Source organism: Lontra canadensis, unplaced genomic scaffold, assembly GCF_010015895.1.
Source record: "Lontra canadensis isolate GAN:19392208 unplaced genomic scaffold, GSC_riverotter_1.0 scaffold1, whole genome shotgun sequence".
Classification (NCBI taxonomy): domain Eukaryota; kingdom Metazoa; phylum Chordata; class Mammalia; order Carnivora; family Mustelidae; genus Lontra; species Lontra canadensis.
The window spans coordinates 29,323,368-29,467,546 of record NW_022630995.1 but is presented as its reverse complement, the minus strand read 5'-3'; the positions used below and the strand labels follow the sequence as shown (position 1 = coordinate 29,467,546).

The 144,179-nt window shown below is 34.4% G+C and overlaps 1 protein-coding gene and 1 pseudogene across 2 annotated transcripts; one reads left to right on the top strand and one right to left on the bottom strand.

The window, feature by feature from the left end:
• Positions 1–75,661: 75,661 nt before the first annotated feature.
• Positions 75,662–143,049, bottom strand: GABRG1 (gamma-aminobutyric acid type A receptor subunit gamma1). 2 transcript variants are annotated; one of them, XM_032852481.1, is made up of 9 exons: positions 142,670–143,049; positions 128,740–128,888; positions 115,640–115,707; positions 96,114–96,334; positions 95,200–95,282; positions 91,679–91,816; positions 91,420–91,572; positions 85,990–86,078; positions 75,662–76,826 (listed from the first exon to the last, which is right to left on the bottom strand). In XM_032852481.1, exons 1-9 carry the CDS (start codon positions 142,771–142,773, stop codon positions 76,557–76,559), a joined length of 1,275 nt encoding a protein of 424 aa, XP_032708372.1. In that variant the 5' UTR covers positions 142,774–143,049; the 3' UTR covers positions 75,662–76,556. The 2 variants fall into 2 exon arrangements, with proteins under 2 accessions (XP_032708372.1, XP_032708362.1); XM_032852471.1 differs by having other exon boundaries at positions 85,990–86,201; positions 142,670–143,047.
• On the top strand, positions 117,456–117,583 carry LOC116871991 (annotated as a pseudogene).
• Positions 143,050–144,179: the final 1,130 nt, after the last annotated feature.

Here is a 144,179-nt window from a genome sequence, read left to right as displayed (position 1 = left end):
ACAGATCAGAAGTTCTGGGGGAGATCAATTGGGAGTATCCACTTTTTGCTTTAATTTGTCATTCCTTGTGATGATACCCACAATCCTACTGTCCCTATCCTTGCAGAGAACAGGAATTCTATGATATTCAAGCATGCATCCTTGTCTGATACACGAAGCAGAGAGGAGTGGACATTCAGGTTTGGTCTATTTAATTGACATCACTGAGGCATAAAGTAAGTTACAGTTTATAGTCTATAACTGACATCTGAGAAAAAACCTGACTTAAAATTTGCATGTATTAAATCTGGAAAGCTATAATGGATTCTTAGGGTTAATGGTGACTTGAGACAAATCTAGCACATCTTACATCTTCCATGCATAAAAATGCAGGAAAATATCTATCACTCTGTGCAGGTTCACTAACACTGGTAAGCAGAATTTAGAACTCACCATCTGTGTTTCCACTAAGGGAAATTGTATTCCTTTCATATACAAGGGTTTCTAGCTTTGAATCACTGACAGCATAATGCCATTTCCTTGTTGCATGATTCATCAGCTTCATTTAATTAAACTGAAATCACAGAAGGTAGGATTCAGCCAAGCACTGTTTGTCCCTGAACCACCATTCTTCCCTTGAAGACCCTGACCTAAAGTGAGAACAGAAGGCCAAGCATCTCTTTAGGCTTACAGTTACTTTTTGTTTCCCCTGGGAAACAGTTCCAGGTCTTTCTACATAAAGAGTCCACCTTATAGAAATCTAATGTAATTCTAAACAATGTTGTCTAAGGTTTAAAATCCCCCTGTTAAAAGTGTCCTGAATAAAATTTACTGCTGTTACAGAACTCTGAATGCATGGATTCTGCTTGACTTCTGTTATCCTTTTATTTTTGAGGAAAAAAATCACAAAAACCATTGGCACTATATCTTTGCCTGATATGGAGTTTACCTGTTTCACATGCATTTCGAAAATTGGCACTAATTTTGTGCATCAAGAGAAGAGATACTTTTATTTAGGAGTAAAGGTTTAGGTAATTGTGAGTTGCTACGGTGTTTATTTCTGGCTTTCCAGAGAGCTGGTGATTTAGTAGCAATCATGTGTCAAATAACTTATATGTTACCTAGTGTTTGATACCTTTCTTAAATAAACCATGTGAAGGAGCTTTATCCTGATTTTGATGTTAAAGGTATTGAGGACCGAAGTGTTTAGTTGCCTTGCGCAAAGCCATACAGATAAGTATCAATGTCACACTTTAACAACAGCTCTGTTTGGCTTCAAAGTCCTTTATTTACTTATTTACTTATTTGTTTATTTTTGTTGTTGTTGTTTTTCTTTGTTCCTGCTATTTCATGCTTGGTTTCCCTGATATGGGGGACTAAGGAACCCTCCCAGCTTTAACTTTTGAATCTCTCTATCTGGGTTAGGAAAGGAAAGGAAATTGTGCTCATTTATCTTCATTTTTCTGAATTTCCATGCCCCTTTATGATGCACTAAATAACCTTTATACTACACATTGTCTTAAAGAGTTCTTTGATTTTTGAAAACTTCTCAACAAGCACTTGTTAGTGGCTAAAAGGTCTGTATCTATTTGTGTGTATAAATTTAAGTGAATCTTATTTCTTCATAAACTTGGAAAAACCCACAAAGTGATTGCCTACAGAAATAACTGCAAAGTAATAACAAGGGAAAAAAAAAACAAATATTCAAGTTATAAAATGATTACATGAATCAAAAATATGGCAGCATTGTAGAATTAGGAAAATGTGTACTGTGATATATGAATATGATAAGAGAATTTTAAAATTATACTGATCACTTTATCTCCCCCTACACTCTTTTGGAGCAATGTTTAATGTATGTATTCATACTGACTTTATAATTATGTGCCTGGCTGTAACAAATTGTCTTCCCTATATATGAAGATTATCCGAGTCCTCACTAATTACAATGTCCTACAGGGAACCTGGAGACTATGGAGTTGATGGAATCCTATCACCTTAGCAGCATACCTGCATAGTACGACTATTTTTATGTGAGCAGTACAGTCCTTTTGTTTTACTTCTCTATACCTAAGTGTAAATTGAACTGAGAAAGCAACAGAATGGATTTCAAACTTGCTTAACCAATATTTTCTAATGGTAGGTTTTTAAGAATCAGAATAAGTTATTTAGGGAAGTTATGAAATCCATTTTCTCTTGAGAAATCTAAATGCCAGGCATTTCTACCAGAATATATTTGAAAAAAATCTACCAAAAAACAAAATGTTGGCTTAGGGTCCTTTCTCCATTTTTGACTCATTGAATTTTCCCCCTAACAATTATTTGAATAAAAGCAGCATATCTGAGTAGCCATTTTTAAATATTGTTACAATTTTTATATTCAATTTTATATATCAGCTTTGTACTAAAGACTAGAAAACAATATTGTATATTCATGCATTTCACTGCAAAATGATTTAAGTCATCTGCAGAGCCTTCTTAAATCTGTTTTGAAACAAGATAGAATATAAATAAATACATTAATTAGAAAGTAGAGAAAATCCTCATTTGGTCAATTTGTTTCATTTTAATTGGTATTAGAAATGTTTCTACATGGGGAGTTTTGAAACTAATGAAAAACAGACTTTGAAAGAAACTTTAAAAAACATTGCACTTATTGATTTGTAACTATTTTGAACTGTGGTTATATTGCCCATGCTTAGTGACATTGCAGAATACCTTTAATTTAATAGGAAAGAAGGAAATCTCAAAAGAATCTTGGAAACATGGTTTGGTTCAAACATTTATCCTGTTATTGAGAAAACTTTTCTAGAAGTTCTATAAGAAATCTAGTTTTACCAACTCAATTATTGCAATCCTTTAACTAGTAAGCAACCAGGGAGGCCAAAAATGAGGAAAGGATGAAATGATAAGAAAATTGAATTTAAATCTCTTAAGTTCAAAAAAGTTTGTTTTTTGAAAACTGATTTGATATTGTCTGCTAATCATTCCAGTTAATTTTAAGAAATTAGCTAAACATAATTGATAGGAAAAGAAAACACAGGATCTGGACAGAGATATCCAGAGGGAATTCTCAGAATAAAAAAATCACACTATTTGGTAATCTAAGACACTTACATGTGTAATCTGGTCATGGTGTATCATGCAAACTATATGAGGAATTATTCTTGGCGGACTTTTTCTTTTGATCCACATAAAGTATTATCTTGATAGGCAAAAAGAGTTAAGAAAGCATAAAGCCTCATAAAGTCCACCTTCCAAATGGGAAAGTTCCCCCAAATTAATGGACTTATCCTACTTCTGATAAAGAGCACCCAATGGAAAGATGTCTTATCGATTCGTAAATTCTGTCCTTCAAGAATTGATGGAGGGAGAGAGGGTTTCTTGAGTTTCTCCAGAGATAGGACATCAGTAGTCTCTGTGAATCTCATTGTCAACTCGGGCCCCTGGTATTCTCTTCAAAATATAAGAAGGCCTTATACTCAAGGACCACTTCAACTTTTTACTTGTCTTACTGATTCTATATTTTTACTTGGAAATAAAGAGGTATCTAATTCAGATCCTCAAGACTTTATGAATGTCTACTTGAATTTTCCCTCAAAACAAAATACTAACAAAAATAAGCCCTACCACAACAAATAAAACCTCTTAAATGGGTCAATATCATGCTTAAATTATTTTATCTAACTAGGCCAAGATATCATCCCAGAAACAATACTGTCACCCATTCCATATCATCAGTCACTGAACTGAGGGGCTAAATCGTCCAATCAAATACTAAACGGAGGTATACAACACATAACAACAACACAAAGAGAAGATAATGAAAATGATCCCAAATCTGACTCTACTTTTATCATTCTAACAATTTCAAGTTCTTTCATTATGAAGCAATGCTCATAATGCTTTACACCTTAAGTTGACAAACATAATAACAGTTTCCGGTTTTTAAGCTTTAATTCTGAGCCAGGCATTACATTGATTTGTAATATAAATGAAAGAGAGAACAAAGGAGAAACCCAACAAAATCTTCAGTTTTCCAAACCCATCTTTGTTTATATTCACACCCCTCTATTTTACCTCCTAACAAACTAGATTATATCCTTGTATTTGACCATGTAATTTCTTCTTCTCCTAAAGGAACTGATGGAGAGAATAAGGCAGGGGAGTCTGATGGTCCCTGGGTCAAACCCAGCCTCAGGCCTATTTGGGTATGGCCCACAGAGCTAAGAAGGCTTTTTAAATTTAAAAAATTATAAACAGAAGAAGAAGGAGGAGGAGAAGAAGAATATGCAACAGTGATCTTACGTGATCCACAAGAACCAATATTTATTATGTGGCACTTCCTAGGAAAATTTGTCAACGTCTGGATAACTAACCCATTGTATTTGTCTCCTAGTGCTGTTGTAAAAAATTACAGCAAACTGGGTAGTCTAAAACAACAGAAATTTATTCTCTTACAATTCTGGAATTCAGAAGTCTGAAATTAAGGTGTCAACAGGATCCATTCCTTTTGGAGGTTCTGGGGGAAACTCCATTCCATGGACCTCTCCTAGCAGCTGGTGGTTGACAGCCATCCTCGTTCCCTGGCTTTTAGATGCTTCCCTTCAATCTCATACACGGCATTCTTCCTGTTTTGAATTCTGTTTTCTCTTCTGATAAACACACCAGTCATTGGATTACCCACCCTAATCCAGTACCACCTCATGTTAACTAATAACTGAAGACTATTTCCATAAAAGGTCACATTCTGAGGTTCCAGGTGGACATGAATTTGAGGGAGACACAATTCAATCAGTATAGTCATTTTTAATTTCTTCCAGGTTTGAGAACATAAAAAACATTCTTTTTATCAATATAAGAAAATCAAGGTACTGTTCTTCACCCTGACTTATAATGAAATTACTTTAAATATTCATTTCCACAGACACTGAGTGCTAAGTAACTACACAGTTACTCTGATATCACCCCAGATTTTCAGATGTACTAATTGTCAATTTGGTCAACAAGTGAATTAATCAAGTTTTTTGCATGAAAAACATGTATATAGGATTAAGTCTCTTCACCATGGAGGGAGCCTCCCCACACTCTCAGTATTCAAGCTTAAGGCAATTTTATTGTTCTTTATTCATTTAGCTATTGAAAGAAGTCTCATGAAGTCATTAAAGTATTTACTTGAAAAAAACAAAACAAAACAAAACAAAACAAAAAACTCCTAACTACTAGTTCTCATGGGATAATGGAAGGCATCATGAAAAAAATAAGTGGTGGAAAAAAAAAAGGAATATTGTCCTGCTTTCTATATTAAACAATAAGAATTACTTAATACATCTTAATAAATTTACAATTACAGAGATCTTATAGAAGGAGGTTATGAATAACAACATAACTCAAAGGAGAATCATTGTCATAATGACTTATTTAGATACCAGATAAAATAAATATTACTATCTTGAAAGGTCAGGAGTGAGACAGACTAAAAATGATAAGTATTTTAAAATAATAATACAACATAAATATCTTGATATTTTGCATATCAATTTTAGACTATAATTTAAATTGGATTCCAAAGATTTTTCTACTTACACCTTTTAAATGTGAAGCTAATACCATTTTCCAATTATGAAATCTAAAATATCAAATGTGTTCTTCTAAAAATATGGATAGCTTCTAGTATTCCCAATTTTCATAGTATCCTTATGTTGTTCTTCTTTCATAAATTGATCACTGTTTTCAGGACCTAAAATTTTAAAAATAAAAGACTCAATTCTCCCTGATAAAAATAAGGAAAGGGCCTCTTCCCCCTTCCCCTTTTCTCTTAAAACATTTACTTTAGGAAACTCATTAAGTGTAACTTATTTGTCTCTTTGAAATGTGTATAGATATTTTTAAAAGCTAAATAACTCTCTTGATAACTTTAAGAACCAGGAATATCTTTCCCCATGAATAAAGAACCAACTCTTTGAAATACTTTCAACAAGAAAGACTGTGTCCTTTCTCTCCAAGTTTCTGTGGGGAGAGTAAGAACCTACCTGCAGCAGGTGCCTTGCTCCAAAGCAACCTCTTGTCAGAAAGATATGAGAAGTTCATTTTCCTTTGGGTAAAGTCAATAAACTAACTCTGATGGTCACCTCAATTACCAGGTGAAATTAGGATGGACTATGTGTGACAAATGGCTCTGCCAAGTCCTCTTACTTAAACACTAGTCATTGTTGGTTTGGGGAATGTGTATGTAACAGGTTATATCTGTTTGGCTCTACAAAAGGGTGAGATTTTTCTCTCTTTGCAGTCTTTTAGCAGATTGTAATGCACATCACATTGTGGCTTAATGCTTATTTAATAACAAAGCTGTTTTCTTTCTCTTCTGCCTCTGTAAGGAGGTTTTTCTGGGTTGGGAAGAAATTTTGTTTTTAATTGTATTTCCCCCAAATATACTATACTAAGGAATCCATGCCTCTCTGAGTTGCCATCCCATGAAAAATGGTGTCTATTTTATGCTTTCAGATATCACCTATATTAACAGATAGGCTAGTAGGGTTTTTCAAAACTATAAGAATGTAACTAAACATCTCTTCTTCAAAAGTTTGATTCTCTCTTTCTGTTAAAATAAAACTTTAAACTGATAGTATAAACTTAGCCTAGGATTTTGTTCCAAACTTGAGAGAAAATATTTTAAATTACATTTAAGTTTCAATTTAAAGTTTAGGCAATTTCTGATACTATTTTTTTCTTCTACTATTAATTTTGGAGTTGCCTGCTACATACATAATTTGTAAAGTATTACTAGTATTGAGTGGTTTTGCTTGTTAACTCTTCATTTATTACTTTTACCTGTAATAGTCTTCACCATGATCAGTAAATCCTGCAATTATATGTAAACCTGTGTATTGATCATTAATATCACAACTAAATGCTTGTCAAAACACTAATGGCAAGAGACTATGTGATGCTGTGACACCACGAAGACAATTACAGAAATATTGCCCTGTCTACTCTTCAAATGATGATAGGCCTCCATTGTCTTATAGAGAAAAAAGAAGGAGCATTTTACTTTGGCTTGCTTCAGAGACTTGCCCCCTCTTGCCTCCAAATGTCTATTAAGTCAGCCTCAATATACAAGGTTCTTATTCTCTTAAACAATGACTGGTAAGGCAGGTGACAATTTCTTGGTACAACTGTCAGTTCCTCCTACCCTCATGGACTTTTTGTTAGACTGGCTATTCAATTAATTAAAAAATAGTAGATTGGTTAGAAACCGTGTTGTAGATTTACTTTAAAGATTCCTAGAGCCAATACATCGTCAAAAATACAAAGTCGATCAAATACAGATTCAATCCTAGCTATGATGTTGATTAGCTTTGTTAACTAGAAGAGTTACTGAATTTCTCCTCTCATCTGTTTCCTCATCAGCAAAAGGAGAATAATAATAACTCTTTCAAAAAGGCTGCACTGAGGATATGATGAGACAATTCACTTTAAAAAGTCTTACAATAACTGTACATTTAAGTTTTTTGCTAATGGCTATGTATTGTTTATTGTCATTTCCTATTGGGCAGAAAGAGCTTCTAGGGCAACTCGCTAGTGGCTGTTGATTTTCTCTTATGTTAGATGCCTACAAGGGAGTACTTTAATTATGCATTCAGAATGCAAAGTACTATATAAGATAAAGGCATTATGAACAACGAAAATGTAAGAGAATTTTCTACTCAATTTTACTTGAACAACTAGGTAAAATTTATTTATGCCACTGTGAATTCTCTACTTACTGATGCATTTTTAAGAGAATAGTGGAAAATTTCTCTTATCTCCATCTAATTTCAGTCTTTGTTGTTAATCCCATTATAAAACAATTGTTGTGGTTGGTATCCAATGGCCTCCCAATGAACCATGCTTCTGATATTCACACTCTGGCTTAGTCCCCTCTTGAGCTGAATTTGGACTGGTCCCGTGGAACAAATAGAATGCCGCGATAGTGAGTTCTAAGGTAAGGTCAGAAGAAAGCTTGCCGTTTCTACCTGGGCATCCTGGGAAGCATACTGGGTGAAGCTGGTGACCTTCTGTGAAGTTTGACCATCCTGGACTGCTGTGGAAAAGCCAAAGCTAGTCATGTGGAGAGGCAATATGGGAAGAAAGAGATGCCAGCCAGTCTCCAGCTGTTCTAGCCATTCCTGCTTAGGTGCCAGGCATGTGAGTGAAGAAGCCATCTGAATGTCCAGCCCAGTTACACCTTCAGATGACTCCAGTACAAGCCTGTGGTTTCTGACTAAAACCACATTTGAACCATGAGAACTATTCAAGTGAATCCGATCAAACTACAGAACCATAAAAGACAGTATTATATTTTTAAGTGTTTTTAAGGTGATCTGTTATATAGCAATACAAATAGAAGTCATTTTTATACTTAATTTGAAAAAAATGAAAAAATATGCCTTTTATTGGTTACAGTATATAATTGTAATCTGTAAATACTTTAGACTGATTTCTTGAGAAACCCAAACAGGACACAAGCTAAAACATAGATGGAGAGATAGATAGATCAATCAATCAATCCACACATAGGTTAAACATCCTGCCCAGGACTTCAGATCTTAAGACAGTGTTTGCATTGAAATGTATCTCCCCAAATTCATACGTTAAAGTCCTAGTCCTCAATACCCCAGAATATGAGGGTCATTAAAGAGAAGATTAAGTTAAAATGAGGTCTTTAAGGTGGGTCCTAACCAAATCTGACTGGCATCTATGCCAAGAAGAGATGTGGACAAGCAGAGACAGTAGAGAGGCCCATGCACCTATCCTCCATGACCCCCCACCTCCTGCCCTGCCTCTCAAATTCCTCATATCTGAGAGATCATATGATAATTCATATGATAATTGTCTTTCTCTGATTGACTTATTTTGCTTGGGAAGGGAGGGGGAAAATGAAATAAGATGGGATCTGGAGGGAGACAAACCTTAAGAGACTCTTAATCTCATGAAACAAACTGAGGGTTGCTGGAGGGGCAGGGGAGAGTCAGGGTGGGGGGTTATGGACATTGGGGAGGGTATGTGCTATGGTGAGTGCTGTGAAATGTGTAAACCTGAAGAGTCACAGACCTGTACCCCTGGGGCAAATAATACATTACATGCTAATAAGAAAAAATAAATAAATTAATTAAATAAACAAAATAAAACAAAACTAAACTAAAAAACAACCAACCAACTGATGGGGTCCATGATCAAAGGAGCGAGACTGATACAAAGCGAAGGTCGAGCAAAGCTTTATTTCGCGCCAGAACCTAGAATCAAACCAACCGGCTGGGGCCATCTCTTATGGAGAGAGCAATGACCCCCAGCCTCAAAGACTAGCTTTTATAGAGTAAAGGCCATGTGGTTGAGCCTGGCCAATGAGATTGTAACACACAGAGAAAGTTGCACAGCCATGCTAGGTCACATGCAGGTGGCCAATTGAATTACAATTTACCCTGTAGTAGCTGTTTGAACTAGCCTATCACTCTGGTCAGAATTGGTGCCCTAGTTTGGTGCCCAAAAGGCGGGGTTTACATTCTTTGGTGGTTAGGGACATAGTATGTGTGCTTTATTGATCGGATGTCTCTCTACCTGGCCTGACTTGTCCTTGCATTCTGGGCTCTGTTATCTCCACCTGACCTGACCCATCCTTGTATTTGGGCTCTGTTATCAGAGACTGGTCGACCATATTTTACTGGTTTCCCAGACTTGTTTTTAAGTAAGTTCTCCTGGGGTGAGGGCGGTGGCAGGGTCAGTTTAAGTTTTACTGCACAAACAACAAAATGGCTGTTTAACTGAGATGGAGTCACTCTGGCTAAGTAGGCCCCTACACCAACCAACCAACAAACAAAAGAAACCTACCCTGCCAATGCCCAATTCCAGCCTCTGGAACTATGAAAAAATAAATTGCTGTTTTTGCAGAGACCAAATCTAAGGTATTGTGTTATAGCAGCCCTAGCTGACTAATACAAATGTAAAATAACGTTTGAAAGTCAGAGTATGCCACAGCTAATTAGAGGGGTGCCCTTAGCTGAAGTATCCAGTGTTAGCTGGTATCCAAAGCCTGATCTGTATCCGCCTCTACAGTGGTTCTGCCTTGCTTGTGAAGGTTCTGGTTTGACACTCTCTATCAGTTCTATAAACCTCTGAACATACTTTGAATAAATCCCCTTTTCAATCCAAGTTAATATGATTTTGTTTCTGTAGGGTTTTTTGTTTGTTTGTTTATTTTTTAAGATTTTATTTATTTGACAGAGAGAGAGATCACAAGTAGGCAGAGAGGTGGAGAGGCAGGCAGAGAGAGAGGGGGAAGCAGGCTCCCCACTGAGCAGAGAGCCCCATGCAGAGCTCGATCCCAGGACCCTGAGATCATGTCCTGAGCCCAAGGCAGAAGTTTAACCCACTGAGCCACCCAGGTGCCCCGGTTTCTGTAGTTTTTAACCAAGAAAACTAACCATGAAAGATCCTTGTTTGAATGTTTAGATGAGTCACAGTAAACCACATAAGGTAAGGGGGTTCTCCACATAATGCTTGTGGGCGCTCTTAGAACAGGAAGATCACAGGGTTACAAAAATTCACTGGTAGAAAAAGAAAAGCATCACATTTGGTAATAATATGAGGATGCAAAATTTGCTTAGTGAGATATTTAGATAGTGCTACAAAATAACAATAATCATAGCAATAATAACAATTATTTTTATGTTAAGCAGGAAGGGGCTGCCATATGCTTGTGAATGGCTCTTTGAATAATAAACTACATGAAATCTTGACAAGTTTATTGCTTTGGGAGTAAACTTGTAGGTCATGAAATTTACAAAGGCTGCTTTTAGAGAAAAGCAAACCCGTGTTTAAATCTGATTACGTTGTCTAATAGATTTGACCTTTACTATGTCATTTGTCTCATCTATAAAATGGGTATAATGTCTTTTATATACAGTTATTGTAAAGATTTAAAGAGGAAATTTATGTCAAACATTAGTCATGGGATACAACAGAGTTCATCTGTTTTCTTATTTTCAAGTCCATGTCCCTTTTAGAGGTGGGAGGAGGATGTGGTTAACTTGCCAAAAAAAACTAAATTTAGTCCCTTCTGAATGTAAACAGTTTCTTTCAATGTAAAATGATTCCTTACAGCAAATTCAGTCAATTCAAACTTAACAACCTAGCAGGGATAATTCTCTCCGTTCAAGTGGTAACTTTTCTTCTATCCATTTCCCTAGAAAGACTCCTGGATATCTGCAAGCACATGGGCCATCCCGCGGCAACAAGGGTGGGGGAGCTTGTTCTTGGGCTGGTTCTTCAGCTCCCTGACCTGCTGTCCTCAAATCCGGATTCCCCAAGAAATAGATCTTCTCCTATGCTGTTGCTGAGCCAGTTCACTTCTGCTGATCTTTCTAGAGAGTTTCCGTTTCATGTAACTTCAAACAACAGGTCTCTGTGTATTACCAGGGCTTGTCGTCTGCCCCCATATCACTGATGGTAGCTCCAAGACAGCAGTTACAGGCACTCTACTGTGTGCTCATACCATTGCTCTCTGGGATGTCATCTTTGTGATGCCCCCTTCCCTTCATCACAACCCTTCCAGCCTATTTTTTTTGGTTCCTCTGCAAAGAGAAAGAAAGGAAACTGTATACCTTGCTTTCCACAAGGAACCAAGAGGAAGCAGTGAGCCAAGCCATGGTGGAGTACTAATGTGGACCCTCTTCGCAAGTGGAGCATGCTTTCCTTCCTCCTCCACAATGGCTGTGATGGACCACTTTGGAAGTGGTCTACACATCTGGAGTTCAAAGAAGGTGAACTCAAGTAGGCTAAAAAAAATTTCTTCTTTTGAGTCTCTCACCTTCATCTTGCCTGTGTTCTTTCTATTATTCTGCATGCAGTTCAACCCGAAATGGGGAGTAAAGGAAGAATCAAGGATGTTCTGTCATCTGACTTCTTATCCTCTCTTTTTTGTCTTTTCTTCTTTCGTTCAATGTCTTAAAAGTGCTCATTCTTTTTGTTCAGTGGGTGAAAATTCCCCTCTGTCTCATTTTGAGACCTGTATTCATTGAGACTTATACAGTCTTTAGGGGCTTGACATTTTTGATGTAAAAATGAAATCTGGTGAGCCCGGGTGGCTCAGTCAGGTAAGCATCTGACTTGATTTCAGCTCAGGTCATGATCTCAGGGTCCAGAGATGGAGCTCCAGGTGGGCTTCACTCTATACTCAGCATAATCTACTTGAGATCCTCTCCTTCGCACTCCCCCTCTCCTAGGTGCACATTCATGTTCTTTCTCTCTAAAATAAATAAATAAAAATAAATCTTAAAAAAATGAAATTTGAAAAACCCTTTGTCTCTCTACACAAAGTCTGTCATTTGAGGTTATTATCTTGCTTTACACACACACACACACACACACACACACACACACACACACATCATATTTCTTATAAGTTAACAGCTGATTACTGTACACCCGCCCCCCGGACCCTGTGTTTTCTGACTATGACAATTCTAGTTCTCCCTTAGGCACTGGATGATTGGATGACTTGGGTAAAATATAAGTTAGATCCTTACATGGAAAAATACTGGAGAAAAAGGATATTAATTTTTTAAAGATACTATTCTATTTGATGAATAGGAGAAATATTTATAGTTGAAACTGTATCTTCCATTTATTCTCCCATTCAATCCGGGAAAATTTGTGTTGAACTCCTACTATATGCAGTCACTGTGTTAGAAAGTTGGAGAATAAAACAGGAACAAAATGGAAATAGTCTCTGGCCTGGTGGATAAGGCAATCATAGAACAAGTAATTAAAATTGTGATAAGGATCACATAAGGAGAAATGTAGAATAGCTTTGAAATAATTGAATATTTATTTTAGGATTCTTTTGAAATGTAGAAATTTTAATTTACTTATCTTATTTAGCAGAGTCAATTATAAAAATGATAACAAGTACACATTTTCCCCCCAGACTAGTAAGCCTTTCTATTAATGAAGCATATTTCATTACCTGAAGAAAACTTTTAAATGAAATATAATTTTTAAATTTAGCTGAATATAAATAAAGGACAAGAACATATTTAAGGAATGACTCCTGTGAATTGAACAAGAAACACATTAAAATCGATTGAATAAGTTTGTTGTGGTGAATGTCTATATTTGCATTTTTATTAACATTGTCATTTAGAGTGGTGATAATTAGACTATGCCCATTAAGGCAAATCTGATTTATAGATTTATAGCCCTTAAACTGTATAATTTTTGATGTTTAGACCAAAAAAATTTGGTTGCATGGCAAAAGTGTTCTCTAAAGACAAAAAGAAGCTGAGAAATGAGAGAGCCAACCAATCCATCACCATCCAGAACAAATATGCACTTGTGTTCCAACCTGTTCTTTGTCTAACACTACACGAATGGAACAAACATGCAATGATGAGACAGGTTATAAGACCATAGTATGCCATGTTTCATCACCTCTACCTGACTGAGAATGCAGCAGTACGATAAATTATATCAAAGGATAGAAATAATTTTATGCACCATTGCTTTGATTTAGGATTCTGAGTCCCAAAGATGCTGGATCTCTCCAAAATACAGAAAGCTTTCTGGTTTAACTTTGACATAATATTTCAAATATATGAGGCTTTAGTGGTATCAAAAATCATTTCTATCAAAGTGAAATATATACACCTTTCTCTAGAAGAAGAAAAAATGCTAACTGTCATTTACTAAGTGCTTATACTATGTTGGGCCTTAATATAAAAAATGTTATATACATTATGTCAGGGAAGCACCAACAAGCCCTATGAGGAATAATTATCCTCATTTTTCTAATGAGAAAGTGAGTTTTGAAAGGTTAAAAAATTGCTGAATAGTATAGACAAGTTAGTAGCAGAATCTGTCTGATTTCCAAGTGCATACATTTAACTGCTAATTTTCCTGCACATACTTTGTTAAGAATTCCATACTTCATTGGAATTGCAATTTGTTTTTTCAAATACCTATAATGTTCACAATCTTATTAAAATGCCCTGAAAATTAGGTAAGTTTAGAAGGGCAGGTATTTTACTCTCACTTTATATAGATGAGAAACTTCAGGATAAAAAAATCATGTATTTTGGTATGATACATATATCATACATATCATACCATATATATATATATATATATCCATATATACCATATATATAATACACACACACACACACACACAATTTACTAAGTGGTAGCAGCTAGACAAACCATGACTTTTGGGCTCAAACTCACTTTTTTATTTATTTGTTCATTGGCTTGACTTTGCCTCACACACATTTTCTTTGTTTAGAGGAGAGAAGCCAGGAAGCTTGGACTTTCATGCTCTTTGAACAAATTCAAAGGAAGGTAATAAGCACAACTACATGGAAATGAGAGGGGAAAAAAATAACTTTTAACATTCATGCTCCCTCTCTAAACATCTTCTACTCTGCTTTTCCCCAAATTGTAACCCAAACTCCTTGATGCATGATCTAAATTTTCTCCAACACCTGAAATTTAAATATTACCCAAAACCTAAATCATTGACATTTTAATAGGTAAGAATGTCATAGATTTCTCTCTTTTCTTCCTTTTGGTAGGATAGCCCCTTTATTCCAAACTTATGTTAAGCTCTTGAAATACACTAAAAGGGGGGGCATTTAAAAGGAATCATAAAAGGTAAAACCCTATTTTAGAGATGTCTCTAAAGAGCAGCTTTCTCATTGGCCTGCAAGAGCTTCTAGTGGAGCTCTCTCACCTTGTAGAACACAGGCACAGCCGTGAGAGGGGGGACCTACTTGCCTCCATCTAAACAAAAAGGGTCTTTGAGTACACGAGGACCCCAACTGCAGCATTCAAAACTATCTAAGATTTTCTGATCACCGGGACACACCTAACTCCTCACAGTTCCTGACACAGAGTAGGAACTTGATTGAAATATAGCAAAACTGGTAACAGGAGGAGCCAACTTGCGAGTTCAGTCCATTGTAAGAAGGCTAGGCACAGAAGCTTCATACTCGTGGTCATCACCAAGAGGCTTTCTTTACTCAGCAGGGTTTACTGAGCATGTCACACCCACCCCATCACCACAGCCCATGATTTTCTTTTTGTTCAAGTCCCTGGGAGGAATTTTCCAGAACCCTAACCCTGGAATAAGAAGAGAAATCATAAAGGAAAATGTTCCTGACTTGGGGAACACACTCTCACTTTTTACCTAGAGGTGTTTATTGGAATAAGAATTTTTGGTTGTGTGGAAGAAAACAGTTTGAGACCTTTCGCCACTTAATACTGGCTGAACAAGGTCTTAGCTTCCCTCTTCCAGGAAGAAGCAATGAAAGGGAGAAACCTCCACAAAGTTTGTATGGGTGGGGATCCTATCCTGGATGGATATGAAGATAAGCAAATGCACAAGTTATACAAGTTAATGAAGTACTGAAGAGGTCTTCAGTAGGGCTGGTAAATCATTGATTTTGAAAAGAGGTTTCTTGGGGTGCCTGGGTGGCTCAGTCATTAGGTTTCTGCCATCAGCTTAGGTCATGATCCCAGGATCCCTGGATTCCTGGGATAAAGCCCCCCATTAGGCTCTCTGCTCACCAGGAAGCCTGCTTTTCCCTCTCCTCTCCCCACTGCTTGTGTTCCCTGTCTCCCTGTGGCTCTCTGTGTCAAATAAATAAAATTAAAAAAAAAAAAGAAGGAGGTTTCTTGTACACAAGAAATATCTATTACTTTTACTCCAAATGGAATAAGCTAGCCATTTTCCTTAGCAAATGGATGATGATGATAACAGAAAAAAATATTAAAATCCCACTGCTGTTAAACTTTTCTATTAATATTTTGTTCCTTCATTTCTAGATGTGAATATGAGAATTGCAACTGCCTATGAATAACTATTATATCAATACTGTAAGCTGTCACAGTGCAATATTATGATTTTGCCCCAATTACACACACAATTTTATTTCAATGGCTGAATATGAAATGTTTCAATTTATTGAATTTCCCTTCTGAATTTAGAATTGTTTACATTTACAATAAAAGCAAGTTAATAAAATACTAAAATTTAGTAAGTTGGCTTTCAACCTTGTTTATGAAATATTAGCAGTCACTTCTGGTGAATTTTTAAACTATAAATATATTTTTTTATTTAAAAGTCTGAAACAAAAAATAAAAATTGGCATTTCCTGTTCAAGAGAATTTTCATTCATCTTGGAGTGGTTCTGTATATGAGGCACCCTAAAGAAATCAAACCGAAACTTAGCAGTTATCAATTGGCTCAAAATTTTTTTTACTAAAATACTTTATTTGATTTTGACCGAATATAACTCTATCAATCTATATTAGTTACAAAAACAAAAACTGATTCAATTAAACCCAAACCTAACATTCATATCGTATGTTAAAAAATGAATTAATCTTAAATTCTGTGGTAAACCTATTGATTCCATTCATATTACTCAAATCAGCAAGATACCATAGGCTTTAATGTAGTTAGTGAAATCTGTTTTTGTTTTTATTTTATAAATGATTTTGTAAATGTTTTTATTTTATAAATGGTTTTATTTTATAAATGATTTATAAGTGATTTCATAAATGAAGTTGTCTGCTTCCTATAAGCAGGCTTATATAATGTTCTAAAAATTCTTGTTAGTGTTCTGGTTATGATTATAGCCCCCCTCACACACACACACAATATTTAACTTGGCACTTAAACACACTTTTACATCTTTAAAACAGATATATTTAATTTGGGGGAAAAAAAACACAGGAGGTACAAATTTCCAGCTCATAAAATAAATGAGCCCTGGGTTTACTAAAGTGTACAGTATGGTGATTGTGGTTGGTATTACTGTATTGTATATTTGAGGGATGTGGAAGAGTAGATTTTGCATTTTCATCACAATAAAAAACATTTGTAATTATGCGTTGTGATGAATGTTAACAAGACTTACTGTGGTGATCATTTCTCAGTGTATGCATATATGGAATTATAATGTACACAATTGAAACTAATACAATGTGGATGTCAATTATCTCAACTTAAATTGTTTTAAAACTATTAAAGAATTTAATAAATTTTTGCTTTAGAGCTTAGAAGTTTTAACGTCTTGATAATGTCGCTTTGCCAATGTTATAATCCAAAGGACATCAAGAGGTGGACACTTATTTGTGAATAGATATTTTAAATAAGTGTGCCCATTTTCTATTATTTAGATGGGCTCTAGGCTAGCATGAATGCTGGAAATTTATAAGAGTTAGATGTGGATGTGTGTAAACAGAATCATCCACCCTCAAAGAGGAAAGGAACATCCCTTACTGTTTAGCTACAAATCAGTGCTATTAAGAAAATGCCCTCCGGAGCAAAAAAGGAATGGATTTGAATTCTGACTTTTCTTTTAATGGTTTTTTTGATATTGAAAATATAGTTAACCTTTCTATGCCCATTTCCTTATATGTATAACAACAATGCTTACTTTCTATGATTGTTCTGAGAACTAAACAAATGAATAATTATTGAATCTTAGATCAGTGAAAAGCACATGTTAGGTTAGGTTGAAGCATGTGAAATTGTCATTTTTATAACTAAAAAAATGATTACATATCAGTAATTCCGTATATTCCAACTGAATGTCATTATTATTGTCTGCCTAGCTAACTACCACTCATTACTTAAGATTCAGAGCAATGACCCCTTCCTGCTTCCTCCCAGAGCCTCCCTAACCCCATGCCCTCTGCTTTCTGGGGCTAAATTCAGTTCCACATCTCTTTTTTGCTACCATAGTGCAGAGTGTATATCTCTATTAAACCTTAATCATGTGTATTCTCCTGTTTATTTCTCAGTCTTGAAATACATTTTTCAAGATTATGCTTTTTATTCTGTAGTCCTAGCACTTACCATATATTTCATATGTTAACATATAAAAATTATATTAGAAGTGACAGTAGCAATATTTTTTCTTCTCACATTGCCATATGTTTCACACCCACCCTGAGAGCCTATCCCGAAACAAGCCCCTGGCCTAGTTTGCAGACTGCTTTCTGTACACCAAGGGACTGCCTGTCCAGCCACTTGGGATGCAGGGACACAGCAGAAAGCAGCACAGTCACCTTTGCTAAATGTAGAGAAAGGGACAATAAAAAGGAGATTGATCCCACCCTTAGAACTGTTGGCAAGACAATCCTCCAGAATGAATTCGCTCTTTTCAAAAAGTAATTTCCTGAATATAAAATTATGGCTACAGGAGTCATGGGAGATTTCATGCAAGCAGAGGGAGCTCATGATTTCTCCTACAGATTTATTGTCATACAGTGAAAGACAAACACAGCAATAATACAGATTTCTAATCTTGAATACAGTGTGCATTCCATTTCTAAAAGAAGAAAAAATAAAAGACCAAAAGGACACAAGAAAACAAGAAAAAAAGGAAGGAAAGGGAAGGGAAGGAGGGACAGAAGGAAGGAAGGATGGAAGGAAGGAAGGGAGGGAGGGGAAAGGTCAGAAAAGAAGAAGGGGGCGCCTGGGTGGCTCAGTGGGTTAAAGCCTCTGCCTTTGGCTCCTGGCATCAAGCCCAGCATCACATGGGCTCTCTGCTCGGCAGGGAGCCTGCTTCCTCCTCTCTCTCTGCCTTCCTCTCTGCCTACTTGTGATCTCTGTCTGTCAAATAAATAAATAAAATCTTAAAAAAAAAAGGAAGAAGAAGGAAGAGAGAAAAAATAAATATAAAATTATCAACAGGGAAAAGGATTTTTCTTTTTGCCATGTGTGCATGTATCTCACTGTGAACATGATGATTACAGTATCATGAACAGAACAGGAATATAGATTAGGTTCTAGAATCTTCACGAACTTGGTTAGAATCATGTCCTGGCCAGTTATCATCTATGTAATTTTCTGCAAGTTATTTTCCTCTCTATACCTCAGACATACATACATGTATTATGCAGTAGCATAGCATCACCAAAGGGTTCTGCTTCACATATGTATATATATGTGGGTATTTTTTATGTATATATTTGTGGATAAATATATAGTCTGCATACATTAAATATATAAATGGGGAATTATAATTATAGTATCTACCTTATAATATCATAAAGAGTAAACAAAGTCACACGCACAAATTACTTAACACAATTCCTAGAATGTAGTCATGCTTCAGTTAAAGTTTACCACTGTGTGTAAGAGGCAACACATGTTCAAAGTTATGTATATTTTAAGACACAACAATCTTGGATGGGAATATTTTCAGACTATCAGAGACTATTATTCAAAGGAGATTTCAAAATGGTTTTAAAAAGTCCTAACAACTATTATTTTATTATGTATCATTAGAATTGTTATTTTAGAAAATGCGAACATAAAAGAATTTAAATTCACATTTGGTGAATGACCCTTGGGGTAGTGTAGAACTTCCCATATGAGCCCATAAGTGGGATCTTAAACAAGAAAGATGTTGATTTCGCTCTTACCTAACTATATAAAAGAACCAAATCTGATTTAGAAGCTCTGCCCTGCTGGAGATCCACGTTCTCTCCACTTTCTTCTGCCTTTCACAGGATGTTGCTGCTATGCATTTGTTAGTCAGGATTAGCTATCTTAAATTAACAATTAACCCTGAAGTCCCAGAGGTTTAGTGTAAATAGGGTTATTGTCTACTCCAGCAGCAGCATATCCTCAGCAAAGGGTTTTTGCTCAAAAAAGTGACTCAGGGACATGGGCTGATGGTGATTCTACCATCTTATAGCACCATCAAATGGAATATAAGTCTTCCCTGGTCACCCTGGCAGAGGAAGAGAATGCAGATTGTCGCCAGGGTTTTTCTCTGCCTAAGCAGGTTAGTGATCTCTCAGTGACTTCCCCTCAGAAGTAGTGGGGTAGGGAGAGGGTGGTGGGGTTATAGACATTGGGGAGGGTACGTGCTATGGTGAGTGCTGTGAAGTGTGTAAACCTGGCGATTCACAGACCTGTACCTCTGGGGCTAATAATGCATTATATGTTTATAAAAAAATTTAAAAATTATTAAAAAAAAAGAAGTAGTCATTTGGTCCTACCTGATGACAAGGGCTTGGGATATGGTGGGGTTGTACAGAATGTTTTGTGAACATTTACTACCTCTGCTGCAGATTCTATTTTCTAAAAGAGCTTGCCGCCATAGCTTCTTTCAGCCATTGACAAGAGATCAAAAAGAAAGTGGAAGGTATTCTCCTTTTATTCAAGAACAAGATCCGAGAAGATGAGCACATACCTATATTCACAAGTAATGAACCAAGCTTAGTGAGGTGGCTATACCTACTTGCGAGGAAGACCATGGAATACAGTCTTTATTCTGATACCCATGTATCTTGCTAATGTTTAAGGGTTCCCTAACTTGGGCATCTAGGTGGCTGAGTTGGTTAAGCATCTGTCTTATGCTAGGGTTGTGATCCTAGAATCCTGGGATTGAGCCTCACCACCCGGGCAGGGGGAGGGCTCAGCAGGGAGTCTACTTCTCCTTTTCCCTCTTCCCCTCTCCCCTGTTCATACTCTCTCTTGTTCTCTCTCTCAAATAAATAAAGTCTTTTTTTTTTAAAAGGGGGTGCTCTTACTTAAAAAAAAAAAAGGAGAGAATGTATACTGAAATAAGAATTCCAGTCCCAGGGGTGCCTGGGTGACTCAGTTTGTTAAGCAACTGCGTTAGACTCAGGTCATGATCCTAACCTCCAACCAGGTTCGAGTCCTGCATCTGGCTCCCTGCTCAACAGGGAGTCTGCTTCTCCCTCTGACCTCTCCCCTCTCATTCTCTCTCTCAAATGACTAAATAAAATTAAAAAAAAAAAAAGAATTGCAGTCTCAGCCACAAAATTTGTGGGCAAAATTATATAATAAGTTCAGTTCATTTTTAGGAAACATTTGAATATCTGGATTCTGTTATAAATAAAAATTCACAATTCGAAGCAATCTTAAAGTACTTCCTATGTGCCACCAAAATAATATTTTAAAATCAATAAGCAGTCCATTAATCTATTGAAATATCCTCCTTTTTTTTTTTTTTTTTTTTCCTCTTCACAAGGAATTTCTTCTGAATTTACTAGGTAATGTGCAGGCTTTTAATGACAAGAAATCTTTTGGATGTCAGTGAACTAAAGTTGAATACAGATTAAAGGAAAATGAAACACAGATTTATGGTTCATGGTTTATCTTTCTTTGCAGTTACACAAGGAAAAACTAGTCATCCATTAACACAGCTCAGCAGAGTTTTGATGGCTTCTTTTCTCTCTCAAGTAAGGCTCAATTCTTTAAAAGACACACGTTTGACAGTTCCAAGAACTAATGTTCCAGTCCTGTAATTATATCAAAATCAATTTAAGAGAGACAGTTGCTGGTTGTTTTCTTTTTCAACTTTTTTTTTTTTTTTTTTTTTTTTTTTTAAAGACAAGACAACCATTGTCAAAGCCCTTTGGTTGAAATTCATCTTTAGATATCATTTTTTAAAATATCTTTATCATGGGGCCATCTAGGGATTGCATCAAAGTTAATTAGTGGAAACTTTATTATTATGCTTACCCTTACAACCTGAAAGAATATTTCAGGCAGTGAATATTTCCTACAGGAAATCCACCTGGTTATCAAGGAGACCTATTCTTTCCTGTTACAGATAACTTCCTTGCAGACTGATTTGCAGTGGACTGGCTTCCTTCAGAATGCCACCTGTCTTTAGTGAATGAATTGATTAGAAATGTGTTCTAGTTAGCACAAAAAGTTATAATTCTAAGGCAAAGTATTATTACCTTAAGTGTGCAACTCAGTTTATGTAACTCTCCAGGTTTGCTCAGCCATCACTTTCTGCTCTATGTTTGTGATGAACCTCCAAGATTGGAATTACCTTCATTCTGATAGGTTTAATATTAGTGAAAGGAAGTACCTGTGGGCTTTAATGCCACCTTGTGGTGAGACCCACGTACGGGTAGCTAGATTCTCAAGCCATGGCTCTTGGATCACCATGTTGTTTATCGACATGAATGGACAGCATTTCACCATACATCTTTAGCTACACCATTTGCTTTCTACCATGTGTTCTCCTATGAATACCATAGAGACCGGCTTTGAGATGGTCTTCTCCAAAAGTTGCCCAGTAACACTGGATGACAAAACCTAGAGCTCTTAGTGTCAAGAACTTTATGGAGTGAGCCTGGCCAGTGGTTGGTAGGAAACAGGAACTCAGCACACAGTGGTTGTCTCAAATGTCCCTCACGCTGAGTGACTTGCTGTGCTTGTTTCTGGCTATATAGCCAGCTCAGAAATACATCCTTACATGTGAGGTCTTCCTCCGTCCTCACCTCATTTTACCTCACTCCAGTTTTCCTGGGATTTCACTCACCCATAAAATGTCAACATTTAAGTTTTCACTTCAGGTTTTGTTGCTTTAAGAGAATTAAAGTGAGACATCCATAACTTAAATATTCCTAATGGGAATTAAGGATACCTACATTTCTCTTTCTTCCATTTTCATACGTCTCTTCTTTTCTCCTATATTCCTTCCTTCTTTCATCTCCAATTTTTAATCTCTTTTTTAAATTTTGTAACTCATATTTAGGCTATTCTACAAAGTTAAAAAGAGCCAAAACAAGTTTATAAATACTTGAAGTAAATGTAAGTTATGCTGTTTTTTCCTTTAAATGGAGCTGATATCTTAAACAACCTCCAGATAAATATAAATTATTGCTCTTAGTAGAGAGAGCAGCAGATCACCTAGGAAAGTTACTGTCAAGCTATGGGGTACTGCTCATGAGAAAACGTTATTTATGTGCTCTTGGCGGACATGAAAGTTAACACATTAATCTATATTGATATTTTTTGTATTTTTGTATTTCTTTTTTTTTTGTAGTTTTATGGTTTTATTAACAAAATATGACATGCACATAAGCTGTTTGTCACATATTCATTTTCTTCACTGCACAGCCTGGCTTTGGGATTGGTGACTCTGATAGCCAGCTGTTCTTTCCACAATGGCTTTGCAGTTCTTGGAGGAGACATTGTGAGCAATCTCTGCACAGGGAAATTTGTTGCACATCAGAAGCACTTCAAGCTCCTTAACACAATGGATTACGAACTATGGAAAGCCACTGGTTAGCATGTGCTTTGTTTTCTTGTTCCTGTAACTAGTGTTGAGCATCAAGATCTGGCCCTTGAATCTTCTGCAACCCTATTGCTAATGCCTCTCAATTTCCTCCAGTTGAGGTTAATTTTGATATATTCATCTTACTGGTGCTGGAGAATACTTATTTTTAACCACTGGCATTTAACTATAAATGTATAAAATGTAATTTTAGGGACTAAAGAGACCTTGGCATTCATTTAGTCCTAAAGTCAATTATTATATAAGGCAATTAAGTATCAGAGAGACTTAAGTGTCTTTTGAAGACATAATAGTTTCCCAAGTTCAGATTCAACTAGACCCAGGTCATCATCTTCTTTTTTTTTTTTTTTTAAGGTTTTATTTATTTATTTGACAGAAATCACAAGTAGACAGAGAGGTAGGCGGGGCGGGGGGCGGGCGGGGTTGAGGAAGTGGGGAAGCAGGCTCTCCGGTGAGCAGAGAGCCCGATGCAGGGCTCAATCCCAGGACCCTGAGACCATGACCCAAGCCAAAGGCAGAGGCTTAACCCACTGAGCCACCCAGACATCCCTAGATTCAGGTCTTCTGTATCAAAGACCAAAGCTCTTAAGTCCCTTGTAGTCATTTTGCTATATGCCTCACCTTTAATGTTCTCTCTACTCTGAATTTTTAGAACTAGAACTAGAAAAGGTAAATTAAACAAATAAAACAACAAAGAAATCTAAGAAACTGAACAGAAGATTTTGAAATTTTTGTTAAAGAAAGAGATTTTATTTATTTCTCCCTTTAGAGAAATGGCCCATATACTCTTTCTAAACTATGTACTGAAAAAGAGAGTTGTGGATTCTAAATTATTTAAACTTGTGTCTTTCTGGAGGCATGGCTTTAAACCATGGTTTCTGACCTAGGCTGCTCTGGAATGTTTGGGAAAGTGTTCTTTTTAACCCATACTTACACTCTGAGAGATAGATGGTTTTCAGAAAATCTTCCATATACAGATAATGAATGACAGCAATTAGGGAAATGTAACAAATTTCTGCTTGCTTATACATGTTTTCTAGCTAGGATGAGCATGTGCAACACTAGCCATGTTTGTTTGTTTGCGTTTTAATTTTGCTTTTTTTTTCTTTATAAAACAAAATTTTGTTTTTTATTTGAAATGTAAAACATAGTAATGGTATGAAAAACAGACAATATGATTGTTTTTAAGATTTATTTATTTATTTTGAGAGAGACAGAAAGCATGAGTGGGAGCGACAGTAAAAGAGGGAGCAGGAGAAGGAGAAAGAATTCCAAGCAGACTCTGCAGAGCCTGACACAGGGGTCGATCTCACAACCCTGAGATCAGGACCTGAGCTGAAACCAAGAGTTGGAGGCTTAACTGACTGTGCATCCAAGGTACCCAACAATATTATTAAGATAAAAGGTTGAAATAATACTAGTATCTTGCAACCCAGAATTGGCCAATATTTTGGAGTTTCTCTTTCCAGATACTTTTCTATTCATATATATTATTCATTTTTACAAACATGAGACCTTACTATAAATATAATTTTAAGTTGATTCTTTGATTTAAAATATATAAGGTATATATTGACAAGTCTGAATATTCTTCCATATATTCATGCTAAATGCTTCAAAAATATTCCATTGTATAGACTTAATCAAAACAGAAAGGAAAAAATATATAGATAGATAGATAATTTATTTAAAAAAAAGAAGTAAACATTAGACTTTGAAAATTCTTGTTAAACCAGTAGATTTTATTTATTTCCATTAAGTAGAGGAAAAAAACAACAACAAATTAACCCATTTTCTTTCTTTTTTGATGTGTCAGTCAAAAGATATATACATTTATAAGACTTGTAATATATCTATCTTTTATAAAAATAATAACAAGAAAAGTAGTTAATGTTGACTTCATGCTTATCGAGGGCCAGAGCCATCACACTGATCAAAGTTACATATTTTTATTATCTTTACTTTACAGGAAAAGAGCAGAGACTCTTGAATAGAAGTAACTTGCTACTTAGTTCAGATGATTTTCTTTTATCTTAAAAATTTTGTTTAAAGTCAGGTTTAGTTATACATGTCTGTGTATGTATCACAACAGTCTACTTCTTTTAAATAGATAGTTTGAGAGGATTTTACAAATGTACATTGTAAGAACCTATTTTATATTTTTATATTTTAGCCAGAGGCTTCCATTGAGGTTAAACAATAACCTTGTTGTTTAACCCTTAAACTGTCCCTGCTCCCCTTTCCTGAGGGGGCTTACTTAAAAACAAGTCCCAGAAACCAGCCTCAGGTAACAAAGCACAAATACAAGGATGGGTCAGGCCAGGTGGAGACATCCGATCAGTGCGGGGGTTACATACTGTCTCCCTAGCTACCAAGGAGTATGGGCCCTGCCCTTTGGGAGCCTTTTGGGCACCAATCCTAACCAAAGTAAAATTGTAATTCAATTGGTCACCTAGCAACACTGTGCAGTTTTCTCTGTGTGTTAGAATTTTATTGGCCACCTGTGCATGGCCAGGCCCAACCGCATGGCCTTTGCCCTTAAAATCTAGTCATTAAAGGAGAGCGGGGTTGCTCTCTCTGTAAGAGGCGTGGCCCTGGCCAGTCAGTTTGATTCTTGATGCTTGGCGAGAAATAAAGCTTTGCTTGACCTTTGCTTTCACGAAATAAAGCTTTGCTTGACCTTTGCTTTGTATCAGTCTCTCTCCTTTAATCATGGACCCATTATTGGGGCGTAACATACATGTCATGTCAATAATACCACATTAATGTATAGAGCATTTCTGTCACCCCAGTATGTTCCTTTGTCCCATTTTAAGGTGAATCCCTGGTCTAGACTACAACTGATAGGCTGTCTCCATTTGCGTTTTCAGATGCCATATAAATAGAATTATACAGCATGCAGTTTTTGTGTTTGGCTTCCTTACTTAGCAGAACACAACCAACATCAACCATGTTGTTGCGTGTATCAGTACCTCATTCCTTTGCATTACGCAGCATTCCTCTGTATGGACATCCCATGCCTTACTTATCTACTTAACATTTGATCAAGAGTTTCTTTACAATTTTTTTGTGATTATTAATAAAGAAAGGGTTTTTTTCATACTTTAAAAAATTAATTACAAAAAGAGGTATGTTGAAATCTCCAACTATAGGAGGGCCTGGGTGGCTCAGTGGGTTAAGCCTCTGCCATTAGCTCAGGTCACGATCTCAGGGTCCTGGAATGCAGCCTCACATCAGGCTCTCTGCTCAACAAGGAGCCTATTTCCCCCTCTCTCTCTGCCTGCCTCTCTGCCTACTTGTTATCTCTCTCTCTGTCAAATAAATAAAATCTTAAAAAAAACAAAGAAATCTCCAACTATAATTGTGAAATTATTTGTCTTTCAATTTTTGCCTTGTATACTTCAAAATCTGTTATTTGATGCATTTATATTAAAATTATTTTGTATTCTTGATGAATTGACTCTTATTACTATGTGCTATCTTTATCATTGGAGTATATTTTGTTCTAAAGTCAACTTTCCTGGTATAAACTTTCTTTTAAGTTTTTATTTAAATTCCAGTTAGTTAACATACAGTGTAATATCAGTTTCAGGTAATATCAGTGTATTATCAGTGATTCAACACTTCCATAAACACCCTGTGCTCATCTCAAGTGTTCTCCTTAATCCCTACCACCTATTTAACCCATCCCCCACTCACCTCCCCTCTGTACCAACAGTTTGTTTGCTATAGTTAAGAGTAAGGTACACTGTGTGTTGAGAAAGCAAGTCTTCTAAACTCCTTTTTTAAATCAATGATTCATTCTTAATTATAACAAAAAAAATCTTTAAAAATTTAATTATGTAAAATATTGTAAAATCTAAAACAGTAACAGATACATATGAAATTTGAAAAGTCATGGAAGTATTTTGGAAAAAATAAAAAAAATTGCAAAACAAAGTAAGAAAGTGTACTTCATTGTTACTTACATATATGCATAAGGAATTTTTTTGGATTTCAAAATAACAATTTATTGGATGATACGGATGTTACAGAGATTATAGCAGGTATGATCATAGGTACCCTAGACAGAATACAATAAACAACAAACTGAGTAAATATTTAAATATGTACATATGTAATTATTTCCAAACTTATTAACTAACAATTCTGGAAAACAATACACAGCACATATTTTGTTAATCATCAGTGATGATGTCATTACATTACATAGTTTTCAGAAAAACTTCACTCATGGGGACAAGAGTGAGAGTGAAAAAAAGCAAATCATGCCTTAGTATTAAATATATATTTACATCTCACAGACCTCCTGAAATGGTCTTAGTCATCCCTAGGACCATGATAACCACTGCCATAGTGTTCCATTTCCACTTTTAACAATTTTATAATTTTTTATTTTTTTAAAGATTTTCTAAAATTTATTTTTGCAAGAAAGAGAGAGAGCACACAATTTGGGGGTGCCAGGGAAGAAGCAGACTCTCCAGTGAGCAGGGAACACAATATGGGACTCGATCCCAGGACCCAGGAATCATGACCTGAGCTGAAGGCAGACACTTAACTGACTGAGCCACCCAGTGCCTCAATTTTTATTTTTAAAAACCAATTCCTGGTTACCATTTCTTCTATTAAATTTTCTCAGCTAAAATAACTGGCAGGATTCTGCCTAAATTTATACCAATCCAGTGAATGCCTCCTAGGAGAGCACTATGAAGGTGAGAACACTTTTTACCATACTCCCTGAAAATAAAGGCATTGTCTTTGGCTCTACCCTAGATATGCTATATATTAGGTTTGGTTGGATTTAGATTATGCAGAGATCCCCCCTGCACTTGCTCATCAAAAGTTTAATCACCAATTTTCCTTCAACAGCTTTTATCATAGATTCCATGAGTAACTCAAAATGGTGAAATATTTCTGAAAAAATGAGATTTAGAGTCAAGTGGCAGACTCAGTATCTCAACTTCATAACTCCATTCACTTTATTTTATTTCTATAAGCCGCAGTTTACTAATTTATGACATGGGAATAATATTATTACCTCTCAACCATAGATATTTTGAGTTAAATGGGCTAATATATTTAAAACTTTCATAATTTTTAAAAGATTTTGTTTTTTATTTAAATTCAATTAATTAACATACAATACATTATTTGTTTCAGAGATACAGGTCTGTTATTCTCAGTCTTATATAATACCAGTGCTCATTACAACACATACCCTTCTATGTCCACCACCCAGATACCCCATCCCACCACCTACCTCCCCTCCAGCAAGTCTCAAAACTCATAATTTTCAAAGCTTTGTAACACTACAATGGTTAGTTATGATTTTTGCACATATTTTATTATTAACAATTGCATATATTGGTCAATAATGTAAAAGAAACTAAAACATTCATTGAAAGTTTATTTATTATTCAGATGTGTCATATAAAAAAAGCAAATAGCTGATTGGCTAAAATTGAATTTTCACACCTTTTTGATATTACACATCACAACTTCATGTTGAAGAGGCATTCATTAATTCAATAAACACTTCTTACATACCTCCTAAAAGCCCATCACACAGTTTCTCTTAATTTGACCACTGTACATATGGCAAGGAGAACCTCTCCAGAGATATGGGATGAAGTAATATATTTTACTTTTGGCTATGTGAGTCTTTTACTAAGAATGAGAATTATTTTTGTGGTAGAAAAGTATTTTTTATAAAAACTATGTAGAAATAAATGTGAATAAATTATTTTCCCCCTAGAAACAGTGACAATTGCTAATTTTAAATTTTTACTATATGGCCAACATTGTGCTAAGAATTTGGATGTACATTATCTCCTTATTCTTCAGAAAACTTAAATATATAAATACCATCATAATTCTCATTTTACAGTTAAGGCTATTCAATCTCAGAGTAGTTATGCTTCCCCAAAACTGAACAAGTAAATAGCTAGACTCTGTCAGAATTTTTATACCATTCCAGAACACATATCACTCCAGAACCTGTACTCTCAGTTATGTATTGCTTGTAATTAGTAATAATAGTAATAGTAATAATAATAAAAATTAATAATAATGTCATTATTTCTTTTTGGTGTGGATATAATACTTTTAGAATTATACCACCACCCTTGTCTCTCAACATTTTAAAATAATAATTGATAGTATAATTCTTAAAACACTGTATATAAAGCTTTGGGTTAATTTAGTGAAAAACTGTTAAAGTCATTTGTGCTGTATTAACTTTACAACTGGTTTTACTGCCAAAGATGGGATTTTTATTAGCAAAAAAAAAATTTTTTTTTCAGAGGCAGTGTTTTATTTTGCTGGAAAACATTTGTACTAATAGCTAAAGAAGGCAGTGACTTCTTCTCTACCTTTAAATACGTGGACCTAAAATTTGAGTACACAGAATGGTTTCGAGATTTCTATTTTTTTATTGCTGAGAAAAAGAGGAGTCAACACTCCTTTATCATAATTGAAAAATGTATCTCAGTTTTCTCTATAAGAAGGAGCTGTTTAAATAAAAACTTAAAAAAAGTAAAGAGCATTTAGAATCTCTCCCTTAAGAAAAAAAGTAGTTCTTTATTCTTTGGAGAATTTGTGACAATCTGGCAGAAACAAAAAGGGAAATTTTTTTGGCTCATGTAAGTGAGAAGTCCAGAGGTAGGGCTGCCTTCAGGCACAGCTTGATGTACTGGCATAAATGACATTCTTAAGCATCTGTTTTCTCCTCACCACTTGGCTTAACTTGACTCTTCATGCCATGGCTGTGCTTTCTAACAGGCTTAGAAAAACTAGCTGTAGGAGGTCAAAGCTTTATATTCTTTCAGCTTCAATTCCCTTGGGAATATGCAATGTTCTTTCCAATACAGTTACCATGAAAATCTTATTGTATCTCATTGATTTAAACTGGATACCAACCTTAAACACAAATGTATAACAGGAGAATATGAGTCACCAATTGTCTTAGGGCTAGGTCATATGATTTTCTAGAAGCTGACTCTGAAGACAATGATCCCTCCGTAGGCGATTAAGGCAATACTCCTATGAGAAACCAGAAAGGAGGATGGGGATAGGAAGGAAACAAAGCAAGGGTGTGATTTCAGAGTCCAGACAGAGTGTGTTTCAGGCACTATCCACAAAGAGACATCTTTAATCTTTCTTGCAATTTTCTCCTACACTTTTCAATTCCTGGACACAAGTAAACATAAGCTCCAGACCTCCTGTGTGTGAAGTCAGAACTGGATGTGAGGGTGAGTGGGGTTGTGTGTGTGTGTGCGCGCGCGCGCGCGCGCGCGGAGCTGTCCAGGGTCCTAAGGGCAGTCCTCCGCAGAGAAGTCTTCTACTCAGGCCACTGGAAGCAAATGCACGTGGAACATGGGCAGGGACACAAAGGAACTCAAAAGGATTGGAGCAACAGTGTTTGCTGCAAACCCTAAGGTCATAGAGTAGCTAGGGATTTTGCCCTGATGAAAAGCAGAATGCAAATACCAGAATATGGGTAAAATGAGTGCTGTGTAGTACAAAACAAGAGCTGTCCACTACATTCTCCAATATAAATTTTAGAAACAAATCAAAATATTGTTTAGTAAAATGTTGGTTAAATGGTTAAATTTAGAAATTTTGTTCTTATATTTTAAAGGACAGTATTTACAAAATTAAGCAACTGTTGAGGAGTGGAATGAGCAGAAGATTTAGGAAAAAGTTCTGGTTTCAGCCTCTCATTAAGAGTGTAAATTTGAACAAATTAATTAACCTCTCTGACCCTCAATTCCTTTACCTGCAAAGTGAAAATTAAAATAAGACCTCCAGCACTAGTTACAATGAAGATCAAATGAGATAATGAATGCAAAAGAGGTTTTGTAATGGTTACACTGCTTGGAAAGTTAATGGATCCACCTTGCCCATTAGTGTGTAAATGTCAGAAGACCAAGACCTTATCCTCCTCAACTATTCTGTGTTTAGCCCAATACTTATACTTACTTTACCTGAGAGATTTAATAAGGTAACATATTTTTGGCAGGCAAAATTTTTGCTTGGGTATTTATATATTCATAGGCATGACTGTCTTATACCAAAAAACAATCACTGTAATAGAAATATAATAGACTATTTCAGAATTTTTGAGAGAGATAGAGTGCACACATGAACACACAAATGGGGAAGGGCAGAGAAGAGGGGAAAGAATCTTAAGCAGGCTCCACAATGTGGATCACCTAAGGTCGATCCCAGAACCCTATCATCTGAGTTGAAATCAGGAGTCAGATGTTTAACTGACTGAGCCACCCAGGTACTCTACGAAGCCATCCTATATACTTTTTGAAGAAAAGAAACAAAGACTATGAGGCAAGTGCTTTTTGATTTTGTATCCTCTGTCTTAAGGCTTTATACATTTCTGTTTTATTGAGCAGGAATTAATGAGGCATAAATTCCAAATACTCAAAATAACTAGCAGTCATTTGCTGTCAGAGTAGTAGTCTGGTTCCTTTGGAAAATTAAGCTTATGTGTGTCTAAAAGGAAACCATTAGTGTTTTGCAGAATTAAAACATCAGCAAAATGGTCTTAAAGAAAGGAATAAGATATAAGGGAGTGGGGAGAGAGATAAATATAGGTGAAAGAGATTCTAGGGTATGAAGAGTGGCTAATTATCTAGACTTAAGAACCAGGCTACCTGGAGTTATTAATTCAGTTTTGTGCCTCTACTTGCTCTTGCTCATCTATAAAAGGGAACAGTAATAGTATTGCTCTCCTAGGTTGAGGTGGGAACTAATTGTTTTAATACATTCAAAACACTTTATCAAAGCTTATGCCTTATTTTACCCTAAAAGTTCATTGTTAACCTAAAATTACCATGGGACAAAAGACATCGGACACTGTAGTATCCACAAGGATTAACTGCAGAATACATTAGCACCTATAAAAGCAATACAAATTAAATACAAATTAAAAATAAGAGGCCTTATTATCCTTGTTAAAAATGAGGGAAAAGATTTCCCTCCCCCTCTACTGCCTTTTTTTTTTTTGACCATTTGCTTAAGAAAATTTGTAATTGTAAATTATTTCTCTCTCATGAATGTACGTAAATTATTTTAAAAGTTACGGAAGAGTTTTGTTAGCTGTATGAATGGACAGGAATTGCTTTCTCAAGGACCTGGGAATATAAGAATCCAAGAAAGATAGGATCCAGGTCTCCCAGTTTCTGTGGGAGGACAGAAGATTAAATTCAGCTGGCTTCAAATTAAAAAACTGTCTTCTGTTACAGGGATATGGAAAGACTATTTTTCCTTTGAGTAAAGCCAATTACCAAACATAGATGGTCACCCTAATCACCAGGTGATCACACATGATCACACTAAGTGTGTTCTTGATGCGGTCAAGCCCTTTTACTCGAAGACTAGTTATTGTTTACATTGAAAACACATATGCAATAGGTTATATCTGTCTGACTATATGAAAAGATAACTTTCCTTTTTTATCTTTGCAACCTGAGCATACTGTCTCTCAAGCACATCACATTCTGATTGAAAGCTTGCTCAGTAATAAACTGTTTTCTTTCTCTACTATATTTGTGGACAGGTTTTCCAGATTGACAGAAGATTTTGCTTTTAATAATATTTTACCAAAGTACCTTTCTCTTTATAGGTGGACCAAGAGCTACTTGGGCATTTATAGCTTTAGAGAGAGCAGACGACAATCAGCAAACAGTTCTGGATTTCTCCCTTACTTATGCTTCAATCATTTTTTTCTCCTCTGCGTATAAAGCCACAGTCACAAAATCTGACACATCCAGGATTCAGAAAGACAGTCTTTCTAAAGTGTTAGTAAAGAATTGATCCCTCAGAATCACTTGTTCTGTTGATAAAAGTGAAGATGGGGAGCCACTGCTTCTAACTTTGCCCAAGTCCTACTGGGCTTCGATTACCAATCCCATGGATAAATAACTGTTCCAAGTTTCTTTTTAATCATCATAAAAATGGGGCTAACAACACTTATTTCTCTGGGTTGTTATGCTTAGTAAACCTTCCGATGAAGTATGTTAGTCCATTTTCACTAACACTGTGTTGTAGATTTGCTGTCCTTGTCGTTATTCTTTTTGTTTCAGTCATGATAATCTGTAATTATCACTGAATTTCTTAGTTCCACTAAGGACATCAGTGATTTGTGATTGTTAATGCCAAAACTGCCAGTTAAAAAAAAAAAAAAAAGGACTTCAAAAGTCTTTAAAAGATTTCTACATTAATATAAAAAATATCCAAGAAACTGCTTCAAATCAACAAGAAACCACAGTTCAATAATTAGAAAAAATGGACAAAGAATAGGATTAATTTACAGAACAAAACCCCAATGGCTAAAGCTATATGAAAAGACAATTAACTCCTCTAGCAAAGAGAAATGGCAACACCATAGGGATATACCTTTAATCAGACAGGCAAACTGGCAAACCCTATGATAAATATCAAGGCTTGTATAGTAGATAGCAAGATAGTGATGTGGCTGCATTCCTTTTGGAATGAAAACTGGTATAAGTATTTTGGAGAGTACTTTAATAGGATGTAGTAAAATTTAACATGCATGTTTGGAATGACCCAGCAATTCCACTACACATCCAAACTGTACAAGCAAGCCTCAAAAGAGAATTTTGTAGAATGTTTACTGCATTACTGTTTGTAGAAGCAGAGTTGGAAATAATCCAGGTGTCTCTAACAAGGAAAAGTTACATAAAATGTAGTTAGTATGTATCATAGAATGGTATGTAGCAGTAGTTGTTGGAAACAATGAATAACATTTTTACACTCTTGGGGACAGATCTTAAAAATGTAGTGTCAAGTGGAAAATCAAGATATGGAAAATAGATCTACATCACAATGCAACACATATAGAGACAGTGTACATAAAGGCAGGTTAAAACTTCCAGATTCAATAGCCACATTATCTGGGTAAAATTTCTTGTTAGTTGTGTGAGCTCTTGCTCTTGTTAGCTCTTATCTGTAAATTAGCTCTTATCTGTTATCTCCTTGTCTGTAAATAAAATAAAAAAAATGATAGTATTTACACAATAAAATCATTGTAAGAATTAATAAGTCAGTATATGAAAACTTTTTTAAAGATTTTATTTATTTATTTTAGAGAGAGAGAGAAAGACAATGAGTGGGAGTTTGGGGCAGAGGGAGAGAGAGAGAGAAGCAGATGCCCTGCTGAGTAGTAAGCGCAACGTGGGACTTGATCCCAGGACCAGGAGATCATGACCTGAGCCAAAGGTAGATGCTTAACCAAATGAGCGACCTAGGTACCCCTGAAAACCATTTTCAAGGCTGAATAATTCTTAAGATTTTATTATCTATTTTAAGACATATTTAAAACATGTATATATACCCAACAATATTGCCTGTTTTTCAAAAGATCTATGCGTTTTTCTGGTGATATATGAACATGAGAATCTATTTACGGGGAGGATGGGTATAAAATAAAATAAAATGCAAGAAATAAATAAAATATATCATATGAGAGAAGGCTTGTAAAGATTGATGATGATAGAGTCCTATGAATGGAAGTGCATGCTGAACTAAAATTCTTTACTGAGGTCTAAATAAAACAACTCTGCTATTTTAATAACTTCAACTATATTCAGGCTTTTTTAGGACAACTTACCACAGTTAGTTAGAATACTATTTTTGTACAAATCCTTAACAAAATTTGCATTTGATCATGTATCTAGAGAACAATATCTTAAAACCTTAAAGGAAATCAAGTAAAGACACTCATCAAAATTCAATGTTTCTCGGTCTTACCACAACAATATACACATACAAAACTTTTGATTGTAAGATAAGCTATTTTTTAGTGTGTAGAAAGGGAAAGGGAAATTCTGGAGTGTAAGCATGTAGTATTTTTTAATAGTTTTAACACTAGCACCTGGAAACATGTCTGACACTTCGATTCTCAGTTATTAACTATTGAGTTAATGAATAGATATTATAATCAGATTCTCACTCCTCTCTTACTGGTGGATTTCACTTGCATATTTAAGAACTTATTCTTTCCTAGGGATTCAGTGATCACTACTTCACCAATAACAAATGTAATCATAATGCTTTATGATCTCTTTCTCTTCATGCCTGTGCTGAGCTGCCCAATTAATGAAGCCTGACAGATGCCGATGTAGTTCCTTTCTGTCCCCAGGCAACTAACAATGACCCTGGTAGCATATTAGAAGCCTTTGGATGCAACAGATAGAGTCAGCATTTTGTTTTCTGTCTCAAGCCCATTATCTAAAATGGTTAAAGTGAGGCCCCAGGCCTGAATTGAATAGCTCCCCATTCCCCTCTCTCTGCCAAGTGTACAAAATCTGCATGAAGAGATTTCTGCCACAGCATTTTGATTATGCCCTCATTTCATCCTGAACTTGTCAGGAGCTATAACAACTTGTTAAAATCCTCATCAGTATTTTTTCCATGGTTGAGAAGACTCTATTCACTACGATCTCAGTGAGACTTAGTCTCATGATCTCCCCCATTTATGCTTAGAAATGCCTATGATGGATATGTGCCCCCTGCCAGACAGTGCCCTCAGATATTTAGTGGGTGTGAATCAGACCAAAGCTTATGTATTCCATATCTCTGGGTGCAGTGTTCTGGGCCTTTCTCTTGTCAGTTGCTCAAATCTTGGCCATATCAACTCCCAAGCAACTTCCCTCTTCCTGCCTGTCTGATTCCCATACTGAATTGTGATTGGGTGTCTGCATGTTAACATGACAAATTGTCTGTGTAAATGTGTTTGCTATTTTCTTTTCAATTATCAAAGATTAGCAACCCCAACAGAACTCTGGTAATTAAAACAGAGCATATGACAGTGAGTGAATATGTTTATGTCTTGAGCTGTAACTATAATAAGCAGCGTTTTGTTTTGTTTTGTTTTGTTTTCCTGATGAGAATGTTTATTGTCCTGAGTATTCAAAGGACATAAAACTTCAGGTTCTTCCCTTTGAGTTACTTCAATAATATATAATAATAAAATGTTTTGTACTGTATAAAACATGTCATCATTAACAGACCCTTTATCTCCTCTTATTCTTCGTATTTATTAAGAAATTAGACCTTGGTTTTGAAATTTCCTCACTGCATAAATCTGACTTAGTATTTAAATTTATCATATGTGTCTTTAATATATGTCAAGTACTAATTGTGGAATGATAGCAATGATGAAAACAAATACAGCAGTAATTATAGGTTTTAAAGTTGAATATTGTGTTTTTGGATCAACAAAAAGTGTTATGGGCATATCTTAATTTCTCTCAAGTAGATACTAGCACTACTTATCCCTAAGGATTGCTGTAAGAATTAAATTTGTTACATATAAGTGCTCAATACATGTTATATATGATGTCATTGTATACCACAGTGCCATACACTGTATAAGAGAAAATTATCAGCACAGTTTTATATTAAAATCCAATAACAAAACAAGTGTAATGCGTGGTAATAATATTCATTCAGGGATTACATCATTAATAATAGTGGGGAATAATATTTACTGTTTCCTGTGGGTTTTCCTTAAAGCTAGCCAATCATAAACAATTGATTTTATCTGTGAATATGCTAATCAAGGCTTTAAAGATTTATTTATTTATTTTAGTGGGGGAGAGGAAGAGGGACAAAAAGAATCTCAGGCAGACTCCCTGCTGAGCAGAGAGTCCACACAGGGCTTGAACTCAGGATCCTGAGATTGTGACATGTACCAAAACCAAGAGTTAATCACTCAACTAACTCTGTCACCCAGGCACCCCACTAACCAGGGCTTTAGAGTTGAAATTTCATAACAAAATCTCCTTCTTGACATCTCTTGTGGTGGACATTACCACTGGTCATGGAACACAATGCCCATCTCATCATGCTATGAAGGAAAATAACACGACAGATTCTTTTCCACGTTGTATTGCTTAACGCAGTTTGTCCTTTTTATTCAAAACCAAGGTCAGAATTTTCAGTAATCAGGATGGATTTTGTGCTTTTTTTCTTTTTCAGTTAGAAAGCTGTAAGTAGTGTCTTTTATACTGATGTAGTTATATATCCTTTGTTTCATGTACAAAAATTCAAGCTGCAAGGTTTATTTTATGCACTCACTTGTTTATTTAATGTGCATTATAAATTATTCTGCCACTATATTATCTATTAAATCAAATTGTTTGATGTTTACACAGTACTTGCTATCTCAAGATTGCAAATAATTTCTCAGGCAACTCATGGGAAGTCAGAGAATCTCTATGAAATAATAAATCCAATATTTATGAATAATGATATTTCAAAAAATACATAGTTGATATTTTTGAATTCCACTCCTGAGAAAATAAAAGTCAAGCAAGATTTCAGCAGGTCATTTTGAACAAGCACAGTTTCACTTTACCACAGCCAGATCTGTATATAAAATTGGAGGGCATGGTGAATTTAGAAGAGATTTTTTTTTCATATTCCCCAAATCTGATGAAAATATTGCTTTTCCACAGTCTTTTAAGTGATTGCAGTCATGTGAATTCTTAGCGATTTCATACGGACATCTGGGACTAATAGAGTTCAGAATTTAGAATTCAAATATTTGTTATGTTATATATCAACATGTAACAATCTAAACTGGTGGAACCACATAGTTTACTACTCAAAAAAAAAAAAAATTAACAGTTTTCTGACTAACCTCAAGAACGGTAGCAAATTGTAAGATGAAATAACCTTTTTTTTAAATAATAACTTTTTTAAAGATTTATTTATGAGAGAGAGAGAGAAAATGAGTGGGGAGAGAGACTGAAGGAGAGGGAAAAGCAGGCTTCCCAGCAGGCAGGAAGCCCAATGTGGGGCTCAATCTCTGGACTCTGGGATCATGACCTGAGCCAAAGTCAGACACTTAACCAATTGAGCCACCCAGGTGCTCACAATGTTTTTCTTTTTAATTTGGATTTGAGACAGGATGATATACTGCTGAACAGTATAGGTTTTGAAGCCACATTACCTAGTAAGAATTCTAACTTATCACTGCAGATTATTTATCTGTGCATCAGATTCCTGATATCTAAAGTAAGAATAACAGTGCTAATTGCATGGGTTATTCAGAAAAAGCACATGTAAGAGTGATAATATAAGCACTCAAAATAAATTTTGATATCATAAGCCAACATGAAGAACAAACTAGAAAAATTGTTTGCAATAAATATGATGATAATTGGTTATACTAATTTTTCTCACAAATCTATTAAAAGATAACTCAAAGAAAAGAACATACATTGATTATGGGAAATACAAATTTCACTAGTTTAAGCAAACAAATCTATATTGAAAACAATGAAATACTTTTTTTATCTTCTAAAGTAGCATAGATACAGGAAAATACAAGAATACCTTATGCAGGAAGTTTACACTTAAAAACATTCTTGCATTTATATTGCCATTTTGGAAATCATTCTGGCAAAACTTATCATGTAAATTAAAATATTTGTATTATTTGACCTAAAAATTACATTTTGTAATTTTGTTTTTAGGTTGCAATAATTTTAGGCAAAAAAATAGTGTAACATAATTTGTAACTGTGAATTTTTTGAAATAATATAAAAGTACACAAGTAACTGTTAAGTATGTTAGTTTAATTTCAGTTATTAAAATGTATTTTGGAAAAATATGAAATGCTTATGGGGAATTATTAATTTAGAAAAGAAGGCTCTAAGGGTAGACTATGTGCTATGCTCATGTAGATGCAAGGCTAAGATAAAGACATCAAAATGTCTGAGTAATAGTTCATTGTGTATATACTACCTCTTCTTTAACCATTCATCAGTTGATAGACATTTGGATTCTTTCCATAATCTGGCCAGTGATGATAATGCTGCTATAAACAGCAGGGTGCATGTGTCCCTTCAAATCAGTATTCTTGTACTCTTTGGAATAAATACCTAGTAGTACACTTGCTGGGTCATAAGGTGACTCTATTTTTTTAATATCTTTTTTTTAAAGATTTTATTTATTTATTTGAGAGAGCAAGTGAGAGAGAGAACATGAGAAGGGTGGGGATCAGAGGGAAAAGGAGACTCCCCACTAGCTGGGACCCTGACATAGGGCTCAATCCCAGAACTCCAGGATCATGACCCAAGCTAAAGGCAGGTGTTCAACCAACTGAGCCACTCAGGCGCTCCATAGAGTAAGCCTATTTTTAACTCTTTGAGGAATCTCCATACTATTTTCCAGAGTGGCTGTACCATTTTGCGTTCCCACCAACAGTGTAAGAGGGTTCCCCTTTCTCTGCATCCTTGCCAACATCTGTTATTTTCTGTATTGTTTATTTTAGCCATTCTAACTGGTGTGAGGTGATATCTCATTGTAGTTTGATTTGTATTTCCTAATAATGAGTGATGTTGAGCATCTTTTCATGTGTCTGTTAGCCATCTGTATGTCTTCTTTGGAAAAATGTCTATTCATTTCTTCTGCCTATTTCTTAACTAGATTGTTTTGGGGGTGCTGAGTTTGATAAGTTCTTTATAGATATTGGATACTAATCCTTTATCAGATATATTATTGGAAATATCACTTTCCATCCCAAAGGTTGCCTTTAATTTTGTTGATTGTTCCTTTGCTATGCATAAAGCCTTTTATCTTGATGAAGTCCCAATAGTTTATTTTTGTTTCCCTTGCCTTTAGAGATGCATCTTTCAAGAGGCTGCTGCAGCCAAGGTCAAAGAGGTTACCGCCAGTGCTCTGCTCTAGGATTTTGATGGGCTCCTGTCTTAAATTTAGGTCTTCATCATTTTGAATTTTTTTTTTATCATATAGGAGTAGTCCAGTTTCATTCTTTTACATGTTGCTATCTAATTTTCCCAATACCATTTCTTGAAGTGACTTTTTTTTTTTCCATCGGGTATTCTTTCCTGCTTTGTCAAAGATTAGTTGACCATGTAGTTGTGGGTCCATTTCTGGGTTTTCTATTCTGTACCACTGATCCATGTGTCTGTTTCTGTGCCAGTACCGTGCTGTCCTGAGCACTATAGCTTTGTAATGCCTCCAGCTTTGGTTTTCTTTTTCAAGGTTGCTTTGGCTATTCAGTTCCAAAGTGGTCCCATGCAAAGTTTAGGGTGATTCAAGCTCTGTGAAAAATGCTGGTATTACTTTGATAGAGATTGTATTAAATGTGTAGATTGCTTTGGGGAGTATAGACATTTTAACAATTTGATCTTCTAATCCATGAGCATGGAATGTTCTTCTATTTTTTTATGTGTCATCCTCAATTATTTCATGAGTGTTTTAGAGTTTAGAATACAAATCTTTTACCTCTCTGGTTAGGTATATTCCTAGGTACTTACAGATTTCGGTGCAATTGTAAATAGAATCAATTTCCAATTTCTCTTTCTAATGCTTCATTATTGGTATGTAGAAATACAACGGAGGTACCCTGGGTGGCTCAGTTGATTAAGCTGGTTGGACTCTTGATTTTGGCTCAGGTCATGGTCTCAGGGTCATGAGATCCAGCCCTGTGTCATGGCCATGCTGGCATGGAGCCTGACTAAGATTCTCTGTCTTCCTCTCTTTCTGCTCTTTCTCCCACACTGCCCCACCACCACTTGTGCTCTCTTTCTCTAAAAAAAAAAAAAAAGGCAACCGATTTCTTTATATTGATTTTGTGTTCTGCAACTTTACTGAATTTGTGTATCAGTCCTTGCAATTTTTTGGTGGTGTTTTTTGGGTTTTCTATATAGAGTATCATCTCACTGAAAATAGTGAAAGTATGACTTCTTCTTTGCAGATTTGAATGCCTTTTATTTCTTTTTGTTGTCTGATTGCTGAGGCTAGGTGCTGTGGTAAATAACACTCATTTGTGATTCTGTTTATTTGGGTCCTATCTCTTTTCTTTTTGATAAATCTTGCTAAGGATTTATCATTTTTATGAATTTTTTCAAAGAACCAGTTCCTGGTTTCATTGATCTGTTTTGCTCTTTTTTCAATTTCCCTATCATTTATTTCTGCTCTAATCTTTATATTTCCCTTCTTTGGCTGGCTTTAGGTTTCTTTTGTTGTTCTTTTTTTAGCTCCTTTAGTTGTAAGGTTAGCTTGTTTATTTGAGATTTTTCTTCTTTCTTTTTTTTTTTAAGATTTTATTTATTTATTTGACAGAAAGAGGAATCACAAGTAGGCAGAAGCAGGCAGAGAGAGAGAGAAGGGGAAGCAGGCCCCCTGCCGAGCAGAGAGCAGGATGCAATGCGGGGCTCTATCCCAGGACTCTGGGATCATGACCTGAGCAGAAGCTTAACCCACTGAGCCACGGAGGAGCCCGGAGACTTTTCTTACTTCTTGAGGTAGATCTGTAGTGATATGTATTTCCTTCTTAGGACTGCTTTTGCTGCATCCCAAGGTTTTGGGCCATTATGTTTTCATTTCCATTTGTTTCCGTGTATTTGTTTTTAATTTCTTCTTTAATTTGCTGATTGACCCATTCATCTTTAGCAGGATGTTCTTTAAATTCTGTGTATTTGTGGTCTCTCCAATTTTTTTCTGGTGATGACTGCAAGTTTCATAGTGCTGTAATCAGAAAAGATGCATGGTATGATCTCAATTTTTTTGTACTTTTGTATACTTGAAAAGAATGTGTACTCTGCTACTTTATGATGAAATGTTCTGAATATATCTATTAAGTTCATCTGGTCCGGTGTGTCAATCAAAGCCATAGTTTTCTTGTTGATTTTCTGCTTAGATGATCTGTCCATTGATATAAGTGAGGGTATGAAGGTCTGCCACTACTGTTGTATTATTCATGGTTCCTTTATGTTTGTCATTAATTTTTTATGTATTTAGATGCTCCCAAGTTGGGGACATAAGTATTTAGAGTTGTCAGATCTTCTTATTGGATAGACCCTTTTATTATGATATGTTACCCTTCTTCATCTCTTGTTACAGTCTTGGGTTTAAAATCTAGTTTGTCTGATATAAGGATTGCTACCTCAGCTTTCTTTTGACATCCATTTTCATGGTAAATATTCTCCTTTACTTCACTTTTGATCTGCAGGTGTTTTATGTCTAAAATGAGTCTCCTATGGGCAGCATACAGATGGAACTTATTTCCTTTCCTTTTTTTTGTTTTTAATCCATTCTGGCACACTAAGTCTTTTGATTGGAGAATTTAGTCCATTTACAGTCAGAGAAATTACTGAGAGGTATGTATTTACCGCCATTATATTACTTGTTTTGTCATTGTTTTTGGAGATTTTCTCTGGTCCTTTCTAGTCTTTGTCACTTTGATTTTTCTTTCCCACTCAAAGAGTCACCTTTAATATTTCTTTCAGGGCCGGTTCAGTGGTCATTAAGTCCTTTAGTTTGTATTTGTACGGGAAAGTCTTTATCTCTACTCCTATTCTGAATGACAGCCTTGCTGGGTAGTATTCTTGGCTGCATATCGTTCCTATTTAGCACATTGAATATATTATACCACTCTCTCTTTTCAAGTTTCTGTGGGTATATCTGCTGTTAAATATAGGGGTCTTCCCTTGTAAGTTAGGGACTTCTATTGTCCTGCTGCCTTTAGGATTTTTTTTCTTTATCACTATATTTTGCAAATTTATCTAAAATATGTTGTAGTGTTGGCCTACTTTTGTTGATTTTGATAGGAGTTCTCATGCCTCCTGGATTTGGATATCTGTTTCCTTCCCCAGATTAGGGAAGTTTTCAGCTATTATTTCCTAAAATAAACATTCTGTCCCCTTTTATCTGTCATCTTCTGGGACTCCTATGATACAAATGTTATTATATTTCATGGAGTCACTGAGTTTCCCTAGTCTACTCTCATGATCCATGCTTTATCTTTATCTCATTTGCTCAGCTTCATTATTTTCCATAATTCTATCTTCTATATCACATATTCATCCCCAGGCTTCTTCCAACCTTGTGGTCATTACATCCAGTCAGTTTCAAATCTTGGTTATTGCATTTTCCATTTCTGCCTGATTGTTTTTTAGCTCTTTTATCTCTGTGGTAAGGGCCTTCTTGAAGTCTTCCATGTTTTACTCAAGCTCAGCAAGTATCCTTATGACTTTATTTAAATTCTGTGTCAGGTATATTTCTTATACCTGTTTCAATTAGATCCCTGGCCATGACCTTTTTTTGTTCTTTATTTTGGGATGAACTCCTTCATCTTGTTATTTGGTCTAGGTCTCTGTCTTATTCTATGTGTTAGAAAATCCTATTTTGTTTTCTGTTCCTGAGAGTAATGGCTTTATGAAGAAGAGGTCATATAATAATGTTCAGGGCCTGGTGTTTCAGGAAGTGTCTTTGATGTGTGCTGTGTGCACTCTGTTGCTGTGTTTTGGTTGCTTTAACCCTCAGGTCAGTCATCTGCTGAGGTTCTCCTTACTTGCTGTGGGTCATATTTGGACCTTGCCCAGCCTTGACCAGAGTGTGGTGAGTTTTAACTAGTTGTGATTTGGTCTGTTTATTTTTTTGTTTTGTTTTGTTTTTTGTATATATATATATATAGAGAGAGAGAGAGAGAGAGCGTGCACATGAGTGCGCACATGCACAAGTGAGAGGTGTGAGGAGAGACATTCTGAGAGGGAGAAGCAGCCTCCTCACTGAATAGGAAGCCCAATGTGGGGCTTGATTTCGGGTCCCTGGGGTTATGGCCTGAGTTAAAGGCAGACACTTAACCAACTGAACTACCCAAGAGCCCCTAGTCTGCTTGTTAAATTAGACTTGATGCTGTTTCCACTAGAACTGAAGCTTTGTAGAAGTCTATGGTGTTTAGACATGGTACATGTGGGGATTTGTGCTGATCTTCTGGAGATGGAGCCCTTTGTGCTTGTCCTTAGGTACACTTGCCCAAGTACTAGCAGAGGATGGGGGAGATGCACTTGGTATAAGGAAGTGAGGCCACCAGTGATGGTTCTGTGTTATTTGCTGAACTTGGTTTATGCCAGGGGTGGGGGAGAGAAATGGTGCCAGCAGCTCCTTTGTCCCTGGAGAAGATAGTCTGTACTTGCTGCTCTCAGGGAAGCCTTTTCAGAAGAGCAAATAATTTTCCCTCATGCATCCTAGATATTTGTCAGATCACTGCTTTCAATCTCTGTCTCCAGAGATAGCCTGCCTAGAGCAGTTTTGTGCACTTTGGGCTCATTCCAGCCAAGCCAGCAGACTTTTAATACTTCAAACATTAGGGATCTGGTGTGGTGAGTACTTGCGCTGGTCCACTGGTGGATGGTCTTGTCATGTTAGGACCGATGCAGGTTTGACCCAGAAGAGCAGTCATACCAGAGTGCAGGGGCATGGGCTTTGGAGAAAAGCAAGCTACATAACCAGTTTCCAGGTTAGCTGTGCTCAGTAGGTGTTTCTGTGCCTAAACTGAGGGGCGGGAGATGGAAATACCGTTTGCTGGCTCCTTTGTCCCTGGAGAGGCAATGCTACCTCTCACAGATGCCCTCTAAAAAAAGTAAAGTCTCTAGATGTGTGCCTTAGGCAATTCTCAGATCTTACCATCTGCCCAGGTTTGCTTGTTTGCTTGTGTGCCTTCTCTCAAGGAACAGGGCAGTATCCTCAGGTCTCCATCGCAGCCAAGCCAGGGACCTCTAAAACTCCAGTCTTTGAGCCCCACTGGTTGCAAAAATTGATGAAAATCAGCCCCTCTTATTTTCCTATCTTCCCAATGGCTTTAAGAAAGCATTTTCCTTGTGCATATTGCCATGTGCTGCACTCTCTCTTGCTTTTCTCTAGGACCAGGATTCCCTCTCTGTAGCATCCATGATCTGTTTCTCCTCCAAACCATGTCTCCACAATTCCTACCTTCCTCTATGTAGCTTCTTCTCTCCCTCCAGTTGTGCAGTGTGTTCTATCAGTCCTCAGGTCTATTTCTTGAGTATTTATAATGATTTGATAGTTATCTATCTGTGTTTGAGAGATAAGACAAGATTAAGGTCCTCCTACTAAGCCAGCATCTTAGCTTCTCCATCAGATCTCATTTTTAATCCATATATTTTTAATAATAACATCTGAATATCATGTCACTGGTTAAAAAATTGTATTTATTTTCAAAATGGTCACTATGGATTCTCTGTAAATATCTTAATTTTGAACTTTGTTTATTTATTAAATTATTGATTTTCAGATCATTTTATTGATCATAAATTGAAATTCAGAAAAGTAAGATAAGTGTCCTTAGGTAACTTGAACACATAAATGGTAAAACTGAAACCCTGGGGTATTCTGATGTTAAATGTATGTGTCTTGCCTTCTACTATGTGGGTGCTTCTCCTCTCTTATTTGTAAGAAATAAAAGTATAAGAGATAAAATATTATACCCATGTTGTTATTTATTCAACAAGTATTCATTGAGTATAATTAGCATCAGACCATGTGATAAATATTGACATTGAAAAGTAAATCATTATCCGAAATACATGAATGTTGAAGTTTTTATGGTGACAGGCATATAAAAATATAGGGAATGTCATCCTGGATGTATGTGCCAAATACATACAGGAAACACTACCATGGAGGTGTGTGCCAAGTGCAATGAAAATATAGTAGATTCATAAGACTGTTGACCTGGGGAGTCAGGGAAGGATTCATAGAAGTGGTAATCTATTAACAGGATTTCACCAGATTGAAGAGGAAATAGAGGAACAAAGTTTCAAATGAGGTGACGCTTTAGAGAATAGTAGGCAGTCCTCTAAGCTGCAATTACAGTGGACTGAAAAGGTTATACATAAAGCTGGGACATAAGCTCATTGTGGAATTACAGGTGATTCAAGTGAGATTAAAAAATATGGAGTAGTAAAAAGTACATTAGCCTGAAAAGTAGAAAGATTCAATTCCAGTATTGCCTTTCTTTTATAAGCAATTATGGCGAGTCTTTTATGTGCTAAACACTGTACTACTTGCAGAGCTTATGGAAATTAAAAGGACAAATAAATGCCCTGCCCCAATGGAGTTCATAGTCTAGTGGATAAACATACATTTTTTAAAGTATTTACAATAAATATTATAGTTGCTAAGTGGTATCTGGGAAAGGGGTTGGTGTATGTAAGGAACTAAGGCAGTATGCAGGAGATATTAGTGGCATTCAAGTTCTGACCTCTAATCTGTAGGAGCTAGCTTTAAGGGAAAAGTAGAAGTCCATTTAGAGCAAGAGAATAGCATTTACAAAGTCCAGAGGCATGCAAGAGCATGTTGAGGTCAGTAATGGGTAGTGAATAGCCCTTGAGAAGGAGAGATGAGAAGAGTTCAAGCAGAAAATCAGAAGTGGTCAGATGAGTCACAGTCTTGTAATGGAGTTAGAGGTTACTTTAAGGCAATGGTAAACCTTAGGGATTTTATGATATCATTGTGAAGAACGTATTTTTGATTGATCACTCATTTATCAATGTGGAGATTGGACTGAAAAAGGCAAGTGTAAAGGCAATGGTAACACTAATTAGGTGGCATAGTGAAGAAGAGAAGATATAGTGGCAGTTTCAAGTCACTAGGGTCACAGAGGTAGGGAAGGCAATTTCACTTTATCCTCCTGAGCCTCAGGTTCATCTTCTAGCAAATAGAAATGTTGAGTTGGATGGACTCCCATCATCTTTCCAATGCAAAAATTCACCCCAGTGTGTTCAGCTCATGTACTACAATGAAAGGAGCATCTCATTCCCACCAGGGGCATTCAGAGAGTGGTGCAATGAAAATCTGACTTATCACTTAGCTATGAGGGTCTAAGCTATAAGAGTTTGAAAGAAAAAAATAATAATAAAAAAGCAGCCACAGGAGAAATAGGAAGGCTAATAAAGTGGATGTCTGGTGGGAACTGCTTCACACAGGCTCAGTTGTGAAGATTCCTAGGGGAAACCAACACACTAGAACAGTGTGAAATTTTATCAGAAAACCCCAAACTACATGAAAACTCTTTCCTTCTACTTTATGCACAAAGGTCACACCAAAGTGAATTCATTCAGATTTGGGGACTATTTTCCCCTTAGCCCAGGAATCTTTCATCTAAGCAAAAAGAGAGACCTGTTACCCTGTCCAGAGAAAGTGCTCTCACCAGGTTGATTGTGTGCTTGCAGTCTATCAAGAAGTGGAGATTTGATGTAGGTGTTTGGCTTTTCTGTGTTACCACATGGAAAATCAGAGCAAGCATTTTTTAATAATACCTGAAAGGAGAACCAGGTTCCTGCCATTCATGGTGGGAATGGAGAAAGAACTGGACAAAAGTTTTCAGTTAGCCTTCTCATTCTTACACAACATTCCCCAACTCTGTTGCTACCCTCTCCATCATTTATGGCCTTTCCCCACAAGAGGTCCATACACTTTTCTTTTCACCTGGTGGTCAGTATTTCTTTGGTTTGGTGATCTACTGGGCCCACCTCCAGCTCTGAGGTGCCTCTTTTGCAATCTGCCCTGTACCTACTTATTCTGTTATGACCAGATATATAAAATTGTTAACTTCAAAGATCTTTAAGAATCTGATAATCCTGGGATTATAGACATTGGGGAGGGTATGTGCTATGGTGAGTGCTGTGAAGCATGTAAACCTGGCTATTCACAGACCTGTACCTCTGGGGATAAAAATATATTATATGTTTATAAAAAATTAAAAATTAAAAAAAAAAAGAATCTGATAATCCAACTTCTTCGTACTGCCATTACAACTGAGTTGGGAGTCTATGGCATCTTCTGCCTTATCAACCCTGTTCTGAACCAGGACTGAATAAATGGGAAAATGATGCTACATGCTGAGTCACAATACTGATTAAGGTTCCTTTCTTCTTTTACCAAGAAGGCATCCTCTTTGCCATCATGCTGAATTTAACATAGGGAAATAAAATGGTATTTCTGTTTCCAAAACTTTCTAATTCACATATTACTTTTTTTCCTGAATGTTAGAACTCATTCTGCCCCTATCTTTGTGGAATTTTACCCTGGGGGTTAAAGGTGAAGTTCTTGATGAAAATTAGTTCAGAAAGCATTAATGTATGTAAACATTAGAGATAATTGATCTATTTATTCCCTACATCCCATAAAGCTTTATTCATTATATTTTTTCACTCATTTTTTTTAGGGCTCCCCTTGTGCTGTTCGCTCATATATCTCATTACATGCCTGTCTTCTTTTTAAACTGTAAGCAACTTGATGGCAAAACCCATGCATTCTTCATTTTTATATTTTCAACCTCTAAAATTGCATCCGGCAAATAGGGCTGAGTGAATATTTGTAGAGTGAGTAAAAAATTCCGTTTGGAACTGAAGAGACAGTGTCACCTATATTAAATAGAGGTAGTATAAAAATCATGCAAAAATACATATGTCAATGAATTTCATTTAAGATAACTTTAGAGCTTTGGTGTTAATTAAGGCATGAGAGAAATTTGAAAAGTCAATTTATGCCACTTTTACATGCTTCCGATTTCTTTATATAAAACCAGGAGAAAAATAGTAAAAGAAGAAAATCATATAAATTGTGTATTCTCTCATTTATTAATAATAGTATGCAGTTTTAAGAGTTAGTGGCTTGAAGGGACACCTGGGTGGCTCAGTCGGTTAAGCTGCTGCTTTCACCTCAGGTCATGATCCCAGTGTCCTGGGATCGAGTCCCACATTGGGCTCTTTGCTCCGCAGGGAGCCTGCTTCTCTCTCCACCTCTGCCTGCCACTCTTCCTGCTTGTGTGCTCTCTCTCTCTCTCTCTGAAAAATAAATAAATAATCTTAAAAAAAAATTAGTGGCTTGAACTGGCTCGTCATTTCTACCAAAAGAAATTATATATCTGTGTAGGGTCTGCAAAGAGTTTCTCTGAGTTTTAATTTGTATAATATAATCATGAGCATAGTCTTCAGCAAAAATTATATTACATAAACTAACTTCAATTTCTACATTTCCAACTACTCTTTATTCATTCAAGGCTGACATAAATTTTTCAACAATGGAGGTAGATGTGTAGTAAATGGAGCTCTCACACATATAGTAACATTTTGCATACTGTAATTCCAAGTCTTCTTATGCTTACATTCTTGTTGTTACATAAGGAAGACAAATTCTTGAAGACTGAGGAGGCAACAATTTATTTGTTCCCTGTATTTGGTGTTAAAAAGAGATTTGTATAAATGATCATTAAGTCACTGACTAGGATTGCCTAATACATATTGAACCATCACCTACAAGCTATAATCTGAAGGCAGTGAAGCTCCTCACCAGCAGACTGCCTAAATTTGCCTTTGGATCTTGTCAGAAGAATTTATCCTTGGATGTCTCCTTTCTCAAAACAATAAAGAATCCTTCTGTACAGTTTGCACATGTGAAAATATATTTCCTCTAGCTTTGCCCCTGCTGCTTAAGGGCCCCATCAACAAACTGGGAAATGTCTTTCTGTAGAAATGATCTAGAAGAAGATTCTTAAAATGTGTTCTGTGTAATACTAATTTGATTAGATTTTCCCTTTTCAAAAGGGGAAAATAATTCTGTGATCAAATAGTTTAAGAAAACTGATAAGACAGGTTCCTTTGCTGATGGATTTCTTAGGAGTTTAAAATTCTGTTATGCATTATCTATCCTGAGGAAAGAGATAAAGAACAGAGTGTTTTCCAACCTTAATGACTACAAACTTTACTCAACTCTAACATATGTTGTGGAAATAGTGTTCTGTTAAAAAACACTTGCAAAAATTGCATTCATGCCAAGGGGAATGGAAATGAAAAGAATAGACCATTAGTCGAGAAAACCAAAATGAGTTCAAAAGTTAAAGTCTTGCAGAGAAATAGAATACATTCAAATGACAAAAAATTTTCATTTTATGCAATAATGACAACCAAATACAGTAAAATTATTTTCTTTCTGTGTTCTGTATTTGTCTTTTCTTCCATAGTAAGAATCCTGGTTCCCAACAATACCTGTGTTTGCTCATTTGCTCAGTCCTGTAATACAACATGGTTTAATTTCTGTTTCTATATTCCAAAAGAATATAGTAGCAATGGAAGTACTCCCAGTGAGCATACCTCACAACTTGTCTTGTAGATACTGCTCCTCAATAAACATCAAGCAGGAGTACTTAGGGTAATGGCTGATTACAAGATAATTCTAGAATATCTTACTGAGCCAGAAACTATGCAATCACTCAAAAATGAGGGGTCATGTGCAAATGACACAAGAGCCAACTTGATGAATTTCCCACTGACCAAAGCTGGAAAAGGAAATCTTCAAAATAAATAATGAAAGTTATGGATTAAAACATAATGAGTATTTTTAACAAGTACTATAGGGAGTAGAGATGTACAGGAAGATTATATATATATATATATATATATATATATATATACACACACACACACATACATACATACACTATTAATACACACTCACACATACATACAGTTGATCCTTGAACAACAAGGGTTTGACCTGGGTAGTGCACTTATTATACAGATTTTTTTAAAAAAACATAAATAAGTACAATACTTGTTTAGAAAACAAGCTGTGAGGTGCATTCATGGTGACTGTAATTCCATTGCTTCTATATTATTTTAGAATATAGAAATAGGTGGGGTGCCTGGCTGGCTCTGTCTGTAGAGCCTCTGATTCTTGATCTTAAGGTCATGAGTTCAAGTCCCATGTTGGGCATGGAGCCTACTTTAAAAAAATATAGAAACAGGAATTATGCCATGTGTATTGTAGGATTGAGCAAATGAGCAAAGACATTGATGTTGTTGGGAGCCAGTGTTTTTTTTATGGAAGAAAAGGCACATAAATACAACTAGGGAAAGAAAAACCTTACTGTATTTACTTAGCATTATCAGCATCAAGGGATAATTTTTGTCATTTGAATATATTTTCTCTTTTTGATTTTCTTAATAACATTTTATTTTATCTAGCTTACTTTGTTGTACCAATGCATAAAAGTGTTGGTTAACTTTGTTATCAGCAAAACTTCAGGTCAACAGTAGGCTATTAGTAGGTAAATTTTTGGTGGTCAAAAATTTTATTCATATTTTTGAGTTGACAGGACATTGGCACTCCTAAACCCTGTGCTGTCAAGGGGCCAGATAGAACTAAATTTACATGGGGAGTATTTTCTTATAAAATTAAAATATTAAATTAAAATTAAAAATAACTGAGAAGGATGATAATTTCTCTTATATACTATATGCTAAATATTTTAAGGGATTTACTTCTTCATAGTTTTTTTTTAAAGATTTTATTTAATTATTTGACAGAGAGAGATCACAAGTAATGGAGAGGCAGGCAGAGAGAGAGAGAGAGGGAAGCAGGTTCCCTGCTGAGCAGAGCAGGACTCGATCCCAGGACTCTGAGATCATGACCTGAGCCGAAGGCAGTGGCTTAACCCACTGAGCCACCCAGGCACCCCTTCATAGTTTTTTAAATGAGTAGTTTGCTACTACCCAAGGATGTATGAAAATAAATGAGAAGAGATTTGGTCAATGAATTAAAAAAAGGCCACAACAAGCATGAAAGAATTCATAAAACACATATTAACACTAAAAACCAAGTAAACAAATAAATTCAGGGAGAAGGGAAAGCTGTTCTTTATAGTAGAATGCCAACTAATAATTGCCAAAGACAATGTGGTCCAAAAAATCAGTATTTTGCAATCAATATAGTAAGAATAAATTCAGGTGTTGCATGGGTGGCTCAGTCAGCTACTTAAGCAAAGGACCCTTGATTTCGACTCAGGTCATGATCTCAGGGTCATGAGATCAAGCCCAGCATCAGGCTCCCTCTTGTGCGTGGAGTCTGGTTAAAATTCTCTCTCCATTTCACCTCTCCCAACTCATGCTTTCTCTCTCTCTCTCTCTCTCATTCAAAGAAAAAAAAAAAAGAATAAATTCAGCTCAGGATAATTTTTCATAGTATGTTTTTCTACATTACCTTTGTCTTAATTCTTTGTAAGTGAAACCATGAGCGATAATGACCAAGTATAGTTCACACAAATATAAAAGGAGGTTTTATAGAAAAGATATATTAAAAGTCTGGATGTAGTGTTGCTGGCTTTCCTTTTTTTTTTTTTTCCTCCAAAACTATGCTGAATTTCATGTGAGTTAGAATTCTTAGCAATATTTTGGCCAATTATAAATCGAGTAGTATTCTCTACTTCTGTCTCTAATCTTCAGAATCTTTAACTCTTTTCTTGAAGAGTTCTGATATACCATATGTTCTTTCTCAATTTTTATTTTTGTATTTCAGCAAACTGCTGGTAACATTAAAATATAAGATTGGTATTTTACCTATAGATTCTATTTCTCTTCTTTTTTTAATCATTGTTTTGTTAAGATATTTCTTTCCTAACTACCAGATATAAAGTACTTTTCCTCTGGTTTATTTTTTTTTTAATTGGTTATATTTGCTAAGTTGATGAAAATTAAGGAAACAACAAGGAAGCGATAAGGAAACCTATCAGAAATAATACTAATCTTATAAGAAAAATTCATAGCAGCTTTCTGAATTTATCAATTACTTTCCCCAAGTTGAATATTTTTATTATACTGACTAAAAACATCATATAATTTTCACATTCTAAAGTAATTAATGATATGCCAGCTGATTTTGTCATAATTAACAAAATTTTAAGTTTTTATAATGAAGGGCATTTTCTTTTCTTTCTTTCTTTTTTTTTTAATATCTCTTGTTTCCTTCTTAGTTTCTGGGAAAATGCAAGTATGCATTATGAGCCTAGGAGATAGTTTTGACTTGAGATTAAAAACTAGAAGTTAGTTATAGAAACAGAAATTCATGTGGCAATTTTTTGATATGATTTAAACTTTTGTGTAGGCAGGTATCCTGTCATAATGGATATTTGTTTCATCATTACTTGAAAGCCTAATTTGAGGGGCACCTGTGTGGCTCATTCAGTTAAGCAGCTGCCTCGGGCTCAGGTCATGATCCCGGGATCCTACGATCAATAACTGCATCAGGCTCCTTACTCAGCAGGGAACTGGCTTCCCTCTCTCTCTCTCTCTCTCTCTCTGCCACTCTACCTACTTGTGCTCTCTATTTCTCTGTCAAATAAATAAATAAAATCTTTAAAAAATCTAATTTAATATATTTTTTGATGCTACAGTCATAAACTGACAAATAGGAAAAAACATCTTATTTCAGTATGGATAGTTTATTAGAATTGGTAGATCATTCTTTGATTTACCAGATTTCCTTGTCTTTCCTGGAGTTGGGAAGACAGGCATTAAGGTATTTAAAATAGATCTCTATAACTATAACTAGAACTTGTGTTATAAAAAACAGCTAACCTACATGTTCTAACATCTAACTTTATATTCTTGTGGCTCATAATAACTAATATCATGTAATAATAGTTGTTAGGACTCAACACTGCTTTAAATAATGGAAAATCTGATTTGTGAAGAAAATACAAACATTTTCTATTAGTGTATGTATATCCAGAGCCAACTGGATATACATTTAGTCTTCTTTGGGGGAGGGGAAAAAAACAGCATAAGTAGTTCTGTTCTTCATGATTTAAGAATTACAGCAGATACTGTGTAAGTTTAGTTTCTTGAAATATAAATGTATCTGTCTTGTAAAAGATGTAGGTAGAAGAAAATTATGTCAATTAACTTAGCAAGATATTGCAAGAACAAATTAGTCTTCTTTTAAATGACCCCAAAGCAGTTTCTTTCAAGGGAGAAATATAAATGTTAATATCAAATTTCACTGATGTGGAATTAGGAAATGCTATCTGAATTGCTGATAAATCAGAATCTTTGGAAAATTAAAGACAATCAGCTTCTATGAAGATCATAAAATATGAAGTCATTTTAAGTGGTATTGACACATAAGGATGGTTTATCAGGACCTGCATGTTGATTAGATCACAATTATAATTAAATTGGACATTTCACATTCTGAAAAAGATAAAAGCAAGGGCTAAGCTTTATTTATTTAGTTATTTATTTATTTACTACATATAGGAGAATTAACCTAGAGCCTGATGCATATAGAAGGATCATAGCGAAAGTTTCTGCCTATATAAATGGCCGAGTGAAAGACAAAAATGAATAACAATGTTTGAGGAGTTTGTTTCAATTGAACAAAATAGCTCACGAATTACTTTTTCTCCTATTATAATTCTTTTTTTTTTTTAAAAACATAATGGTAAACTCTAGCCCCATGTATTGACTGTCAAGGAAATTAGAACAGGCTTCATCTTACTTAAAACGAATACTAAAAGAACATAAATTCAAAAGGATTTGTTGAACACCAGTTCTGGTTTGTAACACTATAGTTTTATACGTTAAAAATCCTATGTAAGAAATAGTTAACTTCGGTAATATTTCAATAAAATATTTAGGAAAAAACAATCAGGGAATACTCATTTGATTTAATCCACCATTGTCATGAAAAATAAAGGAGAAAAATTAAGCAGAGTGAGGCATTACCAACTGCAGTAGAGAGGGAGAAAATAAGTAGTTATTTTATGTAGGTCAGGGAAGGCCTCTTTCATCGGGTGACATTTGAACAGTGACCTGAAGAAAGTGAGGGCGCTAATTATGAAGATATCAGAAGGAGGACTTTTTAGGCAGAAGAAACAGCAAGTACAAAGTGTGGCCTGGAGTACTCGTCTTGTATTTGAGCTCATTGCAAGGAAACTGGTGCAGCTGAAATGGAGAGAATGAGGAAGGGACCGGAAGTACATAGTCTGGAACATAGAACCAGGTCAGTCCATGTAATTTCATAGCTCATTTTACAGATTTTGGATTTTTACTTGAAAGAGATGGGAAGCCATTAAAACATTTCAAGCAGAGGACTACAATGATCTGATTACTTACATTTCAAAAGGATCATTCTGACTGTGGTGTGGAGAATAGAGGATGCAGATGAAGCATCTGTTCAAGCCACGCAAGACATGATGGTGTCTTGTCACCACAGAGAGAGCTTTGGAAGTGCTGGGAAGTAGCCATAAGCTTGACAAATCTTCAGGAAGAACCAGCAAGATTTGTGCTTAAGCTAAATGTTTGGTCAGGCACAAACCCAAGGCATTTAGCCTGTGCAACTAACCAGAAGGATGCAGTTATCTCTTGTGAACATGGAGAAGACAAAAGAGGGAGCATATTTAAGGAAAAGGAATTCAAGAAATTGGGTCAGGCTTATGACGTCTATTGAAAAACTGAGGAAAGATGATAATTTGGCAGCTGACTATAGAGTTCAAGAAAGACATATGAATTGGTCAGCCATTAACATTTAGACTGTTTCCTGGATGAAATCTCTTAGGAAATTAGTGACTTAGTAAAGAAAATATTCTAACAGTTAAAATCTAAGTACAAATTCCTATACCCTCAAAGCAGAACATAAGATTAAAGTTCTTTCATCAAGACCTATCAAGTCTTACACTTGCAACAATTGAAAAATAAGGATATGTCTTGAAAATAAAGGAATCATTTGTTATTTACACTCATTATGACTTGTTATTTATTTATTTATTTATTTATTTATTTATTTTTAGAATTAAAAAGAAATGGAATATATCTTGCCTCCACAGAGAGAAAGAGAGAACTATGTGTGAGGACTTTGGTTTCTGTCTATAAACTTAAAGGTGATTTTTTCAGGCCCAACCATGGGTAATTACAAAGTCTCTACATGGCAGACCTTATGGGGAAAGCTGCTGTCCCCATATAGATTTGGGGTGCAGCCACTGCACTACAGTTTCTGGAGGGAGTTGAAGTCAAGAGTTCTTCTCGTATTGGCATTACTAACTCTAGGACCTTCTTTCCTTATGTCTATATCTTGAGATCTAGGGCAGAGGTCTTCCTCTACCTCTATTGAGACCACCTTATAAGGAAGGAAGAAGAAAACCTCATGGCACTCTTACTCAGGTTGACCCAGTACTTTTCTGCCCCTAACCTTTCTCTCTGGTCTCCTCTGAACCCCAAAGTACATAAAATTGCCAGTGCCTTTTGTCCAAGGGTTCCTCAACAGTGAGCCAACCCAACACTTATGTCTTTGTCTTTGTCCAGTCATCTGGCACTGGACTGATGTGCTGTTGGGATGGGGAAACAGAGTGGGGGATTGACAATTTTTCCACCTTTATACTCTTATTTAAATTATAGCAGTAAGTAATTAAAGCCTTGAAATTTTTATTTTTGGTTTGTTGTTTGAATGGACTATTCCAACACCAGTGGCTCTGTTCTTATTCTCAGTTCAGCTGAGCTCTTGACAGTGTCAATCATCTATTTGTTTATATTGTTTATATTGTTTTATCAGAACAGACCCAATATAATTTACTAACATTGTGTAGATTAAATTTTATCAAGGTATTTTTCTACATTTAAAATATAATATGATTTCAACATTTCTTGAAGTTCAGGTAATTATTCCAAAAATTCCATAAGCACTATTTTTTTGTAGGAAAATACTGCTCTGGCCTTCTGTTAATGCTTATATGTTCCCACTGATGCCTTGGCAAAAAAAAAAAATTATAAACAAATCATAATTTACTCACTAAGATCTTTCTTCTGCTAATTCTTTCTAACAGCATTATTAATAATTATATACCCAATGAATTAATGGTAAGCCATTAAAACTTGGTTTTAATCAAATTACTTGAGTATGACTATATTTAATCAATTTTCTCAAACTTATTTTTATTGCTTTAGTACTATAATTGATAAACAAAATTTAATCTACATGAAAATTTGTCATTATTGAACATATAACATGTTCTAAGATTCTCTTAGAAAGACAAATACCAAAATTCAGTCAAAGCCAGTTCACTTTTATTCTAGATATGTAGAAAAAAATTACTTATACATCATTATGAAAAATGAAATGTGTCTATTAAGACTACTTAGCTTTTACTCAGTACTTCATGTTTCAAAAGAATTATAATATTATTTAAACATTATTCTTAATTCTATTTTTAATGTGGTCGTTAAGACTCAAAAGACCAAAATGTCCTACACAGGACAAGTATAGTTCACTGAGATTTATGTAGAGAAGATTAAATGGGGATAGGTATAAAAAGCTGGTTCTGTTTTCAGCTCTGGAACTTGGTAGCTGAGGCATTTTACCAAAGTCACAGAACTTCTCTGAATTCCAATTTTCTTAGCTCTAAAACTAAATGTCAAAACACTATTTTATTTCAGGAATCAAATAAGTTGGTGTAGTTTAAAATGACATGTATTATGACTACTCAATCCTTCATTATCTTTATTACAATATTAGATTTATAGAGTTTCTTGGTGAAATGTATTGGATTGCTTATGTGGTAATAGGTCCACCATACCTAGGCAAGTTTGTAGTCTCCCTTTTCCACTTCTCAATACCTTCAGCTCTCCTCCACTTTGCTTCCTTGTTACCCCTAAGAATGATCTCAGATAGTCCTTTATCTGAAGGATATTTGCTCTTGTGGGCCCAGTCTCTTTTCTCAGACAGAACCCTTTGTCTCTTTCCTCACATCCCTCAAGGCTAAATTATCTGGGCTGGCCAAAGTGCAAAGTCACTAATCAGAAGGGAATGGTGTTGTGGTAGAAAGAACTCTGTAATTAGCTCTGAAATGTCTCAATCTTTGGTCTTCAGTAACTACTTTTCTAAATTCCAGAAAATAATCAGTTCTGGTTTTCTTAACTGCGCAGTAGGGTTAGTGATAGTCTTTAGCTACTTTTCACATATGAAGATCAAATGAAATAAAGCTCCCTGCAGGGTGCCTTGTAAACAGTAAAAAACGCAAAAAGCAAGTAGATATTGCAGTTCAGATTAAACGTATCCATGCTAGTGGAAAGAAGCCAGTGACGAATCTCTGAAAAACTTCCATCATTATGAAGAGGTGTTTGAGTGTGAGTGTTTAACAGAGGCCTTCCAGAGGTAAGATCTGTTCTCTCTTGTTGAATTGAAAGGAATGGCACCAAACACTGCCTAGGAATGAGATACATTTAGTGAAGAAGGTGTTATGTGTATCATTTACATATTAAAAAATGGATAGCCTTAAAAAAAAAAAAAACCCTGATAACCTAGGTGTACAAGTATACCATTTAATTACAATATATACAAGTTTATTTTTTTAAAAAATCATGCAAGGTAGAGATGGTAATGGTAATTCCTTTGGCATCACACCCAATAAATCTCTTGCATACATTATCCCATCATAGCTTTCTCCTTCCTGGAGAACCCAACCATCCCTCCATACATTTACATGTGCCATCCCACCACGTCACAGACACATTACTTCAAAAAGGTCACATTTAAAAAGTTAGATAAATATTCCTGTAGTTTGGAACCAGTAATAGAAATAAGTTATTGACTCTCTGGTGAGATGAAGCTATAGTGTTACTCTTAATAACATCAACTGAATTTGAAATTGATTGATGGTTCTTAATTTCTAAGGTTAGGTCTTATGACTCCAAGTGTTTCTATACTAATTCTCAAGACTAATAGATACCATGCTATGTCCAGAAAAAAGTTTCTGAAACAGAAATGAATAACAGATGGTTTTTCATATATTGGAAGGACTTTGATTCAGATGTTCAAGATGATATTCCAACACTTGGATGGTATCTAATTGTTCTGGAACTAGTAAATGGAAAACTCAAGTGGTTTATTTAATGTGATTGGATAATAGGAGATGGATAGTGGTCTGTTTGACTCTAATTGCACATGTTTTCCCAGTGTATACGGAAACACTAGTTGTACTATATGTTAAATGATTAACATTAGAAATACAGTCAGCATTTCACAAAACAAACAAACATAACAGAAAATATTTCCAATTGAAAATTGTCTACATACTTTTGGGTAAATATCCATCAAAATTCAATGTTGAATATTTAATGAAGAATTTCTTCATTTAGTAGAATTGAAAATTAGAAGTGACTCATGGAAAAGTTGGTGGAGGCAAAAGAGGAAAGTTGAGTCCAGGTTTTTGCTTGTTTGTTTGTGGTATCCTATAACCACTGAAAGCCATTGTGAAAGAAATCATATTTAGATTCCAATTAATCTGAATAGGCATTAAAACAATAGCAAGATTCTTGGGGCATCTGGGTGGCTCAGTGGGTTAAGCCTCTGCCTTTAGCTCAGGTCATGATCTCAGGGGCCTGGGATCGAGCCCTGCATTGGGCTCTCTGCTCAGTGGGGAGCCTGCTTCCCCCTCTCTCTCTGTCTGCCTCTCTGCCTACTTGTGATCTCTCACTGTCAAATAAATAAATAAAATCTTAAAAAACAAAACAAAAAAACAATAGCAAGATTTTTTGAGCACTTCGCAATTATCACAAACAGGCTGATGATTCCATTTTTTTCAGTTTACTAGAAGAGCTTAAGTTTTTTATTTATTTTTTATGGCTTTTAAAAGTCTTATTTCATTTATAGGTGCTCTCATCAATCCTGAGGACAATTTGTCTTCACTTTATTAGTTTCACTTCACTTCTTTTACCTATTAAGGCACATTGGGAATGTAAATATGTTTGTATCTGTGGTATTTCAGCAATATGGAAATAAAATATTGTTTTAAAACAATACCATTTGAGAACGTAATCCATTATGTTTATAATATTTTACATTGAGATCCACTGTTCCTAGTGTTTCTGTGACTTAATTGTTACCTTATTTTACTTTTTATAAAGGTAACCACATTTCTTTCATTTTTCTCTATATCAAATTGTGAAAGAAGGAAGCACACACACAAACACGCATTATCATTAGCCGGGCTAATCTAACTTCAAGTCTTACTCTGCCATTTACCAACACCGTGACCTGAACAGATAACTCTACTACCAAAACCTTCACTAAATCATTTTACTTTTTAAAAAATTTTTAAATTATTTTAAAGATTTTATTTATTTGACAGAAAGAGACAGCAAGAGAGGGAACACAAGCTGTGGGAGAGGGAGAAGCAGGCTCCCTGATATCATTTTACTTTTTTAAATTTTTAAAAATACTTTAGTTATTTATTTGAGAGACAGAGAAAGGAGGAGAGGAAGAGAAAATCCTGTTGAGGGAGGAGCCCAATCTGGGGCTCCATCTCAGGTCCCTGACAGAGATCATGACCTGAGCTGAAATCAAGAGTTGGATGCTTAACAGACTGTGCCACTCAGGTGCTCCTTCACTACCTCATTTTAAAATAACATAAGAAATGATGTCTGGGTGGCTCAGTTGGTTAAGTGCCTGCCTTCAGCTCAAGTTATGATTCTAGAGCCCTGGGATCGAATCCCACGCCGGGCTCCTTGCTCAGCGAGGAGCCTGTTTCTCCCTCTGCCTGCTGTTGCCCTTGCTTGTGTTCTCTCTCTCTCTCTGACAAATAAATAAAATTCTAAAATAATAATAATAATAATAACATAGGGAAACTCTAGAAATTAAATGAAATAATGTGTAATATATGTATATGTATATGTATATGTATATGTATATGTATATGTATATACATACACATATCTAAAATAAGAATATATAAAGAATGTTTCATAATGTATTTAATCCATGTCTTCATGATTTCTGTGAGGTATTGGTAATCACAATCCTTTCAGATTTTCGTCTCAGAAGATCTTGGTGATACGTAGCCAGTAATATTCTGTCAGTCATGGAATTATGTCTGCTAGAATTTCATATAAAATGTATTACTGACACCTATGTAACAGGCCTGTAGTTTTCTTAGTTCCTCCTTTTTCCCAGATTTTAAATAAATTTTGTGGAAAAGTCAAATTGAAAAATTTTAAAAATTTATTTCTAGTCTATTCCTTGAAATGTAAAATAATTCCTTATTACATTTCTCTGGCTCCAGTGCCTTTTCTTCTTGATTCACATTGTTATTACGATAGTTCGTATTTCCATGTCAATCTTGGGCATTTTGTTGCCTTGTTACTCTTGTGTAATTGTACAAATTACTTTAGATGTCTCAAGTCTTTCTTTATCTTATGTTTTATCTTGCTTACATTTCCAAAATTGATTACGAGTTATCTTTTTATTCTCACTTGTTTTATCAGTGCTTTTTCTTCTTTACTTTTTAATTGCTTGCCTGTGTTAATCCACTCAATTCATGTCATGTTTATCAATTTATAATTTTCTGTCTTTGTAATTTTCCTCCATCTTGATTTTTCTTGCATTTGTTATATTATTTGATTGATTTTTTATTCAATCATTTTCTTTTTGTCTCATTGGTAATGATACATTAAATACTGTCCATTTGCTTGATTGATTATATCTTGCATTCCATACGTTTTTAAAGGAAGTTTTTTACACATTTGGTGACTTATGATCAGGGTGTAATTTAGCTTTTCTGTCTTTAAACCATTATTTCAATATTTTTTTTCAAACAATAGTTATTAATTTCCTCTTATGTGGCAGCCATTTTGGACCTTGTCTTTCTGAAGTTTACAACACAGAAAATAGACAATCAATTCAGCAATAGATCAATATTTGTGTACATATTTATAAAATTTACTGCTTATGATAAATGCTTCAAAGTAAATAAATGGGACTCAGGTCAGTCAGATATTGAGAACAGAGAATAATTGTGGGGGGTCGCACATTTATAGAGTAATCAGAGGATGCCTCCTTTAGATTACAATTAAGCTTAGATATAAAATATAAGAAAGGGACAATAAAGCAAACTATAAGGGAAAGAATAGTCTAAGCAAAAATAATAAATTTTGACAAAGTTCTTAGTTATTAACATCCCAGTGTCTTTGGAATGACACTAGACAACCTTATGATGTTGGCAAGGCCATATGTTATATGACTTTCTAGTAAATGAGTAACTGAATGAATTTATATTAACAAAAAAAAAACCTCAAATTGTGTGGAGATCAGATTGCAATGAATAAGAGTGAAAGGGGAAACATCAGAGTATTGAGCCAATTTAGGAATTCCAGAGACAATGAAGAGATTGTGTCTATGAACACAGAGTGGAACTAGAGACAAATAAATCATGAAAGTAGAAACAACAGGTGTATGTGTTTTCCCAGACTATTGAAACACTTATTAATTTAAGTACCTTATTTAGGATATATGCTTTTCAGTTTGCTACTCTATCTACTAATACCAGTCTTGGGCAGGCTGCTTCAGAAATTGTATATTTAAATAATCCACCTGGCCTAGAAGGCATTTAAATTAAGATATGTATTTTAATTTAAATATATATCTCTCTGCATTCATGAAGCTCATTTATTCAGAATTGGAGAGATGGTATAGAATAAATATATAGGTAGTAACATTACTATCACTAAAAAATCCTAGCTTCTATCACTCAACGTTCCTTCATTTCTAAAGAAAGAAAGTTGCAGTAGTTACTATTACTGCCTAAAATATATTAAAACTTAGTGCACGAAACACTCCTGTCGGTATGCTCTCAGTTTTTATAGATTAAGAACTGAGATATGGGGGCACCTGGGTGGCTCAGTGGGTTAAGCCTCTGCCTTTGGCTCAGGTCATGATCTCAGGGTCCTGGGATCGAACCCCGCATTGGGCTCTTTGCTCAGCAGGGAGCCTGCTTCCTCCCCTCTCTGCCTGCTGCTCTGCCTGCTTGTAATCTCTCTCTCTCTCTGTTAAATAAATAAAATTAAATCTTTAAAAAAAAAGAATTGAGATATGGCATAATGGGGATGATTTGTCTTGATAATACTATGTTGGGGGCCTCAGGGAAGATTAAATGGTTAGAGGCTATTCAGTGCTTGAGGACTGGAATTAATCTGGGGACGTGTTCACTCACTTGCTGAGTAGTTTGATTCTGTCAGCTGGGATGTTGGTTGGCCTAATGGCTAAGAACACCTACATATTATCTCTCTATATGATTTCTCTGTGTAGCTCTTTTGGGCTTCCTCAGAATATACTAGCTAGGTTGTAGGATGAATACCGCAAGAGAACTAGGAAAAAATTGTATTATTTTTTAGGATCTAACATTGGAATGCTTGTATCATTACTTCCATTAGAATTACAAGCCTTTCCAGATTATAAAGAAATAACATAAGTTCTACCTCTTAATTGGAGGAAACTCAAAGTCACATTGTAAAAAGGACATGTGCATTTGGCAGTGTTGTTGCAACCATTTCTGAAAAACACAATCTACCTTGCTACTAATACAGTAAATAATGGGACTCTGGAACCATAATTTGCTTTATACAGGACTTGCAAAGAGCCAGTCACATCATTACTCCATTGCATGTTTCATCTTAGTTTAAATGTTATTTTAATTTTCATCTTAATAGCTTAAGGTCATGGTTGAAAACCACACCATTTAAAGACCATTAGGAAACACATTTTTCAGAAAAGTCAAAGAAGCATTTCAACTTATTAGCTTTCCTATGATGAATCACAAAATGAATCAGCTTTATACTAGGAAGTCAGCATGGCTCAATAAACTAATCAATGAACTAAGGCTTCAGCATATGGTATACATACTGTACTCCCCCCAAGATATTTTAGGCTCATTAAAATGGTCCAAACCAGATGCGTGTACAATTTTTTTTTAAGGCAACAGTGAAATCCTTACCAAAAATGATATTTTTGCAAACCCTTTGAAAGTCCTCACAGTATATTTGTATGCATTCTTGAATATCTACTTTCCTTACTGTTCAACGAATCAGTCAGAATATATTGGAAAAATGACATATTTCCTGTAAAAAAAAAACCTGGGGAAACCTGTAATATAATTGGCCTCTTACAATTACATATTTATTGGTAAAAGTTAAGGAAGTGATAAAAATATTGAATTGTGGCTCACATGGAGATTGATACTAATGCATTCTTCTTCTAGCATATATTCTGCATCAGAGAATATGAAATAGAAGTGTCATGAGAGGCATATTCAACTTAGCACACATGTCTGTCAATAATAACTTGCTGCAGGCAAGTCACTGTGTTAAGTACTTTCCTTCCTTTGATTCATTTAATGTTTGCAATATGCCTGTACAGTGTCTTTAAAAATAGAGACCTATTTTTTAACTCATAAAGACAAGAAATCCTGGGATAAGCAGTCTAAGGCTTATTAGACAACTCAGCAGTGCTCTAATTCTTGTTCTTCCTATACATGAACTCTTATACCTCCAGGTCATGTGTCTAAATTTGAGGGGGGAAGAAGGGAAAGGCCCAAAGCTGACAGATCTAGGGACTGAATGAATGTATACATCAGCTTCATATAATTCTTAACAAGAAAATGAAAAGTTTGCTGGAAGGAACACTCAAGTAATTTCTTGCACTTAATTAATGGGGATTAGATCACGTGGTCACCTTTAAATTATTTTTGAAAAGCATGAGGAGACAAATATTTATTTTCTTCTTTTGGATCTATAGGAGAGCAAGGCTGGGGAAAGAAAGGAGCGGTGAATATTCTTTTCGGCATTCACTTCACATTGTCTACCGCACATCCTATGGAGTCATTGCATTTATTGTCATCCGTGATTTACAGTTGAGATGAGGGTGGTTGGCAGGGTGAAGTAGTTTCCCCAGTGTCATATGGTCAGTAACTAATGGAGCTGGACTACAAACTGGGCATCTAAATGCAGAGTCACATTTTCAACTGCTATACAGTGCAGCTTCCTGTTACCACCCTGGATCAGAAAGTCATTATTTCAGGAAATCTCCTTTTCTTTCTTTTTTTTTTTTTTTCTTTTCTAAGATTTTATTTATTTATTTGACAAAGAGACAGCCAGAAAAGGAACACAAACAGGGAGAAAGGGAGAAGGAGAACAGGCTTCCTGCTGAGCAGAGAGCCCGATGCTGGGCTCGATCCCAGGACTATAGGATCATAACCCAAGCCAGAGGCAGGCGCTTAATGACTGAGCCACCCAGGCACCCCAGGAAATCTCCTTTTCATAACTCTTCCCCCTCACATAATCATCAGAGCAGATATTAATAATTTTGGATCATCTGAAAGATGCCAAAAGTTTCTATAAAAGTTATCTTTATTAAATCAATAAAAATATCCTTATTAAATCAATTAAATAAAACAATCAATTTTTATTTTTTTTAATTTTATTTTATTTGATTTTTTTTCAGTGTTCCAAAATTCATTGTTTATGCGCCATACCCAGTGCTCCATGCAATACGTGCCCTCCTTAATACTCACTACCAGTCTCAACCAACCTCCCACCCCTATCCCCTCCAAAACCCTCAGTTTATTTCTCAGTCCACAGTCTCTCATGGTTTGTCTCCCCCTCCAATTTCCCCCATCTCACTTCTGTCCATCTCCCAATGTCCTCCATGTTATTCCTTATGCTCCATAAGTAAGTGAAACCATATGATAATTGACTCTCTCTGCTTGACTTATTTCACTCAGCATGATCTTTTTCCGTCCCATCCAAAACAGAAAGGCTTATAAGAAATTTGTCTGTGGTCACACAAAAATAAGGGCAGGCTAGGATTTGGTTCCAATTCCACATAATTTCAAAGCCCTTTTTTTGTTTGTTTGTTTGTTTTCATTTTGTTTGTTTTTACTACACAAGGGTTACAATTTTCCTAAATATAATGATGGTTCCAGATGCCACCCTTTTACATCCACTCTGAAAGGAAGATTTGAGAAGCAACTTATCATCTATTTATCAATTATTCACCTACCAATCATTCTGTCTATCATCTACCTATCTACTAATAGATACATATTTAATATGGTGGGAAAACACAGAGTATAAAACTTACCAGTTTAACCATTTTTTAAGTGTCCAGTTCAGGTGTTAATTATATTTATATTATTTTGCAACAGATCTCTAGAACTTTTACAACTTGCAAAATCAAAATTCTATGCCCATTAAACAACTTCCCATTTCCACCATCCCATGACAACCACCATTCAATTTGTTGTTTCTGTGATCTGACCACCTTAGATACCTCATATTAATGGAATCTGCAGTACTTATCTTCTGGTGGCCGGCTTATTTCACTTAACATATTGTCACGTTTCCTCCATGTTGTAACATGCCACACAATTTATTTCTTTTTAAAAGCTGAATCAGATTCCTTGTATGTATATACTATGTTTTTTTTATCCATTTATCTGTCCACAGTCATTGAGTTGCTTCCACCTTTTAGCTATTTTGAATAATGCTGCAATAAACATGAGTGTGCAAATAATCCATTTGAGATCCTGCTTTCATTTCTTTTAGATATGGATAGTATTATTGGGTCATTATAGAAATAATTTTAATTAATAAAATGATGGAGATTGTCCTTTTTATCTACCCCTGCATCCTTGTAGTTTTATGTGAGAACAACTAACCTGTGGCCTTTGACTCTCCAGTTACATAGATCCATACAATTAATCTTGTTTCTCCAGATTTTTAGACCCTTAATGAAATCTTCTGCTTTTAATCCCATTCTGGACATGCATATCTTGCTGATTCTATCCTTCAATGTCAGTGACTCCAGATGAAATGCATTTATAGTAATACTTTAGGCTTTAGGCTGGGTATGTGGAACTTAGATGTCTAGAGAGGCAGTTTTATAGTGTGATAGAGAGGACAGGATCTAGTTTGGGGTGCTTGGGTCTAATCCCAGCTGTACCACTTGTTTTCTCTGTGACTTTGAGCAAGTATCTCAACTACCCTGTGCCTCAGTTTCCGTTTGTGTGAATTGGGATAATAATACAAGCTAATTCTTGGGATAATGTAAGGATTAGGCAAGTTACTATGAATAAAGCTCCTAAGACAATATCAAGCGAATATTATGTGCTGACTGTATTCCTTTTTTATTGTCATAGTATTTGTTATTGCCCACTCATTTTTCATTCTCAGAAGCCACTCTATTTTCCAAGTCCTCATAGAAGAACATGGTTGTTAGTCCCACCATAGTTATTCAATGTGCCACTTGCAATTTCCTATATTAATTATTTGTCAAAGGTGGTTAAATTAGAATTGAATTATGGTGTGTTCATGTTGAATCATAAATGTTCAGTTGCGGAGCCAGCCAATACTACTGATACATTTTAAAGCTCAACCTTGGTTTCACTTATTTGTGGAGCATAACTAATAGCACAGAGGACAAGGGGAGATGGAGAGGAGAAGGGAGTTGAGGGAAATTGGAAGGGGAGGTGAACCATGAGAGACTATGGACTCTGAAAAACAATCTGAGGGTTTTGAAGGGGCAGGGGGTGGGAGGTTGGGGGATCCAGGTGGTGGGTATTGGAGAGGGCATGGATTGCATGGAGCACTGGGTGTGGTGCAAAAATAATGAATACTGTTATGCTGAAAAAATAAAAAATTAATAAAAAATAGTGTAAACATTAAAAAACAAAACAAAAAAAATTTAAAAAAATAAATTCAACCTTCATTCATGATTGAATTTTGTAAATAATTCTGGGCACATAGTAAAAGCTCAGTGTATATACTATTTTATTCTGCTTTATAACAATTACCAAACTCAGGAAGTATGTCATATTCATTGTGATCTTAGCAAGAAAGGAAAAGCTAGGCTCAGGTCTTGCCTTTCTTGGCCCAGCTTCTTTTCATTCATTCAAATTGTCAAGATAAAAAAATTGTACAGTGGAGACAAAGAAAAAGAACAACACTAATATTAACTGGAACTTTGGCAACAAATGTCAATTAAAAGAAAATCTAGCAAAGTAGTCCTTGACTTTTAGAACAAATATATACTTAGAAATTTACTGCACCACTGTGCCAAGAATTTTACCTGCCAATAACAGAGAAAATGGAGCTGGAGAAATGGAGAACCTTCTTTGATGCATGAGTCAAGCTTGCCAAGGCATCTTGGTCCAGTCATGGCTATTGACCCTGCAGTAGGTACGACAGAACTCAGAATTGCCTGGGGTGCTTCTAACTCTTATTTTCCAGGTAAAGAGAAAATAAATATATGACCTTAAGGTTCATTAATTGTAAGCATTTCTGAATCTCCCAGTAGTGCTCTCAAATATTATTCTGAGTATGTTCCATTTCTCCTCCAAATCTCTCTAGCAGTCTGCTCTCTGCTGTGTGTCCCAGAAAACTGACTATAAGGATTAGATCGAAGTCCCCCTTGACCTCTGGCTTTCAGTAGGGTTTGCCAATGATGAGCAAAGGGAAGCAAAGGGAAAGAAGGAAAGAGATGTTGGTGGGATATTTATTCTACAGATTCCCTCCAGCAGAGTTATCATAAGATGCCAGTGCCCTTCTGCTAAAGGTCACAGTGCCTGTCAAATGTCCTTTGCCCAACAGCTTTTTTTCTAGCTTTTTGCCTATTCCCTTCCCCTTGGTCCTTTAGCACCTGCTACTTCTTCTGTAATTAGTTTCAGGATTCTAGAAGATGCTTGGGTTTTTTTCTAACTCTTATCTATACTTTCATAAAATGTTCTTTTATTAAACCCTTCTCAAATCACACAATTCGAATATCCCATTATTCTCTTTCTAGGATCATGACCGGAAAACACATCAGAAACACTGAGGTGAAAATACATTTTCTTACAAAAAGGGGGCCAGACTTAAGGAAGATGAGAGGGATTATGCATGCTGTACAAATGGTTCAAATTCTTTTATAACATGCCTTAATATCCAGAGTTTACACTTGAAACAAGAATTTATAAGAAAAAGCTTTGACCTTAATGTAAGATGTTTACTAGGTCTCCCCTACTGTCTCATTCACTGTTGTCTTTATTTGTAAAATGGAGTGCTTACTATTGGTCTCTCATTTCCCATAGATTTTGTTAATGGTCAGCTAAGATCATTAATATAAAAATACTTGTGTAGTAAAACAGTATATTAATATTATTTATATCAATGCAAAAGGAGGTTTTCAAAATTTTTATTATGAGTGTAATCTTTTAAAAAGACAAGTAAGAATGAAGAATTGAAATGTTAGCACAATAATTTGAAGGTTAGAAGCTAAAAATAGTTAAGTCTAAATCTTAGTTTGAATATAAATATATATTTATAATATATATATAAAGTATATTCAAGTATACTTGAATATTTATATTTACTATATATATAAATATAAATATTCAAGTATACTTGAGTCAATTTTCAGAAATTTGATTTATGCTAAATGATGAGTATATCATGACTAAGATACTTCTTATATAGTATTATCTTAAAGAAGTGTTCCTATTTTATTCAGAGTGTACAATTTTTAACAAACTACTTTTGGTGACTATTTGAAATGTAAATTTTAATAATTGAAGTGCACATCCTGAAATGCAGAGGGAAAATACATGAGTAATGTGCAAGGTAAATTAAATATTTAATCCAGTGAAATTATTCAGAAAAGAATGCTTCGATTTTAATACTGTGAAAAATGTTAAAAGCAAGATTTTGTTTAGACACAAACAATTTTAATGAGGAAACATACTTGTTTTCTCAAGCGGGAAAATATTAAAATTGCTTTAATATTTGCATTTATCATTTTCTTTTACTTAAAGCATCTTGTGTCAATTTTAGTGGCAACAGCAATCTTCTCTCTAGATTAATCTACTTTATCTACTTCAAATAACATTAAAATAATTTTGAGGAAGTGTGTATTTTCGTTAATAAAACATATTAACAATATTTTTTTTTAACAAATTCTACATAAGAGAACTAGCCTCAGTTAATGTCTCTTTGAGAGGGGCTGAAACTATAAAGTACAGTGAAGAGTAATTTAGTGCATTATTTCACATAAAACTCTTTTTAACTAAGATCTTTTCCTTTTAAATTAAAATTTAAAAAGGGGCACTTGGGTGGCACAATGAGTTAAGCATCTGCCTTTGGCTAGGGTCATGATCCCAGGGTCCTGGAATCCAGCCCCAAGTCTGGCTCCATGCTCTGTGGGGAGCCTGCCTCTCCCTCTGCCCCCCGCCAGCTTTTGCTTTCTCTCTCAAATAAATAAATAAATAAATAAAATCTTTTTAAAAATTAAAATAAAAAATTAATAAAATGAATTTTTAAACCTGTGACACTTTTCTAAATGTCACAAATAAGTTATCCCAAATATAAGTTGGCAAACTTTCTCTCCAAAGTGCCAGAGAAAAATATTTAACCTTTATGGGCCATTTGATTTTTGTTGCACCTACTCAACCGTTCTATTATAGTGCAAAAGAAACCACAGATAATACATACATGAATGTGACTGGCTGTGTTCAAATCACTAATGTTGTAGCCACAGTGTGCCAACTCCTTTTCTAGGAAGTCAACAGGCTGTATTATATTTGATTGGATGGCAGGAGAATTTTCCAGAACACTTTTAGTACATATTTAAAACATTTCAACTAAAATGAAGTCCACATTTGAAATTAGCTGGTAGAGATCATGCTCTTACTAAAAGAATATTTTTGTGTTTTAAACAGAACTGAGTAGGTTGTGTTTTAGGTCTAAATTTCTCTTTTGTGAAGGAAATCTGTTAAGTGTTAGAATATGAACAATCATTTTGTCATTAGAGTAGTAATTGAAAGATAAGTGTCTCTAAATTTAACTTCAGGTTACAGTCATATGAGCTTAGAGAATGATTCTAATATACTGAGCCTTGGTTTCCCCATCTGTTAAATAGAGCTCTTTGCTCTGAATACTGCATTATTAATATAAAATGCTTAAAGTTCCAGACAATGGCAGGTGCTCAATAAACATTAAATATTCATCATCTTTAGTATTTTATAGAAACAGTATTGGACTTGAAGGAAAACTCGTAACCTTTTTTTTAAGTCCTCTGCCACGGTGGCAGAAAACAGAACTGCAAGGGTGAAGCAGAAAAGACTCTGTTGATTTTCTGGCTTTTAATTCTCTGTCACTATTTCCTCAAACGAAATAAGACCCTTTCGTGGCATGGAGTATTTGGAAGGGCCTGTATTATCCATTGAATAAATATTGCTCTCATTGACTCACTTGGGGAAGAGTATCTGGCAGTTCAGAGTAGGATGAAATCACAGGTTGTTAGAATAATGCAGAAATTCATAGTCTTTGTAGTGAAAATCATGCATAAATACGAACTATCTTTACCTACCTTTTTATAGTTCAGTTCGTTTTCAGATCTATCAAAGAGAAACCTTACATTTATTTACTTCATTGAAAAAATGTGAAACAACATTGATCAGAAACTAACTTCAATGCTAAAGTCATGATTATATACTATGAAACAATAAAGGGACATATCTGTAGGAAAACTATTAAAAAAAACACATTTAAGAGAATGTAACGCTTTTTTTTTTCATTACAAGTTATTGACTTTATTTTGTACTTAGAATCATGAAAATACAGAATACTTTGAAAAGTCGAGATACCTTTGCCACATACTCACAAAATGTTCCCCAAAATGATAAGGCAGAAGCAGACAACAGAAGCCATTACAATCACAAGCCATAAGACTTTATTATATGAAGTGACTGGATATACTTAATAGAAGCAAATAGCTGTTATTACAGTGACTTATCAAGATCCAAACTATTTCCATTTAGGTCAGCCTTATCTTTAAATTCTGTTAAATTAGACCTTTGTATTTAACTGCCTTACAGTTTTCATAGGCTTAATCTCATCTATTCACAGATTCAAACTATTCATGATCCAGGTACATTTTATGGTCCACAAGTAAAAATTTATTTATATATTTTGAGACAAATATTTCAGAAATTGAGACTCTAAGTCAACTTCCTGGATTTTTCTGGTCCTACAGCAGCCTAATTCTTTTGCCAGTTTTTCTCCCTCCTTTCTCCAAATACATTATTTTTTTTTCTTTCTCAGTTAGAAAGAAAGAAAATTATTTGATAAGAAAGTCCTTTTAATGAGAAACATTTTAATAATAATAATAATAATAATTAATAATAATAATCTGGAAAGACCTGATTGATGATTTTTATTTCAGGAGATTATTCATTTTTCTTCTATCACCACAGTTCTAACCTTCTTCCCCCCTCATCTCCTATTTTATAGTTACTTCCCAACTGGCTTTGCTTTTTCTTACTTCAAACATCACACACAAATAAGAGGAAAGTTATGCAGTATTCATAATGTCTCTTTTCTACTTAAATAGTTTCTGAACTCTCCATGAATTTAGAATATCACCCAGCCCCCTGTGGTTTGTATTCTTGCCTCTTTACCATAGGGCCTGACCTATCTTTATTTGTCTCATCTTTAATTGCCTCTGTATCCATCTTAACTTTCAATTAAAATGGAAATTTTATTTGTGCCCATTCTCCTGTTTCTTTATTCAAGCTGTTTATTCAACTGGAAGTGTGATCTCTACTTAACCTCACCTGGTGACATATTGAATTTTCAGGCTTCCATCTGTAGAAACTTTCCCAGAGTTAGCCTCCCTCCCATAGATTGTATAACTAATCCTCTCACTATAGGTTTCTTGACAGTTCATCTTTATATATCCCCTGCTGTACTCTATCCATAGAAAGTGCTGCATAAATATTTTGTATTAGGTTATTTTTTTTTCAAAATGCAAAGAAAAATAAAGGCAGAACTAACATTATATTTACTAGAGTAATATGATCAATAGTGTTTGGAAACTCCATTTGGAATCTTTTTTTTTTCTTTTAAAGATTTATATATCCATTTTGAGAGAGAGAGAAAAGGAAGGGCAAAGAGGGAAAGAAGAAGACTCCACACCAAGCACTGAGTCCCACTCAGAAAGTGGAGATCACAATCTGAGCTGAAACTAAGAGTAGGATGCTTAACCCACTGTGCCACCCAGGCACCCCCATTTGGAGTGTTTTTGATAGTGCCTTGGTAATGGTTTCTGCGACTTTACAGTGGCTTGTCAAGGGCTTCATAATTGTGAATAACAATGACCAATAGAAACATAGCACCAAGGATCTCTGGTCTTCATGTAGAAAGACAGTGAGAAGTAAATTTGATGATGTAAAGAAAAATACCTTGGTCAGAAATTATCTTCAAAAATGTTTTTGGTGGGACAAACGTTAACTCATTAGATATCCACTGAATCACTTCAATTCTAGTGGTAAGTAAGATCAAGGAAATAATTGAGAATGTGGGATCTTGCTACAGGAAATTTTCCAAGTGCAAATGGGCCCTGGTATAGTAGTTTGATAATTTTATATATGTGCTTATTCATTTATTAGGTGCTTATTCAATTATTGTTTATTAATCTAAATTTTACTTGAGCAAAGGATCCTATCCAAATCTCCTTTTGTGTAACCAAAGTACGAGATGCATTTTGTTGTAACATATTGACTTGGGCGAGGGCACCTTAAGCATTAGCTTTCAGCTCAGGTCATGATCTGGTGTCTCAGGATCTACCCCTTCTCAGGGTCCCTGCTCAGTGGCTAGTCTGCTTCTCCCTCTCCCTCAGCCCCTCCCTCCATTTGTGCTCTCTCTCTCACTTGCTCTCTCTCTCTCAAATGAATACATAAAATCTTTTAAAACAAAACAAAACATATTGACTTGGAATACAATTTCACGTTTTACAAATATGGGTCTTTTGATGTGGGAGTACTATCAATCATTCTTTTTGATGCTACATCATTGGCAAACATGCAACCCTCAATTCAGCAAAATTGTAGCATATTCTAAGACTATAAATTAATGTCAGATATGGGAACACTAAAGGAAAAAACAACCTGGTGAGTGTATAGTTACACACATTTACTGTGTTTTAGCCTATAGTTGATCAGTTTTAGTAAGTCCTTAAAGAAAGCTATGTCTTTAACTTAAAAATCTTCCAATAAATTGATTTCTATTTCAATAAATCTTCATACTTAGTTAGATTTACTGAGGAATTTGTCCTTTCTCTACCAAATTCTCAGGGAGGCTAAGTTCTTTTTTTTCCCCCCCTTTTCTTTTGCTTGCTTTCTTTTTTGTCTGTATGCCTGTATATTTTTCCTTTTTTCCCCCTCAGAAACTACTTGGCATTTTAGGAATTAATTTCAAGTGTGCCTAAGTTTTTCTATGCAATTCAAGAATAAATAAAATATTATCGTGCAATTGTAAACTCAAGAGAATAAAATTGTTCCAGTCACAATTTCCCTTGTCAGAACTTGTAGATCCTGGTCACATATTTAAAGGATTGATCTATAAATTAACATTTTCCCAGATGATTCTAAATCCTTCTGCTCCATTTATCTTTCCTATCCTGTATATCCACTTCTTTGGTCTGTAAGTGTTGAAACCACTTAAAGCAGCTAAGAAGCACAAATTCCAGTGGGTCCAATAAATTCAGATAAAACTCTGAAAGGAGGATTTTTTAGAAAGTTGTTTCTTAACATGGTAAAACTTCTTGAAAGAAGAGAGGGACAGGAATTAGACTGCATTCCCTTTAAAAATAAGTTCGATTTGATTTCTTATAAACAGTCTATCTGTATCATCACCTTTTTATTCTCATTTTTAGAAATACTAAGATTTGTATCCCTTTCTTTCTGACCTACATATTTAAATAAAGCTGTTTAAAATTTCACTTGCTTTGTAAACAAAGTGCTTGTTTTGATGATCTATACAATGAATGTATGTAGTAAAGCATCTTTCATATTTTTATTAATTTTATTTCCACTTGGTAATATTGCCAACATTTAAAGCCAAGTTAATGGAACACCAATGAGAAAATCAAAGCTATTTATATTAAGCATTTTAAAGTATTTTAAAATACGGTCATGCTTAGTTGAAGAATCCCAGAATTAAAATTTCCTGCATGAAAGTGAACAGGTTATAGCTTAGAACATGGAAATAGCCATAATACATTTTAGTGAAGTGTTTTATTCTTCATGAATACTTCATTTTCCATTTATCCATAAAGGAATCTTCACATTATGAATATCCATCAATACTCAGTTATAAAAATGAATGCATGAATAATTTCTAAGTGAATATATACATGGCCAAAGTTTGATTTGGCTCTCCATTCAAAAAAAGTAGTGTCGGTGGATATTGGGGCATTATCACTCAATTCATGCTTACATTTTTTTCAGAAGTTTATAACCAAAGTAAAAAAAAAACTGACATAGCTGAGGAATGCACAATGAAATGTATTTAGATTTTTAAAAAACCCTATATATTCTATAAAGATAAGCATAACCATACCAGAGCCTCATTCATGTATTCACTAATCATGTGGGGGATTACTGCATTAAAAACTAATATCAAATGCACAGGTGCTAGCTCATAAGCTAGCTCACATACCATAAGATAAGTTTGAACACAAAACTCCTTATCCTCATACTTGCTCTTGGCAATGGAAACAATTTTTAAAGGTTATCTCCAAGATCATGTTGGTGATTTCCCAAAAAATTAGGTGGTGGTGAATGAATGTGGAGTTCTTATAAACAACGGATGTGCTTAACTATTTACAGGAATGTAGTGATTAAAGTCTAAATTTAACTCTCCTCTTAACGAGAGAAGCATTTGGGAAACTACCAAACAATAGGCTTTACACAACAGTGTGCCTTTCTCTGCTCCTGTCTCTAAGAGTGTAGAAAGCTGCGGCACTCATGTTCCTCAGAGGGACCTTGAACAGAACTCCACTTTTAATGTGATCTTTGAGCCTGCTTTCATTTTTTTTTTTTAAGAGAACATCATAACAATTTATAACATAGATATAAAACTGACAGTGTAGGAGCTGGCAAAGACAACATGTGACACACACCTAAAACTGTATTTCTAGGATGCGTTTAGTCTGGCAATTATTAATAGTGCATATTTAAGACCATATCCTCAATATGAACTGTTACTCAATTTGCTAGATAATAATTCTTTTCCCACAATGAGTGAATACAAGCACTGTTCTTCATTTTTTTTTTCAATTTAGGAAACATAATACTTTTGTAGAGCAAAAAGAAAAAATCAATTCTTTCTGTATTTAATTTCAGTGTTGGTAGGTCTAAACATTTCAGTGTTAACTTCTTCATACTTCATAAATACTGTGAGTCAGAGAATAAAATGGTTAAATGTAACTTCTTTTTCAACTATATTTAAAATATAAGTTACTTTGGTGGTTTTCATCCTACTTTATAAATCACCAAAACTGAAGAAACTACAATACTATTTAATATTGTGTCAGGAAATGGATTTGATTAAAATACAGATAAAAATTGGCCTTTTAATAAGGTAATAATTGGTCTTTTATTCTAATTTAATTTGTTCTTGGGAGTAAAATATCTGGATATAAATGCCAGGAAATCTTGGCTTTATGGTTTTAATTAGCTCTATTCCAAACAGGGCATACAAATAAAAACTAAGAAAAAAAATCAAAATAACAACATTTTCTAAGGAAAAAATTACTACATAACATTAGACAGGAGGTTAAGTTCCCATTACAAACAATGATAGATTATATTTAAATAAAATATTATTAAAGTTATTAAATTATTCCATCTTTAAAATATGAATCATAGAACTTATGAATTCAAAATCCTAATGGGATACAAATAAAATAAATAAGATTAAAGTAAAAATATATAATAATATTTTACTATACTTAATTCTGCAACTAATCTCTTTTACATATATTTAAGTGAATTAAAATGAAAGCTCCTGCTTTATTTACCTATGAGTCGGTAGAATAGTTACAATGCTTTTACATTTTAACCATTGGTTTCTCTGCATTTTAAATTTAAACTTCATATTACTGAAATGCAATAGATTATATTGGCTTTAGTTAAACTTCTTACGATTTTTGCCTGGTAAATAGAACTTATAAGTAAAGATAGCCAACCCAATAAACCAGATTGAACAGGGCAAAAGCTGTTGGGAAAAATATTCGAGAATAGGAGTCAATTTTAGCAATGCGTATGTGTATCCTTCCTTCCCTCCATGACCCTGTTCTGCAGTCTTCGAAGCAACAGAAGAAGCTGGCACAATCTTTGCCCTCCAAACACTGATACCCATAATCCTCTTCTCCATGGGGCAGAGAAATGTTATTCATTGGAATCAGAGTGGATCCAGGATGGAGTCCAGGGGACATCTGAGTAAAATAATAAATGAGTTTTTGAGAAAAAAATATAATAAAGAAAGATCAATTTGTCTCCTCAAGGCAAACCCTGAAAGACTGATATGCAATAAAAATAATCTTAGTTTACAGAAATCAAAGAGGTATTCAATCCTAATGTGTTTTTAGATTATAGTTTACTTTGTAAGACATAAATTACAAAGCCCATGCAGAAAAAAACCTCATATATGCAATATATTTTATAGCTTTAGAAAATTGACCTACCATAATACTGTTAATCATGAATCTAATTCTAAAACAAAAATAAACTCTACATTTCTCTATTTGACACTGAAACATTCACAATGCTATAAGTATCTGTTTCCCATTACTATATTATGTAATTTATTTATTTTAGTGATAATGAGAACAAATAGCAAAGATGACATTTTCATAACGCAGAAAAGCTCTGAGGAGCTGTGAATGAATAAAAAACACACGGGTTGGGTTTGTAACAGTGGATAAGGCATCATATTTTGGAGACAGAATATGCAGGAGTTAAAAACTCAGGTTTGAGAACAACTGTGTTCAAATTTGACTTTTTCTACCATTATAGCTATACTCACAGCTAGAATTATATTAACACCTAATCTTTGTGATGGCTGTGATGAGTAAATTTCAGAGCTTATTTAAAAGATAACTGCTCCATCTTGCCCAGTTATAATAGCTAGTATTATCAGGATTATTTGAGACACATATCAAATCAACTTTTTATGATACCAGGTTCAGAATAATACTTATATAATAAAAATATTTTTTAAAAAAATATTTATAAATCAAGCAAGTCTAGGATACCATGAAACACTAAAGAAATCACTTTGGAGTCAGTCAGGCTTGGACAGAAATCCCAGCTCTGGCCAAGAAAGCTACGTTGCTCTGAACAGAAAATGTTAGTGCTCTTCTTTTTAATCCCTGTGTCTTCTCCTTTACAAAAGTCACAGTAATACATAGATCCATTAGATAATTAAATGAGATGATGTACACAAAGCAGAAAGCAAAACATTTTAAACATAGCAAGTATTCATCATAGGTAATCTTTTTGTTATTTTCATTGTCATTGACAGTTTTGATGCCTGAAGAAGAAATACTACCATTTGGTATAAAATACATGCTTAAATAAGGAACAATAACAACAATCTGGACCTCATAAAAAATGCTACTGGAGAAAAAAAAAAACCCATTAATGAACTCTTGAAAAAATGGCAATTAAAACATTATTGAAGAAACATTATTGCAGCTTTAGTAACACTTCCTTCAGAATTCCTGCATATTTTGGGGGTTATTTTAAAATGTGAATCTTAAGATATGGTCCATATATACAATGGAGTATTATACCTCCATCAGAAAGGATGAATACCCAATTTTTGTAGCAACATGGATGGGACTGTAAGAGATTATGCTGAGTGAAATAAGTCAAGCAGAGAGAGTCAATTACCATATGGTTTCACTTACTTGTGGAGCATAAGGAATAACACAGAGGACATTGGGAGATGGAGAGGAGAAGTGAGATGGGGGAAATCAGAGTGGGAGACAACCCATGAAAGACCATGGACTCTGAGAAACAAATTGAGGGTAGGGGTTGTATGAGCCTGGTGGGGGTATTATGGAGGGCAAGTATTGCAGAGATCACTGAGTGTGCTACATAAACAGTGAATTTTGGAACACTGAAAAAATAAAATAAAGAAGTACAAAAAATGTGAACATTACAACTTGTTATAATTGGTGGCTTTATTATCTAATCACTAAATATAATGTTGAGATTATTAAAATTATTTTAACCTGATCTTAAATTCTTCCTAATGAAAATATTTGCAACATTTTTTATCCTACATTTTGAAATAAAGAAATTTCAAAGCCATGAAAATTAAACATTGTATGGAAAAGTTTTTTTAAAAAATTAAACACAAAAAATAATTTTAAAAAATTTGGATCTATATTCAAATCCATTTTGTTTCAAATTCAAACCACTAAATATTAAAATTCAATTGATGTCAAAGTAGCCAATAATCATATTTAGTGATATTTTAAAAGATAAATGCATCACACAAGTCATAATAATAGAAACAAAATGTGCAGCCTGAAGATAAGGAATACATCCTAAGCACAAATAAATTCATTACTCTACGTGCCTGGATGTATCATGAAAAGCAGAAGCAATATATTATTAAATGTTAATGACATATGTTTTGAGCTTGACACTTGGGGATACTTGACTAGACTCTGAAATTTTAGTGGAACACTAAAATCATGTACAAAATAAGGCAATTTGGTATTCATTTCCCTGTCACTTAATACTTAAATAGCATATGTTCAAATGCTAATCTGAGTGAAAATTGATTAAAATACAAGCTTGTTAGTTGACAATTTCAAGGTTATATGGTACAAAATGCGTTCTATATATCACTTAGCACTGCCATAAATGGGTAGATGGTGTGTTTGCTGGAAGATATCAATTGTGCATGAGGAAGATGATTAAACATTAGAGTGTCCAAAAGTGGAGAAAAACTGCAAGTGGTTCATTTTAAAACTGGACTAATCTCTGGTGGTCAAAATCAGGGAGAGCTTCTACTGCAGTGACACTTCCAACTGACAATTTTCCAGTTTCCTGCTTTCCCTTCAAAACACCGCAAGTTCATAAAGTGAAAGAAGCTACACTTTAATGAATGGTAGATGTGAATAGAAATATGACTTCATAGGTGCTGAGAAAAATATTCTGAGCTGACACAGTAGCAATAAAATAAAATATTTCGACACACAGATTATGACCTGGCAACCACTAATGACGGAGTAATCAGAAGAATATACATATTCTAAACCTTATCTATCTGAAGTGCAACTGTTTCATTTCTCAAGTAAAACTCCTGTGGCCCCCCCAAAATAGCAACCATTGAAAAAATAAAAAATAAATCAATTTAAGTAATATAAAAAGAAACTACATAACCGAGTAGGATTTTCTTTTACCTTAAATAATATAGTTTTGAGACTATACCATTTGTTGTTCTTTGAAAAAGTCACTAGGAATATAACTGAATTTAGCATTTTGAGAAACTGATCCCATTCTCATTATTAAAGATATATTTGTCTGGCTATATGTTATATACTACATTATTTACATATTAAAGGTTTATTTATTTATTATTTGAAGGGGCGCTAGGGGCAGAGGGACACAGAGAAAAAGAGCGTCTCAAGCAGATTCCCTGCACAGCACAGAGCCCAACATGGGGCTCAGCCTCTAAGACTGTGATCTGAGCAGAAATTGGGCAGAAACCTACTAAGCCACCCAGGTGCCCCCCACCTCTATTTTTTAAAAATTTATTTATTTATTATTTGAAAGCGAGAGTAAATACTACATTATTTATATATTAGTAATAGATTTAAATATACAAAATATATTTCAAGCACCAAGATACACTAATGCCGAAGAAATATTAAGTAGTAAAGAAAATATTTATGTTAATTAAGTAGTAAAGAAAATAATTATGTATGTATATTTGTGTATGTTTGTATATTATAATTATTACTTGTATCATATACTAATATCATCAATGTTATTAAATATTAGTAACATTAATATCAAACATTATTAGGTCATGTTACCAATATTATGAAATACTAATATTTCTGTTATTAATTTCCCATTTAAAACTTTGTATGGGAGAATGCAAGCCTGAGCACAGGTTTTCTCCACTCCACTTTTATAAAATTCCATTGAAGTATCAGTTGGGATTTCAAAAACTACAAAATCCACATCAGTGTTAAAAACAGAGAGGAAGTGGATTTGAGCAGCCAATTAGCATGTCAGAATTTGTACTGTCTTTGAAAGACAAAGAACAGGTGAAAATAGGCCAACATTTCAGGAAGCCACATTTCAGAAGAGGCTCAGAAAATGGAAAATTTTTGTCTTTTTAATCTCCATTTATTTTTAATTTAATTTTTTTCAGTGTTCCAAAATTCATTGTTTATGCAACACACCCAGTGCTCCATGCAATAGGTGCCCTCCTTACTACCCACCACCAGGCTTACCCAACCCCTCAACCCCCTCCCCTCCAAAACTCTGTTTGTTTCTCAGAGAAAATGGAAACTTGACTGTGGGAGCTATTATTCCCACCCAAGACACTTCAAAAACACTGTAATTAGGATGAATGGGGATGAAACAGGATGGAAAACATGAGGTTAGTTAAACGTCTATCTCTAGAAGAGCTACCACTGTTTGAACCACTGCTCATCTGTGCATATAAAGAAGAAGCGATGCTGACAGGTCAGAGTCTGCTTATGTTTAGAACTCCGTAACTTCTAAAAATAAATAAACAGATAAATTCATGCCTCTCCAGGGAGGATTAGGGCTTATGAAGCTGATATTGGAATGTTCTAGTGATATCCTCATCATCACTTAGAATGTACATGTGTTTGTCTGGAAGCAGTAAGATGTCACACTTCCCATCCACACACATGAGAATGAAATGTGACAGTTGCACACTCAACAGTTACAGGCCAAGCTTGCAGGGCCTACTGGTGAAAAATCACAGAGAACTTTCAAGGTAAACTAACAGTACAAAAGAAAAACATGAAGACAAACAGTGAAGTGAAAAAATACATATATAATAGTTTTGGTTTTTTATCCGAATATTTATTTATTTGACAGAGGAGACAAGGATCATGCGCACACAAGCAGGGGGAGCAGCAGGCAGAGGGAGAGGGAGAAGCAGGCTCCTGCTGAGCTGAGAGCCTGACATAGACCTCTATCCCAGGATCCTGGGATCATGACCTGAGCCAAAGACAGACCCTTAACCGACTGAACCACCCAGGCAACCCTAAAAAGTTTCTTTTATAATTTATATTCACTGTAGAAAATATTTTGCTTCTGAAAAAGTATGAAACCAGTCATGTAATTGAACTAATTCCCCTATAGTATCTTTGTTTACTTCTGATTTTTAACTTGTATTGTACTTTATGTATAGTATATTTTTCCATAACTAGATTTAAAGATTAATGAAAGCAAACAAACAAACACATACTATTGTTTTGTGTGTGGGGTTTTTTTGTTTTTTTCCTCTCCAAAGTGCCTTGTCCATGGTTGGTGAAATAAATTTCCATTATTGTATATTTTAACTAAATTGAGAGAATACAATAAGTCAGTCTGTCCCCAAATGGGTTAAAACAAGACCCTGGTATAGGTATGTATAACATGGTTTTCTGAGATTCCTAATCATCTACGGGAGGAATATTCTAATTTCAACATGACTACTTTTTAATTAATAATGAGTGGCTTAGGGCACCTGGGTGGCTCAGTTGGTTAAGCAACTGCCTTCAGCTCAGGTCGTGATCCTGGAGTCCCTGGATCGAGTTCTGCATCAGGATCCCTGCTCAGCAGGGAGTCTGCTTCTCCCTCTGACCCTCCCCCTTCTCATGTTCTCTCTCTCTCTCTCTCTCAAATAAATAAATAAAATCTTTAAAAAAAAAATGAGTGGCTTACCACAATTACATTTCTATGACCTTTATCTGTTTCATAGCCTTGATTTCATCCTTTAACTTTCTTAACTTCTTAGATTTAAAAAAAAAAGGTATTGACATAAACACAATTGAATCATATTCTTAACAAGTATAAATAAAAACACAATAATATGTATTAGATGGGGTGGAAATATGGACCAAATGAAAACATCATTGATATTCACAATAAAAAATAAAGAGAAAGATATGGAAAGAAGGATCAAAGGAAGGAAGGAACAAAGGAAGGAAGGTGGGAGGTAAGTGTGGAGATAGAGGCAAAGAAGAAGAAAAGGGTCTAATATATCCCATGTACAGTAAGGTAAAAAAGCATTTTTATTAATTTGTGTTTTTAAAAGGATTCATGGAAGCTCAAAACCTAAATTGGGACACAGACAAATATTATCTCTTTTTAAAATAAATTGGAATATTCTGGGATCCTCAGTTAAGCAGTCAGACCTCAAGAAGTTGATTTTGGTTTTGCTTAATAAGACATGTTGATCTTCCAGCGACTCTAGTCAAGGTCTTTTTTTCTGACTTACTGCCATAAGCTATCTAGAGAACAAAAGGAGGAAATGCTAGATTTTAAAGTATTCAGAATTTTGAGCTTAAGAAAGAAAATGTGGATATGGAAGGAAGAAAGAGAGGAGGAGAAGAGGAAGAAGGAGGAGGGAAGAGGGAAGGGTTAAGGAAGAAACAAGAGGAAGAGGAAGAAGAAGAAAAACAGAAAGAAGAAGAACAACAACAACAAAGAAACATTTGAAAGGGAGAACCATGAGGAACTCTGGACTCTGAGAAGCAGAGGGTTTTAGAGGGGAGGGGGGTGGGGGAATGGGTTGGCCCTGTGACGGGTATTAAGGAGGGCAAGTATTGCATGGAGCACTGGGTGTTATACACAAACAATGAATCATGGAACACTACATCAAAAACTAATGATGTACCACTATATGGTGACTAACATAACATAACAAGAATAAAAATAAAAGGAAAAAAAAGAAAGAAAGGGTGCCAAAGCAAGATCCTTCAAGTCTTGTGTGTTTGATTGTCCTGGCTAGCAGAAGAAAATGCAGATTCTACCAACCATTAACTAGAGCACTTGAGACAACAAGCAGAGCTGTTTATTCTTCGTAAAAGTGCATTCTGATTTACTTGATTAACAAGACCAGATGGCTGAACACTGAACCAAGCAGGGAGTCAGATTTGATTACTGATTTCAGTTTTTCAATCAAAACGTGATTTAGAATTTAAAGAACTCATAAATCACATAACTGAACAGAAAGGAAAGACTATAGAACTTCATTTTGGCTCTAAAGAAAATATTTTTTTGTACCCAGGTAGTTGGTTATATGTACCAATTTAACTTGGATTTTTGAAATTTAGTTTTTCAAAGTTCATATTTATTTTTTATTCCATATTTTTTAATCTTTACTGTTTGCTTCCTGGGCTTGATGCTAAATTTTAAATACTTAATGTAACTTTTTTTCTTAAATAACTATTCTAGAACATTGCGTAGGACATGGGTGTCCTTAATAAATATTTGGTGAATGAAAGATTAAAAACATCATAATTTTAAGTTTTGCACTCCAATGTTTAAGGTCTCTGAGTAAATGTGACAGTCAAACTGATTAGCTATAGTCCCAGAATAGACACTTGGTTGAGTATCTTTGATAATATATTAATAGTATGTACATTATATATTCCTAGAATGAAATCAGAGAATCTATGTGAGCTTGTAGATTTCCTAATTTTATTCACAATTTCTAGAAGTAAAATTTTCAAAGTAGCGATTGAGCATAGCTATGGATGAGTAGATAATGAAATGGAAAATTCAGGGAGGGTACTTTGCTTTGATTAAAGGAAAACAGTAGAAAACCTGCATTTTTATTTACTTAAAAATGTAGCAAATGGATATTCAAATTGACATCATTGCCCTCAGACGGTTTGTCCCTTCAGGGGCTACAATATGTCCCACAGATAAGCTAAAATAGGATAAACTGAGAGAGTCACAGGCTAATTCTGCAATATAAGTTCTCAAATGTGTACTACCAGCAATGTGCCCTGTTCTCTTGGAATACTCTGGGAAACCAAAAGCTAATGCACATAGGGTTTGGTCCTTGGAATATAACATGGAAAGTAAAATATAATTTAGGAATATGTCAAAGTTTTATAAAGAAATTAATGAAAAATGGGAGGAGGGATGAAAAGCATCACATCCTAGAACTTACTAAATTAGGAGATAATAAGGAAAATTCCATGCTTTATTATATACGCTCTATGGTAGGCTTACAAGCTTGCCACTCAAGCATAGCTGTTGTATATAGTTCTCATTTATTTAGGTATTTGGGAACAAATCTGCTTTGAAAACATTTGCTGGAATCATCAATAAAGTGCCATTTTGGTCAATATTGGAAAAACAGATGTTTGCTTTTCTGAGTCTTATGAGAACAGGAATATAAAGGAAGGATTACAAACTTCAGGCACCAGAAAAGGCCTGGGTATGAGTCTTGGATTTTCCACTTCCTCAGACTGTCTTTGTGCAAATTACTGAACTTGTACTCATAAGAGCATAAATGAAATCATGCAGGTAAAACACCTGGTATACTCAGGAAGTGTTGGATATTATTTTAAGGTTGTTGTAATTGCCATTAGATAAGAATTTATAGTCGATCACCCAACACTTAAGTATCTTAGAATTAATAGAACCAATTCTAATATATCAATTTGATGTTATACATGTTGAAGTAGATATAGGATAGGGAAGGGGGAGTAAGGGCACAGAAATACATACAAACCAAAAACACTTTTTAGTTATGACTTTCAAACACAGCTGAATACTAACATTAAAGAAGGTTCTTTAACTCTAAAAATGAAGCAATTTTTTGGGCCACCTGTTGTTAGTACCCAAATCCTAAGAAACAAAATAGAATCAAAGAGAGATCTTAAATAATTTTTTCAGGTACAAAGAATCTACCATTGAGGAAAAAATCACGGCGTAAGAAACCACTCTTTGAAAGGGGACCCAAGAGTCTTTTCTAAGGGGAAGTATTAATATATATTTTTCCTGGTGGGCAATGACAGAATAGTCATTAAAATCTTATGCTGAGTAAAACAAGTCAAGCAGAGAAAGTCAATTATCATATGGTTCCACTTATTTGTGGAACATAAGGAATAACAGGGAAGACATTAGGAAGAGGAAGGGGAAAATGAAGGGGAAAAATTGGAGGGGGAGATGAACCATGAGAGACTGTGGACTTCAAAAACAAACTGAGGGTTTCAGAGGGGATGGTGTTGGGGCGATGGTTTGGCCTGGTGAGGGCATGTATTGCATGGAACACCAGGTGTTACATGCAAACAATGGGTATTAAAGAGGGCATGTATCGCATGGAGCATTGGGTGTTATATGCAAACAATGAATCTCAGAACACAACATCAAATCTAATGATGTACTATATGGTGACTAACATAACATAAAAAAGGAAGGAAGGAAGGAAGGAGAGAAAGAAAGAAAACTCCAGTTTCATCTTAATGGGATTTGGCTTTTGTTAGAGTATCTCAAGAATCCCTATTAGTCTAAGCGAGTATAACATGAGTACTCAAAACAGTATTTCGAATAGTAAGTTGCTGTTTATAAAAATAGAGATTTTTAACATACCGAGCTTTTATTCTTTAGCTTTTTGTCTCTAGTAGTCTTTACTTTTTTGTTGCTGGTAAAATAATGCAAAGTGCCATATTCCATCAAGGCTGCAAAAACAAAAATGAAACAAACAGAAACAAAGAGATCCATCGCAGTCACATAAGAAACCTTAGGTAAGGACTTCCTGGCGATTGTGCTCAGAGTTGTCATAGTCAGAACTGTAGTGATACCTGTGGAGGGAGGGGGAAGATACAAAATAAAACATAGCAACCCATTTTTATTCTTCCATCTGATTTGGCAATGTTGGGAGTAGAAAGAAACAATGGAAACAAAAGAATATGATTACCTGTGATTTACAGAAAAAATGATTGGTAACCATAGCTACCTTACTTTCGATGTGATCTTTGTGTCTGCAATGAGTTTTAATCATCTAAATTTGTAGACTACAAGTTGCTGACTCTGCACACTCATTTTTCCATTCTTCATAGCAAGAGACTGTCCAATTTTTAGCTGGTATGAAGATGAATAGAAGAACTTCTTTGCCACCTTTGCTCAGCTGTGTGTGGACACAGGCTGAGATCTAGCCAAGGATAATTAAGTCAAGAGTGTAAACAGTGTCCAACAGATGGCATTAAAAATGCAAAAAGGGCATCAAAAGTTTCAAATTTCCAATTGTAAAGTAGATAAGTCATGGGGAGGTAATGCAAAAAGCATGGTGATTATAGTTAATAAGACTGTGTTGTATATTTACAAGTTTCTGAGAGTAGATTTCCAAAGTTCTCATCACAAGAAAATAAATTTTGTGACTATGTATGTTAACTAGACTTATGGTGCTGGTCATTTTGCAACATATACAAATATTGAAACATTAGGTTGTACTCCTAGAACTAATATAATGTCAATTGTATTTAAATAAAAATAAAAGATGGCATTAAAGAGATGGAAAATGCCTGTCTTTCCTTCTTCCTCATAGCTTTCTCCATGAAATGCAATGGCCAGGGCACCAACAGCCATCTTAGAACATTATATAATCATGAGAATTAAAATCATCCACAACACCAGCAGAAAACTGAAAGGAAACTGAGCCCCTCACCCTGAAGTCACCTTTTGACTACATACCTCTGGACTTCTCACATGAAAAACACTCTTCTACCTAATAAGCTACAGTGATTTGAGGTTTTCTACCACACATAGTTAAAATTAATCTAAACTAGTACAGTGTTTCCATATGCAATAACTTGAATTAGCACTATTTTTTTAAAATCTCAAAGTTTAAGCAAAAAATACTGGCTAGCTTATGTCAATGGCTAAAAAAAGCACAGGGAAAATCTTTATATTTTAAAGAATCCAACATATAAATTGGGTATCTCCCTGGCCCTCATCCCTGTGTATGTATCTCTGTGTATGTCCTTGTTTCTCTTTAGTGTTGGCTTTCTTATGGTTCTTACAATTGCTAATCTTGATACCCCTAACTCACAGCTGTACAGGACACATCTCTCCTTACTTAAACTGCTGTAATTCTCATTCTATGTCCACCAAATATAGCTCCATGAATGGAATTATGTACTTTTCAAAAAGTATTTAATGTCATGCAAAACTCTTCATAATTTGGCCAAATATTTATACCGTGGCAACATCAATGATGAAAAAAAAATAGAAAGGGTCTTTTTAATATAATGAAGGCAATACTACCTTTATCCTCATGTCTCCTTTGAAACATGCCCTAATAATTCCTCTTACGCACTTGTCTTTTTACTTGTATCATCACGTAGGATTGAAAAAAAAGTGAAGACAGGGGTATGATGTATTGGGAGTCATGGTGGCAAGTTTAGGTTCAAATTCTGACTCTTTCTTCATTTAGCAAGATGGGATTGGGAGGGAGATAAACCATAAGTGACTCTTAATCTCACAAAACAAACTGAGGGTTGCTGGGGGGAAGGGGGTTGGGAGAGGGGGGTGGGGTTATGGACATTGGGGAGGGTATGTGCTATGGTAAGTGCTGTGAAGTGTGTAAACCTGGCGATTCACAGACATGTACCCCTGGGGAAAAAAATATATGTTTATAAAAAATAAAATTAAAAAAAAAATTCTGACTCTTATCTATCAGCTCTGTGACCTTAAGGAAGTTTCTTAACTCCTCTGTGCCTTTCATCTAAAAAATTGACACAGAAATATCTTGCTTAGTTCTTATAATACATTTATACATAAGATATTTATTTTATTTATTAGATTTTAAGGTGGATACTTAGAATATTAATTTTATATCTTCCTTTCTAATATTAGCATTGTAAAGCTATAATTTCCCCTCTGAGCAATGTTTTAGTTGTATCTCACAATTATTTATATATTAAATTCTAATTACTTGAAATTTAGGAATATTTTCTAATTTCCAGTTTGACCCAAGGGTTATCTAAATTGTCATTTTAAAATTTCCAACTAGATAAGGCCATTATTATCTATATTATTTATATTAATAATTTTTTTTTAATTTTTAGAAAGGGGCAAGAGAGAAAGATTGAGAGAGATGGAGGCATCAGGAAAATCCCAAGCAGGCTCCATGCCCCCACCACGAAGCCTGACTTGGGGCATGGGTGCCACAATCCTGAGATTGTGACATAACCCAAAATCAAGAGTCAAATACTCAATGGCTTGAGCAACCCAAGTGCTCCTACTTATATTAATTTTTAATTTACTTCCATTATGGTCAGAAAAATATACTCTGGAAAATTTTGGTTTTTTAAATTTTATTGAGATCTGGGTTAATGCTCCATATGAACTTGAAAATATGATATATTCTGTAGTTAGGTGTAGTCTTCTATAAATATCAATCAGGTCAAGTAGTTGATAATTTCATTCAGATTTTCTACATTTTCATTGATTTTCTTCCATGTATTTTTTCTATCAGTGATGAAAAAGGATGTTAAAATATCCAAATATGATTATAGATTTCTTTTTTCCCTATTATCTCTGACAATTTTTGCTTCAATTATTTTTAAACCAAAACGATAAAGGCTAGGCATATGGTAACTGCTAAATGATTTCCATGAATAAACAAGTCTTTCTTCTTCCTCACCTAATGCACTTTTTTTCCTGGTAACTTACTAAATCATAACATTGTCAGAGTCAGACAAAAGTAGATTTCCAAATGTATTCCTGGCTTCCATACTTACGTCCCAATTTACTAAAGAAAACACTTAAAGATAATGTGTGTTTTGATTTCAATATCAATGACTGCATTAAATTTCACTTTATTAAAATACTATTACATTCCTATTCATAAAACAATGAAAACTAGAGCAGAATTTAGCTTTCAGACATTTCTTTAATTTAGTAATTATTATCACAGTGTTAGCTTAAAAATTGGTGGATTTCCTCTTAAAATATCTTTGAATCCATGATAATAAGAAAATCTTTGTGTTATTAAGCTGATTTATTTATATTTCCTGCTCAAAATCCTACATGTCACATTGAGAATAAAATCCAAAGTCCATAAAGTAACCTACTAAACCTACATGATCTAACAGTTAGCCATATCTCCAATTCATTTTTCTCTTTACAGTCAGTTCTAGCCATAGCTGTCTTTTTTCTGACCTTCAAGCATGATGGCAGGGAAGATCCCATTTTAGGACCTGGTGGTTCTCCCTGTCTGACCTATCTTTCTACCACATATCCACCAAGCTAGCTCCCATGCTATACTGGGTCTCTGCTACCTTCTCAAAGAGGTGTAGCCTGACTCCACAGGATAAAATAGCAAACATCATATTCACATGCACAATCTCCTGCCATTCTCTTGCCATTTATTTTGCTTTCTTTTCATAGCCCTTATTACTCACTGATGTTATATGCTCTTTATATTTGTACATTACCTGCACACCCCACTAAAACATAAATGCTATGAACATGGGGATTTTATAGCTACTGTTCACTGTTAACACTGAAGCACTTAGAACACTGCCTGCTTCATAAAAAAAAAATTTGGTAAATGTTTGCTAAAACACAACATGGAATAAATGAGCTCAGGAAATTGTAGTTCCATGACATATATATGGACGTTTGTATTTGTGTGCATATACTTGCTTAAAAAAATTTTGAGCTCCAGATACATAGGGTCCAAAACTGTAAGAGATATTCTTCAAGTCAGATCTGGCTATGACTTATCTAAATGTTGATATGCTAATATTAAAAAAATGAATTCATATAACAATACAATTCCACAACTGGCTATTCCCTTTGAAGATAAGATGGCATGGTTTCTGGCTTCATACAAATATCATGGTAGAAATAATCTATTCAAATTTTCTTTGGGAAAAATATGACAATAATGTTTAAAAACAAAAATATAATATTCAAGTCATACTCATAGTATCATACAAAGAATCTAAAATAATTATTTATGTTGGAACATAAAATAATTTGAAATAATAATAGTTTAAATAGGAAACAAAACTCAGGCATTGAGTTCATTTTATTCACTAGCTGTAAGTACACTTCTCTTTAGACCCCACAAGGGACTGCATCTTCAAATATAGAGCTGGGTGCCTCAGGCTTTATCTTGCCACTTCTATATGATTTGCTTTTTACTGTATTTATTAAACGGAGTTATTCACGAGCTATCATAAAAACCACATGAAAACCTCATTATTGTTGAAAACAGACTGTCCCAAGTTTATATATTTTAAGACACAGTTATCAGTAGTGTGGTTCATGTCTTGCACTGATCTTGGGAATGAAATTGATCAATAAGTTATCTTTGTATATCAGTACATAAATGGAAGTTATTTTCTTTTAAACAAACACACAGTAATTAGACACATTTTCTTATATGGTTTTGATTATTACAATTGATTGCTAAAGAAAGAAACCAAAAGTTTATTTTTTCAAGTATGAATTACAAATTACCCTCTTAATCAGTGTTATTGTGCAGACAACTCTCAAAATATTCATAGACTAATTACACATTTTATAGATTACAGAAGCCCAGAAGTTTCTTGCCCCTTTCAGTGACTTGACCTTTAGAAAAGTTCACTGTTGATTAGCACCATTGTAAGAGCAGGGGATTTTAAAGCCTTTTAAACACACATTGGTCAATAAATGCTAGCTATCAGTGGGTGAGCTAAAAAATAAAATAAAATCTTGATGAACAGTGATTAAAAATATACACCAAATTGAGATTCAGGGATTATGTATGGGTTTTGTTTACTAATTCCTGCTGAGTATTTATGTTTCCTTTGAACTCCATTAGCAGGAAAATTTTAAATTCTTTGTGATTCTACTTCCTGCTTATTTGTCATATAGTCATTTCAACATTTTATAAAGCACTAAAATACTTGTAAATTTTTGCTTGATTGTAATGTAGAGAAATATTATAACATATTCAATGATGAACTTTCTTCACACTAAAATATTTTAACAGTCCCATGATACTATAGCATAATATTCATATCATACCAAGTGATGTTCTTGCCGGTACTGCATCTTTATTGATCCAAAAAGACACCCAAGAAAGAACAACGGTCAGGATACATGGAATGTAGGTTTGAATAGTGAAATATCCCATTCGTCTGCTCAGGTCAAAAAAAATTGTCATGATAACATAATCCCCTGGAAGAAAGAAGTTTTATTTTTGCTATTAAAATATATAAAAGTATAGATTCAAACCTACAGATTTAAATAAAAAATCATTCATTGATTGGCATTTCCTTCTTACCAGAGATTGTGTGAGAAATTTCAGTTGAGTTCCGTAACCCTACAAATGCAAACTGATATAATCTCCAGTATTTAGGATCAGCCACTTCTACAGAAGGTTTTTTCCACTTATACTCAATTTCATTTTTAGGGTACCCATCTAGGTAAAAATTAAAATAAAAATATATAGATTACCAAGATTCAAATCTGTTACTGCTTCAATACCAACATCATTCCAAATTCATTTTTATATTACAGGTATATCATGGCATAAAACATGGCATAAAATAGTTTGAAAAATCATATAATGATTAAATAATGATAATCCATGTAACTCCACTTAACTAAAAAAAAAAATAGAATCATGTTAGTGTCTAGGGAAACTCATGTGTCCACTCCGATATAAAATTCCATCTCATAAATAGAGGTAACCACTAACTTGATTTCTGTGAAATCCTTCCGTTGTGTTTCTGTTATTGATTTTCTGATATGCGTTTCTGAACCATAGTTTATTTTACATTCTATTTGAGTTCTAGATTGTTGCCATACTAGATGCATTACTTTATATTTTACTTATTTTGATACAATATTTGTAATAGTCACCCATGTTGAAGTATATAGCTTTAGTAAATTTTTTCCATTATAAAGATGTTCTCAAATTTATCTATTTTATTGGTGTAGACACCTATAATGTTTCTTGTTGGTCAATACTAACATTACTACTAGTAACATTACTATACATACTCACAAAATTCATGCATGCAAATTTCTTTGGCATATATATAGGTATGGAATAGCTAGGGTCATGGGTTACATATAATTTCTATCATCTCGTAATAATTTATGAGACAGTTCCAACCTTCTTTTCATAAAGAGTATACCAATAAATTTTCTTAGCAGCCCGAGTATGAAAGTATACTTGGGTCCATATTCTCATTTAACTTGATATGGACAGTCTATTTTTACTGGTTTGGAAGCATATTTTATTTTACATTTTTCTGATTATGAATGAAACCTAGTAATTTTTTCATATGTTTATTGGATTCTTAGGTTTCCTCTTTGGAGAACTGCTTGTTGAACCACATATGCATTTATTGGGTTTTCTCTCTCTCTCTCTCTCTCTCTTTTTCAGTCTGAATTAGTTTTATATCCTGAATACAAGATCATTGTTATTTGTGTTGAAAATGTTTTTTCATCTTGGAAGTTTCTTAGCGTGGAGGTGCCTTCTCTCAAAAAAAATAATTTTTTCCTGCCACGTTTCAGAAAAATCCTTGGTAATCAAGTGAAGGAAATTTGGGCTGCAAATTCATGTGAGTGTGGGTTTGCAATTACCTCCTCTCAAGGAGTTACTTCACCCTAGTTTGCTGATTGCAGAGTCAACTTTTCTTTTAGACATTAGTGGTTTTGTGTGTGTATGTGTGTGTATACACATCTGTGTATATAGAAGGGGATGCTTCTTCATGTTACCCTAAGTGTCCAGCCTTTGTAACCCAGTTGTATGTAGAAATTATGTTCTATTATAACTCTAATCCACAAGGCTGTCAAAGTCACAGCTCAAATTTACTTGTTTGGCAAGTGTCCTTGGGTCAAAATTGGCTATAACCTTTCTGGCTTCATTTTTTATGCTTCAATATCTTCCTGGGGATTTCACTTCCATGTTTTTGAGAAGATTTTTAATAACATAAAGTTTTAAATTGTTTTCAACAAAAGTATTGGTCTATCACATTACAGGAACAGAATTCACTATCAACTTAAAACATTTCCAAAACATTGTATCATTTTGTACCAGGATCACCTCATCAGCCATTCAATGAAATAGCACATCTCTCCTCTAACTTATTAAAAATCTGTTCCCTCTTTTCTTTTTTCACATCTTTTTGTTTTATAGGGCTCTAACCATTCTGCTTTTCCATATTTTGTACTTTTTAAGATTATCTTTATCAATGCAATAGAATATAGTCATAGTATATAGGAGTATGGGCACAAATAAAAATAGCTCGTTATTTTACTATTCTAAATTACATGATGTTGACTTTTAAAATGGGGTTGTATTGAAATCTTTTGAATATATTTGTTGTGAAGTATTAGGTATAGAAACCTTAATTCTCTGCTGGATCCGAGTTGAATACCTGAAAAGTTAGCTATGATTACTATGTTTATGTTAGTGATAACCAATTACATTCACAGGGGCAGATTATTAATTTCTAGCAATGACAATCAAAGCCAAAGAACTATCACACTAAGAATTTAGTCATGGTGTCTAGGAGGCAAGTATAATAATAACTACATTTTCAAATATTTGCATTTCAACTATTCCTTGAGTGCTTGGATTAATCAAGTCTTTGTTATGATTTGGGTGTTTTATTCATTGAGAAGTTAATGTTAGAAAATTAAAGCAGTGAGATAGATTATAAATTTAAAAGGACATTTTAATGAGACAAAAATCCTTAAGAAAAGTCAAGACAATCATTAATAGAAACAACAAGAGATAATTGGGAATTTTATAAATGATTAAGTAGGATAATACTCATGAATACACAAAATCTATAGTGAATAAACAGTAGAATGTGATATATGAAAAAGTCAAGTTTCAATAGAATGAAAATAGTAATTTGTGGATATAGGCAATAACACTTTTTAAACTCATTTTACATGGTTTCAAGACTCGTTCAATTATATATTATCTAGAAAAACATTTTTATAAAAATATAAGTAAATGTGAGTAAATATGAAATAAAATCGATATTCATACAGAAAGATAATAATTATTTTCTTGGAACAAAATACTTTTTATATTCAAATTATTTAGTTCTAATCATTTCTCTGTGTTTCAATCTTTCTTTTGAATAAAATAAGCTTATTTCTACCTAGGCTTTTCCAATTCATTAAAGTCTTCTCAAAGATTTGCTATTCATGTAGTAAATATTATTCACCAAACCAATCTTTGAAACATATTTTAAAATCCAATGTAATAAAGATAAATCTTGCCTCAGGGAGATGAATAAAATTTGAATCAATATTATATTCATAGCAGTGTTAAAACATTTGAACACAAACCTATCTTCAGGACTACTTTATTTAATCAAATAGGAAAAAGATACTTGGATAAACCCAAAGTTTTTAAGATGATATAATTAAAAATATGCAATTACTATGCATTTATTGTCACTTTTTAATTTAAAAGCAAGAAAAATAGGTCATTTGTAATTATTTTATTTGAGAGACGAACATAATCCACAATTCTTAAAATTATATGTTATATTTTATCTCATTTTATTTTACACTTTTTTTATAAAGAGTTTATTATATGACAGACAGAGATCACAAGTAGGCAGAGAGGCAGGCAGAGAGAGGGGGAAGCAGGCTCCTTGCTGAGCAGAGAGCCCAATGTGGGGCTTGATCCCAGGACCTTGGGATCATGACCTGAGCTGAAGGCAAAGGCTTTAACCCACTGAGCCACCCAGGCACCCCTATTTTATGCTTTTAAATAAACAGAATCTAAGGCTAAAATTCTATAAAATGATTACATATTTTGTCACTTACAGCTTGAAAATTCCAGTGGACAGGAATGTTCATCCATGGGAAAGTTATGAAGCTGAAGGTAACATTCTGCATTAATTGTCAATCTATTCAAATGAAAAAAGTAAATATTAAATAATAGGAAATAGTTTAAAGCATTAAAAATCTTTTGTCTAATTTTCAAGAATTATTTTGGTCTCTAATAACAGACTGTGATATATTAGAAAATAATAATAATTGTAATGTTTCGAAGTTTTAAGTGGTAATGTTATAGCATTCACAAGTAAGAAAATTTTAAGATTTTCCTCTCCAGCCAACTAAGATGCCACTATACAATTTCTGTTTACAGTTTAAATTTTATACTTCAGGATCACAACAAACACACACATGCAATTAACAGAGCATACATGGTTAAGGATGGTGATTGTTTTCCATTAAATTTTCATAAACTTCTTTCCATTAAGGATGATTCTTAATAAGATTAGGATGATTCTTGATAAGAATGTGATGATATGTTCAAGACAATGAGTCAAATAAACTTGAATCTTCATTTAATCCTTTCTTAAGAATGTTTTACTACATTATTGAATTTTATAGCAAGATTGGCTCCTAGAGAAAATCTCAGTCAACCATTTGCATTATGGATTAAAACGCATAATGTTCACACCACATTCTCTTATGTTTCAAAAGAGAAGGATAGCAAGAGGTGTTTTTTGTTTTTTGTTTTTCCTTTGCTTTTAGTCCCTTTCATATACCAGGTACTCTGAGTTTAAAAAAGAAAGTTTCCAAAATATTCCACCATTTTAGATTTTAGTGTATGAAAGGAACTCAACATTTCTTTCTTTGTAAAACTGAAAAAGGAAAATTTGTGAGTTGATCAAGTATTAATTAGTATGGAAAACAAATTAGAGCAACTACATTTTTTTCCATAATATTACCTTAGAGTATATAGAACTCGTCCATCATTCCAAATTCGAAGTAGACGATTAGGAGTTGTTATCCAATGTGCATCAGATTTTCTTGAGTTTCTGAAGAATGTGTCAGGAATCCAAATTTTCCCTACCATGTTGCTGTTAAGCATAAGCACTTTCATGGTACTGTTGAATTTTAAACGACTGTCAAACCAGGTTTGGGCAAAAATTATATCTATTGTGTATTCCTGAAAGATAAAAAGAAGGGTAACAACCTATAAGAGTAAAGTCACTATTCTAGATGTTTTCTTCAGACATTTAAATTTTTACATTATAAAGTTTCTGTAAGTAAATAACTCTTAAACTCAGTCCTTTCAAAAAAAAAAAAAAGAAAAGTATGGCATTATCTTAACCTTTCTCTTTAATTTTTTACCTGAGACATATAAATAAAATCCAAAATTCCTAGTAATAACTAGGTTATTACTTATATTACTTACATAACTGCTTCCCAGTCACACTGTAAATTTTACTCAAGATTTTACAATACATGAGATATAGCCACTTGATATAAAAACAAATTATCTTAATGTCAACAATTATATTAATTTTGTGATATTTACGTGGAGCTGAAGCTTTAAAAAATCACAAATAAGTACAGAATCAACATGCAAATGCTTACCAAATTATCTAAAAGATCTTATATTGTCTTTTATCCAAAAAATTAATTACAAGTATGTGGATTCACTGTCTTCAAATATTTCAAACAAATCACACACACACACACACACACACACACACACACCCTTATTAAATGGGTATAACATGCCAAGCACTATGTTGAACTTTGCATATATCCCGTCCTTAAAACCTTACTTGCAACCCTGTGAAATAAGTATTGCTATCATCTTTATTTTAAAATCACATTTGGGACACCTGGGTGGCTCAATTGGTTAGACGACTGCCTTCTGCTCAGGTCATGATCCTGGAGTCCCAGGATCGAGTTCCGCATAGGGCTCCCAGCTCCACGGGGAGTCTGCTTCTCTCTCTGACCTTCTCCTCACTCATGCTCTCTCTCACTGTCTCTCTCTCAAATAAATAAATAAAATCTTTAAAAAAAATAAAATAAAATCACATTTATTGAGCAATACAGAAGTAAAATAATTCTCCCCACATCACAGAGGTAAATAAGCAGATGATAAGGAGACTGAGTCACCACAGACTGAATCCCAAATCCACATCCACAACAACCACATATAATGGTGGTCCTAGTGGGGCTGATGGGTGCCAGGATTAGAGCACAGGCTGTACCCATTATCAGCAAGTAACTGTAAAGAGGAAATTGTGCGGTAATGAGAGAAGCTTCGAGGAAGTGATTAGGTATTATCTACTTTTATACACTGACAAAATGCTTGCCATATTATAAGCATTAAACTTGATTTAATAAAATTAATAGATAAGAATGCAGTAATTACCAATGCTATTGAGGAAAGTGATTATAGTATATGTGTATAACTTTGATATTAAGAGAAATAAAAGAGTAAGTTGAAAACTATGAGGTATTATATAAGTTATTTCTGGTGGGAGAGATTGGTTGCTCACTCCTGATACAATGCCAGCAACTGACCAATTACATGGGTGGACATATTTAGTGTAAGAAATGGAAGTATAATTGGGAGTTTGACAAATGAATGAAAAAAGGTAAGGAAAATAATAAATAAACAGACTGGAGTCAACTTGTTAATAGGGAAGTGGTGTCAAATCCTAATTTCCAAGCAAGATATTTATAATTGTAATTTACATGACTAGAATAGGAGAAAATGGAATAAAGAAGAAATAGAGACTGGAAAGGAAAACCTTCTTTTGTGTGTTTTGTTCTTTTTCTTTTTCTTTATTTATTGAATAAATTTGACATGTAACATTATGTAATTTAAGGTGGACAGCATACAGCATACATAAAGCTACTTTGATACATTTATATACTGTAGTCTGATTGCCATTGTAGCAATATTTATCACATTACATAATTATGATATATTACTGTCTATATTCATCTCTCCTGTGCATTAGCTCTCCATGGCTTACTTACTACTTATAAGTAGTAAATACTTATTTTGCAAATAAAGTTTTTTTTTTTTGCTTTCTGCATTATTAACAGTAGTAAATACTTACTTCAAGTTTGTATCTTTAAACACCATCATCTTATCTGTTTTGGTTGAACAGTGTTGCAGTTTGGGAAATGCATATATATATTAATAATTATTTAAAATCCAACAAAGCCCTAGACATTATGCAGTTGAGTATAAGTGTGCTTATAAAGAGGTTAAGCAATATAGATAAACTACTATGAATAATACGTCCATATTATAATGTAATATGTGATTATTCAGTAATCTCTCCATATATTTAGCCTCTACTATGTGTCATTGAACATGACATAAAGTCCTTAAACACAAAAACACTTGCATCGTGATCCCCTCCTGAAATAGTCTTGATTGCCATGAGGTTGCCAGAGTAATTTAGGGAGAGAGATGACTAAAAGTTAGTTCTTTCCAACTTAGTATGGAATGGCACTGAATCAAACTGTGCTGTGGAATAGAGGCTGAAGGTACTTTGCAACCAGGTATGCTCTATACATTCCATTGCTAACAACTTGCTGAAAATCTTGTTCATAATTCAAGCTGAATCATACTGCAAAACATATCGCATAAGACATAATAATGAACTATACTTATTCTGTAGATGCTTAATCATCTTATTTAGTAACATTAATGGATTGGACATGCATTTAGGTGGGCCAATGTGCCCTCATAAAATATCACTGGTGAACTTTCTCACTGAATCTTGTGGAAAATCCTTGGACAGCTTTACAACAGTTATCTTTAACCTTTATTTTTACGTCCTGCTTCTCAGGCCAGATGTCCTTGCTTTGAAATAAATCATAATTTATCTAAAAAACCATTCAGAATCTAGCAATGTAACCTCTGTTAGTCACACGCTTTCTGGTTTTAATAGTAAAGGCAAATAGAAGGAAGCCTTATACTCATTCTACAGTGGATCCTAAAAAGAGTATTTAATAACTTTATGTGGCAGAATTACTTTGTACTTTTGTATGAAATCAAAAAGTAGAAACTGCTTAAGATAAAGGATGAGGTTTACATAACTGCTAGGATTATGTCTTGGCAAAGATCCAACATTGGTTGGTAAAGGAACATCATGCTACCTGATAGGTATGCTTGGCTGCCCTGTTCCTAACTAAAAGAGCATTAAAGGCTGCACTTGAGAGGGAACTAACATGTATAGGAGTGGGGTTTAGCAAGTAGAATCCTGCTTAGCAGCTGATAGGATCTTTCTTAGAATACCTGTGGATAAAGTGTTAATCTCCATTGAAAGAGTTGTGATTTCTACAGAGCAAACTCTGAGCAGAGAGTCTTGGAGGAAAAGGGAAAATTTTCCTACCCATAATTATTCCCTCAACCTAGGACCAAGAAGAGAAAGATATAGAGCGTGTGTCTTGATAATCCAACTTTCCTAAACCCTTTGCAGATGCTAATACTTCCAAGCTCTTTTAAATTGCTAATCCTTAATAAGTGCTTCACTGAGATAAGAAGGTCATTAAAGTTTGTGCTGTTTTATATGTAATCAAAAAATCCAATTTCATTTACTCATTTGTATTAGTGTAACTTCCAGAAAATGATCAAACTGTGCTATTGTTCCTCATGTTCTTCTTTAGAGGTTATAATTATCTGCATAAGAAATAAGCAAAGGAAACATGAAACAGGACAATAAGTACCATAGCGTCTAGTATAAGCATTTTGCAATAAGGACCAGGGCATTTAACGTTCAAGATCCAATGTACATTATGATACTTGTTTTCTTGCAAGTTAGCTGAGAAAACAGCATGAGTGAATAAAGGTGAAGAAATGTGTCATCTTGATTTCTAACTCAATCAAATCCAACATAGTTGATGAATGTGTGTGTCCCATAGTCTTCTTACTACATGGTTAGACTTGCAATCATGCACATGTCTCACATTTAATAGAACTAGTTAATTCAATATTATTGTCTTTCTACTAATGGAAGAAACTTTACACAAAATGCAGACCTGCCTAAGGAATTAAGATAAGTGCATAATCTCATAATGAAATTTGTTTAATCCTGATCTGGTCTTCACACCATGGCATTAATTTCTCCCTAAACTAGCTACTCCCGTGCCCAAAATAGCATGCTGGGCCAAATAATGGCTTAGAGTACATTAGATACTAAGGCTATGGACATATAAAGAAAGGGTACAGGCACAGCTAACCCACAGTACAAACACGTTAGTGGTAAAAGTTCATAGGTGGCTGTTCTGCTTTGCTCAGTTATTATAAAAGCACTGGTTCTTGATACTAACACAATATGGTAAGTAAAATCTTGGTATTATTCTATTTTTCAAATAGAAAAAGAGATAAGGAACAAAGATGATTTATCAGTATAAACCATTGAATTCATCCAGAAAAACACTGAGAGATATTTAAAAAGTAGACATGAATCCTGGGTTCAGTTACCAAACTTTTGGGATCTTAAGTTTTATGTCTCTAAATGGAAATTTCCAAAAGAACATAGCATCATGTGCACTCATCAATTAACTTTTTAACAAATATTTTTCAGTGTTTAAGTTACTTCTTTGTCATTCTGGGTTTACAAAGATGAAAGTGGATTCTACCTGTTATGAATACACTAAATATAAAATAAAAATTAGAAATTAATAAAACCTAGGAAAGGTACAGTTAAAGAGAAATGGAAATAGTAGAGGAAACTTTAGGAAGACTTTATGATAGAAGTTGTATTTAGCCTGAACCCTGAAGGATATATGAAATTCAGATACATGCCAGGGTCAAATAATAAAAGTGGGGAGGAAGTAAAGGTGGTAAAATGTAGGGCATAATGGGAAAAAAGAATGTAAGTCATATGTAATGAAAGGAATAGTGTGTTTTCTGACCATCAGGGAATGTGCATTCCTCCGATATATAGGAAATTCTAAATCTAGAAGAGTTTTTGAAAACAATTATCTAAAATTACCAATTACCAATAATTGACTCTGGAACCTAGACAGAGCTCCATCCCATGTATTGCTGAACTGAAAGTCTTAATACTTCATGTGTTCATTTTATGTACTATACTTAATCATGTATTTCCTATTAGATATTTATTCTATAATATTCAATATACAACTTGAAAGAGTAAAACATCAAACTTAAATAATCACAGATAGCTAAACCTTACAAAGGATAAAAAGTTAAAAAATTTCCAGTCCTTAAAAAGTTTATAATACACTAGAGAAAATAGAATTAGATTCTAGATGTATATAACGAGTAACCTAAAATCTGGGGTGGGAACAATTCTTATGAACCTGTTTCAGTCAGGGTTCTCCAGAGAAATAGAAGCCATAAGGAGCACCTGGGTGGCTCAGTGGATTAAAGCCTCTGCCTTCAGCTCAGGTCATGATCCCAGGGTCTCGGGATCGAGCCCCGCATTGGGCTCTGTGTTCAGCAGGGAGCCTGCTTCCCCCTCTCTCTCTGCCTGCCTCTCTGCCTACTTGTGATCTCTGTTTGTCAAATAAATAAATAAAATATTTAAAAAGAAAAAAAAAGAAGAAATAGAAGCCACAAGATAGATGGATGGGTGGATAGATGGATGGACAGAAAGACAGAATAGATTTATCTTAAGGTTTTGACTCAGGAAATTGTGAGGACTTCAAAGGCAAAAACTTGCAGGGCAGGCCATCCAACTGAAAAACAGAGAAGAGTCCTTATTTCAGTCTTGAGTCAGAGACCAGTCTGGTGACAGAATTTCTTTATCCTGAAGGACCTCAGTCTTTTCTCATAAAGTGTTATCTGATTGAATGAAGCCCATCCACATTATAAAAGGATGCCTACTGATTTTCACATCTAAAAATGTCTTCACAGCAACATCTAGACAAATACCTAGATACTAAGATCCAAGTGAACACATAAAATAGACCATCACAGAGATATAACAGCAGGAATAGACATTCATCATTTCGGGAAGTCTTAAAAACTTATACATGTGTGTATTTGCTAGACAAATTAAAATGACTAATTTTTGTGGTATGAAGAATCATATTTCCCCTGCTCATGTTTCTGTGTAATTTACATTCTTCATTTTGCATTTTTACTCACTCTACCTCTCAGAGAAGTCTGTTCCATATTTTTCAATTGGCTAAATGTTTATATATATATATATATATATATATATATATATATATGAAAAAGAGACAAAAATTTGTTAAGAAATGACTATATATATATAAAATTTGTTAAGAAATGACTATATGCATATAGTCATTTCTTAACAAATTTTTGTCTCTTTTTCATTCTCTGAACTCCAAGCTTGATCGGAATAATCTCTCAAAGTCAGTAGGTGCATAGGAGTGCTGACAAAGCCAGGAGTCCAGATTCTTAACCCTATTCTACATTCCCACTTTAATCACTAATTAGAAAGGTTTGTTTGCCTGTCTGCTATGCATATTTGTCAATGGATTCAGAATCCATGCAGAGGGATAACAATAGGAGATATTTTGGTCCTTTCAAACGCCAAATATGCTTCAGAACACATAGGCTGCCATTTTTTGCCCCATACAGATATCCACTTGTTAATAGGTTCTCAGATTCAATTTTGGTATTGCATAAAGGTAATAAAATTTGGAATTCTATTTTCAACTGAAGGACTCACAAATTAAGTCATATGATTTATGTTTATTTATGTCATATGTTTTGCAAAGTAATTCCAAAATGTTACCGGCCTTAAAATTACTGCATGGGATCAAATATACAATATTGCCTATTCCCTGTACCATTCGTCGGATAATAAGAGTTGTGGCTGTCCTCATGTAGGGCATCTAATGCTAGGATGAGAAGTCTTGGGCATGTCAATAATATCTCTTTCTATCAATCTACCATGAGAAATCCATTATTTCAGATCTTCAAATTTTAAACAATAAGGTCCTCTAGGCATTTATAAATTTGTGAATTTAACCTTCCACAGTTAGACATGCCTTGAGAAGTTTCATCAAAATTATGTCCCATTGATACTGAGTACCACATGGAAGGACAATTTCTTGAAAAAATTCTAGGAAATTCTCCAATTCATAGGCATCAAAAGGATGTTTATGCCATTCTGCTTTTCTGAGATAGATATAAAAGAGGCACAAATACACACATGAAGTGTGTGCCATCTGCAACACAGGTTGCTGAAGTGAGGAACAAAAGACAATCCAAGGCAAAAGAAAGGCTTTCTAGATTCACCATAGCTGCATCAAGCACAAAGACAAAAACTTAAATGGCTGGAGAAAAAGTACCCAAGTGAAGAACCTAACATATAGTCAAGAAAAGTCCAAATTTTTTCAGTATGGAAATTTGGAATTGAGAACGCATTTAGAAGGGGGCAGTTTAGTGTAGTGATTAAAGATGAATGCTACTATTGGGAAGACTTGGGGGGATTGAATTCTGAATATAACAATTATTAGTTGGTTTGAGTATATTTCCCAGCTTTTTATGGCTTACTTCCTCCTCTTGGATCCCTGTTGTCCATAGTATATAATATTCTTGCTAATATTTAACATAAATTACTTAAAACAATGATTTCACACATAGCAAGTATTCTATAATATTGTGGTCATAATAATGAAGGAAAGACTTCATATCATTTTTAAAAGGGGGCAACAGAGCTTTTGCAAACATTCCCATTACAAAGATTATGAGACACAGAGCTTTTGCAAAAAAACAAAAAACAAAAAACAAAAAACAAAACAGAGCTTTTGCAAACATTCCCATTATAAAGATTATGAGACACAACCATATAATGCCTCCTCTGGAAGACAGGAACATTTTATAGACATAGTTTTATTTTTGAGGAAATTTCTTCATGTATAGAGACAGCCAGTTTCAATACCAAGATTTTAAGTCATAAAAATTACCTAGCTTCTGGAAAGCTATAAATATTCATATTATTAGCTCATTTGCAAAAATTGAATCAGTTAATCAGTTTTGTTTCATGAAATATTTGGCCCACTCAAAACTTGGGACACCAAGTCTTGTTTTTCTCCCACCTCAGGGGCCACTCTTTCTCATTCTCCTTTGCTAGTTCCCCTGCCTCTTTCATATGCCTATGCAATGCAGTGCTTCAGTTTAATAACAGTCCCCTTCTCTCCACTCTCAGGATAATCTCATCCAATCTCATGACTAAGTATCATATATGTCGTGTGAAGAATGCAAAAGCTATATTCCAAATGCAGCTACTTTCCCTGAAATCCCAACATGCATGTATGACCACCTCCTTAATGTTTTTATTTGGATAGCTAATAGACACCTCAATCTTAAAATTTTGAAATAGAACCTTTGATCTTCATTATCCTCAAAAAAAAAAAAAACTTTTCTCTCTCTTCTCTGTTTCATTAAATGACAAGTTTTCAGTGAAAAAATCTTGGAGTCATTCTTGATTCCTCTTTTTCTCTACAATTCCACTCTGGTCTTCAAAATACCTTGGCATCACTGTTTTCAAGTTACTTACAAAATCTGACAAATTCTCATTTGTTTCACCATCACCAGCTTTTTCCTTGATTATTGCAATTATTTATAACTAGTTTCTCTGCTTCCACAATTCACTTTGTATAGTTTATCCTTCACTTAGAAGGATAATAGTCTCACTGAAAATATTAAGTCATATCACCACACTGCTCTAATCAACACTTTTATATCACATTCCCATACTCATTCAGCCAAAAAAAAAAAAAAAAGCAGAATCAGACCTGTAAACCCAACTCTTAAAAATAGTGTCTGGCATTTAAAAGACCACAAATAGTTATTTATGGGGTAAATGGAGATACATATATTTTAATCCCTGCTGTCTATAATGCATTTGAATTAATCTTCAAGAATTAGGCCAAAAATCTCATAAATTCACGGCTGAGTTCATACTTACATAGGTCTATGATCTAAACTAGAGTTATACCAATACTTTTACCTCTGCAATTTGTGAGAGAAAGTTACAATCTAATTGGGGAACTTATAAATACGCAGCATGACATCTGGAAAGAAATAATCTTCATGGTTACTATTAAAAGCATGGTAAGGAATTCTCCACAACACATGACTGATATTCAAGTGAGGACTCTGCTTCCTAGAGAAGGCCTATCACGAATGAACATCTGTGTTCCATGTACATGGGTAATATTTGCCATTGATTGGTTCAGTCCTAGATAGCTAGATTATTCGTTCCGTTGTCTTAGTGTGAGAAGTATTCCTGAATCTGTAGTTACATTGTATTAAAAATATATTCCTCAAAATTAGTATACTTGAAGTTTGTTAAAAGGATAGATCTCAGGATGTCTGGGTGGCTCAGTCATTTAGGCATCTAACTCTTGGTTTCAAATCAGGTCATGTTCTTGTGGTTGTAGGATTAAGCCCTGTGTTGGTCTCCTTACTCAGAGTAGAACCTGCTTCAGATTCTTTCTGTCTCTCCCTCACTCTCTCTCTCTCAAATAAATAAATAAAATCTTAAAAAAAAAAGGTTAGATCTTAAGAACTCTCACCATACACACACAAAGAAAAAGAAAAAAGGGTAACTATGTGAGGTGACAGGTATGTTAATTAGCTCAATTATGGTCATCACTTCACAAGGTGTATGTATATCAAAACATCAAGTGGTACACCTAAAATATATACAACTTTTCTCTGTCAGTTTTACCTCAGTAAAGCTGAAAGAAACATTTCTTGCTGTTAAAATTAGTCTTCTTATCTAAGCAAGATGGAACATTATATCTGGAAATGATATATTTAGAAAGAATTTGCATGCCTCATGTTTTAAATTATTTATATTAATTACCACTTTATAGATTCTTTCCATTGTCCATATTCTCAATGCAGAAAATGAATTTTCTGGCACTCAGTCTGCTGCTAGAATAGCATTGTTTGTGCTGCTTTAGAAGCACTGACTGCCAGTATTTACCTCAGTTGTTTGGATATAATTGTGCATATCACAAAGCTGAAGGTTCTTATGAGAAAATCCAAGGTTTAGCACACAATTTGCAGAATTTCTATTATAGAAATTTGTCATAATTTCCATAATTATAAAACATCAAATGTTAAGACATTTAAATAAGTCTTTTCTCTTCACATTTTAATTAAATTCCAGAGCAATTGATATTAGTTCAGATTCACTACCAATCTAAGACCTAAAACTTCAGTATTTTATTAAAATCCCTTCCACTAAAAAAATCTAAAAATAACACATTGAATGAGAGCAAAGGCATTGTCTTTTAATTATATGTATAATTGTAAATACATGTCAGATAATCAACAAAATGGTTCCGGATATATCAAAAGAAGGTATTGTAGTGAGAAGTTGTGATGTAGTGTAAAGAACACTGGCTGGATGGAATCAGGAAATCATACCATTGTTCCAAATCTGTGATTTTCTAGAATATAATGCTGACCAAATTTATTCTGTCTCACTGGAAAAATGAAGGCACAAGGCAAGATCGTTATTACCATCATCCTGAGCTCTAAATTCTGGTGATCATGAGAACATTGTTGATCATGAGAATGTTACAAAATATTAGAAATTATTTTTTTCTTATGTTATGTAGTCACCATATGGTACATCGTTAGTTCTTGATATAATGTTCCATGATTCATTATTTGCATATAACACCCAGCACTTAATGATTTAAACATAAACAAGGATAAAGGCTAAAATGGACAAGATGTCTTTCAATGATCCTTCCTCATAGAAATACTTCTGAGATATAGGTGTTTTTGTTGCTTTCATTTAATCCTGCTTAATTTCTACTAAATTGATTGTTGAAAATGGTTTTAGGAAATGGCCATGAAACTTGGTTGACTAGAAGTCTTTGAAGGCCATTTCAACATTCTGATTCCAAGTCCCTGTCAGGAATTACTGAATCAGAATCCCCTGCAGCAATGACTGAAAATTTGGATTTTTCTTATAAAGAAAAAAAGTGTTATTTTCTTATATAGTTTGGGTTATAAAGGTCTGGAAATTTTTGACAAGATTCTATCCCTTCCTCAATGCATTTATATATTATATCCACTAGTTTTCTGTATACAAAAAAAAAAAAAAAAAGAAGAAAGTAAAAGAGAGAGACATCCTTGTTATACAGAATAATAGATCTCTAACTGTGAACCTCAAGGCATTTAAACACTTTTTGCAGTCAGTATCTACAGATGGGAAAATTTATGTACCATTCCTTCAAACTGAACCATTTAGGCTGCCATCTCTCTAATTATAAGCTCTCTCTATTAATCAGCATATGAGAACTTGTGTGTGTGTGTGTGTGTGTGTGTGTGTGTGTGTGTGTGTATTTAAGAGAAGTTTGGTTTTAAGCATTCAACTAAAATATGTGCCTCTACACAATTTTAGAATGTAGTCTTCTCTAGGCCTGTAATATTAACCCCTTAAAATTACCTTAGGCCATGTCGAAGTACCACTACATGAGGAAAACTGCTTTTTCTTAGACATTTATTGTTTTGTTATGTTTTTTATATTATTAGCAAAGCATTAACATTAGTCACTCTCCTCCTATAAATAAATTTTATGTTGCGATACAAAACAATTTAAGCGGTTGTCTATTAACTTTGCGTTCAGTATTGAAAGCCGTAGGTAGGTACCATAAAACCCAAATAATACAATTTCAACCAAAGGGGTAAAAGAAGAAGAATCAAGAGTATGTCTGAGTCAACTATCAAAAATTAAATAGTGACTTGGAGCAGCTGGCAAGAAAGCAAGTCTAAAACCAGCTATTAATCACATATGAAAGTCACAAGTTGAAACAACTATCATTCTACCAGAACTTTCCCTTTTAAGCCTAGCCTGAGGCCAGATTTACCAAGCAGTAGGGGCTTATTCTACAACATTCTGTATTTAGTAATTCATAAAGGACTCAAATTGGAGCTAACCTGGGAATCTCTACCTTGAGGCATATCATTAGAAAAGAATTCAAAATAGACACCTCCAAAATCTGACCAAGATGTACCAGAGATCTCAAAGGTGTTTATATGCATATCCTAAGGCAATAGTTATGGGTAGCCAAAGGATTTTGGTAACATTACTTCTAATTACAACAAATTGGAAACATTCCAATTGTTAAATAATGGATGATTAATATATTACGGTACAAATACATCCCCTAATATTATGCAATACTTAATGATTTTTTTAAAAAGTAATTAAGTGGAATAACAGTCATGATATAATAAGTGGAAAGATAAAAAATTACAAAATAGTATGTATAATAGAGCGTTTATAAAACTATGCACATAAAGATAGTAAAATGATAGTAACAATGTTTACCACTGGATAACAATAATCTAAATATTTTTTTTTCCTTTGACCTAAATGGAATTTCTAATTTTCCCATATTGGACATGTATTTCTTTTATAAGAAGTAAAAAATATATGATTTTTTTAAGAAAAAAAAACTATAAGGTCACCATTTGTAACTTAAAATAAGTATCGGTTCGTACATGGCATTCTTCCTGGCATTTCCCCTTCTATTTTGATCTGATCTGCATTATTTAGGCATCCTTCCCATTAGGTTTGATGCTTCTCTGACAGAAGGAGGTCATATCTTTTATAACTCAGCAGCCAAGGCACTAACTGTCACAATACAGGTAGTAAATAAATATAAGACAAACAAAACCACAAAGTAAAAATTAAAATGTAGTTGTTTACATCAAGAAATAATAAAATTATTTTAATAAGTTTTGAGATTCAAAGGTTAATTTAATTTTCTAATCTTAAAACTTTAGCTTCCTATGTATGGGGCAAATGAACATACAGGATCAAAGAAGCAGAGAGATGAAAATAACACTCATTCGTTTATAATTTTTAATTTTATCTCTCCTAGTGCTGAATCAAAAAATACCTAAATTTTATGCTGTTTTAAGATGAAGCTTGTGAAAAGAAATAGATTTTAGAGTATCTAATGCCAAAAGAATTAACATAATATGCAGAAATAAAAAAATTAAATCCATGGAAACAAGCCTTAAGATATTCCACAAACCAATCAAATAAACTTAAAATCATTAAATATAAATGCATATTTTAAATACTTTAATTCATCATAGCCAAGAAATCAAAAACTCTTTGTCTTCTCTCCATTAGCATATACAGATCAATTATCCAGATACAAAAGTGTATATATACATATATTTTCCATGCTTTTGCTGTTTCATAATTCCTCAATTTAATATACGTGGTGAGGAGTGACTAATTCCTGTTAATATAGTAAAAGAAATAAACAGGGTTTCTTTGACATGTAGAAACTATGCCCAAAGCATTTTCTCCTTGAATCCAGAAGCAGCAGGGACAAAAAAGAGAGAGAATGACAGAGAGAGGGGGAGAAAAACCAGTTGAACATTAGCGTCAATTGCATGAAACACTGAAAAAAATGTGTTCCTTGCAGTGTAAGAAATTTTTAAAGAAAAATCTTTGTGGGCACCAGCTTTCTCAATATACCTAAAATATTTAAACACTAGTTATATGTCTGGGAAGTTTATTATCAAAAATGAGTGAGAAGATAAAGTAAAAAAAGACTTAAAATTCAGCCCTCACCATTTTTACACAGATTATTAACTATACCCCCTCAACATCACCCCCTCCACACACACACACATTTGATACTTGGTCGACCCACTTAAATGAATGGAACAAAATTTGATGGCTGGGAAATCCTTTATTTCTATTCCATAATGAATCATATTTATGACTTTTATAGTTCTACATATACTTTTGCTTAAGAGTGTTTTGTTTTGGGACACCTCAGTAGGTCAGTCAAGCCTCTGCCTTCAGCTCAGGTCATGGTCCCAAGACCCTGGGTTCAAGCCCCAGGACCCTGGGCTCCGTGCTCAGCAGGGAGCCTGTTCTCCTTCTGCCTACCCCTCCGCCTGCTTGTGCTCACTCTCTCTCTCTCCCCCTCTCTCTATCTCTGACAAATAAATATATAAAATATTTTTTTAAAAGAGTGTTTTGTTTTTCTTTATAGGGAATATTTGTATTTTCCTTTTCTGGTAAAAGGAATCTGAAAGGGGGGATTATTTTTAAATATGCCTATACTAGCCATGAGGAAAGCATCCTGGTGTTTGCCTAGTTTACTTAAGGGTTTGTGTCCTGCTAAACATCTTATAGTCATCTCCAGCCAATAGTTACTTTGCAATTCAGCCCAGCTGGTGTCCCCGCTACTTTCTAAGTTGTGCTCCTCATCACTGGCACCCTGATTCCTCTGCTCTGCCCTGTTCCCAAGACCAATCGCGATTTAAAGCAGGAAGAATCTATTCAGCTTCAGCTCTGTACTCTGGGACTATGGGATGTATCACCCTGGCAGTTAGAATGATACAAAGTAAATTCTTCAGACATGAACTGGGACCTCATTCTTTTTTCAGGTTTTTAATTAAATTCCAGCTAGTTAACATACAGTGTTACATTTATTTCAATTGTACAACAGAGTGACTCATCATTTCCATACACACTTGGTGCCTATCACCTGTTTCACCCATCCTCTCTCCCCCTCCTCTTTGTTAACCATCAGTTTTGTTTGTTCTCTATAGCTAAGAGTCTGTGTCTTGGTTTGCTTCTCTCTCTCTCTCTCTGCCCCCACCCCTTTGCTCATCGGTTGTGTTTCTTAAATTCCACATATGAGTGAAATCGTGTAGTATTTACCTTTCTCTGACTAACTTATTTTGCTTAGCATAATACCTTCTAGATCCATCCAGGTCATTGAGTTTCTCTCTCTCTCTGGGCCCATGATTTCCAAATGCTCCTATCAGTAATTTCTTAATATTGGACTATATAAGGGTGTACCAGTTTCTATAAGTAAGCCCATGACCAAATTATACCTGTAATTTTCTTCCTTATTTTTTATTGCCAGAAATATTCAGAAAGGTTTTTGTTGTTGTTGTTGTTGTGTTGTGTTGTGTTTTGTTTTGTTGGAAAGTTTTATTTAAGTGTTTTGTGTCACCTTTTAACCAACACCAAAAAGAGATAAATAATTTTGCCCTTCCAAACTGGAGTGTCATTTCAGAGAGGACTGGGCATGCATATTGAGAGCTGGGAAGTGTCTGCCTCCCTAGGCTGCTCTTCCCAGCCATGGTACCCAGGGTGGGATCGCCAGTCCAGAGAGTTCACTTTCTGGGAGCCCTGGGAGACCTTGGAATGAGTGAGGGAGCAAACTCCCATCCTGCAGAGAAGGACTTGGTCTCTTCTGAAGGTAGGGGCATGAGTCTGGTGGGGCCTGGTGGTTCCAGAGGGGAAAGGACATCCAGAATGTTCCATGGAAGCTCCAGGTCCTCCAGGTCTGTAAAATACATTTGCTGGAAAAATAAGATGCTTTGAAAATTTCTGCAGTCTGTGTTGTCCACCTACCCATGAGAAAACTACTCTGTTGACCAAAGGTGGCAGGAGGGAGGAAGCAGAGGCTGGAGGCCAGGAACTGGTCTGGCCCCAGTGGAGGATTCCAGAAGGGACTGAGGCAGGCACTGGTCTTTGCTTTCCTAGGTCCTCTTTCTGGCAGCTGTAGAGGCTATGAAGACCCCAACCTACCTGGCCCTTGAGGTGTGGGCTCCCAGGCTGTGGGCAGTGCTGAAAGAGGAAGGCTGGCCATCTATCATAGGTTGGTGGGTGCCCAGGCCATGGGTGCTCAAAAAAGTATGCCCAAAGGGAACAGGGCTAGCTGGAGGAACAGGGGTCCTGGGGACGGCCTGCCTGCCAAACTGGCTGAGGCACAGTGATCATGGTTGGCACTGATGTAGGCCCATTAAGCTCTCAGGTGGAGGAAATGTAGTTCTGCTTTGGATGGTGTGCAGCAGATGTGCCATGGGACCCTTGGTGAAGACTGCCATGTCCTCCCTGTCATAGGTCTCACGGTGCAGGACACAGGAGACTGCACCTGGTTACTGCGGTGAGCATAGTCCACCACAGAGACATTCTCTCGCTCATGGCCTACCACCTTGTATCCAGGCCCATTGCCATCCAGGATGGCAGTGAAGGGCTTCTTTTCTGTATCACTCACCATGGGGGCCAGACCAAAGATAGCGTTGCCTGGGGTGTACCTGCCAAAGATGAAGACATGGGAGTGGTCCACAGTGACAATGGCCAGTGTGTCTTTCAGGGAGATCATGGTGAGTGCATACCCAATTGCCTGGTCCATTTCCACCACCTCATGCAGAGCCACTTGGCCTTTTCTTCCAAGTTATACCAGGAATTTTCATCTATTGCTGTTTCTGTACTTATTCCCCTTATGTATTTTTATATAAGGTGTTTATTTATTTATTTGGGAGAGAAGACAGAGGAAGAGAGAGTGAGCATGAGGGGTGAGGAAGGGGAAGGGACAAGCAGACACCCCGCCTAGCAGGAAGCTTAATGTGGGGCTCTATCCCAGGACCCCAAGAGTATGACCTGAGCCAAAATCAGACTCTTAAGTGAGCCACCCAGGTGCCCCTTATTCCCTTTGTGTTTAGCCTTCTAGTTACCCATAATTTCATCTTGGATTCCCTAGATGCCTTATTGATTTTGACTTGATTCAGAGAATTGCTTTGCCCCTTGAATGCTCTTTTAGCTAGTCAGAGGGTAAACGGCAATTGTTTTGTTATCTTGAAATGCTTACCCAAAAGAGTAAAATCACATAATTTCTCCAAAGCCCCCAAAATTAAAAGGTTAAAAAAAATTTTAATTCCAGGTGAATAACGTCTATTAATTTTTTTTTTGCCTTCAGTTCTGATTGTATATTTTTTCTGTTTATATTTAAGATTGCTTTTTACTATTAACTTTTAAAAAATTTTAATTCCAGTATAGTTAAGATACAGTGTTATATTAGTTTCAGGTGTATAATGCAGTGATTCAGCAATTCTGTACATTACTTAGTGCTCATACATAACTCAGAGTTTTAATTAAAGCACACGTAGTTGAACAGGCTTTACCCAAATTACTTTATTCTTGTTCAGTCCTCATTAATGCATCTGTTATTCATTTTGAATTTAAATTCTCAAATTGTAAACTACAGAATTAATCTATTTATTGGCTAAATTATACATTTATTCAATGTTCAATTATTGAATATCTTATTTTTTTGATAGTGACATGAAGGCTAAAGTCATTAATCTAATCTTAAAAAAAAGTAAAGAAAAGCATATCTTATTATAGAATAATCTTGTTTTAGGTCTTATCAGTAATCTAAAAAGAAATTATTTTTATGTAGCCAGGCTTAAAAATAAATAACTATCTTTCCTGAAGCCAAATTTTGGCTAATTTAGAAAATAAACCATTAAGCTAATACCCTAATTTTGTTCCTTACCAGTAACTTAAGTTGTATTAATTATTAAGGGGAGGGGAACCTATCCTCTTGGTTGCTTAATTACACTCAAATCTGTTTGCTTGATTACACTTATATTCAAAGCAATTTTGTTCATTTTATGAAAACTGAATTCTAATTTTCCTACATTGTTTAGTTAAAAGTCTTCTATGTAAACTGCTCCTTATTTGTCCCCAGTAAGACAATGTTGCTCTTTTAATAAACACTATCAAGTATTCTATGTCTTTTTTTCTTGTATGTGCTTTAATATCACTAGTTTTAATAGCAATTTCATTTAATTAGCTTTTTAAAAAACTATCACTGGCCAAGGTTAGAAGTGTGCAGTTTGCCTACTGGGAAAACTAAATCTTTGATACCATGAAACTTTGATACAGGAAGATCATCACAGAAGTTTCTCAGTAGCCTTTCTTGATAAAGAATCTCTGGAATACTAATACAGCCTTGAATCCTATTTTTTATTTTAATGATCATGTTTTTTAAATGAATTTATTTAAATTAAAGACAAGAGCCCAAGACTAAACATATACAATTCAGCAAATGTAGATGTCCATAAGCTCTAATGGGTTTATCCTCTTCATTGGTTAATTGGAAATTAAACATTTTAACATTCCCCTAAGGAGAAAATTACCATTTTTAGTGATGTATCCCTTTATAAAATCTCATATTTGCATAATGTTAAATTAATATACACAGGTATATAGAATGCTTTGTCTTTACAAAAGTCAGCAATTTGTTTAGGAATTCAATTGGGGCAGAGCAAATACTCAAAAATGTATGGGAATTTCCCTTTCCCTTGGTTTCTTTGCCACTGTTTAACCTCCATCTTCTTGACAACCTTGCTGATTCTTCTATCACTTCAGATTCATCTTTCAGGTCCTTAAATGTATGTGTTCCTTAAGGTCTGATATTTATTCCTTTTTTTTCTTTCTTTACTGTAAGACTGTTGTTCCCATCTCTAAGAGGTTCAGCTAATTTCTGACAAATATTTGCTGCAGCTCTTTCTCCTGAGAGCTCCTCAGTTCCAATTCTCAAATTCAACTTATTTCCACAGCCAATTCATACTCATTTGCAACAAGGAGACAAAGATGTCAGTTGTGCCGTGGCCAAAATGCCATCAGTACAGTAGTTGATGAGGCAGCTGTAACAGTTAATGACAATCATGTGACCATCATATTGAGTAAAAGAAAAAAATGTGGGCTGACAGTAATACTGTAGGAATCAGCACACACAGCCAGTTGTTAGGCATGATGGCTATTCAGATAAAAAAGAGCTTAAGGCCTATAAGAAAGGGATGATTTCACTTTGTACTAATGTACAAAGTGCATATGTACATATGTACTAATGAATAAATGAGGTAAGAGAGAGAATCAGTTTTAAGAATTATCTTTGGATGGTGTTTTGGGCTGAACCGTATCCCTCTAAAATTCGTATGTTGAAGCCCTAAACTCTAGTATCTCAGACTATGAATTTGGGATTACCTCAGAATAGGAGATCTACTGCCCAGACTACAGCAACCACTTAACTGGTGTCTCTAACCCTCTTAATGGTCTTGTCTATCTTCTACACTGTTAGAAGGGTGATCTGTTAAAAATACAAATTCACCTATGATACCTTCCTTATGAAAAGTTTCCATCATTTCTCTGATCTAAGGGGATACAGTTCATTAAACCCACATTTCCTATTATGGCTAGGAAGAACCTCCTTAATAAGGACCATAAGCATTCTGTCAGTCTTACTTCCTTACTTGTACTTTTATGTTCCAGTGTTATCAGACTCCTGGAATTTCCCCTGATCTTATCAGGTTGTTGCATTCCTACATGACCTTGGGCATGCCCCTGGCTCTTCCAGTAAGTCCTTTTCCTTCTCCATTTTCCCCACAGCCCTTCTAGTTATCTCTTTCCAGATTTCTTTCTTGATGGATCAGGTGATAATTTTTCATGCCTTAACATAGTTCCTACCAACACAGCTCACTGGAGTAAAAGGCTACATGTTCCTAGATAAGGGATATTTTAGCACTAGTCCCTGAACTTGGCATATAGTCATTTCAGAGTTGCCCTGAATTCTTTCAGGATAAGTTATCAGAATTTGTCATATATTCATTCTATTATTGGGCGTATATATTCAAGAACTCCATGGCAGACAATTATTTTTAGTGCTCATCACTCACCATATTTATGGGATCAACTGGTCCAATACTGTTTACATAAACATCAGTTTCAATTACAGTGGGCCTCACTGCAAAATACCAACATAAAGAATGGTCAAAAATAAGATCAGAGATTGTGTTAAGTAAATCTTAGCTTTAAATAAATCTTCATAAATAACATTTACCATTTAAATAATAAAATATTCTTCATTAGGAAAAGAAGAAACATCACTCATTACAAAAACACAAATGTCTTTTGAACATTTCAGTTCACAAGTCAATTATGTATGTAAAAGTCAACATTTTTAACTAAAAACATTTTTTTAAAGATTTTTTTTTTTATTTTAGGGGGAGAAAAACTGAGCATGAGCAAGGGGAGGGGCAGAGGGAGAGGGAGAGGGAGAATTCCAAGCAGACTCCATGCTAAGTGTGGAGCATGACTTGGGGCTCGATACCGGGACCATAAGACCATGACCTGAGCTGAAATTAAGAGTTAGATGCTTAGCCAACTGAGTCACACAGGCGTCCCTAAAAACATTTTAGCATACAACATAAAAATGTAATAAATATCTAAATCCTTTATTAAAATTAAGGAAATTAATTTAGTAATTAATTTGCTAGATAATTTGCTCTCTGCAATATGCCAGGATTTTAGAATTTGAATGAATATTAGTATCTAAGTATTACACAATTCTACTTAATGCCTATCAGGTGTGTGCTTGGAACTGTTCAACAGCCTTTCTTCCATAGTGGATCCGGGGGAAGCCCTGATTTGTAGCTTTTGCAGATACCCATGGGTAAATATTCCCACAATGGCTGGTTTAAGGATACAAATGTGAAGTCACTGAATGCAGAGTTGGGATAGTATCTAATACATAGCTATCATGAGCCGGTATAAGCATGCTCTAGCACCAATGGGACTCGAAGCATGGCTATGAGGATTAAAGGAGAGAATGTCTGTAAAGCATTTACCTTCAAGTCTGATTCTGATTCTTATGAGGAGCTTCATAAATATTTGTTCTTACTTCTTTCTCCCCTGTTAACAACATTCCTTTAAGTGGTTTATGTTGGCTCCAAATTTAGGTGCATTTTTATTTAAATTTCACAGAGTATATTGTATAGATATTTCTACGGATTTCATCTATTGTGTTGTGTATATAACCATTTGTGTTTTCCCAGTTCATCTTAAATGGTATATACTGTATATCAGTATGTTTATAGTCTGTCAAAATGTGTAGTGCAGATCAGCCTTTTAAATGTTTATCAAATGACACGATTTATGAATATCTGTAATACCGCCATATTAGATGATGATTTTTTGTTTATTATGAAAAATATTTTCATATAGTTTGCTTTATTCCCCTGTCCCATCAAATAGAATATAAAGGGTTCATTTATTAACTTAGCAAATACTTATTAAAGAGTGAATGTAAACGGTTCGCAATGTTGACAAGAAGAAGAAAACCATTTTATGAAAAAAAAAGTCATATCTCAGAGAGATTTATTTAGAGATGATGCAAACAAAAAAAAGCAGATAAGCCTCCTTGTAGATTGAAAGTTTCTATAATAAAGGGCATGTTTAGTAACACTTACTTAGTTCTCCTTTATAAATTGTATCTGATTTCTTATTTCTGGACTAATATTTATCATTCTTAAAATTCAGACACTATGTTTGACCTGGAAGGACACACTTCCCCCTCTAACACATAGTTAAGCCTGTCTGTCAGAGTCTCTATTCAGCCCCAAGTCCCCTGTCTTGGAAATTTCCAATCTGGCAGATTACCCACGTTGGCAAGAATTCAGTGGAGAACTTGAGGTATTTTGAAAAAAACAGTATAGCTTTGCGCAGTGGCAGTATCGTAGCCAATGAGGTTTATCCAAGGTGCGATTATTGCTAATTGAAAAAAACAGTATATAATTTTACAATATATAATATATTATAAATATATATATCCTTTTGCAAGTATAAAACAAATTACACTTAGAAAAACATTAAAATATTTGCATAGTTTGGTTTTCTTCAAGTAAAGATTTTATTACATGGTATATATAAGTTATTTAGTTAGAAAAGTAAGTAAGATTTGTTAAAAATAGCTTTGGTATGCAAAAGTATAGGTCTCTAGACCTACACAATACATGACAATGTAACTCAATCTGCTAGACAACAATTAGACTCCTTAAATAGAAGTATGTCATATGATTTATATCAAGCTTTATAATTTAACTTAGGCTGATGACTTCTGAGATGACTTCTTTTAATTGCCATTTATTTTTGATTGTGAATTGAAGCAAATAAATATCAGATAATTATGCTAGTTTTAGCTAGATTTATAGAATGGATTTTATGAAAGCTAATTAATTAAAAAAAACATAGGTTTATTAGTTCCATTTGTAAGTATATTTATTTCCAGTTATAAGCAATTAAGTGCAACGCACCAGACTTATTTAATTAGATTTTTTTCAGTTCATCTGATAAATCAACAAACACTGAACACCTTTTTATTGCATGATATAAGGGTTGAATACTGTCTATGCAGATAAATAAATGATACCTGGGGGTATTTTTATTTATAGTTCATACTTTACACATTTATAGTATAGAACGTTTTAGATATGAGTCATCTATCCTGGTTTCCTAATACCAATGTTTCCTTAACCAACCATGAGACAGATATATAATATTAGGAAAATATAAACTCTTGCATTAGGGCATGAGCCACATTGAAATATTTCATGAGTAACAGAAATCAAATTCATCTGGGATAGGATAAAAGAAGAATCACATTACTGAGTCCAATGTAGAACATTGCTGTTGATGAAGATATTCAATAAATAACTTAATAAATATATATTTGTAAACTATAAGTATGTCCTTAATTATTATGTATTCCATTTTTTAACTTGAGACTGCTGGTATTTCATCTAGTTCTTTAAACTTGAGCCCCAAAACATGAGGAAGAATAAGCCTGAAAGCAAATTAAAATATGTCAGATTAATTTTAAAACACCAGCTATAGATTGTATGCTTCAAAATATATACTATAGAGGAAAACAACAGAAAACTGTCATTGTTCCTTAATAATGACTCGTTACCACTTTTATTGATTCATCCTATGAATAATACGTGTGGCTGAAATCACTTAAATACAGGCTTCTTGGTAGAGTGAGTACATTTTCTTAGCTCTATAATTTTGTCAATACAAAGTTTGTTCAATTGGAGGATTTTAATAATATTTTAAAAAGAAAACATCAGATTTCATTCAAAAATAAAAAAGGACACTAAAAAGAAATTGTCATTCCAGGCTCATTAAATGATATTTAGGATGAGGGCAGAGATTATGTTTAATTCTTCAACGCACATGGAGATGAAAGATCTCCTTTTTTGTGATAAACAATGATGGGAAAAAAGTATTACCATAACAAATCAAATTTTTGAGAGATGGAAAGCAGGTAGAGAGGACACCGGATTATTTTTGCAAGATCTCTTTCTGCATTGTGATTCTAAGTACTTTGCTTTAAGTATCTCAACAGAATATAAGATAAACTCTCCGTGGGAGGGAGTGAATATAAGAAAGAATGGACATTATAAGCAACTTAAAGAAAATGCAGAGAACAGTAAGAAGAATCAAAAAAGAATTTAAAAAGAAGAAAGCAGTGAGATCAATGAACTTTCCACACTCAATTTCCACATAGCTAGGGCAAAACTGAAGACAGCCAACTGTAGAAATAAGTAATCGGTTTTTAATCAGAAGATACAAAATAAAACAGATTTTAAAAATACTTTCTTCATAATTATGTTTAACCATGCTTTCTTAGATGACATATTCAAATTACTCTAAGATATCTTTAGCAGATTATGTAGCTTCTGGGTCACTTTTGTATATTAATTCAGATTAATTAATTAATTAGGGGTAATTAAAAATTAACTCAGGTCAATTAAAATCTCTAATGCTAGAATGTAAGTTTAACAGTCTTTTCTATTGTAACAGAATAGGCATTAAAAAAAAAAAAGAAATAGCCCCACTGATTTCTATATTACCATTATAACACACAGGCTTTGAAAGAACCATAACGAATATGTTTTTCTTGCCCTAGAGTAGACAGCAAGGTTTCTCAACCCAAATATACCACTTTGGGTCCAGATACTTTTCCCCAGGCCTTGTTAACAAGGAAATGTCAACTAACACTCACCATCTCCTTCTTCAGGTTACATATGGACACATAGATATTTGGATACATATGGATAAAAAGGTACATATGGATATATAAGTTCTTAAGTGCAATATAATACTTTAGCTGATAGATTCTGATACACAAAGCCTGAAACCATACTATCACAAATTCTGGATAGAAAAAAAAAAAAAATGCCTCCAAAGAGCTCTTCAACAGTTAAGTAATTTATTATTTAACCAAGCTACTATGCATGGTACATATGTCTACTTAAATTTAAATAGAAATTAAATTAAAGTAAAAATTTGTTCTCTTAGACATACTAACCATATTTCACGTAGTCAGTAGCCAATAACCAATATCAAGTATTCAATACACATACATAAGAGAATTTTAATATATATATTTAATTATCTATTTTAATATAATATAATGCAATTTAACATATATTTAATTATATATATATATGTATATATATATATACACACACACACATACACACACGTATATATATATTCTTTTTTGGAAATGTCTTCTTAGAAAAATAGAAGATGGGCCTCTCATTCTATAGTTAAACTTGTCTTTAGGTAGCAGACTTAGTCATCTGCTCCCGCTCCTATATCTGGTGGGAAAGGGAGGTGAGAAAGGAAGTTAGAAAGGAACAATGGGATCTAAATAAACACAATAGAATACTATGCAGCCATTAAAAAATGAAATCTTGCCATTTGCAAGAATGTGTATGGAACTGGAGGGTATTATACTAAGTGAAATAAGTCAATCAGGGAAAGACTATCATATGATCTCTCTGATATGAGGAATTTGAGAGGCAGGGTGGGGGTCATGGGCAGAAGAGAGGGGGAAAAAATAAAATAAGATGGGACCAGGGAGGGAGACAAATCATAAGAGACTCTCAATCTCAGGAAACAAACTTAGTTGCTGGGGGGTGGGAGGGGAGGGATAAAGTGGCTGGATTATGGACATTGTGGAGACTATGTGCTATGGTGAGTACTGTGAATTGTATAAGACTGATGATTCACAGAAGTAAATAATACATTATATTAATTTAAAAAAAAGAATTAGGAAAACAAAAAACAAACAAACAAACTAAAACAACAACAAAAAAAGAATAATTACACTAAAAAAAACAAATAATAGGCAAGGGGGAAAATCAAGAGAATGTAAGTGAGATAAAGAGAGAACTCAGAGAAAAAGTGGCAAACAGAAGGGAGGCAGATTATGATTGATTAGCTTACATGTAACTGAAACCCATGCAAAAGAAAACTAAAGCAAATGGAAGAGAATCAAAATCCAACACTAGAGTGGAAAGAAGGAAGGAAGGAAGGAAGGAAGGAAGGAAGGAAGGAAGGAAGGAAGGGGAGAGGGAAGGAAGGGGAGGGAGAGGGAGGGAAAAGAAAGAAAGGAAGGACAGAAAGAAAGAGAGAAAGGGAGGGAGGGAGAAAGGAGGGAGGGGGTAGTAAAGAAGGAGAGAGGGAAGGAAGGAGGGAGGGATGGATGGAGGGAAAGAGAAAGACATTGCACTTTTAAAAGACACACCAGTTACCTAGAATAAAAGTTACTCAAAAAGAACAACTCTGAGATAATTAGTGTATTATTAATATAGTATAAGTATTCAACTGAAAAAAAATTTTCAAAAGGTCTCCAGGAAGAAAAGATGAAATAAATTATGAGCGCAAAAGAATTGGATTGGCATCAGATTTCTCAAGAATGATATGCAAGCAAAGAACTTAGAAATAGCCTGATAAAAGGAAAACAGTGAAAGAAAGCACAAGCCATATGCAGCCAATCTGTCCTACAAGCATCAAGTCAATGGAAAAAGTTTTTGAGATATAGAAACTTTTTGATAAAGCTACTAGTTTAAGACAGGACTGGATAAACATCAGAAAAAGACCAATGGTGAGTATTTTGACATATGTCAAGGCAGATTAAATACTAAAACAAAGATTGAAACAAGAGACTGAACCTAATTTACAACTGTTATAATTCCTGTAAAGCAGAAAATATGTTGACTAAAAATAGTACAGCAAAGGAGAGGGAAAAAATAGAAAAAGCTCACTGCTCTGTGCACAGTAGGTGGGATTTAAAGGACACCAATGACAACTGATAATCAAAAGAGCAAAAGGTTAAAAACAAACAAACAAACCAGGGACTAATGCCATTGGGAAAGTTAAAAATATGAAGGAAAGCTAGAACAAAAACATAAAACTTTCAAAATACTAAACTAAAAATATTAAATGAAATCCAAATAAACCACATCTCATCAAAAACAGAGCAAATATAACTAAAATATTACGGAAGTGTTGAGAACAAACCTATCAGTCATATCCACAAATGAAATAGAATTAATTTATCTATGAAAAGAAAAAGATGTTTTCATTTTACTTCACAAAGCAAAACCTAATGATATGCTGCATACAGGAAGCACAGCTAAAATGAAGTGATTCACGAAAGCAAAAATTAATGGGGAAGGCAAAAAGATAACAGACAAATAGAAACAATAAGAAGCAGCAGGAAATGATACTTCCAATGACACATAATTTAAGTCAAAAAGCTTTAGATGTGACAATTAAGGTCTCCTTTTTAATGGTTAAAGCCACAAGTAATTATGAAGATATTAACCAAGATATTTCTAAACTAAATAACAAAGCAGCTACTTTTATGAGGCAAAATCTACAAAAGAAGCAAGAAAAATGGATAGGAACATGAAAAAAATTTAGAATGAGAAGAAATCATTAAATTCCCAGGTCAAAAACTAGGAAAACAAGAAAGAAGTAAAACAGAATAAAATACAATGAAGTTTATAATAAAGACAAGATAGAAATTACAAGGAAGTTAATTAAAAAAAATGGTAGAACTCATTAAGAAATGGGATTCTGGGCTTTGGGAGACTTTAACAAAGTAGAGAAAAACATTATTTTAATTTTCTTGGCCAAAAAAGAGGGTTAATAATACAACATATAAAGAAATTACAAAAGCAGGGGCACCTGGGTGGCTTGGTGGGTTAAAGCCTCTGCCTCTGGCTCAGGTCATGATCCCAAGGTCCTGGGATCAAACCCCGCACTGCATCAGGCTCTCTGCTCAGTGGGGAGCCTGCTTCCTCCTTTCTCTGCCTGCCTCTCTGCCTACTTGTGATATCTGTCTGTCAAATAAATAAATAAAATCTTAAAAAAATAAAAAGAAATTACAAAAGCAGAAGTAAAGTTTGAAGCAGAAGAAATTTTTTAAAATCCTAAGAGACTACTTTGAATACTGCTTTGCAAATAAACTTGAAAACATAGATAAAAGGGACATTTTTCTTAAGGAAATACAGATTACCAAAATTCATCTTGACAGAGTATAAAGTATAAAAAGAACAATTTCCATAGGAAAACAAGGTGATTATTTCCAAAAAAACAAGAGACCTGAATGATTTTACAATGGAATTCTTTCAAATCTCCAAAGACCAGCTCTCAATAAAGTTAAATAAATTGCTAGACCTTTGAGAATAAATGAAAACTCCCTATCATGAAACAGTTATTAAAATAATATCTAAGAAGGATGAAGAAAGTACTCAAATACAAAATGAAACATGAATATCATTCATGAATACCAATGCAAAATACTAAATAGTACATTAGCAAACAAAATACAACACCTCATTAAGTATATACTACATCGTGGCCAGGGAGGCTTCACTCCAGGATGCAAATTGTTTCAATTAATATAATATACCATATTGATAGATGTAAGAAGGAAAAAACTCATAATTATTTTCAGAAATGCTAAAAATGCCTTTGACAAATTTTAATAACAATTTCCTGATTTAAAAACAAAATCAAGGGGCACCCAGGTGGCTAAGTCGATTAAGTGGCTGCCTTAGGCTTGATCACGATCTCAGAGTCTGGGATCAAGCCAGGCATCAGGCTGCCTGCTCAGTGGGGAGTCTGCTTCTCCTTCTGCCCCTGGCGCTCCCTCTGCTTGTGCGCTCTCTCTCTCTCTCAAATAAATAAATAATATATTTTTTAAAAGATTTTACTCAAAAAAATAAATAAATAAAAATTAAAAATATAAAAACAAAATCAAGAAAGTTGAGGGAAGATTTCTTAATGTAAATCTTTGTAGGACAAAACATTAGTCATTTCCATTAAGATCTAGAAAAAGGTAAAGTTACAATCTCCACCATTACTCAGTATTATATTAGAGATATTAATAAATGCTATTAGATAAGAGACATCAATTTGTTGCATATGAATAGGTAAAGAAAAAATTATCTATTATCTTGATAGCATATTTCAAAAAGTCAGATAATGCTTAAATCATAAAAGGTCAGTAAGCAAGAGGGTGGTAAGGTATAAAATAAGCATTCATAAATCAATAAGATTGATACACAAAGCTAATAACCAGTAGAGGACATAGTTGAGAAACTAGCCTTTACAGAAGGGAAAAAAATAAATACTTAGGACTCAATTTTAAAAATGTGAAAAACCTGTATGAGTAAATCTTTAAGATATTCCTGAAAGATACAAAATAAATATGAAGAATTGCAAAGACATGTCCCCATATTCGATGAACAATGTTATGAAGATTCTGATTCTCCCAGAGTTAATTTACAAATTTAACACAATCCCAATAAACATACAAACAAGTTTTGTGGGTTTTTTAATAAAGCTAAATTTATTGTTAATAAAGCCCATATATTTTATGAAAAAATGTAAAATCAGGGTTCCTGGGTGGCTCAGTCAGTTAAGCAGCTGGCTCTTGATTTTGGCTCAGGTGATGATCTCAGGGTTGTGAGATGGAGCCCCATGTGGGGCTCAGCCCTGGGTGTCAAGCCTGCTTAAGATTCTTTCTCTCCCTCTCTCTGCTCCTCCCACTCCCTCTCTCCCTCTCAAAAAAAACCCAAAACCCAAAAAACAACCAAACAAAACAAACAACAACAACAAAACAGAAAAACTGAAAGAAAGAAAAAAAAAACAAAACAAAATGAAACCACGAGGTGGAACTAGTCTTACAAGACATTAATACAAAATGTTTTAGCCTCAATGTACTGTTTAAGCTCTATTATTAATATAGTGTAGTGACAAATAGAAAAATAGATGAGAGAATGAACAGAAAGATCAGGAATAACCAAAGTTCACAAGAAAATGTAATATATGAGAAAGTGGGTGTCTCAAATAACAGAGGCAAAAATTGATTTCTTTCATAAATGATGCTTAGCCAACAGAAAAGCCACTTGGTAAAAATAAAAATTAGATTCATACTTCATACCATAGAGTAACTCCAAATGGATTACGGAATTAAATATAAACAAATAAAACATGCAAGTACTAAAAGTAGACATGGATGAATTCCTCTCAAAGTGGAATATAGCCAGTAATACTTGAGCCAAACTGTATTAAAAATGAATAAAATAACCATTGAAGGAAATAGGGAAGATAAGAACTTAAGTTTGTTGAACAATGTTTTAATTATATTCTGTAAAACTGAAGATGAAAATAATTGTACTTGAGTATTTTATTCCAGTTTATTTTCATTGTCAAATGGCATGTTAAAATTTTAGAACTACATTTTATATTTACTGGAATTGAAAAAATAAGAAAATATATTTTGGATAAATCAGAGCCAGGTGTCTCACTGTTGACAAAAGAAATTACAAATAAGGAAATAGGAAACAGTAGAATGAATCCCATGGTGTTTAGTTCGGAAGCAGAGCTGTCAGTATGATCTCATGGTTTACAATGCATGTAAAAAGGGATAGAGATAGAAATATAGATAACTGTGAATGTGTTTGTAGAACATATATTTTCTATTTCTCCTCACTGAAGTGGTTAAGAAGCACTAACACCCGATCAAGATGAGCCGGGAATATCTTATCGACTAAAAAGTAAGGATGTGATCAGAAAATGATGGAGACACATGAAGGGACACAGGAGCCAAACTATTGGAAGTTTCAGTGCCAAATTTATTTTGAGCAACAAAATAATGATAGTAATGGGTTATAAGCTATAAAGTAAAACATATATATAATTCTATACTGAGTATAAATGAATAGATAAATAAATGGAGGATAAACACAGCTCTTCCTTATAATACAATTACAAATATTATGCATAGAAGGAGTGATGATAATAATGAGTGATGATAATAATGATGATAATAATGAGTTTGCCACTAGGCAAACAACACAGTAATAAATACTGTTACAGATAATAATCACTGATGGATACTAGCTTAATGGACAAACATGGGCTGAGAAATTTTTACATAGTTGACTATCCTCTTGACTATATCTCCTCACGACATATGTATTAATCTAGAAGGGGAAAAATAATAACTTTACAGTGGAGAAACCTACATGAAACCACACTAACCAAGTGTTAAAATTAATACCACTAGTAATAAGATATGCTAACATCATGTACCTCCTAATACAACACACTGAAAGGACACACCATCAATTCTGTGTTATCCTTAGCAAAAATGTATCAACTCAGTGGAGTAATGAAAATACCAAACTGACAGACATTCCACTGGCCAGTACTCTTCAAAGTTATCAAGTTTATGAAACATACAGAAAAATAGAAATTACATCAGATCAGAGGAAAATAAAAAGACATGAGAACAAAATACATTGTGTGATCTTTGTCGAAATTCTGAAACAGATAAGTAGACATTAGTGAGGCACCTGCCATATTTTGAATAATGTTTCTAGAGTAGTTAATGGTATTCTTGATATTATTTTCCTGATTTAGTTTAGTATTTCTATGGTTATATAAAATGTTAACATTATGGTTAAAGGGTTTGTGGAAATTCCATGTATGGATACCATTTTATTAAGGCTAAGTGTTACTTTAAAATTAAATAATTAAAACAATCTAAGAAAACAGCACATTGCATATGAGGAAATTAGATTAGCGTAATAAGCCAAATGTTGTAAAACAATGAAATTTAAGAAGATTTTTCAGGGCCCTCAGGCAGCTCAGTTGGCTAAGCGACCAACTCTTGGTTTCCACTCATGTCATTACCCCAGGGTCTTGGGATGGAGCGTCCCTGCTGGGCTCCCACACTTAGTAGTTTGCTAGTGGATTCTCTCTCTCCCTTCCTCTACCCTGCCCCCATGCATGTGCTCACTCTCTCTTTCTCTCTCTCTCAAATAAATCTTAAAAAAAAGAAAGAAGAAAGTTTTTCAACAGAAAAAATTGACAAAGCCAAATTTTGATTTTATGATAACACTAATAGAATTGAGAAAGTCTTTCAAGATTAATTCATAAATGAAAGAACAGATTACTAATATCAGAAATGATAAAGAGGAAAAAACCTCAGATACTAAGAACATTAAAAATATCACAAAAGTTATTATGAAACAATTTAAAACTAGCGAATTTGAAAATTTATATTCCTTAAGAGGTTCAGTTTACAAAACTATTAAAGTAATTGAATTGTTAAAAATTCTTCCCCAAATTAAACTCTAGGCCAGCATGTCTTCATATAATTCTCTAAATATTTAAGGAAGAAATAGCATCCATTTTAGACAAACTCTTTCAAAGATGAAAAGAGAGGGAAAACAGAATTTATTTGTAGAAGTTAGCATGATCTTGGTTCCAGCACTGAAAGACATATTACAGGAAGTTAAATAAATCTCTAATGTCCTTCATCAACATAGATGTCAAATTCCAAAACAAAACATTATCAAACTGAATCTAGTGATATTTTTTAAGGTTACTGTATCACAACCAAATGCCATTTATTACAGAAATGAAAATTTGGTTTGAGGTTTAAAAATCAGACACTTACTTACAGAACAAATGGTAAGTAGAATACGGGGCAATATACAATTGATATGATTATTTCGATAGATGTACAGAAATTATTTGAAACACTAAGGAGGAAAAAAGAACTCCAGCAAAATAAGAAGAGAAAGGATTTACAACGATTGTCTTAAAAAAAAAAAAAAGCCTATAGCAATCATACCTAATAGTAAAATATGAATTGCTCTCCCTGATATCAGGAAAACCCAAAACTATTCGAATTTACTCCGGTCTTAGCCAATGCAACATGACATGAAAAAGGTATAATTTTGGAAATAAAATAATGTAGTCATTATTTGTAAGTTATTATCTTTGTAAAAAATCTAGCAGAATATAACAATAAGCAATTAAAAGTGAGAAAGAAATTTCACAAGTTTCCTGTAGACAAAATAAATATGCAAAATAACTTTTCTATATACTGCTAATATAAAATTAGAAAATAAAATTTTAAAAATCTATTTACACTTGCAACACAAATTCCAAATATATAGAATTAAATCTAGTAAAATATATTCAATACTTCTTCACAGGAAACAGTAAAAATAAATGCATAAATAAAGAAATATATGATGAATTTGAATATGAATTTAGTATAGTAAAAATTCAATATGGTAATGATTTCAATTTCCCCATATTGACCATAGATTTAATGCATTCCCAATGAAAATGTTGGCTGGTTTATAATTTTTGTTTTTAGTATCATTAGGGGGACTTAGAAGTTAATTATTATAAAACTTATACATAAATGCAAATGACTAAGAAAAAAAAGTAGGATTACCTACACTAGTATAGGTTTATAATTAATTAAAACAGTGCTGCATTTGTACAAAATTAGAACCCAACTTACCTTTTAAATATTCTTTTTTATGAAATACCACTCAGCTTTTCAGGCAGTTTTATCAAAACTTGGCTGTTGTACTCTTTATTGTAGCAGTTGTAAAATAATAACTTCAGAAATATATGTATGTCTTTCTTCCCATATCAGACAGAATTTCTCAACAGTGTCAATTAAATAATTATCAAACCTAGCAGTCTCTGACATACATCAGATACTCAAGGAATATGAACTGTATGATTAAAATAATATCAGTAAAGTAGGTTTCCACCAAAATAAGGTCACCAAAATCCCAACATAGCTCAAACTTACCTCCTATATCTGGGCGAAGTTTATTGTCATAGCCTTGAAGCAATGAGTTGAGAATTTGTGTTATATCTCCTTCATGAATCCTTGGTGCCAACACCCAGGTTTTGTTCACTGTTAAATCCTCATCATCTTCGTCATCCACTTTATCAACACTAAATAATTAAAAAAAAAATTGAGTGATAGAAAGTTCAGCCAAATTCTGTACTGAAAAACACAGTATTAGATAATCATAATTCCTATAATTCCTGTTAGGAAATAGTAAGATGGGAACAAGCATTAATAATATTTAACATTCAGTAAGGCTAATGCTTTCCTCCTATGAACCATCCTATTATAATAATACTCAAAAATTAAGAATTCAGTACAAGAAATGAAACACATAATATTGAAATAATAAATTAAATCTTGGCCACCACAGCTGTTATTAAAGGCCATAGAGAATAGGCACTGAAAATGTGAATGGCAGTCTTAGATTTGTACAGTACACACTTTGCACAACTGTATGTGGTGACTCTAAACCACCATACTCCAAAATACAAAAATAAAAGGTAAATAAATACAAGAAAATTTGTAATAACTGGTGAGATATTTAAAAACGCATATGTAAAAAAGAAGAATAAAGGGAAAAGTATTGAACACATCTATGATTCTTCCTTTCAATTCAGAAGAACTCAGGTATCACATTCCAAGAATTTGTCAAAGATGGTCTTGTCATCAAATTATGAATGGGTGACTGACCCGCCACATTTATGGAGAGGGGCATGACTATCAAGTTTTATGACTAGAAGTGAGACTTTAGAAATCAAGTAATACCATTGCCTTTATTTTATAAGTGAGAAAACTGAAGACAGTAGAGAACTAGCCAGTGCACAAACTCACTTATTAGCAAGGCTGAGAATCAAGTCCTAACTCTCCAGTCAAGTCTTCTCACTATACCGTTGTGTTTAACAAGCATATGGATTCAGCTTAATTCTGCACCGTGGTAGAAAATGCAGCAATATAGATATTCATCTACAATTAATCAAAAGTAAAACAAACTACTCTTCTCTTTATTACTCATAAAGAATGCCATCTTCAAATGAGTATGATCATCCTAGACTGAACATCTAGTACATCTAGTACATCTCAGTCCCCCAGTGAAAAGGGGTCCAAAGACTAAACACTTACATTAGTGAAGTCAGGTAAATCCAAAATATATGAGTTATTTGTATATGTTTTAGAGATAAGTTTCCCTCTAGCAGTAAACACACAAATTTGATTTAATATCTTGAGTTGATTTTTCTACAGTATCCTTTTAGATTTCTTCTGCTTTGTACATAAAACATCTTAGCTAATGCAGCCCTCACTGTCTTTATCCTTCTTAAATATTTTTTCCAGGGGCACCTGGGTGGCTCAATCAGTTAAGCGGCCCACTCTTGATTTTGGCTCAGGTCATGATCTCAGAGTCCTGAAATTGAGTCCTGCTTCAGGCTCCCAGCTTAGAGGGGAGAATCTTAAGGATTCTCTTCCTCTCCTTCTGCCCCTCCCTCCACCCACATGCACGTGTGCGCTCTCTCTCTCTCTCTCAAATAAATAAATAAATCTTTAAAAAAAATTTCCAGTTTTAGAGATATAATTGACATATATTATACTATAAATTTAAGATTTACAACAGAATGATTTGGTATATACACATATTGCAAATCCACCCTTTTATCCTTAAGGAGTACAAATTAATATTATAAATTAAATCTTCACCTTTAAAGTATTTGCTACCTCATTTTTCTTCATAGTAATTCTATGGACAGTTATTATCAACAGATAGTGGGGTGGGCTATTATTCTCAATATTTCTTCTCTCCTTCTTGTCAGAGAATTATACTTTTCACTCCACTGACTTCTGACTTGGTCATGTGACCTGAAATGTTCCTTCCTTGCTGGAGGATTATACTTCCCTGTTCTGTTGAACTCAGGTGTGGCCCTGTGATTTGCTTTGGCTAACGGAGTATGTGTGACATGCATCACTACTAAGCAGAAGGTTTAATGGCAGTGCACAGTTCACCGTATCATTCTCGTGCTTCTGCCAAAAGACCAGCCTTCATAAAGGTTTCACCATTACTTCACTCCCAGAGTGAAGACAACATGGACAGAGCCACAGTTGACCCACAAGGGACACGTAGCCTGAATGAGAAATCAGCATTCAGTGTCATAAGCCACTGAGATTTGAGGGTAGTGTACTACCACGGTACACAACTTAAATTCATGTGTGAACACTTATGGTACATTAAGTTAACAGGTTTTTAATGAAGAGCTTATTTATATTAATTGTCCTGCCATATTTAACTTTAAAAAGTGTATAGTATAGAAATATAGTTATATGATTTATTTAAAATAATTTATTTCCTACAATAAAATACATACACACACATACACACATTCATTCATAAACTAAAGCACTGAAAATACTGAAGTATAAAGAGTCCCTGCTGGAATGTCCTCCAGGAAAGTTATCTTATCTAATTAGAATTGCTAAGACCCTGGCAACAGCCCAAATTTTAGAGCATCCATGTAGCTTTAAATCCCAGTTTTATAGAATGAAACATCTGGTGGTTAGAGGCAGACCAGTGCACATATAAGCAGTGATCTTTCTTTGAAACATGATTGTAGTCAAATGGAAGTTTCCAGGGAAAAAAATAAAAAGCTTTTTCAATTTTTTAACAGTAGCAACATCCTGATAATCCAAAAGCACATGCTCATAGTGATTTATATTCCCCTTCTCCCAGCTAGCTCAGAGGTTAAGATGAGAATCTCAGTGCTACCACAAAGCTAACTGTCCTCATTTTTGGCAAAAATAGAAAGGAAATTTCATTATAGTTAATTTTTTCTGCATCTTCCCTCCAAGCTTTCTAAATTACTTTCAGAATATTCATTAATTACATTAAGATCTTATTGGTATTATTTTGGTGATGAAAAAGTACTTGTTGTAACTTAAAAATAATTCACATAGTTTATCTGATGTCTTAATATCTCTTTTACAGGCTGGAGGACTCTTGTAATGTTTATATACATTGAGTGACCATTCATTTGGGGGAAAGAAGTATGATTCTTATGTAACACTGAGACTTTCTTTACTCGTGCTCAAGGACTTCTTTTAAATAACTTGAATAAATATAATTTTACAATTAAAGGAAATGCATTTAGACCCCTGAGTATAAAATTTTAGTAACTGTTATTTTAAAGATAGATATTTTTTATTGTTACTAACAAAAGCTGAGTGCTTATATGGCACCATTAATTTCTTACCATGTCTCAGGAATTATGTGCTACGTTCTTTCCACATTTTATTTCATTTAATCTAGAGTAATCCCATGAAATAAATATTAATATTTCTACTTTACAGATGAGAAAAAATAGATTTATAGGGTTTTCAGGGCATACCCTATTAAATAACAGAACAGAGAAGATTAACTTAATTTGAAGGCTGTTTTCTCTCTCTCACGTTTTTTGTTTTGTTTTTTTTGGGGGGGAGTTTCCATAGTATCATCTCATTTTATCTTTAATAAAAAATCCAGGTGGTTGGACTTGGACTGTGAGTTTTCTAATTCATAAGAATGCAGCAACACTTACGGTAGGTAATTAGTACATTTGAAGTGTGCATGGATAGGATGCTAATCTCCATCCTTGAATTCCAAAAGGTTGGAATAATAATTTCGGGGAATCACACACACATTCTCTGATGAAAAAGACTTAATAACATGTGTGTTTAACTTTCAATCCAATGTTTTAATTCATTTATAAGGGTAATATCATGTACTGCAAAGACAAAGTTGTATTCCACATCTAAATTACCTTATTTTCTAATAAAGGAGAAAACTATTTAAACAAATGGTATAGAAAACCATCATATGCGGGACGTCTGGGTGGCTCAGTCGTTAAGCATCTGCCTTAGGCTCAGGTCATGATCCCAGGGTCCTGGGATCAAGTCCTGGAGTCCTGCATCTGGCTCCCTGCTCAACGGGAAGCCTGCTTCTCCCTCTCCCACTCCCCCTGCTTGTGTTCCCTCTCTTGCTGTGTCCATCTCTGTCAAATAAATAAATAAAATCTTAAAAAAAAAAAAGAAAACCATCATATGCAAAGATGTTTATCATAGTATTATCTATGATAGCACAAATTTTAAATACTAAAAGTATGTTTAAGTAAATAATTATGTAACCCTATGATTTATGGATGTATCTATTTAACTGACTTTGTGAATAGTCTACAAAAATAGAAAATTATTTTCATATTTTAAAGTTATATGAAAAATAACATACAACAATTTGTTTTTACCAAAACCTACATGTAAAATGGCTGAAGATTTAATGGAAAAGTGGAATAATGAGTACACTAAGAATTCTACACTAGCAGAGACAGAAAATTGAATTTTGTCTATATGTTAATATGTGCTAGAATCTTTTTGTAGAATTTTATAATATAAATACATGAAAAGGAGGTAATTTGTCATTAATGTCTACCTAAAAATGAGTTGGCTTTTCTTATAAATCAGATAGTATTTTGAAATACATTTCTTTTTTTTAAGATTTTATTTGTTTATTGGACAGAGAGAGACACCGTGAGAGAGAGAACACAAGCAGGGGGAGTGGGAGAGGGAGAAGCAGCTCCTCACTGAGCAGAGAGCCCAATGAAGGGCTTGATCCGAGGACCGTGGGATCATGACCTGAGCCCAAAGGCAGACGCCTAATGAATGAGCCACCCAGGCACCCCTGAAATACATTTCTAATCATAAAATTAAATAATTAAATAGAGCCTTTTATAGAGAGAAGCAGAGCTTGATGCTCTGTTAAGAAAACAACAGTAACAGCCCTGAAAATTCGCTACTCAGTACTTTCATGGGAACAGAGTTAACTGATATCCCAGCTGCAAACTCTCCAGACCCGACCTGCATGGGCACCAGGCCCAAGTTTCCCCCAGCAGCTTTCAGCAATAACTGAACATAGAAGCAGTCCTAGTACCTGTCCATTCCTGCAGGACTAGGGGCTTCTCTAAAGGACAACTCCTATTAGACAACTCTCACTGGCCTGGTCAAAACTTTATTGGAAGTGCCCAGGAGTCTGAGACTCCTCTGACACAAACTGCTCCCCCAACCCCCCAATCACCACAGAGGTGTCAGACCACTACTATCTGAGGCTCATCTCAGCTTACTTCCACTTCCTCCTATTTATCTTACACAGCATTTCTCTGAAAAATCTCTTCCGCGTCTAACTCATCTTTGCATCTGCTTCTTCAACATTTCTGCTTCTCACGCTTTTTTAACTGACAGCACTAATTATTTACTAAAGAAAATTTTTGAGTCACCTACACCAATGTTGGTTTGTCTTTTTTTTGCCTAAGCTATTTTAAGACATGACACAAATCAATCTGTTTATATAAGTTATTGTATGTGAAAAATTACTTTAATGAACGTATTACTCTTCTTAATAAAACAAGCAAAAGTTTTTAACTAGTAATAACAAACACAGGCTAAGTAAAACAAGGTATGTTATACCATATAATTATGAAGAGAATTCATCTTTATAGTTAGAGAAAAATCATATAAGTCTATTTAGCAAGTCAATCAATTAATATAAACTGTCTTTCATAAAAAAGCTTAACATTCATCAGGGTTTGCCCAGGATGGCTTTGGTTTACACCTTTTGTCCTAGAACAATAATAGCACTCTCTTTCACTCACAAAATGGCCTCATTTGGAAGATAAATTATATAGCTCTCCTTTATATAGTTCATATAGAGGTGACTGCAAATGTCCTGGTTCTGACACCCGGGGAAAACTCTTCCATTAATCTGTTTAAATGATGGAGAAGAAACTCCAAAGCCAGGCCTCATTTATGAGCTGTTGCTCATAACAGATTAACATTTATTTATAAATATCAGATATATTTCTATAAGCATAAGTCAAGCTACAGGTTCCAGAAGAGAAACATACCCCTTTTAATGTTTCTGAGTAGAAGATATCCTAATGCCAAAACCTACAGGAGCTAGCTTTTAAAGAGTAGTTAGAGGTATTGATTTTAGATCTGAAATTAAAAGATGAGAAAAACACAGTAAAGAATAAAAAAGAGAATTTTGTTTTCTTTTTTCCTTTAATTTCTAGTTGCTAAATTCTTTTGTACAGAGCTTCTTTCTATAGTTGTAGCTCTGAATCATTTTTATTATTTGTAAAAGTTAGTAGGAAAGCAAAAGAAGTAAAAGCATGACAGGGTTATAGATCCGAACTTTCAGAGTTTTAGAGAGGTGAAATGATAGTCCACTCAATTGGATGATTTTTTTTTTTTTAAGCACAGTAGAATACAGGATCCATCAGTTAACACACATAGAGGCGAATACTTAGGAAATTCGAGGAAGGAAGAGGGAGCCTAGCCCCGAATATTAAGTAAATGTGTTCCACTTTCTGTTTCCGAAATGTCCAGGGCTTACATCTCCCATGAAACTGATCACATTGTATCTTAATTAACTACCTTATTTATTTATGACCTTCTCTAAGCTCTTTGAAGACAAGGGTTAAGGTTTTCAGTGTGGTGTCATTGGTACATAGCCCAATGGCTAACACATAGTAGGTGTCCAATAAAAATATTCATTGAATAAATGGAAAGAATATTAGATCTCATCTTGCTATTTGCAGCTAAAATTACAATGAATCAAGGAAATAAACAACTAAAAACTGTAACTGTTGGCCTTAATAGGAGAATTTATTATTATAGGTAATCTAATATAAAATTAATTAAAAAAACAAAGTACCTTTCTGAAACCAGCACCAACCCCTCATAAATAAAAACAAATTTTTTTCACAATAACAATATGGCTTATACAACTACTAAGAGGAAATGTAATAAGGTAGGTATAAGTTTTATGTGGAAAAAAAAATGAAGAATAAAAAAAAACAGAAAAAAAAGGCAAAGTAAACATTTTGGCTATAAAACAAGATTGTTAATATATTTTCCCCAAATTAGCTTATAGAATTAATGAAGTTTTAATTTGAATCCCATAGTTCAGACGTTAGAGGTTAAAATCATTATAACTAAGTACAAGAATCAATACAGGAGTTTACAGAAATTGATGAAAAAGGGAATTGTTAAGTGAAATTTTCCCTGCCAGAATTAAAAAAAAAAAAACACATTTTTTAGAGAAGAGAAAATAAACCATAATTTTCATTAAGTCTATTAAAAATGACGACTGGGTTGAAAGTATATTAAAATAAACACTGAATTCTCTATTGTTCCAATTTATATATATAGATCTTGACAGAACATAAATTAGTCTTAGAAACAATATAATTCTTCATGACATTCATATTCTCTAAGCCTTCGATGCTCTTATGCATCAGATAAATTCTATAAGTGGGCTAAAAACTTTGCAAAGTGGAGGCTGATTAAATTAGAACACATATTAAAAGATCTTAAAATTAAGTTGAAGAAGGAAATGGCAATTAGTTCCTTTGAATGAAGAAAAATTACTTTTTTTCCTAAGTCTTGGGATTACAAAATGAGAGATTAAAATATTTTCATTGACATAAGGATATCTTCAGACCCATTCACTTAAAAAGAAGAGAATCCAAATGCATAGAACAAAAACAGCAAAACTATCTTTCTAATCATTCCAGGTGTGACAGTTTGAAGGTTTTTCAAAAGGAACTCTTACTAAGGAAATGACAGACACAAACATACACTCATAAACCACCTGCACAGAGCCACAAATTAGTTTATAGAACATACTTGTCAGAGTAACACTTAAATTTAATCTAGCCAATATGGTTACTTTGTTCTTTCTAGTCAATATGGCTATTTTGTGGAAAAGGCAGTCTTTACACAAAACACTCTTCTTCATGTGTTGGAAGATTATTTTGATAATTATACATATCTAGAATGAGTGAGAGTTGAGTAATGTCCCTGTGGTTAAGCAGTTCACAAACTGTGCAACCACAAGTAACAGTCCTAGATATCTACTCAAATATTAACTTGCCCAGAATCTGATTCTAGCAGTCTTAAAGCTACCTGGAGAACCAAATCACACCCTGATCATACCAATATTAAACTATTTATATTAGATTAACTATATTCCAATCATAGACTTTCTGAAATGCCCAGGTAGCTGCAGGTTAGAGTGCTTCTCTGTCCTTAATGCCTAGCACAATCTCTACTACTGTGTTACTCAATGTATTTGTCTAAAAATAAGGAGAAAGTTTAAATCTCCAAATACATTTTATCCGGGAAGAAATGGATTCCTACAGTTTGGAAGTTCACTATTAAACTAAATGATACAGGCTACAACAGGCTGTTGCTATTTTATTTATTTTTTTTAAGATTTTATTTATTTATTTCAGAGAGAATGAGCATGCGAGAGAGAGAACATGGAGTGAAGGGCAGAGAGAGAAGCAGACTCCCCACTGAGCAAGGAGCCCCATGTAGGATTGGATCTCTGGGACACCAATATCATGACTGGAGCCAAAAACAGACAGCCAACCAACTGAGCTACCCAGGCACCCAGGATGTTGTTATTTTAATGCCACAGGTTAGATGACCAGAGTAAAGGATCTCTCAGAAGATGTAGGAATTCAGTTTTCACTTTTAAAAGGCCTATTAAACTGTGAGACTATACTGCTGGCCACAGACTAGTAACGTTCTCTCTGTCTCCAATCTCTCTGTCTCTCCTTCACTAATACTGATCCATGACAGCTGACAGCATTAAGTCTTACCCCAGAGTTGCAACGATGCCAGCTTCCTTGATGTCCCCATTATAGCTCATCTAGAATTCTGAATAGCAAATATAGCATTTTATCACCAACATAAACTACTAGAGTTCAGATTCTCTGGGGACAGGGACTCTGTCTTCTTTGTCCTGTGCATCTAGCATATATTCTTACATATATGCCCCGTATTCAGGATACACACACTGTTAGGGAAGGATTCTGTCTTTCTTACCACTGCATCTCCAGTTGTTAGAACTCTGCTTAACACACAGTAGGCACCGAGTAAATATTTGTTGAACGAATGCTAATGCTCAGTAAATGTTTACTGTGTGAATTAATAGCTAAGACTATTTCCTGAAACATGAGGCTTCAGTTGGTTAAACTATTTTAGTACAAATAGAATTAGATTCTGAGATATTTAAAAATAGAAAGAGACATAAATTTCATCTGCCTCCCACAGAGTACAAGAACTCTAACAAGCTTCTGCTTGAAGAAGTCTAGTGATAAGACATCCATTATTTTGTTAGAGGCCTTTAGTGTTGAAAGAAAATCTGCCTCCCCATAGCTTTCCCTACTCGCTTATGGTTTGTTTGCTATACCTATGTGTAATAAATTCAACCATGATTTTATATAGCATCTTTAAAAATAAGTTGCTATCTGAGTCCTCAAAAAAAAAAAACTTATCTGAATTCCAAATTATTCCTTTTAACTCTTTAACCTATGATATTCTTTCTAGATCAAGTGTTCCACTTTGTTGAAGTTTTTCCTAAAATAATTAACCTAGCACTTATATAATATTCCAGATTATGTGATAGGTACACAGTAGATTTTTATACTTACTATGCTTCTACCAATGACATTGTCTGTTCTTTCCTTTCCTTACTCCTAACATCCCTCTTTTCCTTTTTTTCTCATTCATCCATAGTCATGTTATTTGCTGTAACTTATATTGCATTTGTAATCTGAGAAGTGGAAAGAATGCAGGTTCTGGGCATAAAACACATGGACTTGAGTCTTGGATTCAGCATTTAGCAGCAATAAGCAAGTTCCTAAAAATTGCTATGCAAATCCCCATCTGCAAAATGGGGAGAAGAACAGTATCTAAGCAGTATTATCCCTTCATACTTGACTGGTTACTTGACTAAGTATAACGTTCTAGGTTGAACATTTATCTTTATAATTTTGGAAACATTTCCCCCATAGTCTTCTGGTACTGTGATGAGAAATCTCATGGCTCTCTAATTTTCTTTCCTTGATTGAAATTTTTTCTAACAGCAGACCCTTCTGTTCAACCTTGGAGTTCTGAGTGTATGTTTCCTTACTGTAACTACAAGATGTTTTGGTTTGAGTAATACCATAATCTAGGCCTTGGCAGTGAGTATAAACTACATATAGGTAGTACTCATGTCTAGTCTATTTGCCACTGTAAACCTAGCGTGTTGCACTGTGTATGGCACGTAACAGGCATTCAAGAAATATTTGTTGATTAAAAGAATGAATGATCTTTCTGGAACCCAAAACATATCTAATAATGCATAAGGATTCAAGGACTTTACTGTAATTGAGACAAATTTAACCAGTATAAATAATACTAGAATCACTGTAATTCTCAGAATATCTGTTGTTATATCTTTTCAGTTAAAATTTCAAGTGCTATGTACTTGGCACAAATTTTCTCTCTTGGTCTTGAAACAAGCTAGAAAGGAGAATGCCATTTCCATTTTCACAAATGAGAACTCTCTGCCTCAAAGATTTTCCTGAAATCACCCTAGTGGGAAATGGTGTAACTAAAACTAGAATTTACATTCTAATGGCCAAGTCCAGGATTCTCAATTGGTACCTTGTGTATATGTGAATTATCCCCCTGAGGCCCATACATTTAATTTATGCCCACCTTTCCTCTTTCTCTCATGATAGTCATTTATCATATTTTGATAATATCTCAAGAGCCTTTTTTCCCCACTTTTCCACCTTGCCTTGTCTCCTCTCCTTTGGGACCCTGCCATCATTAATATTTTCTTAGACAAATTGTAATCACCTTTATATAACTATAAAATATTAGATTAGCCTATTTCATGATTGAATGAAAAGTCTAACATTTGCTTTTGTTGCTTAGGCAGAAGTATGTCTGATAGTATATAATGAAACAAAATAGAAGAGGGATATAGCTAAAAGACTCTATACACAGGGGATTTTTCTATTATAGTATTTGCATTTTAGTTCCAAAAGAATTTTGTCTCTTGGTTCTTTGAATATTTTATTGTCATGGAACATCATTACTCAGTAATTTTGTCCTCAAGTTTGCATCAGTGTTTTATTAGAAAATTAAGTCAAAACTCTAAATGCCTAAAGAAAAATCATTCACTACCACCTCCACAAAATACATTACTGAAATTACTTGAAAATAATACATTTTATAAAGGAAGTGTATTTGAATATTTTCATTTGGGCCACTGACTGTTCAATTGTATGATTATTGACTCATGAAATTGTTTGGAAAAAACAAGTTATTTTCCTGGGCTCTCTCAAATATAACTGCTTAGTCAAAGCTTATCATAAATTACTTCTTAGAACAACTAAAGCCTCCAAGCACTTTTTCAACTCTCCTTAAAAATCTGATTAGAATTAGATTTTTCCAACATTATAAATAAGTCAAATCTAGCTAAGAAATTTTAACCAACTTCTCAAGATGCCATGGAGCTTCACGGAGAATGAAACACAAGAACCATGAGTACAGCTTTCAGTTACAACAATAAGGTAGGCTTTCATACTTCAGCAATATAAAAATCAATAGTGTCTCTCCTTTATGAATTTGATGGAAACTAATGAGGAAACAAGCTATTGTCTCTGATTAAATATAAGAAATAACAAATTCCAGTTTGGTAAATTCCCAAATAGGTGACTTTGAAGATATATTTTAGAAACCAACATAAGACAACAAAAGTCTTATATACAGAACCATTTATGATTAGTTTAAAAGAAAGGTCCTCCCAAATAAGAAAGGGAGATGAAAATATAAATGTAACTGGTTTATACATGTTGACACCAGTTATCTCCAGCTAAATATTAATAGGGTAAGAACTTCACCACAACTGTAGCTACTTTAAAGTGAAGATATAAACTCTCATCATGGAGGCCCTGACAGCTAATTATAACAGAAACATATAGATCTATTTTTGAATATTCTTTTATTGATTGGCCAGAATAATCCAAATTACTTACACTATTATGATAAAATCAATTATTTATCTATTTTAACTGCATAACACTTCTCTCTCACTAACTCTTCCATATGGTAAAAAAAAAAAAAAAGTACATGGAATTCCAATTAGAATTTTACTCTTTAAAACTGCAAAGAAAAACCAATAGAGCAACCATTGAGTTGTTTTATGTTTTAGTTCAAATCTAAAACATATTGATAATGAAAACTTGTAGAAATCACAAATGATCTACTGCCCTTCATTTCCTAGATGAATTAAGTGTTTAAAGAAGGTAAGGAGTCTTGACACAGATCATGTCTCCAGACTTCCAGAACCCATCTGTGTCAGCTATACTACAGAACTACTTCTGAACAGCTTGAAGAGAGTTCTGGAGCCAATTATGAAAATTGTAATGTAAATATCCTCAAAAACAAAAGATGTTATGCCTTTATTATTTCTTTAGATGCTTTGTTTTAGATAGTTCAATGATCAGCTTGTCTATTAGGTTCCAAGGAAAACTTGCAGTTATAATGGCAAAGGAGCATACAGGTTGTTATTTCAGAAACCCACTGGGTAAATCTGTTTTTACTTATGAGAATACAGATTCATTTGTAATATTATGAAGATGCATGAAAACACTGATACATGATCAGCCAAAATATCTTCTATAATTTTATAATACATTCAAAGAAATAAGTGATTATGATATGACTTATATGCAAGAAATAATTAGTCAGTAGTATGTTTGTGTCCATGCAGAATAAATTTAAGTTTCTAGGGAGAAAGGTAAATAAACTAAAACTGTAATACTTTAAAAAATCATATGTCAAACATTTTCTGGCAAGTCTAATATTGCTTAGCATATTTTAATCCATTCTCTGTTTTTGGAGAGAAGATATAGTTGTTCTATCTGCTGATAATGACAAAAATATTCACTCTAGATATATAGTAAAATTAATCATAATAATTTTGTTTTAGTAATGATGCAAGTAGTTATAAAAACATGTTTCCATCTGCATAGTGATTGCATTTTACTCTTGAGTTCTAAACAGTATCACACAATACAATAATATAATGTTAAATGTGCATTCATATAAAACACAGTTACATGATATGAATAGTATGTCCAAGACCATAATAGATAGAGTCTGTGTCTTAATATATTTTAACTCCTTTCAACCACTACTCTTATATCCAGGTGCAATACCTGGGCATTTTATTTTTCTATCAGAATGATTTCAAAGTTTTATTGGAAGATATTACAGCCAAAGGAGCCCAGATCCTGTTCCTGTTAAACTGGAGGCTTGGGGTTGCTAATGTCTCTCTCTTTGTCTCTCTGTCTCTCTTTCTCTGTCAAACACACACACACACACACACACACACACACACACACACACACTCACACACACACACACATTCAAAAATTATACAGATAGCTCAATAAAATATACATGTTATCTCTAACATAAATATAACACCCTCTTAACCCTGGTTTTTAAAGCCTATTTATAAGCTCTCTCCATATGTAACTTTGTTTTTTTTCCAGAAGAGCAAAATAATAATAAAGGGGAAAAGCAATATATACTTATAGAAAAGCATCATACATACCATGTTGTGTAACAAGTCTCTAAAATAACTTTCTCTTTAAAATGCAGAATTATCCAGAAAGTTCATCAATGACATTCATTGACTAAATTTAGTACCAAAATCATTTCTACTCCCCCTCCTAGGAACTGAACCTTTAGTTTCCACTGTGCCAAGTCAAACAAGCCAAAACAAAACAAACAAAACAAATCCAAAACTGAACTGCCTCCCATGCTTTCACACATAGGCTCATCTCAAGCTATCTGAAAATAAATGTATCTAACCAGAAAATAAAACGATGGTAAAATATTGCGCTTGTGCCCAGAGAAATACAAATTACTTAACTTAGAATGATTTCCAAAAGAAAAAGAAATGAGGGGGAAGGGGGTTGATCCCAAAGAATAGTTTTAAGTCCTTGAATTTACTCACCAGTTTCCCAGATGCAGGGTCAGTAACAAGAACATGAGCCTCACCACTCTACTTTGACTCCACAGAAGAAAAGGAGAGAAGAGAAAAGCTTTCCAAGAACCCATCAGGATCGCTTTCTCCGCTCAGTTCTCCAAGCTAGGACTTTTTCTCCCACCTCAACACCAGCCAGGAGAGTACGGTGGGGATGAGTGTGGCACGGCAGTACACCTCCCAGCCAGGTAGGATGCGACTCCCAGCGGAATTGAGCCGGGGAGCCAATCAGACACAGAGGATGCTGGCATAAACTGTCTGAAAAAGAGTTGGACCAATCTACGGCCCAAAGAGGCGGGGCTTCTCCTACTAGAAATCGAGCCCAGTGGGGAAAAGGGCTCCGTTTTTCCCAAAAGAAAAACAAACCTCTTCTTTCTCTCAGCCTCAGAGAAGCGTTTGCGTGGCCTTGACAGATCCCCTCCCTGGGGAAAGAAGCTCCCTTCTTCCCCCTGGCCTTCCCTCCTGCCTGACACTATTTCGGGGGCCACTGCCTCTTTTTCTCCCGCGTTCGAATTCTGAGTCTGCCTTCCCAGAGAGACGCGTGGCAAGCTTACACAGTACCTAATCCGTTTTCCCCAGGCTCACGATGGTTCTGCTAATTTTTGTTAATTATCGCTGTTAATTGTGAGTGTTGGGCGTTGTCTCATTTCGCTTTGCAGTCCCAGCACCTGGCACAGTGCCCGGCACAAATGAGCTCTCAGGAGATGCTGAATATCTAATTGAATGAATGAATGAGCGGGCTGGGTGCATTCCTGATAATCACGTTTCCACCCCCTCCGCTGCCTTTATGAGTGAAAAGATTGGCAGTCTCCTCTCCCAGGGCACTAAATCATGCTCCGGAATAATGCCTGGCAAGAACTATCTTATTTTACAGAAACATAAAGAAAAATTCTATTTTAAAATGGTCCTCTTAGCCACAGGAGCTGAGACCTATTACATGGGTAATCCTTGCTCTCTGCTCCCTCCCCAGTTGCCTTCGCGTTTGTTGAGCTCCCGTGTTTGGTACCTAACTTCAGAGGCTCTGCTTTGAGTTTGCAGCAGAGCCCAACAGTTGCCATGGCAACCAGAAGCCTCTGGCAGCTTGAACAACTGTAGAGAGGCAAGACAGTGGTGGTGCTGGTTGTAGAAACAGGCTGTCTCTGCCCAGCCATCTTCTGCCTTTATGCCTTCCTCAATCCCTGCTTCCCACTGAAGCCGCCTGGAGGTGAGGTCTTAGGTTGACTCATTAGTTACCCCACAACCACCTGCAATTGACCAGTTTCAGGGTGAACAGGCAGATAAAAAGAGAGTATTTGTCTCCAGGCAAATAATTCAGGGCAGAAGAAACAGTGTTTGTGCATAAGCATAGGGTAACTGTTGCTACCTTACCTTCTGAAATCACTTAAAGGAACTGGATGGCAGGAATAAGGCTACAGATACTTCCTGGCCCAGAATAACGGTGCAGTGCTGGGCTTTTCTCTCCTCTCTGACTGATTCTCCA

What these genes read in the sequence shown, in the direction of transcription:
- GABRG1 (XM_032852471.1), bottom strand. Translation starts at nt 142,773, where the DNA reads ATGGGTTCTTGGAAAGCTTTTCTCTTCTCTCCTTTTCTTCTGTGGAGT. An exon ending in ACCCTGCATCTGGGAAACTG is followed by an intron (nt 128,889 to 142,669) that starts GTGAGTAAATTC and finishes TTAATTATTTAG; the next exon opens with TGTTGATAAAGTGGATGACG. An exon ending in CGAGTTCTATATACTCTAAG is followed by an intron (nt 95,283 to 96,113) that starts GTAATATTATGG and finishes TCATTTGAATAG; the next exon opens with ATTGACAATTAATGCAGAAT.